Below are 144,179 nucleotides of genomic sequence, written 5' to 3'. Positions count from 1 at the left end.
TTTGTTAAAATAACATCCAGGCTAGGTGATAACCAGTCTCTGATGATCAGAAATAATGTTCCCGAGTTTTACAAACACTGCTAGTGGGTGAGTCAAACTGAGAGACATTTATTGCGGGAAGTTCATTGGCAATTTTCCAGCTCAAACCAAAGGTTAAAATGTAACTACCCTTTTGGCCAAGCAATTCCAATTTTAAGAATTGACTCTAAGGAGAAGAGCAGATAATTCCACAAGGAAGTATGTAGAAAAATGGTTATTAAGACCTCATGAATAACATTGAGAAATCAAAGACAACTTTTAAGTTTATTCATTGAGGAACGGCTAATGCAAGTGAATATAGCCCCCCCAAATACAAAATACTCAAAAATTATCAAAATCTGTGGCATAAGTGAGTACATATTAGCATAGAAAGAGGACCATAATAAATTAAGAAGACCAGTTAATAAGCTACGTAAGTCTATTTTTGTAAAATTATATATATGTATGTGTATGTACATATGCGTGTGTGATGTGTCTGGGTAGACATTTGCCACAATTTGAACAGCGCTCATCTCAGATTTTTGCACCTTTGTATTCTACATGTCGTGTGGTATTTCAGAGTCGCACTGTTATTTTTGCAGCCTGGAAAAAACAATAAATAGATCCTGGTTCTCAGTTTGCGCAACCCTATGTGCGTAGCTCCCTACCACACCAAACTTAGTCTGGGTGTGCTACTTCCTTACAACAACATTCAACAGTTGACTCCGGCTGCATCACCAGCTCCTTGGCACAAAACTTATCTTTCTTACTTTGGGATTTCAAGAGCCATGGCGAAACCTTTACATTCAAGTGAACCCTGAGTAATTAGCAACAATCTCAGGGCACTTCGAGTCCTCCTGTCTCCCGTCAGCGTGTTCGCTCAGTGTGACCAATGTGGCAGTCATCCAAGCCAAAGAACTTGCTCCTGGTTTGCTCAGGATACAAGTGAGTCATTGAGAGATTGACACTTGGGACACAATAAGATCAGTATCAAGAGAGTGTTCCCCTGAGACTCTCTAAACATTGCTCTTGCTTCACGATCCCCTCCCAGTATTTGCTGGGTTCATGTGAGGTTCATTTCTCACCTTATCATACTTTATTGGAGATAGGACTCCTTGTATTCATGGATGTGTTGGCTTAATATGTTTGTTTGCAATGTGTCCAGGAGCCTATGATGAGAAGATTCAAGCCCTACATAGATCAGATGCTGATATTAGCTTGCTACATTAATTAATTCAACTGTCTTGCTACGTAACTAATAAGCTAGCTAGACCATCGCTGCTGTATCACTGTCTTCCTGTAATAACTTAAAAGCACACATGCCTTCTTACTCATCAAAAGAGGAGGTGAGCCTCATCAAATAATAGCGTTGTATTCTAATTCTCTTGGTAATACCGGAGTGCTAGTCATGACTATCTTGGAAAATGAACACCCCTTTCCCTCCAAGTGAGATAAACCACCAACTTCACATTGTCACCTAGTTTACCAATGTTGTGAATATCCTGCTTTCCAGTATGTGTCTTTTCCCTCTCGGGCTGTGTAAGGTAATTTACTCTGTTTTGGGTTCTGGAAGGGCTAAGGCTGTCCTTGGAATCCTTGATCTACTGTGAAACCCTCCATCCATTCTGTATTTAGGAAAAACAGAGACTCTTTTACGTTTCCAGAATAAGGATGTAGACCCAGTAACAGGTACGAGGTGCTTGCAGGTAACAGGAGAATTAATTGCAAATATACACATATATTTATATGTATATAAATGTATATGTGTGTTTAAATAAATAATTCATACATACAAATGTATATCTAAATGTGTGTATGTATGCATATATATATGCATACACACACACAGTGCCAGTCCTGGGACTTGAACTCAGGGCCTCAGCTCTGTCCCTCAGCTTTTTTGCTCAAGGCTAGCACTCTGCCACTTGAGCCATTAAAAGCCATTTCTAGCTTTTAAAAATTATTATTATTAAAGATAAAAGTCTCATGAACTTTCCCACTCCAGATCTTCCAGCTATGATCTCCAGATTTCAGCTTCCTGAGTAGCTAAGATTACAGGTGTGAGTCACCACCACCTGGTTATATAATCCTTTATAAAACACAAATATTCTTAATATCCTTTATCCTAGCTTATTTTACTTCCTCTGATGTTTTTAGGAGTATTTGAAATCAAGCAGTCATTGGTGACTAGAGAGACTCTGCTTTGGTGAATCTGGGCTGTGATGGAGTTTTCCGTAGTTATTAAAGAGCAGTCCATGCTGGTGATTGTTACAGGGATCTGAGTTTCCCATCCCTGACTAGGCCACTCAGTCTCAGAGAATGGGAGCATATAGTCATTAACTTACGTAATTCTCTGGCACAAGGCAAGCTTTCCCATCCATCATTTGTAATTCGAATATTTACTGAGAATATTAAATATGTATCAGTTACTACTTGGCCCTGGGAACAGAGACAATACATGGGCTGGGAAGAAAGCAAGTGAACTTTAGAAATGTCATCTTAAAACAGGATAGCTGCACTCAATGAAAAGAATAAAGTGTCTCTCAAAAATGTCTAAATAATCTTCTGGAACAGGTCAAAGCCAACACTGTGGAACAAGATATCACGTATGTCCGAAGACTGGCTTAGAAACACGTAAAGTAGTAGAACTAGCTATTCTCTTTCAAACACGAATGACATGGACCACACCTGACCACACAAGTCACCACCGCACATGCGCATGAAGTGTACTATGGATATTCTACGCTGGAACGCCGACATTTTCTATACCTAAGTGGAGTTTAATTGTGGAGCCCATGTTTCAGAGGGTCTCCTTGGTAACTGTTCGGGGGACTGCCCCTTCCTCCCATTGGTTTGAATGTGGTCAGATACCCACATTCGACTGGTTTCAAGGAGAGGCTGGAGGATGAGGAGCCGGAGGCAGACAGGCATTCTGGACATCAATTAAGAAGTTGTTGTTATGAACCTCAGCCTCCCGTGGCACGTGAGTTTTTGCTTTGCAAGTACGTAGGACAGCGAGAACACTTTCTGACCTCCCTCGCTGATGATCGGCCTTACCACAAGGTCGGCGTGTGCGATGTTGGCAGCGTTGTGCTTCAAAGCACGGAGCAGAAACTCATTGCTCTCTGCCAGTTATCAGGTACTTGATCTCCTGAAACCACTCAACCACCCCACACCTACAACAGTTTCCTCATTGATAAAATGGTACCCTCTTTGTAGGAATACTATGGGCTTTACCCACATTTCTATTTGTGCTTGAATGAGATGTTTACAACAGTGTCTGGCGTGCAATTCGTATCTCATTGTGCTCAATAAATAAAATTAGCATTATTTATTGTTTAAAATGCCTTGTTGCATAATAGAGAAAATTCTAGACTCATAGAAGAAATACCCATGATGCAATAATTATTGACACTTTTTAAAAAAGAATCTACCTTATAGTGTCAAGATTATTTACCATTAAACCAAGATGCCACAGATATGTTAGTTTGAGCTCCACCCAAAAGCAGTGAATGTTACAGGTATAGTAATCATAAATGGTCCAAATGTTGAGAATATATAGTATATATTCTATATAAAATATTTTATAAGGATTACATATTACTCCCTGTACATATATGTACATATGTGTGTATATATATATGAACTCATATTTATTGGTTTTAGTGTTTGAAATACTTTCAAGTGAACATTAATTTAAATATTGAAATCCTCAACTACTTTCTTAGAACACAGTTTGGGAATTATGGATATGATCAAATTAATCTTTCCTCCCTTCAAAACAAGATTTGTGAGGACTTATTAGATAGAACTTTTTATACTAGACATATTAAATAGCTTACCTATGGAACTACAAAATGAACGCTTCCGCTGTGTGTCATGGAAGTGTAGTCGGGTCTTCTGAGTTTCTGCTTGTTTCTGGCACAACTCGAAGGACTCCACTCCTGTTATTTTAAGATAAACAAAGCCCCAAGGTAGCACAAGGGACTTTGAGTGATAGATAACGTTAAGGGCTTTGAGAATGAGAGCAAATCCCTACATTATCCAAGTGGGCCTAGTGAAACTATAAAGGTTCTTTTAAAAAAGTGAAGTTTTCCCTCTGTGGCTTCACGGAGGTATGGCTAGGGTGAGAATCAGAGCTGAGCAGGTTCTGGCTTCAAAGATGGAAGAAGGAGTTCAAAGATGGCTTCAAGGAGTGTAGGCACCAGGGGAAATAACGAAGGAATTCTCCGGAGTGCCTTCAGGAAGGAGAGCCCGCTGAAATCTTTAACCTACTGCCATCCAAAAAGATGCAGATTTACTGGGTGCTTGATAGCGTGTTAAACCTCAGAATGCAGCCGAGGAGAAACTAGCAAATTTCCTTCTGAACAGTCAGCTCTTACAGGGAGACAAATGCGTTTCCTTCTCTTCTTTTTCCTTTCTCCTTCTCTACTTAGTGGGAAAATGCAAGTAACCTGGCATTCATAGACATTATTAACATCTTTGGCTTTTTACGTCCTCCTTGCCCTCTTCCTCTTTCTGAGTGACTGGGGTTTTAACTCAAGCCCTGTGTTTGCTAGGCAGGCACTCTATCACTTGAGCCATGCTCCAACCCTTTTCGCTTTTGTTACTGTTGAAATGGGGTCTTGCTTTCTCTGTGGGCTGGCCTGGATTGTAATCCTCCTATTTATGCTCAAATAGCTGAAAGGACAGCTTCTTAATACCACATTCAACTCTTTATTGATTGAGATGGCTGTCTGTTGACCTTTTTGCCCAAGCTGGTCTTCTACCGTGGTCCTCCAACTTCCCGAGTACCTCGGATTACAGAGCTGAGCCCCCACACCTGGCTCTCAATTACCTTTTTCACGGGTAGGTAGTAGTACCACCTCCACCTTATAGATGTGGGATAAGAGCAAGGAAGACCTTGCCAAGGTCATATGCTAACCAGTGGAGCAGCAGGAGGAGGTCCCACGCAGTCTGGCTCCCACACCTGCGCTAGTGATTAGCTCAACCCTCGGCTCACGTAAACACAACCTCAAGTGCAAGGGCAATTAGAGAGAATGTCGATAGGCAAACGACAACATGGTAGCTCCCTCCACCACCCCATACTAGAGGTTGAACCCTGGGCTTCACACTTCCTAAGCAAGTACTTCACTACGTGAGCCACGCCCCAGACTTTTCATTCATATTTTGTTTCTGACATAGTTTGGCTGACTTTTTCATGGCTGTCTCAAAAATCTCCTTGTCCTTACTTCCCAAGTAACTGGGGTTGCCAGTGTGAACTGGTTTTTTGTTTCTTTTGCCTGGGCCTTGAACTCAGGGCCTGAGCACTGGCCCTGGCTTCTTTCTGCTCAAGGCTAGCACTCTGCCACTTGAGCCACAGGGCCACTTCCGGCTTTTTCTGCGTATGTGGTGCTGAGGACTCGAACCCAGGGCTTCATGCATGGTAGGCCAGCACTGTACCCCTAAGCCACCTTCCCAGCCCCAGTGAACAGCTTTTTCTTATCTTACTCCATGTTTTGATGAGAAGGAAATTGCTTGTTCATGGGGTAATACTTTATCATAGCATGAATTAATAATAGCAGCTAGCATTGGCCCTCCCCATGTATGTTATCTTTTGTTGCAGAAGAGACCAACACCTAATGGTTTACAACAACACACATCTGTTTATGTGTACAAATCAATCCACGGGTCATCAAGTTTGTTCCCATAGCTCAGTCACGGGTGGGGGTCCACGTTGAGCCATGTCAGTAGCTCTGCTAAGGGAAACCGGATGGATTCTCTCCCATATTTACAGGCCAGCTGGCTGGAGGATGTGCCGCTTCAGCCTCCTCACTTGCTTTCCCTCCCACCCCGTGTACCACCCCGGCTTGTTTGTATGGACGCGACGGGGTTTATTGAGAGGCGGCCGCCCCTCGAGCTATGGCTGCGTTCTAGTGCACAAAGTGAATGCACAAATCAAGGGGGAAAACTCAAGGGTCAAAGAGACTCTTTGGTGAAAGGTGTTGAAAAGTCACAACGCAAAGGGACTCAGGCTCACATACTTGGTTCGTGTATGCTTCACAGGCAACCTTTGATTGCAATACTATCATCTGGTGGTTCATTTGTGTCGACAAGGATTCTCCCAGCACCGGACTCACACGCAGACAAGGAGGAATAGCTTGTATGGGCGGTATTCACAGGGGTGAGAGAGGACCAGGGAGAAAGTGGAGCAGGAGCAGGGCTGGAGGCTGTGGGCATCGTGAGGACTGGAGGTAAGCACAGGTCAAAATAAGGGGATTGGGGGCCCAGGCTGAAAGTAGAGATGGCAGGGAAAGGCTCAGGGTCTGTGGTCCAGGGGGGAAATGGTAAGTAGTTGAACCAATGCTATGGACAGGAACGTTGAAGAATTGAGAGACAAGAGGTACAGTGATTAGGGTAAGTGAAGAAAGTAGGAGTGAGAGGAAAATGGAGGGCTTCAAAGGCATGTATGCCATTCACTTGATGGAAGGAAACAGGTGGGTAGAGATTTGAGAAGAGGAGGCAAGTAAAGAAAACTCATCACCACCTACCCAGAAAAAGTTTCAGGGTCTACCCTATCTGTAGCTGTAGTCATTGGGGAACTTGTATATTTGTCCCACAGAACCCTGGTTTGGGTGAGGAAAGGTTAATGATGTACAATGAACATTGTGATGAAGTAGTGTTTACAGTGCGAGCAAATTGGCTAATTACTAGGTTGTAGAGAGATCTGCCTGTCATGTACAAAAAGAAACTGGGGTCATAAAATATTACAAATGCACCGTCTCATGGTTCCGGAGGCCAGAAATCCTAAATAAAGACCACGAGCCCCAAAACCAAGATCAGCAGAGTCAAACTCCCTTTGGAAATTCAAGGGAAGGGTCTGTTCCTTGTCTCTTTCAGCTTCCAGTGCCTGCTGGTATCCCTTGGTTGATAGATGCATCACTCTGACCTTTGCCTCTGGGCTTATGTCACCTTCTCCTCTGTGTGTGTGCACACATGCGTGTGTATCCTCATAAAACACTTGTGATTGCATGCAGGCCATTCAGGTTATCCAAAGTCATCTCTCCACTTCCAGACCAGGTGAGGTTAAGGTGATGGTGTAACTGCCAACTCCTGGGCTAGGAGGAGGAAAGGCTTGAAGCATTTAAGATAATGGGATCATCGAAGGTGATCATCTAACATAAGGTCCCCCAGGAGCGGCACAGTCATCCTTCAAAGCCCGCTTGAGATGGGCTCTAGTGTTCTTCCAACAACACCTTCAGTGTGTGGAAGCTCAAGACCCTTATATCAAATGCTGCAGGATTTGCATGTCACACAGGAACATCTTCCATCTACCAACCATCTACTGCTAATGCCAATAAATGTAAATCGTTGTTATACCATGTTATTTAAAGAGGATAAGGGGAAATGTCTGCACAGATTCAGCACAGACACCATTGTTTTATGACAGTTTCATTCCTAGGCTGGCTAGATGTAAGAGATGTGACATAAGGCATGCAGAATGGAAAGACCAGAGGTCGAGGGAGACAGCCCTATGATAAAACAACATTGAAGAGACAGTTGATGTGAATCTCATTGGTTGGCAGAAACTGGGTTTTGGAAAGCAAAGTACCAGTCTATTTGGTCAGACCGCCCAGAGCACTCCGGACCTGGCACGATCTCTTCCCTGTGGACACCACAGAGCTGCGCAGCGGGCTTCCTCCCCAGCCACTTTGCTGGTTAACATGAAGTCACAGACCTTTCAGCGTTGCCCGCAGAGCTCCTGGGTACCTGGGACTGCAGGTCAGTCACTAGCGACCTCAGCTCTAAGATTTGTGACACGCAGAACTGGTTAGGAGTCAACCAGGAGGAGCTGGGAAGAGAACTAGCCCATCCCTCTGAGAAGAGCCATGCAAAAAGGAGGAAATGTGGACATCTGGCCGCAATTCATTTACTATCTAATGTACTTAGAGGACAGCCCTGGAAAACAGGGACAGGGCATAATTGTATTACTTACTACCACGGGACTGGAATTTCTGCTTAGGTGGAAATAAGCCTTCTCTGTTTAACATAATCAAAGTAAATTTGAGTAAAATATTTTAAATATCTCTTCACAGGTTCTCTCTCTCTCTCTCTCTCTCTCTCTCTCTCTCTCTCTCTCTCTCTCTCTGTGGTATTGTTAGTACTAGGCTTTTGCTTGCTCAGCTTGCTTACTCAGCTGGCACTATACCATTTGAGCCATATCTCTAGCTTGACGTTTTGCTGTTTATTTGGAGCCTCATGAACTTTTCTGCCAGGCTGGCCTTACACTGTAATTCTCCAGATCTTGGTCTCCCCATTAGCTAAGATTACAAGAAGGAGACACTAGCACTCAGATAAATACCTTTTTTGTTGTTGTTGATATCATTTCTTTTATCATGTCTGGTCTTTACAAATATACTTCTACTCTGTGATGAGGTAGTCATTTAAACAGTGATTTGATGGGGGAACGAAATTTTATGTTACTTCAAATTTTTATTCTCCTGTTGATTGTGTAAAATTCTATTTTAACACTCAAGAATAAGAGAGGAGAATAATGTTTGACTTGTTGCAAGCATGCAGCACTCTAGTCATTGGATTTTATTTTATTTTATTTTTCAAATTTTTATTATCAAACTGATGTACAGAGAGGTTACAGTTTCATACGTTAGGCATTGGATACATTTCTTGTACTGTTTATTACCTTGTCCCTCATTATCCCCTCCCCCCTCCCCCTTTCCCTTTCCCCCCATGAGGTGTTCAGTTCCCTTACACCAAACAGTTTTGCAAGTATTGCTTTGGTAGTTGTTTGTCTTTTTTTTTTTATCCTGTGTCTCTCAATTTTGGTATTCACTTTCAATTTCCTAGTTCTAATACCAGTATACACGGTTTCCAATATACTCAGATAAAATTACAGAGATAGTGTAGGTACAACCACGGGATGGTGATACAAGAACATCATTGGATTGGATTTTATATAAACTCAACAACTTCCCAAGATTCTCATGTTGCCCTGACCCCTATAGTTTTAGGGCAACTTTCAAAGTAGAGTCTTTCGACAAACTCAGGTCCAACATTACATTTTGTATCCTAGGCAAATAGAACATAATTCACTAATTTGATACAGGTATCAGCCCTCATAACCAGGAAGAAACCCCGATTTCTCCACTGACTTGGAGGCCTTGGCTTTATTTTAACGAAGTAGTGCCATGCTTAAGAAGTAACTTAACCTGTTGGGTGACTAATCTGAGAAACAGCAGCTCTGCATCATTCAGGCCAAACAAAAAGTCATTGTACCCGGTTGACAATTGTCAACACTGGGTGAACACAGCTAATGGATCTGGCCCAGCCTAGTAAAACCATATGGTTGCATGAGAGTATTGCAGGTAGCTGAGTTCTCCCCATAGCTACACTGGAGTCCGTGTTGAGTTATACTTTGCTGTCTAAGAGGATCCTGGGGAAATTCTTGCCATTAGAAGGTTTCAGACCAAGTGAAACTTCCCCATACTCTGTGCGATAATAAGCAGGTCCCAGCTGACTTTCAGTCTGTCAGAAGCTTGGCCTTGGACTTCCAAACCTCCAGAACCATTGGAAATGATATATACATACATACATATATATATACATACATACATATATATACATATATGTATATATATATATATACATGCCACTCAGAATACAGTTTTTTCTTTCTGTTGCAGCAGCCTGATGGGTCTAAGTCCACTTCCCCAAAAGATACTTTTTATAAGATGCAAATCAGGCTCCATGAGAAGATAGCCTGTATTCTGCCTGCCTGGTGCTTCCTCTGGGCAGACTGTCCAACCTCATGTTTCCCTAGCAAATCTAGGACACCTGCAGACTTCAGTGGCTGTGTCTTACCATGGGACAGACACTCAGAGACAGAGATCGAGACAAACACAGAGGCAGACAGAGAGAGAGAGAGAGAGCATTAGAAGAACAAGAAAGGTGAGAGCTGTAGTAGCTCTGTGTTCAGTCATATTCTCATTTTTCAAAAGTTTACTGTAAATGTCTTATACTTTTTTTTAAAAAATGCTTAATAATGATGATGAATTGGCTATGACAAAAGACACCATTCACAACCACTAAACCAGGACCTTGTGTGCCCATCATCTTCTTTCATCCTTCCAGCCACCCATTGAGGAGCTGTTTACTTCCTTCCGTCTGTGGATTAAGAGCTTGGAGTTCACAGAAGGACACCGCCCAAGGTCACAGCGCGCGAGATGTCAGTGCTCGCATGTGTGATGTGGAAGTCCACCCGTCAATAGGAGGGTGTAGTCCTGGCAGGGAGGGTGGCAGTGGGCAGCACAAGGCTAGTCCAGGACAAGTCCGAAGCACGCTCTTGCCTAGAAGGTCAGAAGAGCCGGGGAAGGACGGCCAGCGTAGGGTAGTGACGGAGAGCGAAGGTTACTAGGAAGGGGGGAGGTAGAGGAAAAGTGTGATCCGGATCTGTGCGAAGGCCTGACGTGAACCAGCCTATGCACACCGATGTCGGTGACAATGTACAGGCCGCATCTCCAGGTGGCTCCGCGAGAACTGGCGAGGGGTCCCAATGACCCTGTAGCCGCTCTGTGGACGAGAGGGGGGTGGGCCATGTCTACAGTCTGAATTGCTCTGCACTCAATAAGCCAAACACGGAACATTCTCCGGTTAAATGTGAGGTGCCATTGCAGAGTATGGGTGAGAAAGAGGCTCTGTGTGGCTGAGATTATGAGGTGCCATGGTCTTAGGAACCAGATGGATAGTCATCACTATCCGTCCTACAAGTACATGAGACAGACACCACCCGCTCTGGCCCTCTCATTTAGCTAAAGAAGAAAACATAGGAGAGGTCCTCGCAGTGGCCGCTTCGGAGGTCCCGGGCAGACCCTGGGATCTTCCTGACGGTGTAGACCACATTTCCTTTGTATTTTGTCCTGGTTGAAGGCACGCCATTGAAGAATACTGAAATCACTTGGCTGGATTTAAATGGTCAAGAATAAGAACAAAAGGGTTTAGCTTCCTGCTCTGCCTGTAGCCTAAGACCCCCCCCCCCAGCCCCCGGCCCCGGCAGCTCTTACCTTGCAAGTCCTTTATCTGGCCAACCAAAAGAGCCATGGAGGTAATGTGTGTACGTGCGTGTCTTCCTGTCTGTAGGAGGAAGACAGGCCAAATTGTCAAGTGTGTGTACATAGCTCTCAAAGTTCCTCTGTTCTCAAAGAATAGGCACCGGCGGCTCACGCCTGTAATCCTAGATACTCAGGAGAATGAGATCTGACGACGGTGGTTCAAAGCCAACCCTGGGCAGGAAAGTCCATGAGGCTCTTATCTCCAATGAACCACCTGGAAACCACAAATGGTGCTGTGGCTCAAGTGGTAGAGCGCTAGCAATAACAATGGCCCATAACTTATGAAACTATCTGAGATACATGCCCTGTGTCATTGTATTAGTTTTCAAAACGTGCTCTGGGAGACAAGTTTCCTTACTTTCACCTTACAGGGAAGGAAACGGGTTTAGTAACTTCCAGAGGGTTGGTGATTCTGAATGCCAGCAGCACCATTATGACACAGAAACTTAACCAAGAAAGAGAACTCTTGCCCCCCTCTCTAGACTGAGGGAATCAGTCTAGAATTATCCAACAATTCCTTTTATGATAAGTCCCTTAGGGCGATTTTGATGTCTGTAGTCACCTTGTTTGAGAACCATTGTCTATCTGGAAAAGAAACTGTTTTACTCGGTGTTAACTACAGGCTCCAGGGCCCCCAAAAGGTGGAGGATGGAGCCCCTGCTCACACTCTAGCCAGCTGCTGCTCAGTCTCGCTACAGATGTGGACAGTTGTATGAGGTTATTTGAAGCCCCAGGTCCTTAATGGGATGGGACATGACTCTCATTAAGGAAGCTACACTCGAGATCAAGAGCCTCGGCCCCCTGGCTCAGCTGGTTTGTCTGACACCACTACCTTTGTAATGTAGGTATTCATACCCCTGTGACCTCTGGATCTGAGCTGCACAACTTCAGGGAATTGTCACAGGTCCTGAGGAACGATGCTGAAGCAAGTTCTAGCACCAGATCCCTCTGGTTAATTTTTCTTCATGAATATGTAAGGTTATATACAAAAACATATTGGCTCTTCTTCCCTACAAGGCAAACCCACCAAAATGTTCCACAAAGATAACCAGAGCCTCATTTTTCCTTTATTTTGCCTTAGGGGGGTTGGAACTCGGGGCCTTGAGCTTGCTAGAGAGGTACTGTAGCACTTGAGCCATACCTCCATTTCATTTTGCTTTACTTATTTTGTGGATAGATAGGGTCTTGCATTTTTTGCCCAGAGCCAGTCTACCCTGGACTGCCAGCCACTTACTCATGCCTGCTCTCTAGCTGGAGTCATGCACGTAGGTCACCCCTGGTTTGTGGGTTGAAACAACGGAAGCTGGGTGACTTTTTTGCCTGGACTGGACTCAAACTGTGATCCTCTTGATCTCTGCTGCCACGTACCTGGGATTTGTGGGTACGAGCCGCCATACCGGGCTTCAGAACCTGGTTCTAAGTGCCACCTTGGAGCAACGGGGTGCAGAGTTGAAGACCAAGGTGGCACTTGGTAGAAGAGGTGATTCGATGGTGAAGTTACCTGAAACGAGGTAGGAAGACGGGTGTGCACTCCTAAAGACGTCAGGTGTGCACCGCGTGTCTCATTGGATGCCACCATCTCTATTCTTCAGCTGACGGATCCGTTTATGTCAGAAAGGAGACCACTCTCCTCGCATCCCGAACACCTTTGCCCATCGGTTCACAGACAGCTTGATACTCTGGTGAGCACGTTGGGCAAGACGTGACACCAAGCTCGGGGCTGGTTTGAAACGGACAAGCCTGGGAGGGAGCTGTGTTCCATGGAGCCTGCATTACCTCATACTGCAAGATCCGCAGGCCCTCCAGAGCAGGGAGTGGAAGCAAACATTTTTTCCTCTTTTATTAATAAGTCCCATTAACTCCTGTTCCAGCTTTCGATACTCCCTGTCTTTCGCAAGGAGTGTCACCAACACAATGACACAACGTTCTGCTTGTTTGCATTACCAAACACAGGAAGCACGATGGGGAAGCAAGTTGCTCATAAAAATGAGTTCAGATACTTAGTATAGATGGTGACAAATGCCAGCCAGTTTCCCTGTGGGGGACTCTGGTCTCCTTTTGTATGGAGGGACTGTGTGAAACACATCAACAGGAGCTATAGCACCCAACTCCAACTTTGTAAAAAAAAAAAAAAAATATATATATATATATATATATATATATATATATATATAACCATGCTGGTTATCCTATAATAAATCATCTCTACAGTGGAGTCATTTTCTGTATTTTTCTATACTCTGTGGGGGGGAGGGGAGGGAGGGAGGACGGGAGGGAGGGAGGGAGGGAGGGAGGAGATTTGTAAGCCACACCACATTAAGAAAGCCCTTTTCAGAATCCACTCTGTCACCATGGCTATTACCACACAATCTGCACTTGGTCAAAGTAACACCACTTGTTTTGAATTCACTCACTGGAAATTGGAATACCTGAAAAGAAATGTATCAAGTAGTGGCAATTTAAGACATCTTGAAAGATAACCAGCACACTATTTTTTTGAAAGTTTAGAAAAATACACAAGAAAGAAAACTAGTAGGTTAGAACCGGTATTAGGTCAAATACTATTTTTTCCCAAAATTGATTTTTCTCTCTCTGTATATGTGTGTATGAAGTCTATACACATATATTCCTGCCTATCCATGCATCTCCATCTATAGAGATATAAACCTATTGGAGGAAACGTCTATCTCTATAGAATAAGAAACAAATGAAGGGAAGAAAGGGGAAAGCTGCAATAAGAAATCCAGTGTATATTTTACCAAATTAAGCAAAGTGGAGGAAATGGGGGTGGGGTGAGAGGGAATGGTGCGAATGTTCAAAGGGGTGACACACTGAAACAAATCTATCCTCCAACCCACCTGTTTCGGTCACTAGCCTCCTCCCATCCCTCTCTCCTTCCCACTTGATGGCCGGGTCCCTTTCCCCAGTGGAGGACTTGCTATTCACCGTTGAGACCGTACACAGAAATGAGAGCAGGATGGGCTGACGCAGACGTATTCGCAGGGCCGTCTCCAGCTTTTCCAACTGCCCCTTCTCAGTCCTAACAGCAGCCGTGGCAGTTTCTAATGGCCTCGGTAATTGCAATTTAAATCACCCTAAATCCTGTCTTCTCTTCTGCTTGATCCCAATGACGAATCTGTGCTCCTCTGCCAAGAAGAGATGACACTCCTTGTCACCCCTCTACTTCCTGTGGTCCAGAATAATTCCTTCGACCAATATTTATTAGGCATTGACCATGAGCTACAGGGCAGACACATAACACAAGCGCCATGTCTGTCCTTGTGAAATCCCCATTGCACAATCGGCTGCAGTCCAGAGAAACATACAGGGTGTCCGATCTCCTTGGGACTGAGAATGTTTATTTTCAGAGAAGCAGGGCCCCTCAAAAAGTTGTTAATACCTCCAAGTATCTAGCAAACGATTCTGGTTGATAAATACTCATTTGATTTGCCAGTTTCTACTTAATGATAAAATTTCACTCGAGGGAATGACAGGTAATTTGTTTTCTTATTTTGTTTGTCAGCTTTCTGTCACTATCGGAAGCAGTTTGGAGAAACTGATCAAAAAACGAACATTTTCCAGGTTATCGGTGACGCATGTCTACAATTGCAGCTACACGAAGAGACTGAGATCTAAAGACTTTCTCTTAGTTCAAGGCCACTTCAGACAGACAAATCTGTGAGAGTCTTATATTCAATTAACCAGCAAAAAGCCAGAAGAGGAGGCCTGACTCGAGTGGCAGAGCACCAGCTGTGAGCTAAAAGCTGAGTGAGATGTCCTGAGTTCAAGCCCAGTACTGTGTCATACACACACACACACACACACACACACACACACACACACCTTGATTATAAGAGACACAGATTATCAATCAGATTTTTTCCCGAGTAAGTGCAATGGAACCGTTTTTCCTAAATGTGGAAAAGCACAACCCCATGCCAGAACTTTATTTCACAAACGGAATTTTAATCTACTGACTGCTGACATCAAGAATTCTTATTCCCTACTGCTTGAGACCTTTACCAAATCTAAGGTTTCACGTTTATAGAAAAGAAAACAAAAATAAAAATAGATCTTGTATCAGGTAGTTAAATCCTTTCTCTTCAAATGGTTATCTTTTTTTAAAATAAAAGTGACAGCATTTTTTTTTTTTTTGACTAATCCTGGGCCTTGGACTCAGGGCCTGAGCACTGTCCCTGGCTTCTTTTTGCTCAAGGCTAGCACTCTGCCACTTGAGCCGCAGCGCCACTTCTGGCCGTTTTCTGTATATGTGCTGCTGGGGAATCGAAACCAGGGCCTCATGTATACGAGGCAAGCACTCTTGCCACTAGGCCATATCCCCAGCCCAGTGACAGCATTTTTATTGTAGTGTATTTTTTACAGATGGCTTTCTCTTGTCCTAGAGAAGTTACATCAGCTTTGTTTTCTATGTACTATTCCCCTAAACTATATTTTTAATTTGGCTTTATTTTTTGCTGCTGCTTCGTTGGAAGGCCTTATAGACTCATACCATTCTGTAGGAAAGTGCCCCTAGCAGAAGGAAATCCTCCAGAACTCCCGAACATCTCCCCGGGGACACGCAGCGTCAGGAGTCCTGGCCTGGAGCATGCCCGGGCCTCTGCTTTCTGACTGGTCATTTTATACGTGCAAGTCATCATCCAAACTTGCGGGACAACTTGTGTTGAACATTTCAAGATCCCAAACCTCCCTTCTGTTATTTCAAATAGATAGCAGCTGCGGTTTCATCCCTTCAGCATCCGTGACTGCTTTAGACAAAAATCCACCTTTGGAAAAAAAAAAAAAATCATGGAAACTAAGAACAGCCCAGACCCCCAGCGTCCGTGGAGAGAGGCTACTGCCGCAGCCGAGGGTCCTGGGCGCCGGCCCAGCGGGACTGGCCTGTCCCCAGAGGCGGTGCGGAAGGAGAGTTCCAGCTGACCTGCTGCCAGTGTCCCAAGTGAGTCACTCGGCGCTGTTAACTCCATCAGCACCATTTGCTGTCCTCTTGGACATTTCTGAACAGCTGCTTAGTGACTGATGCCAAGGTCTAACTGGAAATGCGGCCCTTGTGTGACTCAGACTCAAAAGGGGAAGAGGGGAAGGAAGGGGAAGGAAAGGGGGGCGGGGGGGAAGAGGGAGACACACAAGCCCACTCAAGAACGAGAAGCCCACACTCTGGCTTTTTCCACAGATTGTGGTGGAAGTAATTGTTGAGGAACTAGAAATACGAAACCCAGCTTGTCATAGTCGCTATTTTTGTTACGTTCTGTCACCAACGAGGTTGGGGTCGGTGTCTCGTATTGAAATCACGTGTTATCCTTAAGAGATCATCCCATTTTCCTCAACATGGTATTCATCTTATTGTCCATACACGAAGTGAAGATACCTTTCCCTCCAGAAATATTTATCGAAAATTGGGAAGTGCATTGTGAGTCAGTCAGCAGCTTTGTGTGTATGCCTGTGTTTGAACGGGCTTCTGGGCTGGATATTCATGAGGATTCTCAGCAACATCAAACCTATCTTGATACCTGGATTCTGGATTCAAGAATTCATAATAAAATAAAGAGGGACGGCCTGCTGAACTCGAGGATCCAGGAACATTATGGAGGCTCCAAGGGGGCGGATGAGGGCTGCACCCATAGGCCCAGTGCCTGCTACTCAGAGCCGGGGGGAGCTCAGAGCACAGCTCTGGCTTCTGGTTTGGAATCTAGGATGATGGTAACTGATACTAACAAATGAAATTACATTGACTTTATAAACACCGGGATGTGTCATTGCTGGGCATACAGCCCAGGTGTCTGCATTAAAGACTGAAATACGCTCCCATGGCCTCAGCATTTCATTCCAGGGCAAGGCCAAGATTTATATGTTCAATACGGCATGCATAAGAACATGTATACATTGAAACAATCTCTCATCCTACTGAGAGCCCCAGGAGGTGACATTCAATTGTTCTCCTCAGGTCATTCATCTACAGTTTTGCCAGCAGTTCACAAAGAGGAATCCAGGTACCTGGGACTTATGGAGAAGAAGAAAAGTAGATGCAAAGAGTAAAAAGGGTCTCATCTAAATGATCTGCAAACCCACTGTATTCTTGAAAGGAGATTTCAGAGGAGAAGAAAGCTAAGTTTCTGGTTAGGTCTTTGTTTCCCTGTGGAATCCAAGGCCTTGCTCATGCTAGGCAAACACTCTGCCAGTGAGCTACATTCCTAGCCTGTACGATACATCCACAAATTTATAGATCGTTTTCCAGTACTATTTCAGTAAGATTTTTGCCATGCTGGCACCCACCTAGATAGCCCTTCACGGTGTGAAGCCATTCCAGCAAAAAGTAAAAAACAAGAATTAAAATAAAGACATTTTTCAATAAATAAAAACCAATATATGTAATAAAGCAGATGTGCACTGTAGGATATGGTATAGGAAGTTCTGTGGTTGATAGAAATTGATAGCAGAGACAAGCTAACTCCACAAGAGGTCATTTCATTGACACCAAAAATAATGTCAAATATCTGGATAGCCATATAAGATTGCTTAAAGAACATAGCTACAATTTTGTATTATGAGGTTTGTACAGCAGGTAGTTAACAAAATATATAACCGCTACTGTATTAAGGATGGGGGAATGGAGAAACAAACCCATATAATTACAAAATTTGTGTATTACATATACAACAGCACAGCACAAGTTCTTCAACTGAATATTGAAGAATGTACATAGAAGTTCTTAGAGTAATAACAGAAATATATAATGCAATGAATTCTAGCTGAAAATCTGATATACAAATTATGATTGATTCTAACATATGTACATGATGCAATATATACATTATTCAATATGGACTATAATAATAATTTCATAGATTATATAGAATTAGCTCCAAATAAAGCAGGTAAAAAGGTTGTGCTTCTCGCTCTATATCATCCCTGATGATTTAATTTACAGCCACTGATTCAGCCCCTAGCTATAAGATGATACATAAACTTCTCACCAATCTACCTAAAACCCAGATTAACAACATCAATATAATAAGACGCCCATTGGCTAGACACCATTTCTTGTTTTGATTCATGGCATTCGAAAACTTAGAATAATTCTTCATTAAAATCCAAATGTCCAGTCTTTTGAAGAAAAAAATAGTGACTACCTGGAATGCAGGTTCTGAATTCCTGCAGTGGCTGCCTTGCCTAAAGCCAAGTAGGCCTCAGATCTTTCATCAGGGGCACTTAGAGATTCCCTCATCTCAACTGTTCCTTATCTGTCCACTTTAGTCAATGATGACAACTAAATGGAAAGGCACGTGAGTTAATGATACCATTGTATCTGCTGCCATGGGCACAGTGAGCCTCGTAATACAATCTGTGAATGCATTTGCTTCTTATCGGTTTGGTCATCCCAACTTGAACTGAGTTTGAAGTCTACAAGATTGCTTCTCTTCTCATAAGAAAGTAATTTCAGTAGGTCTCTCCTTTCCTATCTCCCCGGTTGATCTTCCAAGCCTCGGAGAAGACTTTCCTACTTATTCTTGGTAGATATCAACCCTTGGTTTTTAAATCATCACCCAAGGTAGCTGGATTGCTTCAGAATGCAAATTTGGTGATCTACTAGAGTAAATTTCCTTCTTGATTCCTCTTTACTCAGAATTCTGACCTTGAATTTTCTAAATTTAATTGGAACCAAGGTTAGGTTGCAAAGATGGTAAGGTCTAGCTAGCATCTTGAAACAATTCAGCCTAGCATGAGGCTTCTTTGCTAACCTTCTAGCTTCATCGGAAACCAAACAACAGCTCAAGGGGACACAGCTGTAGGAGTGATGCTTCTCTTAGTAATGTTTTCTTGTTGGCCCTAGTATGTCTGTCTTTCGGTATGTTCTCTCATGTCAGCATCGTAAAGGATATGAATCGGTCGTGTCAGGAAAAGAACAATAGGCAGAACTTGAGACAGCAGAGTAAGGCAGGTTGCCCAAGGGACGGTCTGATCTGAAGCTTTATTGATGCGTGCCCCTGGGAATCTAGAAATATGGGAATCGTTTTCAGACGGTTACATGCCCCTCCCATCTTCATTATAAAGAGGACCATTCATATAGTGCTCTCTCGCTCTCTCACTCTCTCTCTCTCTCTCCCTCTCTCTCTCTCTGGTACTGGCACATTTTGAAAGAAAAGACCTGAATGATTTTGCATTTGAGAAACAAAGGTTGCTACCTATCTATTCAGACTGTTAAACCCCACTCAGGAACATGAATATGTCGGTGTCTATGTACAGCTCTTGGATCTAAGCCTTTAATGATGAGTAGTAACCTGCTTCTTGGCTTGCGTCTCAGGCTTTGGAATGAGGAAGGCAGTCTTCTTAATTTGGGCAAACGCTGAAGTGCCAAGCGCAGCTGGAAGCCTAAAGCCTGTCGCCTAGAGCCAGGGATCTGCCCTGGAGTGAAAAGCCAGCCATTCTTCTCTCATACCTTCCTTGTCCAAGGGTCTCTGAGGATTAGAGCATAGCATCCCTGACCAGGAGGGGAAGGAGGAGGGTCTCTCTACCTGTGTAAGGAGAGACATCCCTGACTGCGGCTCCTTCTTTCTTCTGAATCCTTAGTTCTGTACACGTTAACGTGTTCTACGAGATATCCACAGAAACTCGCCCAGAGTTCTTAGGAATCATGTCTTTGATGTCCAAGAAAAGCATCCCAAACGGTATAAAACATTATATTGTACTTTTTATTGAGACACAAAATCTACCTCAGAAATCATCCACTAAGACCCGAGAGGCACACCCATTTCCTAGAGAACTCTCGCAGGAAGAACATAGTCCAGGGTAAATCTTCACGACTAGGTGAGCCACGCTTACCTTCAATGCACTGAAGAGGCCTTGCCCAATTCATGCTCTTTCCCTGAGATGGCAGGGAGTGCATTCGTCCCAGTCCACAGAAAGAAACCCCAAGAGAAGGGAGCGCACATCTGAGGCTGTGGTGTCCGATTTGGGGTCTTGATATTTGCTTTATTGGACCTATCCTAAAATGTCAGCCTTCTGACTTCTTGTTCCATTCGAATGACGAGCCATTTGGCTTCAGCCGTGCGCTGTTAGACATAGATATTACCATCACAACCCACAGAGCTTCCAGAACATCCTTCCTCTAACCACTGGAAAAATCTGCTCCTAGGCAGTTTCCATTACATTGCTGTCTTGCTCCAATGCTTTCACTGGCTTCTCATGGCGTGTGAATACAGCCCAGCTCCTGGGGAGAGGAGACTGTCTTGCCCCGGGGCTGTCTCCTCTCCTGCCTCGCTTCCTCCTCTCAAGGCCATCTAGAAGGGCCTCCCGTGGATCTTGGACACCCTATCTCTTGTCATCTTGTCACCCTCAACACTGCTGTCTGCTTGTGCTTGGAAGGAAGCCTTCATGCCTCTGGGTTTCCGGACTGCCGTATGCTGTCAGGAATTCTGACAGACTGCAGTGTAGAAACAGCACCTCGTGATGGTTATTGGTCAGGACTCAGGGCCTTACTGGCCAGTCCGGACCCCACCATAGCCCAGTGAACTTGGGCTCAGTTAACCCATCTAAGGTTTTCTTCCTCTCTTTATATAAATGGAACTAAATGACAGTAAGTAACTTTTTTTTTTAACTTTACCCCGATGCAGAGAGAAGCACATTCAAACAATTGTCCTTTTAGTAGTCAATCGTTTCTATGAGATATTGGACTTTCTGTTACAAAATCCTCTGTGTGGCGGATAACTTTCCCACCGTCGGCTATGGTAAGTGTGCTGAAGACATTTAAGGTAGGCTAGAGAGCTGTGATGGCTAAGCTCTGTGTTGTAAACATATTTTTGCTTCCAGTATTTTGAACTTAGATTAAGTTTATGAGGCAGCAATCCATCAGAAGCTGAGAAGTACCTGTATCCATTCCCAGCACTAGCATAAGGATCAAAAGGAAATGCATGTACAAGGGTTCTAGGCATAGTTGCTAAATGCTTTCACTTGGTTCTCTTTTAGATAAGAAATTCTCAAGCTAGACATGCAATCCTAGCTACCGGGAAGGGTAAGATCTGAGGATCAGGATTTGAAGCCAGCCTGAGCAAGAGAGTCTGTGAGACTCTTATCTCCAGCTAACCAGCAAGAAGACAGCAGTAGCGCTGTGGCTCAAGTGGTAGAGTGCTAGCCTTGAGTGAAAAAGCTAAATGAAAGTGTAAGGCCCTGAGTTCAAACCCTAATACCAGCATACATGGAAGGGAGGGAGGAAGGAAAAGAGGGAGGGAGGGAGGGAGGGAAAGAGGGGGGAGGGAGCGAGGAAGGAAGGAAGGAAGGAAGGAAGGAAGGAAGGAAGGAAGGAAGGAAGGAAGGTTATTCTATGATAGTAAGTAGGCTTATCTCCATGTTCTCTCAGTCTGGTATTAGAGAAATGGCAGCCACATAATAAACTCTTACTGGATTAAATCAACCATATTTTAAAATTCTCATCAAAATGTTATTTTCTACAATAATATAAGAAATCAGGCACAAAAACATGTGTACTTAACTCAGGTTTCTGCGAGGGCTCTTAATCTATTGGAGTCTACAGAATTCTCATGCTAGGGATTCTTTTCATCATGTGCTCTTTCTTCTCATTTCTATTGATTTATTTTTAAGGCTTTCACCCAGCACCATCTCATTTGTTTCCTAAAGCAAATATCCAAGCAACAGGGGCATAAAGAAGCAAACCATTGTTTAGAGATTCAAGCTGCTAAGAGATGGCTTTGCCAAGAGATGGATAGGCTGAAGAGCTCCATGCCCAGTAATGAGAACTCCTGGCCTATAGTTCTTTCTAGAAAAGTCCTATGACCAGAATAACAGTGTCAGATAGTGGTGAACTCTCGAGATGAACAAACCCCAGCCGACATGCCCAGCAATGAAAGCTCACTCAAAGCATTTCAGATGTGAAAGGTCCAATTGGATAAATGAACATGGGTTCTATCTGCCCAAATGTGACTTGTACCTCAGTATCCTGATCTGTGAAACAGTGAGGAGCTCGGTGCTCACGCAAGAAGAGTGTCACAAAGGCAGAATGATATGATACATATGTGATACCTCACATCACTTTTGGTTTAAATCATGTCCTCAGTCCTTCAGATCATGTTCTTTCAGAATCTCTAGGTGTATTGGTATAGATCCTTTACAAAGTCAAGACTAATTTACAATGAGTCAGTGTATTGGTTCAGGTGTTCCAGACTCACATTGAATATGTGTGTGTGTGTGTGTGTGTGTGTGTGATTTACTAAAAGAATTAGCTCACAAAGATGTTTATTATACGGATTGACACATGATTATCAAGGGTTGTATATCCAAAATGTGCAGCCCGGGCCCGCAGGCAAGAGATCCAAGCGATTCAGTGCTCTGGTACCAAAGGGAAGGCCAGTGGGCTAAAGATCCAAGACAGGCAATCGTACACACGAGTTCTGAAGCAATCTACTGGAAATTTCATCTTCCTCAGGGAGGACTGTTTGGGGTTTTATTCAGGCCTTCAAGTGATTGAATGAGGTGCATTCTTATTATGATGGATAATCTGTTTTCACTTGATGGGCATCAGTTTGAGTATACATCTCATTAAAAGATATCCTTCAAGCTGGGACAGAAAGTAATCATATGTAATATTATAAAAAGTGGCTAGTGCTAATTGAAGCAAAGAAGACAATTTCAGTGTTGGTGAATGTGAGAGTTACTTGTCACCGATTGCTCCTTCAGCACATAAACCCGAGGCTATCGTGCTATAAAGACAAAGATAGATAGTGATGGAATTGTTTCTGGCTTTACAACCGGTGGGTTTTGATCAGGCATAAAGCTGGAGGTATTTGTGGCAAGCTGTGGAATTTCTAGGAAGCTATATCACCCCTGCTGCCTTGATTCCAATTCTTTTTCCGACAGTGCTAGCAAGTGAAAGCAGGGTGGACTGCAGTGGTCAACCCGGGTACACAGAGGAGCGGTGATTTCCAGCATCTGCCCCCCACTCGCTTACACGCATCAGCTGTGGCCTCGGATTGCACTGGAGCTGGACTCAGATTGTGTGCTAGAGGCATCGCAGTGTTGTGACGCACCATTTACATCAGACGTCGTGTCATTATGCTGAAGGATAAGCCAGACGTAATAAGCTAATATCAGAGAAACAGATTCAGTCCTTTTAACCCGAGAAGATGGTTTGTCCCGTTCTTAGATATCACCTAAAGAAAGCCATCTTTCTCAGGAAGCCACTGTCCCATCGTCAACTAAAACATCAGGACACTAAGTTACTGCTTGTATCCAAGCAAAATCCCTTCCACAGCATTTTAAAAAAAATGTATCATTTTCTTCTGCATTGAGTCCATGGGACCAAAGTGTATTCTTTACCCGTATTGTAAACACCCAAGGAGTTTTTAAAAGTCCGAAGCATTATAGCAACATGTGATTGAGTTTAGAAGCCGCAGATGCCTTTCTCCATGGAGCACCCTCCAGTCCTTTGAAAGAAATATCTACCCACTCTCTCAACCCCTGCCAGGGTGTGGGTGTGAGGAAAAGGGAGAACTCAAGCAGCTCGTGCCAAACCCATGCTGGGATCACTCACTGTGCCCATCAAAACCACCACCAATAAAAAAGATAATAACTGTACCTCCCACAAGTAGAGTGCTTTGATTTCCAACAGGATTTACTCACAGGTCCTCCAATACTTACATACCAATAAAGCGAAACAAAGCAACACTCACATAAGCATGCAATAGTCATCATCTAGGTCTTAGAAATCAGGGGATTGTGGCTAAAGGAAGGAGACTTAATAATTTGCCCACAATCTCATTACAAGCAAGTGGCAGCCATGGAGAGGAAACTGGATCCCCTTCTGCTCCTAACAATCTTGGGTTCAGATTCCACAGTAGCCACAAGGTGAGCGAGGTGGGGCTGGGCCTCCCAGTTGCCTAGACTTCCTCCTCCAGCAGAGCTGCGATGTATCCATTTCCTTCCACCAACAGCAAGATGGGTTTGCAGAGGAGAAACACTAGCACCTATTGGCCACTCTTTCACCCATCTGGAAAGGTGGGGCCACACCGCACCCAGGGGGTGAGCGAGTCAACCCACTTCCATTTCCCACAGCAAAGCCATCCAGTCCCCACCTCGTGTGTATTTTTCTCCTGCCTTCAACCTCTCCTCCTCTTCCCTTTCACCTAAGGGGATTGTAGGCTCACAAGAAGCCTGGGACACACTTTGATCCTCACTTTGTCTCCTACGCTGACTTCTTCACAATTCTGCAGTCCAATGGCAATCTTTTCATGTTTAGGTAGCCCAGTGATAATGTCTAGCCTGCCTGTCTTCCTTCCTTCCTTCCTTCCTCCCTCCCTTCCTTCCTTCCTTCCTTCCTTCCTTCCTTCCTTCCTTCCTTCCTTCCTTCCTTCCTTCCTTCCTTCCTTCCCATCTCCCCTCTCCCTTTTCTCTTTTTGTCTGTTTGATGATTTATGCTTTCCCTATAGGATTTCCTGTTAAATTCCCCAGATATAACTACTTGGTCTATTCAAATAAAATCATTTTGGAAGTTTCAAAAAAAAAATAACTACTTGGTCTAAATATGACTGCTGCCCTTTAAGGAGTGTTATGTATTTGTTGTTGATGATGATGTTTCAAGATTCTAAGACCCTCTCAGGAAAATTGAAGATGTGTTCATGTGGACCAGCCAGCAGTATTACTCGAGTGTATTAGGAAAAGCAGATGTTGACGTTGTCAGGGCAGCTCTTCTTTACCCTCTCCTACCCCCTGAACTTCATCATCTGGGGCTCTCCTCGTTTCTCTAAATGGCTGAGTACACTTCCACTTCTCAGCTCCTTTGCTCGCATTTATTGTTTCTCACAAAGCAACAAAAAAAACAACAAGTAGCTTCACGTATTTTCAAAAAGCAAAGACGGATTTATTCGGTTATTTTTTTTCTTATATATTCAGTATGGCCACGGATTTCTTAAGTAGAACACATTGTAATGGAGGAAAGCAGGTACACAAACACTCACATACACACACGTGTCACAGAAAGGGGACAAGTAGAGAAGAGAGGTAAAAGGAGAGAAGAGAGAGACTAAGAAAGGGTGAGAGAGAGAGAAGAAGAGAGAAAAGGCAGATATGAAAGAGAAAAAGAAAGAGAAAGGAAGAGGAAGAGAGGGAAAAAACAGAGAGAGATGGAGAGAAAGAAAAAAATAAAGGAAAACAAGATAGAGGTTAAAGAGGGAAAGAAGGAAAAAATAAGGGAAAAAGAGACAGGAGAGAGAAAGAGACACAGGCAAGTAAATAGAAAGAAAGAGAGAGAGAGAGAGAGAGAGAGAGAGAGAGAGAGAGAGAGAAGGAAATAGTATCTAGGCTATTTTCCAGTCCCATTCTCTGAGCAACACCCCACCTAGTATTTATTATACGAGATGGTAGGCAAGCCTAACTAAATACCCCTAACTTATGTGGAGTACACACCTTCCAAAGTTCCCAAACCAGTTAGGCACTATTGAGAGTTTTGCCATTCAAATACTTTGCCAGTCATTTTTTTTCTTGGCCCCACCTACAAAACAAATGCAAAAGTTCCAGCACCCAGGTGGGCAAATACAGCCCTATTTGCAGCCTCTCCCAGGCCAGGCATACATTTGGCCTGAAGCTGTTTTGCTGTTTTGTACAAATGGAAACCACTCAGCTGCTTTTACACCTTATTTTAATGCCTGATTATTTCAAAGGGATCTCTGTTCTTATTGACAATAATTACTGTTAACTCCCCCATGAAGTTCAAAGGCTCCCTTGATTATGAAACTTCTTCTAAGGACTAGCCGATTAATCCAGCTTGTTATTAAATTAGAACTATATTCTTGACCTGTTTTAATGAAGGTTTTATGATTGCTTTCCTAATAAGCTTAACTAACACTTTGAAATCACATTTCTATTTTTCTAACCTCTCTTAGGGGACAATGGGGTCAGTCACTGGCAGATGGGCCTTTAATGTCTCTGATAACCGGGCTGAAGATGATCAAACCTGTGTTCCAGTCTCTGCTGTTTTCCTTCTACCCACCTTCCAAACATCCCCAACACACCCTCGGTCCCAAACAGACAACACTGTGCTTTGACATCTGAGGGGGCGAGGTGTAAGCTGAGGAGATCCTTTACCTCTGTGCTGTGAGCCGCAGCCGCTCCCTCTTGTGCTGTTCTCCATGCCCACCGAATGCTGGGTTCTCAGAAAACACTAGATGTTCCCCCTTATCCGTACCACAAAGCTAAAACCTGTCTCCCCCCCCCCCGCCCCCCCGCTGTCCTGTCTCCACGACTTGATCGTAACTATCAAGAAAGCTGTGTCGGCACCTAGACATCGTCGCGGCCTTGAAATCTGACCCATGTAGAAGTACCACCGGGTGTGGAGTCCAAACAGCTGACAAGTGATAGATAGTTATGGCTATTCTTTATCAGCTCTGTGATCTTGCATGATTCACTCACCCTCCATGGGTCTCTGTTTCTTCTTCATGAGTGGGAGAGCAGACTTTTCTAACTGCAGGATGGAGCTGTTGCAGGGAGATGCCTTCCCTTGGCAGACAGCCCTGGAACCATCTTGGCTTCCACTGTCCTATTCATCAGTGAGTTCTGCTGGCCCCCTTTCCACCATCTATCCTGGAGGACGTTTCTCTCCTTCACTCCGGCTCTGCCTCCTCTCCCAGCTCGGTGCTCCAGACTCTGGTCTTTCTCTGCTTGGTGTGTTCTCCTCAAGTAGCTCCCGCATCCCTTCCAGGGTCTTTGAGTTCTGTCTATATCTCCAGTCTGTTGTCACAGACACCTTGGTGCTGGTTTTATCTTTAAAAGTGACTGCATAGACATATTGCCTGTCTAGCCCCTTACCACGTTTTACTTCCCCTCGTCAGAGTTGTGATCAAGAACGACATGACCTGTCCTCATTGTGCATATTGCAGTCTGCGTTCTGCTAGCTCGCTGGCCTTAGAGGAGCGGATGCCAAGATTCATGAACTGTTTCTTCCCAGCACCTTGAAAAGCACGCAGAACATCGCAAGGGCTCTGCAAATACCCACTAAACCAACGACCAAGCGAAGGAAGGACTGCAGTACAATTTACTTGGAATCATAGTCCTCTCTTCATTGAAACCCACTAGGAATTAAAAAAAACAAACAACAACAACACTGATGTCAGTTCACACCAGAGACCAGTGAACTCAGAACCTGTTGGAACGCAGCCCAACAGATCTTGGTTTCTTTTCTCTCTAAATGTATGTGACCAAGGTTAGAATCCTCTGCTTGCCAAGTATAAAACTGGGTTTGTGTTCTAATAACGTTGGTTTTCCAGCTCGCACCTTGCTAGCTAAGTGCACTTCTGCACTTTAGTTATTTAATAAATGCATCTTGGTCGGTTGGTTTAGGAAACGATGGCTTCACTTTCAATGTGGAGCATAGATTGGACACCAGGAAACCCATTGCGCCGAGATGTGTTCAGATCCACAGCTGAGGTGGAGAAGGAACCACAAGGACTGAGTAGTTCTTCTGCCTGTTACCAAAGACACAAGCCCCGTTTCGTACTGAGGAGAATGATGGGAACATTTGACATACGGTAAATCAATGTTGTTCTTTCTTTGAATTATTTCTTGCAAATCATTTTGCCCTGTGGCTCCCCACAGATTGAATCAGAGACATCTATTGCTTTGGAGAAAGGCAGATACTCCCTAATACAAAGGAGACTTTGTTCGGCTTTAAGAAGTAAAGTGAATTTGTCAAGCTCAGGCTAGACAGTGATCCTGAAAGCTAAGCTGGTGAAGAAAGAAAAGAATTTGATAAATATTCAAAGCTTCCTTTTAAAAATACAAATGAGAAAACTTACAGAAATGACAAGGTTTTCATACTGGGAAAAAACAAAACCCTCAGGTGTCTTTGTAATAGTAAGGATGTCTGGGGCTCCAACAAACATTTGTTTCTCTCTGTGGGTTGTTTTCTGTGGATATCTTTAATGTATGGTTCAAGAGAAGACAGATGGATTTTTTTTTCTTCACACGTGGTTCTGTTTTATCTGTTTCAGGGTCTTGATTTGGTTGAAATACATGAAGAGAATTCAACTTCCCTCACTGTGTGAGTCAGCTTTCAGTTACCGTAACAAATCCCTGAGCTAATCAGCTTATAGAGAGAAAAGGTTTGTTTTGGCTCCATTTTAGAGGTTTCAGTCCACGATAGGCCCTGTTGCTCGGAGCCTGTGGACAGGCATGTGTGACTGACTGATGGACCTATTCACCCCGTGGCCTGGAACAAAAGAGAAAGCGGTGGGAAGGTGTGTGTCACCATCCCTCTTAATGACACACTCCCAGTGATTCAAAATGAGCCCTCCCCTTGAAAGGATTCCTTCCCTCAGCTCCCGATAGCACCCACCTAAGGACCAGGCCTTTAGCCCTCTGGAGACATTCTAAGTCTCACACGTAGCATTCATTATGTGGCGCAAATAGGCGAGGTCTGTTAAAAGATGTTCTCGTGGAAGGCTGCTTTGGCACTTCCCCAACCTCTACGAGTTGTCTTTTCTAAAAGGTGAATAGTGACAGGGAGTCTGGATGTATCGGAGTGAATTTGCACACTCTATATAAAACATTGTCAAGGGGCTGGGAATGTGGTAGAGTGCTTTCCTTGCATGCATGAAGCCTTGGGTTCGATTCCTCAGCAAAAAGCCGGAAGTGGCTCTGTGGCTCAAGTGGTAGAGTGCTAGCCTTGAGCAAAAGGAAGCCAGGGACAGTGCTCAGGCCCTGAGTCCAAGCCTCAGGACTGGCAAAACAAACAAACAAACAAAAATAAACGTGGTTGAGTCAGCAAGTAGACCTCTGACTCAGGCACACTTTTGCAACAGCACACAATGACCATTTGGAAAATATTGATTCCCTAAGTTATACAGATCTTCCAAATGTTGACTGTCTTTTTAATTTACAATTTAAAAAGTCACCTTCATGAATTTCACCATCCATCCCATCAAAAATGTTTGGAAGCACTTGGAAGTAAGCTTGCAGAGGTGAAAATAAATTTATACAAGTTAAACATTCACTCGAAAGCTCACATTTTGTCATTGATCACAAATAGCCTTGGTTGTTTAACTATCAATCTATGCTATCTCTCTATCTATCATCTATCTATCTATTTTGGTGCCAGTCCTAAGACTTGAACTGAGAATCTGAACACTGTCTATGAGCATTTTTGCTCAAGGCTAGTGCTCTACCACCTGAGCCACAGCTGCACTTCCAGCTCTTTGATGGTAAATTGGAGATAGGATTCTCGAGGACTTTCCCACATGGGCTAGCTTGAAACATTAGATCCTCAGATCTCAGCCTCCTGAGTAGCTAAAATTATAGGCATGAGCCACTAGTGCCTGTTTTTTTTTTTTTTCTTGATGTGACAGGCTTGATTTAATCAACTTTGATTTTTGCCTTTAGGCAGTAATGGGGTTGGAACTCAAGGCCCCGTCCTTGCCAGACTGATGTTGTACAATTTGAGGCATGACCCCAACCCTAACTTAAGTCATTTTTGGAAAACATACCTCCCAAGTGCTCATTCACTGTTTTAAATAGCAGCGATGGTCCGTGGAAGGCAAGGGGCCTTTTGGCATGCTCCTTGCTTGCTTCTGCTTTTGAGACAACCATGGTAGCAGAAGTGCTTTGTGAATTCTCTCTGGCTTGTAACATCAATTATTAAAAGGATGCGTACTCAAGTATTCCCATTTAATAGCATTAATAATTTTTGTTGCTTCATTAAGGACTTTCTTTAATGAAACTGACTTTATTTTTTTCATTATCAGGGCGATGTATGTTTCTCAAAACACAACAACTACTCAGTGGCTGATTCTCCTGACTTAATTGTTGCTAAAGGCGCCGGTGATTTTATCCATTGCTGCTTTTGCAATGTTGGTGTGAATGCTAGTATCGTTTTAGAAAGATAAACAATGTCTTTGTATTTGCTCATGGGCCACTGAGAGTCCTTGGGGGTATCTTAGACACTGCCCAGAGAGCTACACACCACACTTGGAAACTAATGGTCCAAACTTGACATAGAGGGTATGCTAAAACGAAGCCTCGTTCCCCAGAGACTCCAGCAAGGATGGAAGCAGCTGGTCCTTCCACGGAGGACCAGAGGAGAGGAAGCATAGAATTGGCGGGATAGAGACAAAGGGCAGTCTTGGGGTGACTGAGACACCTGAAGAGATTAGGGGGAACTTGCCCAAGAAAGAAGCTTTGTTTCTTAATTCCCCAGAACTAATGCCATAAAATATTAATCTCCTGAACAAAGCCTGATACTTGTCATTGTGTGGGTCCAGTATGGAGCTTCTTTAAGATGTAGATTTAAAAATGCCCCCTTGGACCAGTATTCAAAAGTGAGAGATTGAAAGTCCCCACCGTCTCCCCCTGGGAGCAAGGTGTCTTCTCTGCACTAACCACATAGGACCTGAAGTTGACACTATTACAGTAAGGTAAATAAATAAATAAATAAAATGCAAGCGAACTGGAAAGGAAGAGATAAATGTTCCTATTTGAAAAAAAAAGAGAGAATAGCTATATAGAAAAGTTCATGGTATTGAATGACAACACTATAAAACAAAATTCCTAGAACTAAGGAAAGTTGCTAAGACACAAAAACCAGTTCATTTATGTGACCAAGAATGGGCATGTAGAAACCCAAATCACACTGTTGCTTACAATTAAGTACTTAGGTATAAACATAGCAAAACTACATGTAAGATCTGCATGAAAATTCTGATAGAAGAACAAAATTCTGCTTTAAAAAATTAAACCATATCTACATGAAGAGAGAGGTATACCAAGTTGATGGGTTGGAAGACTGAAGACAATTATCAGTACTGCCCAGATGAACGTAGAAGATATGAAATTTCAATCAAATTGCACTGAGGACTTTTCAAGCACAGAAAGTCTTACTCCGAAAGGAGAAAAGGGGAATGGGAAGAATTAAGTAAAAAAAACCCAAAACATCGTATATGCTACAAAATTAGGAAAAGGGTGGGTGGAAGGGGGTGAGAATGTCGAAAGGGGATGACGCTGATCAAAATGTGTTATATTTACAAAGTGCTTTTTAAAACAGCAACTCCTCCATACAACCGCTGAAAGACAATTCTTTTTAAAAGAACAAGAAAAAGAGAATCTTATTCTGAAAGGCACAGGGAGAAGCAGAGGCCCGAAAACAGCTTAACTCGTCGCTAAGAAGACAGTGGGAGGAGTCAGGAGGCGATGGCCAGGCGGCCTGGATGGAGGCCTTATCCGCACAAAGAAGGTAACCACACAAGTGTAACGACTAGACAGCTCAGGATAAGCCCAGCCCACACACGCAGGATCCATCTTCATCTCACAGAGCGGAAATTCGCGTTGTAAAAATCCATGCACATCAAAGTGGAGAGACAAAGGATGAAAGGTGATCCAATGCAACAGCAACACTTCCAAAACTACATGCTGTCAGCCAACTATACAACTCGTGGGGAATGGAGGAGGGAGAGGGGGAGGAGGGGAGAAAAATGAGGGAGGAGGTAACAAGTTGGATAGGAAATGTACTCACTGCCTTACGTATGAAACTGTAACCCCTCTGTACATCACTTTGACGATAAATAATAATTAAAAAATCTAGGTACCAAAGAGCAAGTACTAGAGCAACCTACAGCAAGTGTAATTATGATTGTTTTATTCTAAAAACAAAGCACTGAGATAGCATTCATATTCAATAAATATTACTCTCAACATACACAGCATAGTGGCTTTTATTATAATTACCAAGTTGTAAAACTGCCACCATTATCTAAGCAGAAAACATTTCCATTACCCAAAGGGAAAAAGAGAACAACACTTCCCTAACCCAGCCCCAGGAACAAATTCATCTCTTTTCCCTCTCTCGGTTTATCTATTCTGAACCCTTCATATAAACAGAACCAGGCACTATGTGGTGGTATTTTAGGTTTGGTTCTCTCATGCACCTGATAAAACCAAAGTGGTCCAGCACTAAGTCACTTCCAGAATATTGGAAGTGTGCTATGCTTGCATGTACAGACTCACCAAGGATTTTTTTAAAAATTGTTATTTTATTGTAAAGGTGATGTATAGAGGGCTTACAGTTACATAAGTCAGATAATGAGAACATTTCTCTTTGAACAGTGTCAACCTTTCCTTCATTTTCTCCCATTTTTTCCCCCACAAAGATTTTAATAGCCCTGGGGAGAAGCACAAAACTAAATTCAAATCCCCCCCCCCCCCACACACACACCACCAAATGGACAGTTGACTCACAAGCAACTGACTGAGCTGAAAGAGGGCTTTGGACCAGATAAGACTTCAATACTCCGACAGACCAGAGCGCGTTTTCTCGCTCTTCTGTGAGAGGAACAGGGATACCTCACACCAGAATGAAATCAGTTACGGAAAAGAGAAGCATTTGTTGGACGATCTGAGTCATAGCATTTGAGCTCTTGTCTCCTCGGCTCCTAACGAACCCAGTTGGGCGATTGCTCAGTGTAACACGCGAATTGAAATGCATCTGCCTCCAAACCCGGTAGCTCTGGGAGGGGCTGCCTCTTGATTTCAGAATTCCAGCTTCCATAAGTACAAGACCAGCTATTTTTGTCACTGGAAACCTGGCCGGCTACGTTTTCACGGCAACCTCAGGATGCTAATCCCCACGGGGTAAGGGGGGGGAGGGATGAGGTACGCAGGGAAGGTGATGTTGTGTCAGAGGAAAGAGGAAGAGAAACAAAGAAGGACGTGGGAACGAAGTGACATGTTCTGGGAAAAGAAGAAGTCCTGACATACCCACTTTGTTGTGTTGCTCTTCTTAGAATCCAAAATGCCAAGAAAGATGCGTGTGGAAACATGAATATTACAGACACCAGGAAGGCCATCTTGCCTGTGAGTGCAGGCTCATCCATAGCAGGCTTTCATGCCCAAAGTGGAACTAACGAGATTCGGTAGTTGCTGAAAAGAATATCACAGAATGCAGATGCATGGGCACGTGTGTGTGTGTGTGTGTGTGTGTGTGTGTGTGTGTGTGTGTGTGTGTGTGTGTGTGCGCGCACAGGTTGCCCCTCTTTAAGAAAGACCATGCTTAAGGGAATTTCTTCTTGAATGTTTCCAATCTGGTTCTCCCCTATTGATAATGATGTTCCCCTGAAGCCGGCATCTCAACAAAACTGACTTCTTTGACTCCCAACTGGGTGATGAGAACTGCAGAACTGGATCCGTATCTCCAGATAGGCCACAAGAGGAAGCGTCTGCCGTTCACCCACAGGGACGTTGGTGGAATGACCCGCAGAGGTTGTCCAGCAGGTTCTGAAGTGAGTCACTACTTTGTCCCCAGAGGGAACCTGGCTCACCTGGGCGAGCGCACACAGAGCAGTGTTGGTGGAGGCCCGGCCCGCCCTGCTGTCCAGTCCACCGCGGCTTTGGTCCAGAGACTGACTCCTCCTGACCCTCCTTCTCCCAGGAGTGAGCTCCTGTCGTTTCTCCAACAGCACTGGGGCCCGGGGCCTCCTGTCCCTCAGAGCCTGGGGCAGCCAGGCTCCCTGTAACCGGGGTGAACTCTGCCTGCACCCTGAGAGGGCTGGTCTTGCGCTCTTCCTGTGGTGACAGTGCAGGGCGGGGACACATGGGAACATGCCTCTCTTCTGTATTTACCTAGGATCCCAACAGTAACTGCATTCTGCTTCGCTCTGTGGTTCGGTGCACGCCTTTTGGGAATGAACCTGTTGTCGAGTTCTAGCCATGCCATTTAATATTTGTTTCAGTGTGGGCCACATAGCTGGATTTCCTCATCTGTCAGACGGGCCTGTTAATTGCTCACAACTTCCGCAAATACAAATACGGCAATATTTATTGGGTTGGTCTCTGAAATTTTTTTTTGAGATTGATCTGCTGTAGAGTCTCTATAAGACCCTTTATGGTTAATTTTTATATTTATTATTATTATTAAGGTGATGTACAGAGGGATTATAGTTACACAGGTCAGGTCAAGAGTGCATTTCTTTTTGGGCAATGTCACCTTTTGCCTCAATGTCTCCCAGTTCACCTCCACCCCTCTCCGACATCTGCACCCAATGGCATAGCGCATTTTCAACCTAGTGTCTAGGGAGTACCACTGCTGCCCTTTTGTTCACCTACTTGTTCACCTTTTGTCCCTCCATTTCTGTGCCCCCTCCCCCAAACTGATAAACAAACAAATGAGACAAAAAGAGAGGGGGGGAACCCCAGAAACAACGAAGAAAAAAAATCCTTGTTTCCATTTCTTGGGGTTCATTTCGGTAATTATTATTTTATGTGATCAGATGCACAAGGCATTGGGCCTTCATGTTCCTCTCCTAAGAATATCTTGTGGGTCTTTAAAAAAAAATATTATGATTGTCTTTATGTAGTTGTGTCAAGGGGTTTCCATCCAACATGTCAGTTTGGGTACAAGGCACCTGGATCAATGGCCGCCCCTTTTCTCATCGTTCTCCTCCATTTCCCTCCACACCCCCCCCATCCTCAAGTGGTCCGGTTCAATTTCACACAGGCACAGTGACTGCTGTAGACTGTGTTACCCAGCCGCCCTCTCCAGCTCTTTGTTCAGGAGCTTACTCACACAGAGCCACGGGGACCGGGAGAGTAGGGTCACCGGGTTCCTCCCACAAGGAACCGGGCCCTTGGGCTCTGTGAGGGAAGGCAAGCTCCTGCCACTGCCCTCTCCTGCCACCCCACCTGAGGCTTCTCCCTCCTCCCTCCGCCCACCCCCCCCAGCCCTGGGCGAGGACACAAGTGTCAAGGGCACGCAAAGAGTGGTGCTCCCCTACCCACTCCGTCCACGGCATAGAGCTCCCGCCATCAAAGGGCCCACGGCAGACTCGGCTGATGGGCTTCTGCACAGTCCCAGTGGGGCCAGCAAGCACCATGCGCAAGCTGTCATTTCCCCAGCCCTTCTCGGGCCTGTCTGTCCACCGCCCACTTTAAAGGGGTCCCGCTGGTTTCCCCCCAGGCAACCCAGGAAAGAGCAGAACCGCTCCCTGTGGCTGCCAAGACCCTGGCTGGCCTGCACCTGCTGCACCCCTCCCCGTGGGCCATTCTCCTGCCTCGTCTCCCCACATCTCCAGAGTGACCACTGCTTCCCGATCCTCTCAGCCTTGGCCTGTCCGTCCTGTTCTTGAACACGGCAGAAGCCCCGGTTCACATCACCTGCCGGCTTCAGTGTGGCTTCTTTTCCTGAGACGACTGCTTTGGGACTCCTTACGCAGCAGCTGAGTGCGGAATAATCGGTCCTGTACGACTGCACGGCCTTCGACTGGCTTATGCACTCTTCTGTTGAGAGGTGTTGGGGCCCGTTCCAACTGGGAGCTTCTGGGAGCGGAAGCTGAGGACTTCCGAGGGCTGTGAGCGCACCTCCACCGGCCGGGCAGGGGCCTTGACATGGGGTTGCTGTGTCGTGGCTTGAGGATGCGGTGTGCTTTCGCAGATGATATCATTTCGTTTTGATTTATTTTGGCTGTGATGTACGTCTTTCTTCCCTCGTAGCATTCATCTGTGTCACGCTGGGACCTTCCTTTACATTCTTAACCCTCAGCAACCCTAAGCGGACCGGGTTCATCATTTGTGGACATGGGAAATATTTTACTGTGTTTGCTCAGTTTTGGGCTCCTCATTTTACTTGTACGTTGGGCTTCCTGGCTCCTCTAGTTTGCTAGGCCTCTTTGGGGGTTGCTGTGAGCCCCACCTCTCATTATTTGCACGCACGCGCACGTACATTTGTGTGAGTGTGTCTGTGTGTTGTTGTTGTTACTAAGGCTCAAACTTAGAGGCTTGCACTCTTGCTTTGGCTTTTTCATTCAAGGCTGGCTCTCTACCGCTTGGGCCACACCTCTACTTCCTGCCTTTTGCTTATTACTTGGAGATAAGACTCATGGACCTTTCTACCTTGGTTGTCTTCACACTGGCTTCAATCCTCTCCACTCCCCCTTTGGCTTTGAAGAAGCCCCTTTGGGGAAAATGTACACCGCATGGAACCAGGTACCATCTACAAGGGCTAAGGGCACCGTCAGCCTGCAAGGCCCCCCTCGGACACCTAGAACAGAAGCGCCTTAGCTCTAAAGACACAAGGGTTTGAGTTCTGCCAAGAAGCCTCGGAGCCTGGAAGCAGATCTTTCTCCACTTGAGCTTCAGATGAGAACACGGCCCAGCAAACCCACTCACTGTGACCTGGCGGAGGAGTAGAAGACCCAGCTAACCTGCACCCAAACTCCAGACCCACAGAAACTGCAAACCACCGACATCTGCCGCTCAAAGACACCAAGGGTGCCAGAGCCTCAGCTAGTGGACACACTACCTGTTTTGTCCTTCACGGGACAAGCATTGCTTATGGGCATGTTAACGACAATACTGGGCACAGAAAGGAGACGTTATTCAGTGATCACAAACATGAACACACATACAACCAGCCTGGAACCTCCCCTCCCCACCACTCTGCATGCAGTTGCTTCAGAGACACGCAAACAGTTATGTAGGGTCAACAGCACAGCTCAGGTACCATTGATCCAATTTAATAGTTTCCATCATAAACAATTTCCTTTCAGCCAACATTAAATCATGACATATTCATGACAAAGCCATGTTACTGGTTTATGGTCATTGTACAACACTAAATGATCATGTCTTAATAACTGTCACTTCCCAACATTTCTGAAAGAGGTTTGATCACTGTCACATCCCAAAAAGACAAGCTTAGGGGCCAACTAAGCTGACTGGGCATGGCAATGCCAAGAAGGCAGGCTGTGTCCATCAGGTCTGGGATGAATAAAGTCGGATAGGCTGAATATAGGAGAAATATCATCTTTTGATGACATGATCCATTCCATATTTGTGCACCAAACTGATATTTCTGATTATATATGCATTGGATACTGTGGTTAAATGACTCTATTTCTGTGGTTGAATAATTGCCTCTGTCTTGGTTTTCAGTAACTGTGGATTTTGTGGTTAAATCATATTGTCTCGTTTTGTTTTAACAGGCCTATGTGTATGTACATGTCTGTGTGTGTGTGTGTGTGTGTGTGTGTGTGTGTGTGCCTTTGTAGGCGATTTTCACACAAATCACAGGGCGTTCTAATGAAACCACAGAAATCCATGATGGTGGCCTGTGTACCGCGTAAGCTCACCTATGAGTCATGACCGTGTACAAGGAAATCAGAATCACTTCCATCTCCTAGGCAAAGAGTAATACCCTGGTTATTAATTGTTATAGAGGATTTCCAGAAAATAAATTGTAATATGGAATTCCCCTGTCCCATAAAAAGTGTAAAATTTAACTTTTCGATTTTCACAAAACTCATTCTTAATAACTCTCTCAGCCCGCCCCTGAAAATAAGGGTAGTTTCATTAAACATTATTGCTTTTCCAAATTAAAAACTTTTTCTTCAGATTCTAAGTTACTGATTGTTTTCAAGCGATATGCTTTTCCAATTGCATGAAGCCGTTTTGCCCTCTAAGAACAAATACAACCATACAAATAAGTGTGTGTGTGTGTGTGTGTGTGTGTGTGTGTGTGTGTGCCTGAAGTTCAGGCAAAAATAAACAAAAAGGTGAATGAATACAGTCATAATACTAAATGTGCATATGTAAAAATGGAGCCAAGTAACTTGAGGGGATGGGTGAGAAGGGGTTAGGTGTGGGGAGAATGACGGAGCAGGTGACACTGACCAAGACACAGTGTACTCATAAATCGACACATTGAATTAAAACTATCTGTACAACTACTTGAAGATAATACAATGCAAATCTTAAAAATCACCCAGGATACCACACGCCCCATGGTGAAACAGGATGGGAAGGGGACTGAATCTCCATCGTATCATGACTCAAAGCCCCCAACTTTGAGAGGAAACCAACACACAAATAACAGCAGACAACTGCAGATTTGGAGTCATCTGATGCTATAAGACCCTAGCTAGCTCAAGACCCACAGGAAAAAGAAAATCACCACATAACAGAGGAGACTGAAGGCATATGCCAACTAGACGCAGTGTAGTTCCTTGGAAGAGCAAGGGAACTTAGTAGAATACCTGACAAAATCCAAACACAATCTGAAGTTTTGTTGAGAATGATGGACTCATGCTGGTTTCTTCACTGTAACGAACACTCCCTTATTAGATAAGATGCAGACAGTGTAGATGCAGGTGAAAGTGACATAAGAACTCTCTGAACTGGCTTTGAAACTTTTCCATGAGCCTAGCATTTGTCAGCTAATTAAAGAGTTCACTTAAAAAAAATGACACCCTAACTGGAATCAATTCATTTTATAGCTATTATATGATTATATGTATTGTTTCATCACCTATGCCAGATGTTATCCATTTTATATCTTTTGTAGAACCAATTGGCCACCAAAACAGCATTGGGCTTTGTACTCTGACACCTGTTCCGAGTCCTTGAAAGAGGAGAAATCGAGGCAAATTAAACACTTAGTGACTTGAGCATGAAAGCTTCCATTCAAATTATAGAATCCATTGTGCGGCCATATTATAAAAAACTTTAAAGAGACCTTTAATCAGTGCACCAGGTTTGATTGAACTTAATTGTCTATGAATCTGAAACAATTAAGATAAAGGTAATAATGCCTCTGAGGCCCGGGCAGGATCCTCTAGTGCTTATGTTTAATCAACAGCCATAGACAGCTGAGTGAGAAGTAGACATTATTCAGGGAGAAACATGAATCTAGCAGATTGCTCAGCACCCAGAGGTGAAGGTGATTCCAAAGAACTCCCAAGCAACTCGGAAATGAAGAAAACTTGGGTCTTTGCGATAGAAACACTTCTCCTTTACTACCTCATTTTGAATAACATCAAACTTAAGGGGCTCAATGCCTGACCCCTCCCTAGAGCTTTTTAACATGCATACATATATACATACATACACGCATACATACATATTCATATGTATATATTTATTTATCCTGTTCATATTGCAACATCTAATACAGTGTTGAGTAACTGGAAGATTAAAGCCATTATAAATGACCATCTGAAAATGTTACGACTTAAAGATAATGTAAGCTGGGACTGATGGCTCATACCTGTAATCCCAGCAATTTAGGAGCTGGGGCTTAAGTGGTAGAGTGCTAGCCTTGAGCAAAGAAGCTCACAGACAGCACCCAGGTCTTGAGATCAAGCTCCAGGACCGCCTCCCCCCCACACACAAAAAGATAATATAAAAATATAAATAAATACAATTTTATATTATTTTCAGTATTGGTTTTCTAACTGTAAACACCAATACTCAAATAACAAGGATTTTATCCCTCTCTTTACATACAGAAGTCTCCTGAATTCTACACTCACCGTTTAGAGTATACTATTATAATACAAATGATAAAGCTGAATTGTAGTGAAGTAAAAGGAAACAAAGAAAAAGTAGCATTTCTTTGTCTTTAATGGCAATGATCTTGGCATTGAAACCTCAAGCCCCAACCTATCTTCAGGGTCCTTCAGAATTGTCTGATCCTCTCCTAGTCCCCTTCAGGAAAAACAAACACCTCTCTTTTATAGTTCTTTCTTTACTACTCCCTACTTACTATCTTTTGGGGATTTGAACTCAGAGTCTTGTGCTTGTTGAGCAAGCACTCTACCTCTTGAGCCACACCTCAGCCTTTCGCTTCAATTATTTTTCATATAGGATGCATTGCTTTTGCCTAGATCCGCCACAAAGGATTCTACCACCTCTGTCTCTTGAGGAGCTGAGATTCTCGGTATGCGCTACCATGCGCCATCATCCTAGCTTGCCCTTCGTTTATGGCATCTGCTATTTCTGTTATGGATGTACTATTGTCTGGATATCATTCTGCTTCTGGAGTAGATGACTGATGCCTTTCTTGACACCTAAGTCCACTGCCCTGTCCGGCTAAGGAGACTGTGGGGTGAGGGAACTGAGCAGGCCCTGGCTTGCTGTATGATCGGAACCTGCTTGTCATCCTCCACGTCGAAAAACAACCAGCATCACTACAGCCGGGCCAGAAGAGCTTGTCTAGAAAAGGTCTGATAAGCGACAGTGGGAAGTAGCCGCACGTACACTCTGGATCTGGTGAAATGATCTCAGCCTCAAGTGATCTGATCTTGTGTGTGCTGGTGGAGCATGTCAGGAAAGCCCAGCCCAACGCACGCTTTGATTGTGAGCCTCAGCTGACGGCGGCTGCGCTGTTGATTTAATGGTTCCGTGAGGGATAAAGGCAAGGATTGGCAATGTTCACGGTGTCTTCACAGGTGAGGAGACAAAGATCTCTGGGGCGACCTGGGACCTGGAAACACATCAAAGGCCACACCTTCCCTTCTCCTGGGCTCTCAGCTTGCCATCACTCCCTTTCTGATTGCAAACCCGGATCCACTCAGCCAGCAAACAATGCGGCTATTATACTCCAGGGAGAAGACGGATAATTACTTTCACAGCCAGGTGCCAGGAGCAAGTTTCCTTGTGTGCAATTATTATGTGGTTAAAAAAAAAAACAAAACAAAAAACGGCTGAAGCCGTGTTTTTAAAAATTGTTTTCTTTCTTTCTTTAAAGTATGTTCTGTCTTCGTGCCAGGCTTCAGTCACACTGGCAGTTCAGGGCACATCTAACTTTGTTTTGAACGTGGGTCCCACTGTCTGTTAGTCTCTCCCCAAGTGGTAGCTTGCTCTATTCATGTCCCCTTATCAGTGCCAATAAATAAGGGCAGCTCAGGCGCCGTACGCAGCACAGCCCGGAAGTTTCCACTTCTCGGACCCAACCTACACTGCATTTGGCTTTGATGGGCTTGGGTGGGGTGCCGGAGGTGACACCCAAGCCCTGATGGGCATCCACGGGGGAGAACTGCTCTTAAGAGTGAGGGAGGACAGGGATGAAGCCTTTGATCTTTGGGGCGGCCCTCCCCAAGAGCTCCATCAGGATTAGTGAGACTAACAAACACACCAAGGGAAGCGCAGTCCTGACTGCAGAATAGAACTTCCTACCACGGTGACAGAGCGGTGCTATGCAAAGCTAACAGAGGGCCCCCTCTCCAGAATGATTTTATTTATAGTGTATACCAGTCATTATAACCAGCATTAAAAAAAAAACAACAACCTTTTTCATGCCAGACATCATTTAAACACATGTATGATTTTATGAGTTCCCTAGAACCACTGTAATAAGGGAAGATTGTTCATCCTTTTTATAGAAGAAGATCTTGAAGATTGTTAGGATTACTAACACCAAGATAAGATGTGGCCGAATGCTCGTTTTATGCTAAAGCTCACGCTTTCAACTACTCTACTATTTGGCAACCTCTTAGCTCCACTGGATAATGTTTGGGAAACCTCAGCAGCAACAAATACTTCAAGAAAAAAATTGCTCATCAGCATGGTCTGGCCACGGCTACATCACCTGCGTCGCCGACAGACTCTCTACTGTTTTCCTTGCCTGATTAAACATAAAGGACATGGCTGGCTGTGATCTCTGCCATTTTTCCCAGGTATCATTGAGACTTTGGGCTGTCAAATGAACTGGCCATGTGGTTTCTAGATTATACATTCTGGATGGATGGGTCTGTTGCTCCAGAAGATTAGCCTTTGACCCAATAACACAGAGAACGCTCCCCAAGATGGGTGGACAGCCCTGACAGTGGTCTGAGTCAAACAAAGGGCAGAAGACGGAAGAATTCGCTTGTCTTGCTTCTGCCTGTCTGCTTGAGCTGGCCTGCCCTGTCTCATCATCTCTCCATCTCATCAGTCAGGAGTGTAAAATCATCAGCGCCGCTAGTTCACACACTTGAACAAAATTACCCCCACTGCCTTTTCCAGGCCTCCAGCTTACTACAAATGGCCAACGCTGGACTTCCCAGTCCCCTGAGTCGCTTGAGGCAATTCCCCTTCATAAATCTGTATTTAAACAAATAGACATTTCTTTCTGATCCTGTTTTTCTAGCACACTTTGGCTGATAGACCACCTATTTAAAACAATTAAATACTCTGGGCCTATAGATCACTAGAAATTGTCCCTATTTGACATTAGCTAGTGCCTGAGGGCTACTATCTAGGAGTTTATGACCCTCAGGGTTTGACAAAGACAAAACCATATGTACACATTTACAACAAGTATCACATGAGTGATAGCTTCTCCGGACATGAATGGTCATTTTATTTTGCTAAATAAAAGGTGGATGTTTTTAGGTTCAACTGCAGCTCCAATTACTTCAGATTGAGAGAACGCAAATATCCCTGCAGTGCGTGGAAAAGAGCATCGACCCAGTTCCTACGAGCCCCTTAGATGCCTGTGGCTTGAGAGGGGACGGGCTAGCATGGGGATTCTTGAGCAGGTAAGACCCAAGACTGGAGGGCAAGCGTTGGTTCCTGGCAAGCTGCTGTTTTCTGCTGAAAAGTTAGGGGACCTACTTTTTCTGCTCCCATATGTTGTTCTTCTTTCCATGCTCCTCCCATAGAAGAGCTGGGTCTTATGAGCCCCTACCCTCTTTTCTTATTAATAGGGGCTAAACGCCTGGATCAATCCCAAATTCCATCTCTTCAAAAGTCTACCCAGCAGTGCTTTGATAGTAGGAGGTGCCTTTGGCAGGTAATCAGGATTTAGATGAGGTCATAAGGGTGGAGTCCCTATCCCTGAGTTCAGTGCCCTTTTACGAGTCCCTAGAGAGCTTGTTGCTTCTTTCTACCAGGAGAGTACATTTTAAAAAAAGATGGGGGCTGGGAATGTGGCTTAGCAGTTGAGTGCGTCTCTAGCATGCATGAAGCCCTGGGTTTGATTCCTCATAAACACATACCACCTAAACAGAAAAAGCCAGAAGTGGCGCTGTGGCTCAAGAGGTAGAGTACTAGCTAGCCTTGAGCAAAAAGAAGCCAGGGACAGTGCTCAGGACCTGAGTCCCAAACCCCAGCCAAAAAAAAAAAAAAAAAAACCACACACAACCAGGAAAATGATGGCTGCCTGTGAGCTAGGAAACAAGATGTCACCAGGCATCAGATTGTGGACGTCCAGCCTTCGAGAACTGTTGCTTAAGTCATCCAGCCTGTAGTATTTTGTTATAGCAGCCTAAGACAAGACATACACAGGCATGCTTACCTCCCGTTTGCTCTGTCCCAATCTCTCTGTATTTCTCTCTCTCTCACCTTCCCCCCCAGTCCTGAAACATATACACAAAGCTATCATATATAACGTTCTTTTATATAATACACATAGAGAAGTTCAAGAGAATTTTTATGTCACACTCCAAATATCTAAATGTGCATATTATATTGACATTCATGAAATGTTCTTTAAAAGCTCTTCAGGGCTCAGGTGTTCTCCACCTGGCCCTCTACCCCCCTTTTTTTTCTAGTCTCCTCTTCTCTTTTCCATTTGCCTTCCTATCCCTAAGTTCCATTTATATCAACAAAGAAAAGCTTACCTATCACAGTTCATTTCTCTTCTGCTTCTGGGCTCTCCCCTTTTGTTTCTTAGGAAAGTAGGCGATTTGATTTATTACTCGTATTTGCACAAAAATGGCTACCAAATTATAAAGCAGGGTATCATTAGAATTAACGGAGGAGTTGAAGTTCATAGACTCATGCATAAAAAATAATGTACTCTTTATCTTATCAAAGGATTTTGATGAGCTTATATTTAACTTCATCTGATCAGGCGAATAGGTATTATATTTTATATTCTCATTAGCAACATTAGTCTTTTTTTTTGCCAGTCCTGGGCCTTGGGCTCAGGGCATGAGCACTGTCCCTGGCTGCTTTTTGCTCAAGGCTAGTACTCTGCCACTTGAGCCACAGCGCCACTTCTGGCCATTTTCTATATATGTGGTGCTGGGGAATCGAACCTAGGGCTTCATGTATATGAGGCAAGCACTCTTGCCACTAGGCCATATTCCCAGCCCGCAACATTAGAACATTAAACAAATTAGAAGATAATCAATTTGTTCATGGTGTTTAAAAATGCTAAACTTTGGGCTGGGAATATGGCCTAGTGGCAAGAGTGCTTGCCTCCTACACATGAAGCTCTCGGTTTGATTCCCCAGCACCACATATACAGAAAACAGCCAGAAGGGGCGCTGTGGCTCAAGTGGCAGAGTGCTAGCCTTGAGTGGGAAGAAGCCAGGGACAGTGCTCAGGCCCTGAGTCCAAGGCCCAGGACTGGCCCAAAAAAAAAAAAAAAAAAAAGCTAAACTTTTACAAAATACTTTTTGCTCCGTTTTCATCACTTGACAGTTAATTCAAATAATGTTTCCTAAGAATTTCAGCTGAGATTATTATTGAAGAGGATGTGTCAATATGACAGCAAGTACTGTCTAAGCTGTTTGGAGCCAAATGTAGTATCCTGGGTAGAGTACAGGTTGGACTGAGAATTGTGACAAACGTGAGTTTCAATCTTGGTTTGGCCACTTACCATTTGTCAATTTTTATGGTTTTCATTGTGTCCAGCAAAAGACAACTAATTATTCTGCACATAGAAAAAAAAAATGGGCACAGCCTTCAAAAAGGCACAGACACACCTGAGCCCACGCAAGGTTCTGCAGCATCCGGTGGGCTATTTCCAGGATCGTTGCTCCTTGGAAAGCACTAGAAGATTCTGGTAACTGACCAGGTCATATGCTAGAATAGGCATTTAGGAACCATGTCTAACATAATAAGAAGAATAGATCATATATCAATGAAGCTCATATTCGAATCATTTAAAATCTTCTTGTGTATAATTGTAAGGGGTGATTTCATTGGACATGTTCCTTAAATCAATATGTAATAAAACCTGAGATGAGGTCAACGCATTCAACACTTGACATCCCTGAGCAATAGATGGAATCTGGTGGGGAGGGCAGACACCTTCATTTTTATTGTGTTTCCATTAATATCCCGTGGCTGTAAGTCACTTTGCTGGGCCCTGCCTCTCAGCTCTTCCTCGGAGTAAGGTTTGGGCTTTGAGATGTAATGGAAGAATAAAGGATTTGTTCTCAAAGCCCTCTGAGAGAATTTTTCTAATCCCTTCTTGACAATTCCATTGATTCTTTTCCAAAGCCAAAAGAGAAAAATCAAGGCTTTCAATGAGTTGGTAATAAATTGTGTAATTCCTTCTAGGTAAAAACCAGTGTGCCATTTTAGTAGAAAATGTAGATATTGAGCTGAAGAATTCTTTTCACACTAACCATTTTACAAATTTATTGCTTGCTATTAACTATGTAATAATCTTACAATTAAGTACTAAATGACTAATTTATTGCATTGAAATAATAATATACATCACTGGAAGTATACATGTGATGCAAATAACATATGTAGATATTATTTTTGCCCTGAAAGAGTATGGAATATATTTGCATCTACATCTCTGTAGATATCTCTCTAATATACGAGTCTTTATTTTCACATCTTCCCTTGTCTGAAACCCTAGAGCATCTCTTCCATCCTCTGTATTGACTTTTTTTCACGTTAAATTATCATTCTCTTTAAAAACATTTGTCTGTTCTCCGAGATGGCTTATTCCTGTTGAGGCCCCCACCACTGTGCCTGGAATTTAATAAGTGTGGCTCAAGTGTTCGGAGAAGAAGCAAGAGACGAGTCTAGGCTTATTGATCATCACACATGGATTTCACATAAAACCCAAAGTTCTGAAGGTTGATCTCACTGCCTAAGATGGCTAAGCAGTTTCCACTCAGAAGATACCCTACATCGTTTCTGGACTGCTTTTGTCACGTTGTATTAGCCAACCATGTCACAGCCCTCTCAGCTTTCATGTGGGAAGAGCATTCTCTATGAGAGACAGCTTGGAGAACTTCTGGCTACATCTCATTTGCCACTGGTCTCATAGAAAACACACAGGACTAAGTTTCTCTTCAAACACACCCCGGGATCTGGGCACATGTAGATACGGACTGGAGTTAAGCCTTTAGTACATGCTCTATATTTTTGTGGGTTGAACTAATGAAGGAAGCAAACAACAGGAATATTTTTTTTCAGTAATGTAGTGTCTGTTATCATCAGCCTTTGTTTTATACTGGTAAATAAATTTAACCCTGCCACTGGAAATACAATATTACTATCCTATACACTTAGTGCAACTTTTCTTCCAGGTGGAAAAAAATGCAGCAAGGGAAATATATCTAACTGTAACCGAACCTGTTCATATACAAGAAGTCTGTGTTGAAATGTGGATGGCATTGACCTTTTGCCTTTATGTGTATTGGTACTGAGGCTTGAACTCAGTGTTTCACAGTCTTGTTTGACTTCTTTGATCTTGCCTGGTGCACTATCACTTGATTCATGCCTCTAGTTTGAGCTTTTTATTGGTTAATTGAAAGTAGAGTCTTGTGGACTTTCCTGCCTAGCCTGGCCTCAAACCAGGATCTCTTAGACCTGACTCGTGAATATCTAGGATCGTAGGTGTGAGCTACTGATACCCAAGGCCATTAGATAAACATTTATATTTATTATATACTATGCGTATAAGTATATAGCATATTTCTTAATAAGTAGGAGACCAAACAAACAACATTTAATTACAATCAGAGTACAATTAAGCAACGAATGAATTGTCTCCACCAAACTAATCTCCATTGTCTTTCTATAAAAATTTCCTCCCTTAGAATCATTTTCTTATTTCTTGCAAAAAAAATTCCATACATTTATAATTCAGGCTCACTTTACTCAGCAAAAAATATTCTTTTCTAATGAGTTACTTGATACTCACAAGACATCTGAGTCAATTCCATTTTTATCAGAAACAGGAAGTTGTCTTTTGCCAAGAATAAATGAACTTGAACGCGGTGTTTTAAATGCAGCTCCAAGGATGGGATCCTCTAGTCTTAGGCCCTGTTCTGATGCTGACAAGACAAGACCCTTCTCTTGCCCAGACTATGAAATAATAATGCTGCCCTTTAGCAATTTAGGCTTTGTGTTCCAAAACTCTGAATCGGTTACTAAATTTCACTTCACAACAGAATCTTATTTTATCTTTAGCAAATATCCAGGGACATGTACACGTACCAGAGACAAACTGCATTACAGATTTTAAATTTGGAATGATGAGCAAATCAATATTTCAAAGTATAACCAGAACAGATGCTACAAAATGAACACAAATCAGTTATTGCCATGGCTGGCTTCCAGTACAGGAGACACAAACAAAAAATTGAGAAACTTAAGTAAAATGTTACGTAATGCAATGAAATTATTAAGATATAAGTTGGAAAATTCTGAGGCTTAATAATTTAAAACACAAGAAAAATCTATTTTAAGCCTGTTAATACATATTGCCCTTTTGTTGTTATTTTTTAAAGTGGAAAAGAGCAGTTGCAGTTATTTGAATGGATATGTGTAAAAACTTATAGTATGTTTATCCAGATAATACAACTTATTTATAAGCATATATAGACAACTGTAAGATGCTGGAATACTGGAAAGTATTTTTCTAAAATTGATGTTTTTGTGTATGTGCCCTTCTTGGGGCTTGAACTCTGGGTCTGGGTACTGCCCCTAAGCTTTATGCTCCAAACAAGCACTCTGCCATTTGAGCCACAGCTCCACTTTGGGCCTTTTATTGGTTAATTAGAGATAAGAGTCTCACAAACTTGTCTTCCTCGGGGCTGACTTGTAACTACGGTCCTTACTTCTCGGTCTCCTAAGTAGCTAGAATTAGACATGAGCCACAGATTCTAATATCTAATGTCTTCGTGTGAAACTTTCAAATGGCTTCTTTAGTCTAATCTGTTCGGTCAATTATACAAGCATTTTCCCCTTCTACTTGTTGCAAAGCTAAACTCAAGGAAATTAAGTTGTATGACTAGTTATTAGATCTCTTTCAGATCAGACCAGATCTGAACTTGCAACCTACACACACACACACACACACAAACACACACATGCACACACACACGCACGCACGCATATATGCATATGCTTCAACTGATCACATTGTAGAGTCATTATTTACCTAAATTACAGTGTTTGAATGACTTGGCCTCAGTGGGCAGAAAGTATTTGAGGCTAGACAACAGTATATTTGCGAAATAGCTCTAAACCTCATCATGCACTCCTCCCATCATTGCTTCAGGCCTGGGAAGAAAGGAAAAAGAAGAAAAACAGACGCAAAGAATAGTGGTACATGTGCGCAAGTACACTCATTCTAATGCAGTTAGATTCCTTCAGGCAAATGTAGCCTATTGACATTCAGTTCATTTGATAGCTGCTCATTCTTTTAATATTTATATCCACCATTTGCCAAAATGGCATTAGAAATGTTTCCAGCACAGACACGTGGTACTTACCAAATGTCCATAGCTCCTTTATATTTCCCAGGAGTCTTGTCTTTCTGTGAAGTAGCTAAGTTCTTCTAGGGTAGGCAAAGGGGACCTTCACATTTTGCTTCAGCTTTCCCTAATTTCCCTGCCAGAAAGACTTGGGAGCCATTCTATGTTTCTAGTTTGCTCTAACATATCACCAACTGGGTTTCTTAGACACTGAAAACCTGCATCTTCTCATTTAAGGTCACCGTTATGTCTTGTGGCCAGCAGTCCAAAAGGGGTCTCATTGAGCTGGAATCAAGGTACCTGGAGGGTCTAGAAAAGTACCTCTCGGTCTCCGATTTGCCTAACCTCTAGAGGACACCTGCATTCTGTGGGGTTTGGCCCCTTCCTTCCACTTCAAGGCCGAGAGCGGCAGGTTGGGAGCCTCTCACACTGTGTCCCTTGGGTCTTCTGTGGCCGCATCTTTCTCTGGCATACCTGGGAAAGATCCCCAGTTTTTAAGGATTTGTGTGTCACTAGATTGAACCTCCTTGGGCAGCTCACTGTGATTATTGCCTCGATGTTATAAATGCTGTAGTCACATCTGCCAAGGCCGTTCTTGTCGTATGAAGTGGGTCATGACCGGACTCCAGCAGTGATGATGTGGGTGTCTTGTGGGCCCTCATTCTGCTTCTGTGGACATTATGGGGAGAGATGGTGGCATGTGAGGTAAGGAGTCTGCTCTCTGCCTCAACAAGTGAACGGAAATGACAGACCCATGCTGAACCTGAATGGGGAGACATAAACTTTTTTTACTGAGCCTGGGGGACCTCAGCTTATTCTCTGGGGCAGTAGTAGCATTAATCAAGAATATGATATGGCTAAGACTGCGTTCAGTCCCGGGGGCGGGGCTTTCCATTCCAACAGATAACAATTCATAGCTATTTACAAGAATAACTCCTTTCTTGCCTTTGGGTTCCCCAGCATTTAATAGAGTTTAAAATGACAAACATGGAAGGGACTGAATGAATACTAAACCAAAACAAATAAACACATAACAATAGCAAAGAAAAATACCCCTTTGGACAGGGACTAATGGAAATATTTGTTTTATTTTTGTTTTGTCTGTTTGAGACACGGCCTTCCTGGGTAGCTCAGGCCAGCCTGGGGCTCGTGGCCCTCTTTCTTCAGCCTTCCAAGAGTATTTTTAGCAATCCTCTAAGTGAAAAGAACTATGTTGAGCAAAAGATATTGTCTCCTGGGCTAGGCTAACAGTCATTGATAATCTTCCCTCCTACCCAACACCGCTAATCTGCCCAGTGCACAGAAAGGAGCTAAGGGAATCAGGACCCATTTCTTGGTCTCTGGCTAAAACCTGGTACCTAATACCTGGACATAGATAGAACAGTTGTTTCTTTCCATACACCAGGCAGGAGCATGGAACCTCCTGGGAAGCAGAATTGTAACTATGTTAGAATTTGATCATTCCTTGGGTTATGGGCTTGTGTGTGTATGTGTATGTGTGTGTATGAATACATATATGTATATTATGTAATACATATAGTAGAGAAACATGGTAAAAACCTATCTTGGATGTAGATATAATATTTCATAGAACACAGTTAACTATCACAGTTCTAGGCTCAATATATAAAGGCCTTACTCATATTACTCTGAGTCAACAGATTCATCTGAAAGCAATGTAAGAGTGGGCTTAATATTCAGGTTATGGTATTGTTCTTCACCACAGGAGCCTAGCTAGATCTATATGATCCATGTTTCACTGCACAACTTGAGACCAAATAAGAATGTAGACACTTTAGGGCTGGCAAAACACTTGCCTAGCAAGTGTACCATCCTGGGTTCAATCCCCCGTACCCAAAAAGAAAAGACCAAAAAAATGCAGTTAAAAAACAACAACAACAAAAAGAATGTAGACACTTTATTGTTTTTTTAAAGCCTGTATTAAAGATGTTTTTAAACATACACAGTGAGACACATTAAGTCATTTGGTAAAGCTGAAGACTTAGGAAATTTTAATATTTAGGACCAATGGTTCTTGTTTGAAGTGGATAATCGGTCAACATCATTACATTTCATTCATTTTGTAAACAGTTTACTACACATATTTTTACATCATATTAGCAGAAAGCTAAAACATTCCCTATCTCACTTAGAAAGGAAAAAAAAATCTAAGAAGATGCCAGCAGAATCCTTTTATATGCTCCATGAAGATCTGAAAAGGCTATAAATATTAATTTCAATCCCAGATCACTCAAATGTAAGTGCTTTCAAAGTGATATTGCAAATAATTTCAAGTTGTGCAATAGCACAAATGGCCAAATAACAGAATAAGTCACCATTTGCCATGTGCAAAGATGGGCCGGGAGTAAGGAAATCAGACAGAAACAAAAATCCATTAAACAATGTCAGCTTAGATCATTGCAGAGAGTTCAAATGGCCTGTTCCGTTCATTAATGGTCATGAGTATGCTCTCTAAAAGAAAATAAACTTTCTATTTTAGAATAGTGTTAGATTCACAGAAAGACAGTTCCCAAGTGCCTCCATATACCCCTCAGTGTCCGCACTCTTTTCATCCTACATCACTGTGGTACATTTCCTACAAACAAGAATCCATCACTGGTAATGCCTAAACGCGGACGCCCACATTTAGTCAGATTTCCTTAGTTTCTGCCCTAACATCCTCTTACTCCGGGATCCTAACCCAGCCCTCCATCCCTGGTCTCTTACTTTCTCAGACATGCCTTGGGTTCATGACCTTTTAAAATACGAGGAATACTAGTATCCTGACATGTAGAACATCCTTCTGTCTGGCTTGTCTGTTGTTTACCCCATGATTAGATTGGACTCGTGGGTCTTAGTGAAGAATGTTACAGAGATACAGCATGCTACCTTTTGCCTCTTAAAAAGTGGCCCCCAAAGGCTGTGTTTTAAAGGCTCGGTCTCTAGCCATGAGCTCAGACCTCCTGAAAGTCAGTCGACCTAGTTGGAGGACTTCATAGGAAGCCCAAAGGAAAGTTATTGAGAGTAGGCTTTAGATAAGGAGCTTGGCTCCCCCTAGATGTCTGCCTCTGACCCAGCTAGTTACCATGAGGTGAACGTGTTCCTCTGCCATTTGTTCCATGTTGGGATTACCCGTCTCACTACAGACCCAAGGTGACTCCAAACTGAAAGCTCAGAAACTGTGAGGCAAAACGAACTCTCTCCTCTTTTCAAGGTGGATTATCTGGGGAATCTTGTTACACTGAAAGGAGCAGAGGGGCTAATGGGCTCTGTCTCCTGGACAGGGAATTAGTGGGTGGAATCCCCTCTCCTGCTTATTTGGTCATTTATTTATATCAATATAGACTCAGATATGATCCCTATGGACTCATGGGTAATGTTAAGATTAGGGTTCTAATCCAACACTCTCTTATATACTTTCATGCTCAGAGTGCTCCAGCTCTGGTCACAGGGAGTTGGTCCTGTACACTTAAATATCTCTTTAGCGTGCCTCATATGCTTTGTTGGCATGTCCTTACTTTCTGTAGCATCTCCTTATTCTCTGTATCTATGAGATGACTTAGATGGTCTTGCCCTACTTCAGCCCTAGAATGTACCATTGGCTTTCATCTACCTTGGAAGATTAAGGTGTTATCTTTAACTTAAAATGGACAAATAGTCTATAAAGCATGTGTAATGGAGAAGTTTTCTCAGTGTATCTATCGTAGTTGACGCTATACTTGAAGGTTCATCCTTCAGTTTTTCTAATAGACTATTTTTAGAGCAGCTTTAGGCTCATAATGAAATTGAGAGGAAGACACAGGGATTTCTGGGCTATCAATGGCCCCAACCAGAGAGAAGCATCTGTTATTGGTAAACCTGCCTGAACTCATTATTATCACCCAAGACCCATAGCTTACTGAGAATTGTATCTCCATTATTAAGCCAGCCCTGCATATCTGTTGGCTCTGCACTGATTCAACCAAATGTGACTGGAAGTGCTCAGGAAAGAAAAGTATGTCCCTATTGAATACACACACTTTATTTCCCCCTCAACAATATAGTATCACCGTGCTTTAAAAGTCTACTCACATTTTATTGGACATTATGTGTGCATGATGCGCAGATAAGAACAAATTTCCAGGTACCTACCTTCTCAAGTCTAGGTAATAGCAGTTATGCCTAAGTGTTTGCAACGCAATGGTATTGTTTGAAGCCTTGGCAAGTGGACATCTCCTGGGTTTACTCTCAAAGTCCCACTAGAATTATTTTATCCTTCAGTGCTCAGCTTCTTTCACTCATTCCCTGGATAGATTGTTGGCCTCAACTGGAGCTGTTTATCTCTCAGAAGAGCAAAATCTGTTGTTTCCTAACACACTTAGCATTCCCTTCTCAATGTTATGAATAATTGTCAGATCCATTAAGTAACTTCCATCGAATTTCTGGTGCCAGAGAAGCAGGGATGACCACAATGACAGGAAGACTGTAGAAAAAAAAATCAGTAATGTAAAACTTGGTGGCATATTATGAAGTTCACACAAGCAAGGATGGCATAAACCATGGCAGAGGAAGGAAAGAACTACACGCTAATTAGCAAGAAAGATTCTTAGATGATTTCTCTGGAAATGCCTTTCTGATACAGAGGAAGGGATGGGGAGAGAAAAGATTCAAAGTGTCTGCAAAGGTGGCATCTTAAATGTGACTGAGGTTCCTACTTTCCCTGGGGCTGAGGCTATGTGGATGAGAAGCAAACTGGGAATGGCATCAGGAGGGGAAGCAGAGTTTACAGCGCATTCAAGATGGCTGGCCGCCACTGAGCTCAGGGGAGGGGCAGGGCTGTAGAACATTTTCGTGCTCTAGAAGCCAGTGCAACAGCACACCTGGAACGGCTCACCACTTCGCGTGGCAGCCAGATGACAGTCAAAAGACCAGGAATAAGGTGGTTTAGGAAATCTCAGACACTCTAATGCTCTAATGATGGGTTATTGGCTATTGCCAGCGTTTTTCTGGTAACCTTGCAATAAAGAGGATGAAGAGAGGGCGATTCGCACCATGCCTCTTACGTCCCTCAGGGAACCCAGGAACGTTCCCGGTGGCCAGCTTTCCTGCAAACCAGCAACGGTGCCCATCTGTTAGCTCTTACTCCGGAGAACTCTCATCAGGGCCCGGGAAGAGGACATATCATTGTGGTTCCAATGGGGGTGCAGAGGCCGGGGGAACGGGCAAATCTGGGCTACTGATCCCGTGTTGGTTCTATGGGTGGTAAATGCACTCGGAAGCACGGGGATGAATGACTCCCTCCCTGTGTACAATAATGGGAGAGGAAGCCTTCGACGGGGTATACGAGTGGTTTTAATGTGCGGTGAAAATGAAGAGCTATTTGCTTCTTCCTTCCTTGCTTTGGAAAGGGAGCAGCTGATGGCCCGGGTAGCTGGAATGATGGGGTCAGAGAGATGATTTCCAGGCCAAGCAGAATACCTATTCTGCCGTCCCTACTTGTCCTGAAGAAGGGTAGCCTAGAGATAGAGGCGGCTGATGTGGCACTCTGGGCAGCAACAGCGTGTCAATAGGAGCAAGCATCAGAGCCTTGTCTGACGGTATGGACTCCAGCTAGGGAGCCTGGAGGCTTAGGTCCATTCAAGAGACGAGATGGCAGCACAAGGGTTGCAGGGTGGGGCAGCACTGGGGACGTCCTGCTTCGACTCTGTCACCACGATGCTAGGCTTGGGAGGCCACTAAGGGGACACTTGCTCTACAACGTTGAGGAAAGGTGGTGGGATGAGAGGAGAACAAAGAAGTCTCCAGGAAGACCTTCACAGAGCCAGTGCCTTTCAGAGGCTGCATTTGAAACGGTTCTCCAGTCCACCCCCAACATTGTGAAATTCAACAGAACCAACATTGTTGGCAACCATCTTATCTGCTACCAACGCCCGAGGGGGGTGTTTTATCTTATCAACCCAGATGATTCAGAGACACATCTGTCGAAGAAGGATGAGAGCATCACAGATGGAATGGAACTTGGGGTGTCTCCCAGCGAGAGATGATGCTAGGGTGATGTGATTCATGCTGATAGAACCCCCTGTATGGCTTGATTGGGAACCTTGTGTTCTCCAATGTCCACATTTCTATTCAGCAACCCCACGGCACCCTGTGGCCTATTCCTCTACACAACTTCTTCATCTAGTCCTGTTCCAGTGCTCTGGGGCCTCCTCTGCCTTGCCTTGCCCATTCAATGTTACAGACCCCACGGAAGACACCTCTGGGCACCATCGGACCACTCCTTCCATTCCATGCTCCCTCGGAGACTAATCTGGGGATAATAGTTTGTTGTCAAAAACCCATTCCAGCTTTCTGTAGAGTTTACGTTTCTGGAATTAATACACAATCGTTAGCAAGAGAACGCACAGATCTCATTAGAAAGTTATCCTTTTAGAGCATTAGCTTACCTACCACATAGACAACCACACATGGAAGTCCAGCCAGTGGCTGCAGAAGACTTGTGCCACCTCACCAAAGGAGAGGAACCTTGTTGGCACACTTGGCACTGCTAGGGAGGCCTGTCCCTGGGAGGGAGTGGGCTACATGGGATCTTCAGGTCACCTGGCAAAGCAAGGGTCACTGAGCCTGGTGCAAGCTGCCCACAGGAGACATTCCTACCCTTGGCTGGCTAGCAGTCCTAACACACATGAGCTTCCTAAAGTCGAGGTGACAATGCTACAGGAGTGGAAGCATCAGGCACTGGGCTTCTAGAAGGGCAATACTGTAGCTCAAACTCTTACACTTGGGGATTTGCTCAGGACCTAAAACCACCTGGGTTGGCTAAACACAGATAGTGGGTACACTCAATAAGTGTAGAATTCAAATTAAATACTGGGGCATATTGGGCTCCCCAGTGACCCTTGACTCCTAGGTCGTGTACCTTATGTTCTCAGTGGGGGGAGGGGGGAACCATAAGAGGGTGCTGTGTCAAGACAATGGGGCTGTACCATAATTGCTTAAGGAACAGCGGTGCCTGTGAGATGCCAAGAAACGTCGCCGCGTTCTGCTCAAGCTTGAACTACACAGCATGAGGTTTTGTTAGCCGTGGAAACTCACATGGAGTGTCATCAGAACAGCCTGTGGTCACAGAGGACAAAGTCACGCCCCCAAAGTCAAGAGAATCTAGAGAAGAGCTTATATCCAGGTGTGAAGACACGGCCCCAGGGCTGTCTCAGGTACAACACGTCACCTGCTCATTCAGGGACTACCGTCGAAAGGGGAACTAGACTAGGCAAGGAGGGGAGTCCCAGAAGAGCATCTTTAAGCAAAGTGGTATTGTCAAAAAGGCGTTAATCCAAAGGAGGACTATTTTGTTTCCAAACGCAATCCGCGGGGTACACCATCTGGTAGCTGTTGCGATCATCTAAAGCCATACTTCCAACTGTGAGAACTGCTAGGTGCGTGTGTCTACTTATACTTAGATCCGCTTAAACTAAATGACCTACACTATTTAGTTCTTTAATCACACCAATCACATTTTCAAGTGCTCAAAAGCCACGTGTGGCTAATGGCTACCATACTGAACGGAGTGGAGAGAGAAACTTTCCATCATCACAGAAAATTCCATCGGAACAACACTAGTCTAAACCAAGCCCCAGGAGGGGACCCTCCTCTGCCTTATTCCCAGGTGTATTTTCAAGCACCTAGAGGAAGCTTAGCACAGAAGTGAATATGGCCAAGGTTTTCCCTGAAGGACAGCTCTCCAAAACATGGCCCTCATCAACCTCCCCAGGCTTGCTTTCTCATTATTTATTAATTCGCTAAGTATATATTTATATTTATTGAATGTGTTTGATGTGCCAGGTGCTCTGTTAAATGCTAAGGATGAAAAAGAAGACATAATCTTCATCCTTATCAAACTCCATTTCTACCAGGGAAGACAACAAATCAGTAAGTAAATAGGCAACACCCAATAATTACAGATGCTCTAAAATACTGAGAAGGAAAACACGCACGTGTGTGCATACACCCCACAAAAGGGCCAGAGGTAGCCTCTTTATCTGGAGAAGTTGGGGACAGGCCCTCGGAGGAGCTGGCCTTCCAGTTAAGTCTAGAAGCTCTCAGAATCCACAGCCCCAGAATGTTACAGCACTCAGTAAGTCATTGTTGAATGCATAAATGAGGAGGAGCACGGTGCTCAATGATCAGAGGAGAGTGTTATTGACAAAGTGTGTCTGAAATCTTCAGTGTGAACATGAGCCCAGAAGTGTGAATGGCAAAAACATCCCAACGCCTCTATCAGAATCAACAGATGGCAGAGATGCAAGTTGGGGTTTTGAGAATTATGGGGTTCATATTTTGTAGAACAGTTTGTGATCTGATTTACGTTAAAATAGGCCTGTTACCACTAAGTGCCTGAGACTCACACTTGTAATTCAAGCTTCTACTCAAGAGGCTAAGAAATGAGATTCGGGGCTGGGGATATAGCCTAGTGGCAAGAGTGCCTGCCTCGGATACACGAGGCCCTAGGTTCGATTCCCCAGCACCACATATACAGAAAACGGCCAGAAGTGGTGCTGTGGCTCAAGTGGCAGAGTGCTAGCCTTGAGCGGGAAGAAGCCAGGGACAGTGCTCAGGCCCTGAGTCCAAGGCCCAGGACTGGCAAAAAAAAAAAAAAAGAAATGAGATTCGAAGCCAACCAGGGCAGGAAAGTCTGTGTGACTCTTATCTCCAATACACTACTAAGAAGACTGGAAGTGGTGCTGTGATTCAAATGGTAGAGTGCCAGCCCTTAGCAAAAGAAGCTCAACACCCAGGCTGTGAGTTCAAGCCTGGGGGCCAACACACACACACACACACACACACACACACACACACACACACACACCCTACTACGCCACTCGCCAGAGACAGGATAAGTGTAGAGAGTAGAGAAGAGGTAGGAAGTAGAAAGACCAGAAGCCTGGAACTGTGGAACCACTTCTAGCTGATCCCTGTGAAGACATAAGAGCCAGGTTGGGAGCTTCATTCACGGAACAACACAGGCATTCCTGCTGTGTCAATCACACTGGACTTAGCTCTTCCTAGGCGGGTCAGACCATCTAACCCTGCTCTGCTGCCTACTTCTGGCCCCATTCTTTCCTGTTCAGTTTGGGCTGTCTTCCTCCTTATTTTTGCTTTCAAGATTCCACCTATCCTTCAGTGTCCTCAGACTTATCCTCACCTCACAGGGCTCTCGTTCCTGATTTCCATGGCTGGATACAGTTTTCCTGTGCTCCGTGGCAATTCAGCACTGATTGTATATGCCATGCGCATACGGAAGGCTAAGCTTACAGTTGAGTCTTCTGGTTGAATCCGGTCTTCTGTATTGCGTTAGATGGCTTGGGTGCCTCTTATTCTCCTATGCCCTGTTTCAGGGTTGGCACCTAGTCTACCAGCTTAGATGTGGGAGCTGACGACATTCATTAGCAGAACGAACGGCTGACGGTTTCTGCCCTTGTGGCTGTGATCTTTCTTTTCGTTTAACATCTTCTTGCTGCATACCCAGGCTTCTTCCAGCATCACTTACGCTAACCAACCCTATGGAGGCAATACGGAGCTATTCTTTTAAACATGGGATCTGTCCCTGGTGGGCTGCTTTTGGCAGCAAGCAGTGGTCTGAAACCTCCAAAGGCTTGGTAAAAGCTGTGGGAAGCGCAAAATGTGTTCAATTAACTCTCGTTACTCAAAGTAAATGGAGGTGCTTAAGCCAACAGTCATATATCCTCAATTGCTTCTTTGACTAGACTATGAACTCTAAAACACATCTCAGCACACACATCACAGTGTGTACCTGGCACATAGTAGGTCTCCAGACATGTTGGTTGAAGGGATGAGTCACAATAGAAGCAAGGAGCCTTGGACTTAGCCCATTGAGATGGAAATAAGCCTTCTCACAGTGCCTTACTGTATTGGTTACAGGCCGTATCTGGCATGAAGCCCATTGAGAATCAGGACCCAGTATGACCTATTTATTGCCCAGCTTGGTCCAGTGTATGAGTTCAAAGTGTGTGACAGGAGGGTAGAAGTGTAAAGGCAAACATGACCAGCTGCTTTCCGTCTTCTCTGTCACTCACCACCCCATAGCACCATCCTCTCCCAACCTCCATCATCCATTCTCTTCCTTACCCTGTCCTATGTATTCCCCTTGTTAGAGATCTGGGCCACCCTAACCCTGGCCCCTTCATCCAATCAGTTAAAAGAGAAGGGTGCCAGAGTTTCTTTCTTTTCTCTATAAATACCTCCCATTTGCAAATATTAGCATCACGGTAATTTTGGCAGTTAGCTTAAAGAATCTTAGCCCACAGTGCCGCCCATTTGTCACAATCTTAATTTCAGGAGCAACGAAGAGAGGCCGTCTCTTCAGGGAAGCCGGAAAGGAGGTCCCATGGGTGGGATGTGTTTGACCCAAGTCTTCCAGAAGTCCGCAGCTTCAGTTTAAGCCCACCTTGAGAGAAGTACATCCCTCCTTCTCTCTTTTTATTTTTGTTTAAGTTGCCTGGTGGAAAGGGGAGGGGAAGGGGCTCCTCCTCGTTTCTGCAATCGTTTACTTAGTCCAGGAATCAATAATTCAGGAGCGTGGCTCCCTTTCTGAAAGCCCAGGTGAGGGCAAAGGGCTTAGCACCAGGCCAGCAGCTCATTTGCTCCACACAGCAGGACTGCTGAGCTCACTTCAGGCTGCCAGGCTCCGGCTGCACCGGGAGAGAGGAGAATGGCCAGCGAGGACTTCACAGGTGAGGACCGCTTTGGTTGTCTTTTTCTTTAGCTAGTTACCTACTTTTCCACCTGTATGAGAATTGCCAGAGGCCCCTCTGCCCCCTCTGAGCAGAGGAATCGTCTCTCCTATCCCCAACAAGCCCAGGCTGGTGAAATCCAGCAGGTGAGGGGACTTTGAGTTCGTGCTTTCATTCTGAAGATGAAAATGTGGCTGTCACTGAAGAGAAGCGGACTGAAAGCCTGGGCTGGGGTTTATTTTTATCCGAGATCCAGAGGGAGACCGAGGCGTGCTCTTAGCACCAGTGTGGATAAGTGCTGCAACTTCGGAGATCCACAGAGCAGGTATGGAAACCCTTCTCTTTTCACAGTGCTTTCACTGGCTAGGTCTCTGGTCGTCCGATAGCATCCTCTGTTCTACAGTGGGGCCCGCTGGCGCCAACAGGGCCTCAAGTGTGTCTACTTAATATTCCGTGTTTTCTCCCTACAAATATTACTTGCGATTCCAGTCTCAACTCGGGTTGCGAGGGATCCCATCCTGGCATCTTTTCTGTCCTTCACTCGCTCTACTCCCCACCCTTCAGCCCGGATTCTTCAGGAGCCCTGACTGGGAAGGGCCATTCACAGGGACGACAGAATTTTCTGCAATTATCTATCACTTCTCTGTTCAATAATCTTCCCAGATGAGGCTCTCCCTCCCTCCGTCCCCCACAAACAACCATGAGGGATCTGTTGTCCTCTTTTCCACAGGAACGCTCACCAATACAAAGTTACTTTGCCATCGCACGGATGGTTTTGAACCTACAACTCTCCCCTGTAGATGTTTAGCCAGTCTTTCCCTGCGGCTAGATTTGGTCTGATCCAGCGGAGGTGGCACACAGCAGCAGATGAATCTTTGCAAGGCACGGCTTCCTCAAGTCATTCCTTAGCCCACTCTCACTTCTTGTCTCCCACCCGTAGCACTTGACCATTTCCTATTGACTGGTAAGCTAAGTACAAAGCCATCCTGTAACATCTCTACAGGAAGTTCAACCCGGCCCTCATGACTTACTTTGAGCTCTAAGCATCTTTCCTTGCTTTCTGAGGTCTTCATGGTCTTCTCCTGGCATTCCTATTTCTGCGTTCCCAAACTCTATGCACTGAGTGCATAGTAGTATATGATGTAATGACACAGAACACATACTAGGCCTAGCGAAGTGACGAACATAAACACAGACATTTCACTTTACGTATTGCTCTGTTAAGGTGACACCGCGTGGTGTCCTCACCTTTCTTTATGGAGATGCAACTTGACTATTTCAGTGGGCAGGAAGGAAGAAGCCAGATGAAGAAGTTGGTAAAAAGGGCATTCTAGCAGAGGGAATGATTTAAACAAAAGAAGCTTGGAAAAAACAAAACAAAACTCAGTGCGTTAGAGTCTAGTAGGTAGAAAAATCCAAGCTTGCCATCGTGGGAAATGTAGCATTTTGCAAGAGGTCTTTCAACTATGTTCTTTTCTTGGTTTATGTCATTTGACTGACCTCATACACCCTAGGGTAGATATTGTTATGATCAAATAATTTTACAGATAAAACCACTGAGACACAGGGAAATGGAATGATGTAACTAAGCTCATACTAACAGAAAGGGAATGTGCGGAGAGCAGGTTTGAGCCCAGGAATCTGGCTCCACACAGAGACTGAACTCTATAGAGCTCCTCTCTCCTGATGACATCGCAGCTATAGAAAAGGTTCACGCTGTGTAGTGCTGGGTTGGGATCAATTATTTGCGCAACCCCACATGTGCCATTGGGACCTTTCTGGACTCTTTATGGAGTTTTAGGAGTTGAGAGGGTCACCGTCCAGGGACCTTGTCCATGTCTGGACGCATTTTGGGTGGACTCAGCTCTGGGTGGGGGCGGGGAGCACAGAGGAGATACCATTGGCGTCTGGTAAATAGAAGCCAGCTTGCTGTTCTGAGAGCTATAATACACAAGACACCCCTCTTCACTCCACCCCCCCCCAAAGCATGCTGGAGCCCCAAATACCCACAGCTCCCAGGTCTATGGCATGGGCCACTCAACCTGCTAGCGCTGCCAAATCACACAATAGCTCGAGCCTTTCCAACAGCTAGCGGCTGTAAAATGCCCGTGGCTGAAACCACCCAGTTCTCTCAAGTAAATCTTGTGCGTTCGCTTCCGTGATAGGAGCCACTTGCTCTATGAACCCTGTTTCCTTCCAAACAGAATCCTGCAGCCCGGCCTGCTGGTAGCAGTAACTCAGCTCCTGTTCTGCTGGGCTGTGTTGTCCTGGAACTCACCTCCTTCCCTTCACTGGGTTTCATCTCGCCTGTTCTTGGCATTGCCCCTGACAGCTGGGCTTATGGAGAGACCAGATGAAAATTCTTAGCACAGCCCCGCCGTGCTCCCTGGTCTGACCCAGTCCCGGAGCAAGACAGTTAGACATTTCTTCTCTGTTTAGCGTGAGCCTTTCTTCCCTTGGTTATCTGTATTTACTTTCAAAATCATTTCCTCTGGTAGACCCCGTTTTCCTTTGAGCCCAATTGCCGGCTCAGTTCTCTGTCTTTTTTTTTTTTCCTCTTTGTTTTGTTTATTTCTACTTCTCATTTTTCCCATTGATCAGATGCCCTGGAAATATAGCAGGAACAGTGTGTTCCCTGTAATATTTGGTTACACTTAATATTTCTCAGCAGAATGCTGCCTTGGAACACTAAGCGGTAAAAATCCAGGCCTGCTCTGCTTACACTGGACATGACCTTCAGCACAGGCTGCCATTCATGTTGGACCTGTTCCTGCCTTAAAGGGAAATCACACAGCGCGACAGCAGGAGGGTGCTGGGTAGGCAAACATTTCACTGTACCCCTACAAGTGAGCAGCACGAAGGCACCAGGGTATTGCATCCTATCCAAGTGCCAGGTAAAGGTATGGTTTCTTCTTAGTAGTCCTTTGTGGAGCAGTGGGGCTAGCTTAGCTTTTGTTATTGTACCAACACTAGTTTTCCCTGTTGCCACTTTCTGGCTATGTGATTCAAACTGAGAGCTAATGTGACTCTCCTTGTGCTCCTGGAGCTCTTACTGAGCTCCCTGTTGAGCTGATACATGGCATGAGCCCTTTCTCTGGAACTCCACGGCCTACACTGTAGACGGTTCAGAGCACTCGGGCTGCAAATCTAGATGGAAGTCATTACTTAGAAGAGAGCCAGACATTGACCGTTGGCTTGAGCTGTAGATTCTCCATGGGAACCATGTCCCCTTGGGTAGAGCTTCTCCATATCTGCTGTATTATGTTGGCACCAAGACTGGATTAATTAAGAAAGAACAGGAGTTTGTTGGGCCCACAGTGTTGGAGTGTGGGAAGTCCAAGCCATGGTTCCAGTTTCTGCTTGGCATTTGGCTGCCTGTGTGGTAGAAGGCATCGCATGGAACATGAGCAAGAGACCAGCTCAGATCTCTCTTCCTCTTCATATGAAGCCATTAACACTATCACATGGGTGCCCATCCTGATGACCAGATCTAATCCTGAGTACCTCCTGAGGACTTGCCTTCCAAAAACCACTGACATTTGAATTGAGGGACCGAGTATGCAACACATGAACTTTCAGAACATATATCCACGCTACCACACTCGATTAAATGGTAGAATCCATCAACTACCTGTCTCCTTGAGCATAAAACCTTGCAGGGCTTAAACCTCCAACCCATCCTTAGAGGTCGGAATTTCAGGCTTAGTGACTAAGCTGTCTTCTTAGTTTAGGAAATATGGTCGGAAAATAAATGTGAATGGAGCAATGTATAAATTTTTTTAATGAAAATAACAAGGGCAGCTCGAACACTTACACTGATTGTTATTTTCCCAGATGTAAGCCTCTCCTTGAGCAGCAAGCTAAGCAGAAATGAAGGCCACTAGTGAAACACAAAAAGCCATTGAGAACCAAATAAAAATGAATGCTAAGACGTTTCTAGGAACTCTATCTTCTTTGTCTCCCCGAATAGAAGAAGACTAATATCAGGTTATAAACAACTTGCTGGGGAAACTATGAGTGACTTTGTGAGAACACAATCCTAAGTTCTCCAAGAAGCAAACCATGGAGGGACCCCTCCCTCACTGTGACCAGATCTGTGTCTTGGTTCAGCTTCTTTCTACTGAGCCAGGCTGTAGAGGAGGTAGAGAGACACTGAGAAAACTAGAGGAAAAAAAGGAGTAAGGAGGCAAGCATTAGTAAGCATAGGGCATTTGAGAGGAAAACATGTGGAATAGATAGATACCTAGGAAGTCTTCCTGGACAGCATAGTTGTGACTCTGTTTTCCCCATCTCCTGCCCCAAGGCACAGAGAGGTAACGGATCCATTGAGTTTCACTTCTGCAGCTAGATGTGTTTCTCTGGGAAGTGAATTCTACTGGAGATGGGTCATGGGGGGGAAAAGTTTCATCCCAACTTAATAGGCTTTTCTCTTGCTCAGGAATATGTTCTACGCTTTCCCCAGCCAACAGACAGAATGCTCACCAAGAGACTGGAGCCGGAAAATGGCAAACAGGAAGGACAAAGACTGAGATCTCTCCTTAGAAAGGCATTTCAGATCTCTCCTTAGGAAAGCCTTTGAAAGGGTCTCTTTGCAAAATGAAGCATTTCTTGCAGACTGTTATTAGGTAGCATGAGAATTATTAATCAGAAAATCAATGGAGCAACCCAGGCAACTTGTGGTGGGCTTGAGTCTGAAATGAATCACAGCTACTGCCCCAGCGGTAGGAGAGCATCATGAGATTAAGATTCAATAACAACCACAGGCACCTCCGAAAAGCCTTTTTTCTCAGGAAAGGTAAAGCATTTCTTTGTAACTAAAGCACGTCATTTTGTAGGCCTCTAGGAGCTTCTGTGCCCTCTAGAGTGATTGGAATTGGAGATGAAAAAGATACAAGGTAATCCAAGAACCCAAGTCTTTTGAAATGTGCTCTTACCTATGACTGAAGTGTTAATATTCTGGCCTCCAAGAGGGGATGTGTATGCATGTGTGCTTGAGTGTGTGCGCACGTGCATGTGTGTAGATAAAATCCATTCCATATAGTGGATCCCATGCCCACAACAACCCAGGCACTGTGGAAGAGAAAGAGCAACAATGCGCATGCCTGGATTTCTATATTAGGAACTCATGGGTTGTACAGGCAAAGGGGTGAGCAATGGAAAAGAGTGATCTGGGTCACCATGGAGAGGCTAAGGGTAACAAATTCAAACATCAACGGAGAATTTGCATTCTCGGATCAACCTAGGTCAGAGGAGGACCTACCTTTCCCAAGCTTATGAATCCTGTCACTTACCAGGTGTAAAGAATTCTCCATACCACGAGCCCACACCGCAGAGGTGTGACTCGGCCCCAGTCTCAGACCCCACACCTCAACGGCAACCTGGCCCTTCCGTCCACCTCAGAGAGGAAAGAGCCCTTTCCTTTCCCCTCCTTCTCACCCTGTCTTTCAGCCCCTCCGTGCCTTGATTTCAGAGCTGTTCTCAAACAACTGTGAAGCTGAAAGGATAGGCTTCAATTATTTCATTTTGCAAAGGTTAAAAAGGTTCTTGTAAATGACTGATGCAAATACTGGAAACCCGGTTAAAACAACTGGATACCAGATGGCAGAGGAAAGTGGTTTACTGTAAAGTGTTACAGAGCAGGAGCTCATTTACAAGAAGCAATTACACAAACAGCCCTAAGTATCCAAGATCCCATAAAAGGGTGGCTGGAACAGAGAAGCCCAGGACTGGCCTTACATGTATGATTTCCACTCCCCACCCAGAAACCTGCACAGGGGGCTGTGGAATCTTCTCTCTCGCCCCCTTCACTGACCTAGCAGGAGCGCTCAGCTGCCCAGAGCAGTTTCCTAATGAGAGCAACGTTACCAAACAGGCAGCTGCCATCCTCAGGGATGGGCACCCAAGTCTAACCTCGGACCCAGGGAAGAACAAGAGAATCATTCTCTCCCCGCCTCGGTCTCTCATGACACTGCGAATGAGCACCCTATACTTTGTCATTTAGGTTCATTCCTAGGTAAGTGTTCGTCCGTGTGTAGGCAGAGTTATAAAATTGACCACTGTGACTTACAGAGTTAGAGCTGGGGTGATGACCCCTGGGTTCCTCACTCTGTGTTCCTCGCTGGTCTGCAACTGACCTAACTGCTCTCCTCCAAACCAAGGGTCCGGATCCTTCTTTCAGACACTCTGAGCACACGCCTCTGTGTGTGTGTGTCACGGCTGCTTCGAGATCAGATCTGTTTTATGTCACTTTGACTAGACTGGACAGGCTTTCCTACATGGTTTTCAATTGCACTGTGATCTGTGCTGAACATCAACCATTAGCTCAGCCTTACGTACAACTCTGAGACTGATGGCAACACGAAATTTCACAGAGGGCTTCTAAAAATTCATAGATATTTCAGGAATTAGTCCGTATCAGAACTTTCCCCTGGGGAAATGTAGTCGGACACAATGTAGGTAACACCTTGCCAAAACAGTAAGAGAATGCTTTCAGACAAGTGGAATTTCTACCACCTGGTAATCAATGTAAACTATCCACTTAGCGAACAAGATGTCTCCCCGTAAGGGAGAAACACAGGACTAGAAACCAGTGAGTGCATCACACCAATACTTAAACTCTACCGGTGCCTGCGGACTCAGGTCCTTCCAACGTCCAGCCACATTCAAATCGGGACAGCATGGGGGAAATGCCAAAGTGTCGGGGACCCCTAATCAGGAGCTAGTCCCGGTTCTCTTGTCTGCTGAGCACTGTCAGAATGGGGACCAATTGGCTCACCTCAAGGGGTCACCAGAGCCAGGCCAGTCCCCTCGGGCATCTCACCCCTTTTTCTTCTCTCAGCTCCAAGTTGTAACCGTCTCTGAGCTTATAGAAATCATTCCGTCCCTCCTCGCTCTCCACTCTTTCCTGAGGTGACAAGCTAATGGTCCATTCAGGCAACCAGTATAGTGATTCCTTGCCCTCGACTTCTCTGACTCGCAGTAGCTGAATCTCACTGGTCTTAAAAGTCTCTCCATAGCAGCACTGGAGTGGAATGCACCCGCGTCCCCATAGTTTTTATCAGTCAGTATTTCTTGTGCATTTGCAAAGTGCCAAGCACCATTCCAGGAACTAGGAGCCCAGTGGAGAACAAAACAGTGAAGACCAAAGGTGAGGAAAGCACAGTGTGCAGACACCATTCGTAGAGGCCTAGGTTGGGGTCTTCCACCTGTCAGCCCCACTAAGCCCCTCCTTCCTTCTAAACGCGGAATCCTTAGATCGCTGTCTGCCTCACTGAAGCAAAGCTTCTAGCTCGTCTTCTTGGTCCTTCCAGCGCATGGTAAAGCCTACTTCCCCGCCATTTCTAGTTGGAGCCAGGGGTCCACTTCAGGATCAGGGTTTGTAAGCCAAATACTGTGACACCCAGTTGCTTGTTTCAGTAATTATAATAAAGACTCTAACATGCTGCAGCCTCAAGACTAGAGCAGCCTGGATTTCTAGATCACTACAGAAAGGACACTTGCTGTGTACAGTTTTCCAAGACCTTGGCAAGAATTCCCCGGGGGGAGAAACTGCACTCCGTGGCAGTCAGCTGCTGCGGTTGCTTGTTTGTTATAGCAGCACAACCAGGCTTACTCTGACGAATACATCCCTAAGTAAACAAGCTTCCAGGTTGCATTTGGGAGCTCTAGAAGATTTTCTGGATAGTTCTGGCAGAGGAGCAGGCCTATGCTGTCGTAATGGTCTGCCCAAATAAAAGCCTATTAATTGGAAAGGAAAAGACAGTGCGGATTGATTATATTTCATATCAAATTTTGCTTCAATCATATGAACAATGAGTTGTTTCACATCGCCAAAGTTGCGGTCATGAAGAATATCATGGTCGGAGTCTGTGGCACTGGACATTTAGATTGCACTGCTGTTTCTTTACATGCTGGAGAGAAATCTGGTGGATTTGTGAGGTCCCCTGGAGCAGCCGCTCATCTCCAGAATGTCTGCATCCAGCAGTCCCCATTTGAGATGTGCCACTTAAAATGAGCTTCCAATTCCAATGGCAGCCACGACCTTGGGCTGACAACATATCTAGGTAGCTGCAAAGTCCAGCTATCCTTGGCTTGTTAGATTACTGTCCACGTTGATTCTAGTCAATAGGCTGTTTTAAGAAAAGCTGAGGCCAGATTTTTTATTTAAAAAAAAAAAGAAAAAAAATATGCCTTCTTTTGAGTAAATATGATAACCTGAGAGCTCTAGTGGGTAAATAATGCACTTTTTAAAAGCTTTTCCAAATACGTATTTATCCAGCCAGCTGATTTCATAAGCTCCCACTCTCCGTAATATCCATGTATTCAAAACTCCTTATAAAATGTCACAGCTGGAAAATGATAGACAGCCTGCTGGATCTGAGCTTGCTGGAGTTTCTTTCTCTCTCTCTCTCTCTCTTTTTTTAAGAAGCATTTTTTTCTCTTTTGGGTTAGGGAAAATGTCTTTCCTGAAATATGATGCTCTCAGATAAATAATGGCAGTAAAAGTAAATGGAAAGTGGGAAAGAATATGGTTTCTTAGTGCAGTATGCAGCACTTTCTAATTGGAAAATGCTAAAAGGGAGTTTTCCTTGGAGGTCTCCCATCTGACTTCAGACCAAACAAAACAGCGATCTGCTTGTGAGCACTGAGGGCTCTGTTTCCCTTGTTAAAGGGAAAGCTAGCGCTGGAAGAAAAGTACCAAGTTCTAAAACTGTGCATGGAGAATAAATACAATAGGCATCCCATATATTACGGAGGAATAGAAGAATACAGGATACACGCCATTTGAGGTCACCCTGTTACCTCCAAGTGAAGCTGAGTCAGTGCATACACTATGGAGGAATAGAATACAGAATAGAAGGGACATACATGCTTGGTGAATACCCCAGCCAACACCAGTTACATTTCTACTTCTATTTGCACAATACTCTACTAGGGTAAAACAACTCTTTTCCTCCTTCATAAGAAGGCTGCCTAATATAGCCCAGTCCTGGCATTTTGTTCGTGCACCTGCCACTGGAAGACACCCTGAGGGCTTTGCAAGCCAGCACATTTGTAAATTAGGCCCTGATGTCTTCTTCACGTGATCAGTCATCCAAGATGGATATTAGAGCCAAGTGCTGGTGGCTCCTGCCTGTAACCTTAGCTACACAGGAGTCTGACATCTGAGGACTCTGCTTCTAAAACAGCCTAGGCAAGAAGCAAAAAGTCAGACAAGGAGATGTGGCTCAAGTGGTATAGGTTGCCAGGCTAGAACAAGACAGCTAAGGGGTGAGGGAACCTATTTTTCTACCAAAGACCATTTGGATATTTATAACCTCACTCCAGGGCAAACCAAGTTATCAATAAGAATCTGGAAACATACATCCCATGAAACAGATAGGTATTTCAATAAGCCAGGCACAGGAGGATGGTTTTGTAGACATAAAGATTGAAGAAAGCGGAAATGAAGGACAAAAAGAAAAAAAATGGATATTGTTGGTCCCATTAACTATTTCCTCATTTCCTTAGTGAAAAGCAGCCATTGGGTCATGCTGTGCACGGTTAGAACTAAGAGATTCATGGTAGGCACAGACCATCAGCAGGACTTCATTGTGTCAGTGATTTCCTTCCCTCTCCATTTCCTTCCTCCCTGCCCCGATCTCATTTTCTTGCCCTTCATTCCTTTTCACTGTACGTTTTTATTTACGTGTGATTGACAGGAAGATAAGAATATCTATCATAAGCAATCCTTGAGAAATATTCCAAGGGGAAATCTCTCATCAACATACTTGTCATCAGCCCATCTGGGCAGCCACCGTCATCCTGAGCTTGTGGGACACTGTCCTTGTGAGGAGCAACACCAAGAGATTTATATTTTCCTAGGTTATTTTTTAAGTAGAAATCGAATCTTCTAGGATGTAGCTGAGTTCTTTCATTCAAATCCACGTTAGTGAAATTCATCTGTGCAGCCTTTTTTGTTTTGTTTTGTTTTTTTCTTTTCCAGTCCTGGGTATTGAAATCAGGGTCTGGGCTCTGTCCCTGAGCTTCTTTTTGCTCAAGGCTAGCACTCTACCACTTGAGCCACAGCGCCACTTCTGGCTTTTTCTGTTTATGTGGTGCTTCATGTATGCTAGGCAAGCACTCTACCGCTAAGCTGCATTCCCAGCCTCAGCATAGTTTTAACAATTTCTGTTTGTTGTTTTGTTAACTGCATTTTTTTGTCTTTTATTTTTTCATTGTAGGGATCAAACCCAGGGTATTGTACTTGCTAGACAAGTACTTTGCCACTAAGTTACATTCCAGTCCAGATTTTATATTTTCTAAGTCTCTTCTTTTCATCCGTGTATTTGCTCTTTTTATTTTGTAACCCTTTTTTTTTTCTTTATAGTTGGTTGTGGTGCTTGAACTCTGGGCCTGGGTGCTGTCCCTGAGCTCTTCAGCTCAAGGCTAGTGCTCTACTACTTGAGCCACAGCACCACTTCTGGTTTTCTGGTGGTTCATTGGAGATAAGAGTCTCATGGACTTTCCTGCCCAGGCTAGCTTTGAACCCTGATCCTCATATCTCAGCCTCCAGAGTAGCTAGGGTTACAGGTATAAGCCACCAGTGCCCAGCTCCATTTTATAATCTATTCTCCCTCTCCCCTACCCTAGATGGGATCTATTGACCTCCAGCATCCTACTTGAGGCTCCCCACTTCTTCTAATTTATATCTTAGATTTTCTTGCCATCTTCTGATTTCTTCCCTTTGTTAAGTCAGACATACTGGTTTGGCTAGGATAGTGAAGACACACCATGCCATTCCTAAGAAAGCTCTAGAATCTACTTAAGGAACACAACAGGTATTGGCCATGCACGCAGGTGAAGTATGGCATGCTCAAAGGTCAGTGTAAAGAGCTTTCACCAAAGAGGTGGAAAATACCTTAGATGGTTTATGGTGTTTTAACTTGGCTAGAACATTGTCAAACATTGCACTAGATGTTTCTCTGAAGGTATTGCATAGATAAGATCAGTATTTAAACCAGTCGAGTTTAAGCAAAGTCTATTATCCTCCACAAGGTGGGTGGGACTCTCACAACCAGTTTAAGACCTTCACAGAAAAGGACCAGCCTGGCTCAGGCAGGGCACAGTTCTGCGAACAGATGCCTTTGCATTAGAGCTATGACTCTTCCATAGACCCACACCACTTCGTAGATCTTGGAATTACTACCTTTAATAGACTCCTAAGCCAGTGAACCTTAAAATAAGCCTCTCTTGGGATTGGGGTGTAGCTCAGAGGCTCAATGTTTTCCTAGCATGTGCAAAGCCTTCAGATTCCTCCCTAGTACTGTAAAACAATGCATCTCTTCATGTACACACACACACACACACACACACACACACACGCACATACACACACACACTGTCTGCCCTGTTTCTCTAAGAGCTCTGACTCACGCATCACTCAGACCTCTGGGAGACTTGCTGATTGTCCATAAGACAGCAGAACTATCCATATGTCGTTTCTTCCAATCCCCATGGCTGACTGACCAAGGAGCACACGGAAACCTCCTTGCTAATCTTGGAGGAGAGCAATGGCTAACAGTGGTCCAGAATATGCTCTTGCTCCCAGTAGTTATTTGGTGAAGTCTAAAAACATTTTTCCTTATCACATATGGAGATAAGAAATGCCGTTGGCACCTCAAAGGTAGAGATCAGAGATGATCAAGCATTCCTTATGTTCAGAACAGAGAATAATCCTTCAACTAAGGGTCAGTAATACTAGGTTGGAAAGTACCGCACTGGAGACATAATCTAATGTCTGGAATGTTCTCAGATCACCTTGACTCAGCCATTTAAAACAGCAAACATCTCTTAAAAAGAAAGTGCTTTAATCTTTATCATACTATGATTCAAAGAGATTTTCCTCTTAAAAACCAGGGGAGTTTTTGTTAAGAGTCTGATAGAAGGTGACTGCGGCCAGCTTTTTATTTATTTGCATGCATGTGTGGGCAGTTATTTTTAACTTTAATATTTTCTGAAACTGAGTTGTCCTTGCATAGACTTGAAAATGGGTACTTTTTAACCTGTAAAATACAGATCACAAAATACTCCTCAGCGTCAGAAAGTCCCCTTGACCTAGAGGAACATTCTAGAGATTCTGGGCAAGAGTGCATTGGAGGATATTAATAAATGTGAGCTTCCCAGGCCTTGCCACCAACAATAACTAGACATCAAAAGAGAAGAATAAAGTAATCGATATGGATTTTTTTCTTATTTCTGGCTCACAGAGATTTTCTAACGGAGATGTTCCCGGTGGCCCTGAGCTCACCATTGTCTTGGGCAGCAGCCCAAGCCGTCTCACTAATGATGTTAAGAATTTAACAATTCTTGTTTGGGGCCTTGGCCACGTGCTTACTGGGAGAGGGTGCTATATAGCGCTAGGAAATAGGTAAGTATACGCTAGGAGTTTTCCTAGGAACGTTTTTTTTTTTTTTCAATTATATTCTCCAGTAGAGAATATACTACTAGGTGTAATGAGCAATTTACCTTAATATAGTACAAGTCATTAGTAATCTAAGATAGTTACAACATAGGACATGTAATTTGTATGGAAAAGAGGTATAATCTAGAGGACATTTTAGACTGACTTTAAAAAAAAAAAAGCAACATGGAATGTCTCTGTATTGAGGGGGTATAATATTAATTCCAACTACCACAGTGGAAAGGAATGAGTTGTTCTTCCCATAGTGAACAGCATTCGTAAAAGAAAACTATGTGAATGGTCTCTGGAGACACTAAAGACATCGCGAAATCAAATAAAAATAAATCAGCTTGGAAATTCATTACGCTTGCTACAGAAGCACAGGAAGCCAAGAGGTGGAAAACGGACACGTTCACATTCTAATGACTATTTCTTTCAGTGTGAAAGGAGCACTTAGGGGACTGTATCTCCAACGAGAAGAAAGTGGGAGGCTTTTCCATTTGGTATCCTCAGAACTGTCAGTGATGAGCTAAATAGATAAATATTTAAGCAAATTATTTTTATCTCATCCTGTTATAGCTAACTGGTCAATTGTCTTCGATGGATTTTTGTCTCTAAAAGCTGAGTACGAGGAAGGAAGGTCAATGGGTGATACAGACAGTGTTCTGCTTGAAAGTCAAGAGGCCAGTCTTGATAGTAAGGTATCCTCAGAACTTTGATGAGCAGACCCATAGCAAGAAGAACATCTGTGATGCTAAGAGCTTCTAGAATGAAATCACAGCCATTCTGTACACTGTACACAGAAAAAAAAAATCAAAACATCATCCCTTTTCCCAGCATATACCTAGTAGTACTGGTGTTTCTGGTGTTTGTTTAGGGATAGGATCCCTCTGTATAACTTAGGATGGCCACAAATGTGCAATCCTCCTGTCTCGGCCTCTTGAGTGCTGAGATCATAGGCATGTACCATGATGCCTGGTCTCCTAAGAATGTTCTAAAGCTGTACAACCGGTTGGAGTTCCAATAACACTAAGTTCAACACCTGTTGGCAAAGCAAAACAGCGAGGAAGGTAAGAAGAGATGAATGAGGCAGAACAATGTCTCTATGGACTCTACTGCTCCAAGGACCAATAGATAATCAAGAAGTCACAAAATAAGGATCTTAGCAGATACACATGGGTCATAGTGAAGGCTTAGCAAGGGTTTGGGATTCAGCAGTGTAGCTGACTGGAGGTGACCATGCTACAGGTCACTTGCCCGACTTTCCCCAACAGGAAGTTCACTTTTTTTCATTTGATCTGATGAAACATGCTTATTAGAAGTGGGAAGAGCTTGGCCTATCTGTCTCTATTATGTCATCAGCTCAGAAAAGGCAAAAATGGAAACCCATCAGACTTTGCTTTGCACAAGCCCAAGGAAGTATTTTCCTATATGTCCCAATATTGTTTCCTGATAATGACCAATGTCTTCATTGTGTTCTGTTCGGGAGCAGTGCATGACTCTACCTTCAGATTTTCACAGTATTCCCTTCCTAATTTTGTTCAAAGCTGTTTCGCCATTATCATCCAGTAACTAGTGTCATGGCCAAGAGATGAGTTAGAATCTAGGCATCAGACCTGGACTAAGAGTCTGCTTTTTCTAGTCACCAACAGTGCCTTCTTACTTAAGATCCCTCTCAGTGTAGTTTCTTCATCTGTGAAAGAAGCACATGAGCAGATACTTCTTATGTGCTCCTGGGGGTCTGTTTTTGTTTCTGGCATATGCAATGGCATTTACTTCTCACACATAGCAAGCCTACAAGACAGAACCCATAATCATGCTGTCCTAGACACCATTCTATACACATTCTGTAGACCACATAGGAAGTGGGTGAGCAAACAGCCATATCCGGAAGTCCAGCCAAAGCCTGAGCCCTCACAAGAACCCCCTTGAATCTCACGCCCCTGACCAGGGAGCAATCCTAACTCACTTTAGACTTGCTGCAAGGGGAGAACCAGTCTATACCCACCATAAACACTAAGTGAATTAGTTGAACCTTGAAGGCTTCGGATAAAGCCCCCTTCTCAGTTCTGGGTATACAAGAGAATCAAATCTCTGCCTTCCTGGATCCTATAGTCTACAAAGCAAACAGATTACAAGCAAAGAGACATATCTTCAATAAGAGATATGTATCAGCACGTGGAAAAATAAAGCAGGAAATAAAGGGTGTTGGTGTGAGGGGAGGAAGAAGGCTGGGTAGGGAGGGCAGATGGGAGAGGAAGTTCACTCCTTCAAGGTGAGCCAAGCCCTGATGGCCAGGCAGCAAAGTCATGTGAAGATGTGCACGACATCATTATTGCTTTTACAATACCATTCGTAATACGCGAATTCCTTAGCTTAACCACAAAGTGTTCCTTCACCCATGCCAGCAAGTCACCGTTTCTTACCTCTCCAACACACTAGTAACCAAAGAAGAGAACTGAAAAATGTACGTAAAGAAGCAGAAAACCATCTTGAAAGGTGGAGAAGACCTCACTCAGAGAAACTCGGGGGCGAGGGCGGGGGAGGGGAAACACCCTAACTAGAAGGATCACTTCCATCTCTCGGGCAGTTAGTGATGGTAATTCACAAAATCTCTGGAAAACAAAAGTCACAGGCAGACATAGTTTTCTTGGTTTCTCTTAATTCTCTCACCCTGGCTCTTCATGTGTGATAATCACAGTAAATTCAATGTGAAGCCTAAAGAGAAAGGAAAGAAATTGTACTTGCTAAAAAAAAAAAAAAATACACATTCACATGCACATTTCCCTAGCTCCAGAAGATTCTGAATAATTAGAGACTTCTTCTAGGCTGTCCCAAGAGGATCCACCTGGAGCCGTTCTTCATCCCCATCCTCGGGGATCACGATGTCTGGAGCCCTGGAGATGCCACCGTGAAAGACAGCAATGTCTTCAAGTTCCTTGCATTAGAAATCCCGTAGATGTTACCCACATTGACTCGGCAAAAGACAGGTGATCATGTTCATGTCATACAAAATCATGGGGGGGAAATACAAATGAGCCAAAGGCTCATTGGGTTAGAAACCGACGTCTAGTCTAATAACACTGGTGACCAGCTGCCCAGACCAGATCACAACACGCTCACCTTCTAGGACTCGGTGGCTTCCAAGAGTGCCATTTGAATTTATGCCATTTGATAGCTTCTCTCCATCTCAGGGAAAGCACAGAATCAGAGAAATGACTCCCATCCCAACTCTGGAGAAAATACAGAGTTCTTCACCTTCATTCAAGACATAGTTATGGTCTGAACACTTAGAAGTTGTTGTGTTGACCACGGGAGACTGGAGATCCTAGGCCTCATATTGAACTGTGAATATCTCATAAAAGAGTTTTGGAGGTCTGAATGACCTGAAGGAGCCATTTTCTGGGATTAATAACACTACCTGGAAGCCTTTTCATAGCCTGTCCCTTCTGCCCAATCAGCGCTATAAAATATTTAAATCCTAAAACAATAATTCATTGAATGTTCTTCTTTTTTTTAGCGTTGGTTAGAATGGAAGTACATACATCAGTAGTTAATTGCTTACATGTGGAACAGCACCAGATACGTGCACACGAGGGTAAAATGTTATTTTATTTCAAAATGTTATTTTACTAGGATGCTGCTACCCAAACAAACTGAATTTGAAATCTGGCACCAAACTTGCAATTTAACTCATGCAAAAAGTTTCCATAGTTATCCATCGAAATGGTCGTCTATTTGTTTAAACAAGTATATGAATTAATCAGTAGGGGAAGACAGGATGCAGAGGTAGGATTTATGAACTGTGTTCTGTGTGAAGTTTCCCAGTGTTCATGGTGAACTGTGAATTCTTTGGAAAAGGAATCATTGCAAGGCAACTGGTCTCGTGATTTATGTTGAGATGTATGTAAAAGCTCATTTCCAGGGCTGGAGTTCCCTGAGATATGAACCTATGAGACGCAAAGTCTTAGAATCCTCTTTGACTCTTTTCTTCAACTCCTCACAGGCTTCTTAGCTGTCCAACAACAGATAACCAGAGTCCTGGCCTCTAATTTCCATCCTTGGAGCCAACAAGGTCTCTCCTCGATAACCTCATTCAACCCTGTCTTAATCTGGTTCTCTTTTTATAAATGGATATACCAAAGAATGAGTACTTAATTAATAAGAAATAGAGGTTGCTTCGCTCAGGGTTCTGGAGACTGCAAGAACACAAGGTAGCAGTTGGATTGAGGACCTTCTCGTTTCGCCACAGTGTGACAGACGACCTAGCATGGCGACAGGGAGCCTGCATGTCAGCGAGCACGTGCCTTTGAAGCCAAGCCGTTCCTCTGACATCTAACTTGCTCCCGCGGTAGTGACACGAATCGACTCGTCATAGGACAGCCCTGATGAGCTCATTCGCCTGTTCATGACAAGGGAGAGGGAGTCGCTTTCCAATGTGTAGACTTTGGGGTCCATCCTGAGCAGGTCTCCCATTCCTGACTCTGCTCCTCGTGGACTCTGCACAGCGTAGCAACGGGGGCGTTTGTTCACGAAGCGGGCTCATGTTACCGTTCTGCTCAACCCACGGCTCTTCCCATGTTCTCTTTCTATCTGATCCCTTTCGACTTGAAACCTTACGACTTGGTCTCCCACTTTCCGGGAGGCTCGGGCCGCCCTGCCGCCATTCACTTTGGTCACAGTGTTGTGTGGCCACAGGGACGGAAGGGAATCGTTCACAATGAACGCTGCCCGAGTTGTGTGCAGGTAGAATGCGAGCCCCGTGCGGGCAGAGGTGTGGGCTTTATTTTTTTGTGTTTTCCAACCTGCGCAGGGCAAATAACAGCCCTCCGACGAGATCTTATTTTACACTCTGGAGAATGGAAAGTGCAGTTAAACAATACATTTTGGTTGGGTAGAGTGAACTGACACATGTACACATAGACACAGTTCTTCCAAACTGTCCGGCAATTATCCGGGAATGCATTCAGTCGAGAAAACAGGAGGTGGCTAATCTCTGGCATAGATACGTACCGATAATGTCAAAGAACCGTTGCTTCCCCTCCCCCGTGGTTTTGAATATAGTTGCCTCCCTGCTACCAAAAAAGTACTTTACAGAACACAACACGTCCTTTCTTCTTTTCTGTAAACTTTAGATATAAATATTTGAGATGAATCTTATATGTCCGCCATCATTTATAGCTACCTCACTGACATGGTCTCAATTCTAAAGGAAACAGGTGGAGTATTCAAATCAGTGTGAGGCGAAGATAACGTGGGATGGGAAGGGGATATCGCTCCACGGAGCAGTGAGGTTTGCTCCGCCTCACCCCAGCCAAAGGAGAGTGGCAGAAATGAAGAACTGGCTTTCGTCTCCACCATTCCCATATTTCCCTTAGCGTCCGGCCGGGCTGCTCACTAGATGCGCCTGACTGCCAAAGAACAAGGACACCGAGAACAGACATGCAGGCCAGCCTCGGGTGTCATCCTCCCCGGTAAAAGAGCAGCCTGGGGAAAGACGGAGAGGCGGGATGCAAGGGCACGGAGAGCCAAGGCACCCCCCCCCCCAAAACGAGCTTTGATCCAGAACGAAGGGGCCTGCAAGACAGAATCGGAAACGCACGTCACCTCTTAGCACCATGGCCATATTCATAAGTATTTTTAATGATACACCTTTTTCATGCCAGTATATATTTTCACACACACACACAAAAGATCCTACAAGGTCTCTATTGGGCTCTAATTTTTATTTCCCAGTGCTGATTGCGACCTCTTCAGTCGATTTCACAGCCCGCAGTTGAAAAAAAAAAAAAATGTCAGGTTCTGAGGAATCTGAGATTCTGTCTTCTCATTTAAAATGCAAGGCTGAGTCTCGTCCAAATTTAGAATATATGTGGTGGCATGAAATGATGTCTGTGCATTCGTCAAACAAACAGACATCATTTCATTTATTCCACAGGTTCTCTTTAACACCCCCACCTCCCCCAGGGGGGGTGAGGATAATTGCAGAAGGACTTTTATTCTAGAAGTTTCCAGTGACCCTCTTGAGTTCTCACTTAAGAGTCCTTGTGCTAGGAATGGGTAACCAATCAGAGTGGAGATCCTAACCTCTTGCCTAAGAGACAATGTGCCCTAACATCTGGCCTGGCAGGTTCTCTCCCCGTGGGTAAAGACTAGTGTGCACCATGAAGGGCCTTTGGCTAGACACCAGGAAGGTGGCGGGGTCGAGGACAACGAGGCAGTGAAATCTCAAATCTGCTGTGTGCCTTGTATGTCCCTGGGAGTCCCCGGGGAAGGCGAATGACTCTGAAATAGCTCCGTCTGGCTTCTTTGATGACTTTGAAAAGTAGCAGAACTCCCTCCTGTTCTCCTTGGCAGGAGTTGTGCACTGCACGCACTTCGAGTCAGGAGCAATCGTCCTCATGATTTTGAAGGCAACCTAAATGATTCCTTTATGCCTGGCTGGGGCCCGCCAGGCTTCCACGGACAATCCACAACATGCACACACACACACACACTCTGTAGAAAAATAAATAGCACTGTAACTAGACTGGTGCTCTGCCACTTAAAATGCTCATTTTCTTAAGTACCCATTCTAAAAGCAAACTTTGTTATTTCAGCCCTGGCCTTCCAAAAGCTGGCCTTTGTGTATCTCTGAGATGGTGTGTTCACTGCAGGGCGAAAATAAAACACAACGTCTTTCAGCAGGTTTAAGGAGGTCCGACGGATGTTGAAGAAAAACATAAAATTCCTACAAATCGCCTCAGCTCTTGCGTTCTGGGTTCTTCTGGAAGCTTCTACACATGCGCGGATCATTGGCTCTCCATCTGACATCTCTTTTGTTAGGCGGGGAGGTGGTCCCTCCCTGTGTCCTGCCCAAATTCCTGGACAGCTCCAGTAGAAGAACTCTGTCGTGGGAGCACAGTTAATATATTTTGGGGGTGACTTCTCTTCTGGACTGTAGGACCTGTGTGCACATGTGGGTAACTCGGGATACGTGTGTCCAGGCTGGAAGGAGCTACAGAGGGCGAGGTGAGCAGAACGTGGTGCTATATATCTAACTCAGACCCGGAAGTGAGGCAGAATCAATGGGCTCTCCGATCATAATCCCAACAGTGATGGTTAGACAGGTTTCAGAGGCCCGTCAGGCTATTCACGTTCATTTATTGCTTTCACATCAACAGGACAAGTGTTTACAATGGTGCTGGGACATGGTGGTCAACAGCAGCTGTTGAAGGGTGGGAGTCGGGGGTGCAGGTCTCCGCCTCGCTCAGAGCAGGGACTGCCCAAGACACACAACTGTTGTTGTTCCTGACGCACCAGTGGTCGCTCAGTGGTATTTGGGAAGTGAATCAAGATGGTTTTTTTCAAGAAGCCTGTACTCCCTTAAAAATCAAGAAATCCTTCCCTTTACAATAAATTTACAGCCGATTTCTATTTTGTAACATCGCGATCACTATGTCTATTCATAAACTCATGACCCCTAATATTGATACATTCATTACAGTAATAGTTATAATATTAATAATAAGAGTTCTAGGGTTTGAACTCTGGGATTTAAACTCTCATGGGGCTTTGTTAAAGACACACCTCCACTTCTGGCATTTTTCCTAGTTAACTGAAGATTTAAAAAAAATCTCATGTTGTCTGCTTGGGGTAATTTCAACATTGCTCTTCAGATCTCAGCCTCCTGAGTAGCTAGGATTACAGGCGTGAGCCACCAGTACCCGATTGATGCATTTTTCTTCACAGGAGTCCATACTTTATTCACATTTCTCTGGTGTTACCTAATGTCCTTTGTGTTTTTCAAGGCCTCTTGTAGCTATCATTTCCCTAATCATTGTGTACTCTATACCACAAACGCTTCTGGGGCTGTCCTTGTTTATGATGACTTGGACAGTTGAGGCAGTATTGGTGAGATATTACAAGGAATGTCTCTGTATTTAATATTGTCTGATTTGTTTTTAAATCATACCTTGACTTAGTGTCATATTCCCTTTTTTTCAGTGTTTCCTGTATGTACATAGACCAAACATGTATTGGTGGGTATGTGTGTTCTGTGAAGTGTGGGTATTGAAAATGAGCACCTGCTCCATTAAATGTACCTGTATAATGGTTGACTCATGCTAAACTACACTCTACATAGTTCCTTAGGTTCATTTGAAAAATAAACTTCAGTTACCCCATATTCAAATACAAAATCAATGGTTACAGTGTTAGGAAAATAGATCGCTCAGTTTAGGTTAGTTATCTACGATCATTAACAGCCTACAACTTTCAGGGACTTTACAAAATCAAAACATATTCCTCCTTACTCATGCTCTAGACAAAATGCAGTGCTTCTAGGTCGGGCTGTTCTCCTTTCCGTGGTGGCTTGGCACATAGGCCTTTGTTTCCTGGCTCTCTTGTTCTCTGGGGCATTACAGTTCTCATCCCTATCAGTTAGTGGACGAGAGAAGAAAGAGAATGTGAATAATTAGGTGGGAAGTTTCCAGGGAAGAGAAGTGACTTCTGCCCACATTTTGTTGATCAGAACTCAGTCACCTGACCTCCACCTAACTGCTAGGGATGTTGGGTAATGTGCTCTAGTCATTGCAGAAGGAGCTGAAAGACATCTGAACATCTCAACACATAGCAGTCCCTGTCCCTCTGTCCCTCTGTGGTCTAAGGCCGTACCAAATTTCTAGTAGATAAAAGGGATCAGATGACTTGGCAAAGGTAAGCTCTGTTTTTCTTACAGACACCCCTGTTTAGATTTTGCTGGCCTTTTTCTAAGACAGAGGAGAAGGTATCTTATACATCAAGATTTCCATTATGACCCTGAAATTTCCGGGAATATTGAAGTCTGTCTTTTTTATTTTATTTATTTTTTTTTATTAACTTTCAGTAGTTGTACAAAGGAATTTCAATTCAACAAACCAATTTATAAGTACAATGCTTCTTGTTCAATGTCACCCTCAAGTCTGTCCTTAAAGTAATATAGTGGGAAAAGGGTCATGGGATGCAAACTGGACAGAATCGTCCTATCCAATGAAAGTGCCTTGCAACAAAGAGATGGAAAGCTCTTAAGCCAGATGAGTGGGAGAAATGGCTTCTTTACTTATATTTATTTGTAAAAACAGAGACCCATCTAGAACTCCATAAAAGGAAAACGCAGTTGAAAGCATGTCTCAGCCCAACACAAATTCCAGTATCTATCTTTCGAGAGAACAAGGTACTAGCCCTTGTTCCCCAGGTAGCCCTACTCTCTTTCAGGTTGTTGTTGTTTTTGTTTTTTTTTTAACGACCTTCCTCAATCTGAGCTATAGAATGTCTGGATGCTAATTGTCTAGCAGTCTAGACAGTGATGATATTATGACGAAGTTATGCACAGACAATCACCGTGTCACTGTTTCCAAACCTGCCTACACACATTGCTTCACTGGACACACTTGGCACATGTAATTATTCTCTTGATATTTACTTTCACCATTTAAGTAGAGAATGCTTACTTAATCAAACCATCCAGTGAACCAAGCATTAAGAAAATAATTCAATTGAAATATGAGAGTCTTGAAGATAAAAGGAGATTAAAAAAAGAATACTCTTAATGTATTTCACATTCTGGAGTATTGAACCCTATGGTGCTTTTTAAATTATTTTTTCATTCACCAGATATAGATCTGTCCCAGGCGCTACATATATATATATATATATATATATATATATATTGCATCATTCCTACTGTGTATAAAGCATTTCTGTTAAAGAATACCAAGAGATCTTCAGAGGTGTTTTTTTTTTATTATTTTATACCCATATAACCAGGCTTTATAATCTAGATCCATTGCCTAGGTTGCCAGCTTGATTGAAAGGACAGGTTACAGTAAAATAAACAAGAACTTGATTCTTTGGCTCATTTCAAAGGAAACATTCATTGTTAAAAAGACAGCAACAGGCAAAGAAGATGTAATGGCGTGGCTTAAACGCACGTGAAGGAGGGCAAGTGAAATCAACGCAGAAATGAGCAACAGTACGGTCTGGAAGGTGGGAGGATGTTCCAGACACACAGGATAACAAGGTTTATTTTTGGCATGGGAAAAGAAAATGATCAAAGGACCTGGAAGAAGTTTGTTTGGCTAAGGAAAAGACATAGACTGGGAGTAACGGGCAGATACCCCAGCTTGGCAAGAGTGGGTGTTGATATGGAATGGCTCTAAGGACAGTTGAAAGACTTTGGGCCCTATGTGAGGGTCCATTTCCACCTTGAAAATCTCCCCCTGGAGCCATTGTATCACCTAGGGATGTCTGACAACTACAAATCTATGGCCCCAGGGAACAAAATAAAACTGTCCCCCACCCCTGTGAGATGAGCCTCCTTTCTCCTTCGCTTAACATGGCATGTGGCACAAAACAGAGTAAATTTACAATTTCCCTGGGCAGGTTCTGACTCGAGTGCTTTCCAGAACCAGAGAGTCTGGCTGACGGAGTAGGGAAATGGAGCATCAGGGAGCCTGGAAATTTCCATGCCCTTAACCAGAAGGGAAGGGAATTTAATTGAGGTAACCAGAAACAAACTTGCTTTGCTTCATCATGTTGAGTGAAGCCAGCCAGTTCCAAATATGACAGATTGAATCACGGAGATGTCTGAGATCCATCCACTCAGAGTTGATGAATGTGGCCTTCTTTGCAAAAGGGCACTTCACAGACGTAACTGAATTAAGGATATAGGCAAGATCATTCTAGATGCACACCAGGCCTAAAAGCTAATAGCTGGTGTCTTTATAAGCAAAAGATGGAAGGAAATTTAAGACCCAGAGCCTGTGCCATGTGAGTCAGAAGGCAGAGGTGAATAGGATGCATCTACACAGCAAGAAAGCCAAGAAATGCCAGCAGCCACCAGTGCTGCGAAGAGGAGAGAGACCACATCTCCTTCGGGGCCACAGAAAAGAATCTTCTAGAATTGTAAAAAAAAAAAAAAATCAAATTTCCATGACCACCAAGTCTGTAGTAGTTTGTTACAGCATCCCTAGGAAAGTAGTGCACTAAACAAGAGCCACTGGTTACTGGTCCCATCTTGTCCTCAGACCATGTCACCATAATTCATGTCAGTCATCACAAACACATATCACGTGGACAGGAAATACATTTTGTAAGCACACACTCAGCAGTACTAAGTGCATTCACAAGGTGGGGCCAACCATCATAACCAGCCATTTCTAGAACTCCATTATTTTTCCAAATAGAAACTCTGGGCCCTCTAAAGGCTACCTCTCTGTTCCTCCTATTGACTGTCTTTGAATTTGATTACTCTGCATATCTCATATGTGAAATCATACAGTATGTGTCCTTTGGGGGGGGGGTGCTCTGGCTCTTTTACTGACAAAATGTCCTCAAGGTTGATACATGTTGTGGTTGATACATGTTGTAGCAGTTACACAATGCCACTCCTTTTCCATGGCTGAGTAATAGACCATTTTACAGAGGGATCATGCCTTGTTTATCCATCTCTTTTTCTGAGTGGATATTTGGGTTTCTACCACCTTTTTCCTACTGTAAATAGTGTTTCTGCAAATGTGGAACTACAAGTAATTTCTCATCCTCAAAACACTTTGCTTCATATCTCATGTTTTGGACTTTGTCTTCCTTTATTTTAGGGCTGAGCTCAGCTCTCTCTGGGCATTTCCAGAACAGTAAGGACTGTCGGTGTTCTACGCAGATAGTTAGGTAGGACTCGGAAGGACAATCCAGTAGCGTTTGAGAAAGGCACAAGAAAGGGAGTAAGGGACTTCGGATCCTGTATTTTAATAGCAAGCACCCTGTTTTCACTTAAAAGGTCAATTGTAGACCAATGGCATCTTATTTTGATTTCAGAAATTTTGAAAGGCTGTTCTTGACATTGTTTTTTACATTTACTTCTGTACAACGCTTCTCCGTACTAACGGACACATTTTGTTATTGCTTTCATATGTGTCCTAATTTAACACTAACCACAGGACCACACGATTTGTCCTATGATCCATCAGGAGGATGCTTTTGAAAGTGAAAGGGGCCCTAGGAGCCATCGCCACAGAGACAGCCGGCTCCAGTGTGGGGCATCTGGGCCCAGGGGTGTGTGGTCACCTGCCACGGCTGACTTCATCTCACCCCAGCGCCGCCCCCTCTGCACACAGGAGCCAGACAGAAGCAGATCCGTGCTCCTGCAGGAATCCACAAACGCGCTCCATGTAACCTGTGTCCATTGCTACCACACAACGACGGAAGCTGGATATTGTAACAAAGAAAGGAGATTTATTTAGCTCGCAGTTTGGGGGACTCAAAGTCTAAGATCCTGCAGCCCCGTCTGTCCAGCCCCTGATTGACGGACAGCATGCAATGGTAAGGAAGAATGCAGAAGAGATCACACAGCAAGTCGGGAAAGCCGGAGGGGCGGAAGAGTTTGACCATATTGTAACAATACATTCTCTCAGACTGAATCAAGATCCTGGAAGAATTTCCTTAATATCCTTAGAGGGAAAAAACTCTCAAAGAGCTAATCGTCTTCCACCAAGCTTCATTTTTGTAAAAATCCCACCACCTCTCAACATTGCCACTCTGCAGACCAACTTTCTAGCACTGAAAACTTTGGAGGACACATTGAAACCATAGTGATTCCAAAGACCAAGCTACCCAATATTACATTATGTATATATATATATATACATATATAATATTACATCTTATATGTTGTGCTCTTGGTAAGAGTGTACAATGTGAAACTTCCTTTATTTTATTCATCCAAGTTATTTATTGCTTGAAAATGACAGAGATTACTAATGTGAACCCACGTAAGTACAGATAACAGAAGTATGTTGTTAATTATTTCACTTATATTGAGAACCAAAAATGGTATCATTAGTCTATTGCCTAACAAGCCACATGTGGTATTTTTATTTGGGGATTAACTCATTTTTGCTGGTCAGAAGAACAATCTCACACAAATAGCACAAGTGTTTTCTGCCAAGAATAGCAAGCACTTACCTCAGAGAGAAAAAAAAGTCTAGCTTCTATTTATTTATACTGCTTTTCCCCCCTCAACAATTGCTGTTCTCTGTAATTTAAATGTCTGTGAAAATAGCAGTTGTATAAACATTAATGCATAAACAAAAACTATCATTTTAACGTCTGCAAATCCTGGAAGCTTGAAAATGAAGGAATTGTGGGGTTTTCCTTCTAAGCAAGGAAAGAGGAATTCACATCTTTTGTATTCCTAAAACGTACCCTTCAAGGTTTTTCAACTTCAAATTGTTAAGCTATCCTGAATTACTGTTAGTATTGTGTTTTAGTAAATGCTGGTTTTTTCCATCTGCTAGCAATCAATGTGTGCTTTCTAACCGGTGGTCATGTTTGCTGGTTTTCTAGGGCTAAGCGAAGATGACTCTTTACCTACCAATGTAATAACCATCCCTAGCCTGTAGCAGGGGAATCTCAGGACGCATGCACACATCTGCTACCAGGAACAGATCTCAGCCTGGTCTTTGCTCTGAACATGCTTCCTCCCTGAAATCCAAGCTTGGGCTGACCCAGAGCTACAGACTTTCAACTTAGGGTCTTCTGAGAGCCTTCGAAGCCTTGATCTCTCCTCGATTTCCCAACACCACACAGAGCTATAATGTTCTTAAGGAATTTCTTAACTTTCGTAGGCTGAGCACACGGTCAGTTCATAAATAGGAAGGAATCCTATTCCGTCTCTGAATTCACTGAGCTCAGGACGGGCAGGATGCTGGGCTGAGCCCATGTTGAACTCAAGTGCATGGTCTAACAGGAAGGAGGACATGACGAGAAGAACCACATAATCTACTAATAGTGAGCCGTGTTAGTCATCTCACTGGCGGGCGGGCTGTCCCCAGGGATGTGAGAAGAGCGTCATGAAGAGCTGTCCTCTGAATTGGACCTCGAAGAACTAAGAAGAGGCAAGCTGTCGTAGGAGGTAATGGGGTGGTAGAATGTGGGAAGTAGGCCGTCTGCACCAGTGGAAAGCCAGAACGCCCAGGGCTTGGATTATGCGAGGAAGAAATGCCTTGACACGGAAATGAAGGATGCAGTGACGAGAATCTAGAAAAGGCGACAGACACCAGTCGGTTGCAGGAATCCTTAACCGGCATCCGATTGGAAGGTAACGTATTTTGTATATCAGTGGGCGAAAGAGGAAAACGCTTGTTTCAAAGAGTCTTCTCCCTCTTGCAAGTATTTTTCAAAGAAATAGAAAAGCGATGTTCCTTTTGGTGGGTGTGATGCAGCAAATGTGTGTGTTCCCCCCCATCCCATCTCCCAATTCATGTGCTGCCACCCTAACTTCCAAAGTGAAGGGGTGTGGAAGTAGCCCAGTCAGGAGGCTGGGCCACTCGTGAGATTAACGCTGTTAGGGGAAGAGAGGCCCAGTGAGAGCCCTTTCCATTCTGACACGTGGACACAGCAAGGAGGGATTTATCTCCAGGCCAAGAAGAGCCCGCAACAGAAACCAATCAGCAAGCACTCTGATCTAAGACTTCCCGGCCTCCGGAACAAGAATATTGATTCCTTTCTGCTGTTCCTGATACCCTCATACACCTTCCAAAATGATGGCTAGTTTGTCAGAAGTACTTCATAAGCGATCCTAATTGATTGCACATTGAAAACTTGAGGAGGAAAATGGCCAAATAGCTAACTTGATTTTATATTGAAAATTTGGGGAGGGAAATTGCTAAATAGCTAGACTATTCCAACAATGGCAACCATGGCTTTTTTTTTTTTTAAGACCACAGATGAGAGATGACATTGTTTGATAGCTTGGGAAACCAGTTCATTGGGAAAATGAACTTGCTAAAAAGAGAGTACCAATGTTTGTCTAATTTAAAAGTGGATGTTTGAGGAATATAGATAAATAAACTAAAATATATATAAAGCAACAGTGACTCAGGGTTCTTAGAACATAGGTAATTTTCCAATAGACAAGGGGAAATGATGAAACATTGCTAAGCTTTGGGTTGAATCACACAAAATTACCATTTTGGGCAAAGCTGATTTCATAAGAGTAATTTTTATGGTTTCTTCTGATGCTAAGTGGTAATGTTGCTGTAATTAGATTCTTAACATATGAGTTTTATATAATTTATTATACTTTTACAGTGTTAGAAAGATAAGCTATTAAATGAACACAAATTAGTCCGTAGAGTAGCTTTTTAGAACTTAATTGTTTTTTAGAGACTGTGATAAACTAGATCACTAGTAATAAAATGGATAATTATGAAATTAGCAGAATTTGATCTTTGGCTATATTTCAGGGAGTAATTCCTCATAAAAGAAAAACAAACGCTATATGAAATAGTGTTTAATTTTCAAGAATACTGCCTTGAAATTGATCTCGTATGAAGAAGAAAGTAAACTGAACTTCTATTAAAAGTAAACAGTTGTATTTTTAAGTCAGTAGAAAAAGTATTTATATTTCAAATAACCACAAGGAACATGAAGCTACAACCTCTGTGGCAGATGGGTCCCGAGCCAGGGTTTCTAACTCTGGTTGCTGTTTCTTTCCTCACTCAGGATATTTTGGGACTATATTTTAATTTTGCCCACAAAAATATTATTTCTTTCCCTACTGAAAATTTATAAAAAAAAAAAAAGCTATATTTTCTTGAACTATTTGGAGTATAAGACCCCGAGCCAATCAAACCTAATTCTGTCCATAAGCAAATATTTTAAATCCACATGTTACTGGCATACACACACATCCATGCATGAGTTCACACACAAATAGCCACACACACACACACACACACACACACACACACACAGAGCAAGAAGAAGGGAAAAAAATGCTCTGGCTGTAACTTTTTTTGGATAGTCAAGAAAGCAATTCTACCAATAACAAAATTGTAATTTCAGAGCTTTCAAGATTTTATCTTGTATTTACTTTGGTATTTTCAAATGAATTTCTCTCTTAAATAGGCAGTGCACGCAAGTGGAAACAACCTAGGACACAGCTCAAAGAGGTAAGCTCTCCCTGCTCACCTCCTCCCGTCTCCTAGTTCTTCCCCTAATAGTCAATTCCTCTTGCCAGGCTCAGAAAACCACTCCACACAGGCTGCCACAGCCAGCAGACAACCGAATACTACCAGCAGTAGAGGCATGGTCCAAGTGGTTGAGAAGCCATTCAAGCCGGCATGAAGCCCTGAGCTCAAGCCCTGAAAAGCTCAGGCCCCACTGAAATTCAATACTTCAGTTAACCTGAGATAAGCAAAAGGTTATTTTCATACGTAAACCATGCCATTGCTTGGTCTATAGAATCTTCAAGTCTGGGGACTTCTGGCTCATATGTCTTTCGACTCTGTACTTCAATTTCTAGAAAATTATCTTGCAAAATCGTTAAGAAATGGGTCTGTAAGATCATAAGAATATATTCACATAAGCAATAGTTGATAAACAAAAATATATACTGCATCATTTGCAAGAATCAAAATTTCAAACCAAGCAGGGCAATAGTGGCTTTCGCCTGCAATCCAGGCTGCTCAGGAGGCTGAGATCTAGAAATCACATTTTAAAATCAGCCTCGGCAGGAAAGTCCCTGAGACTCTTATCTCCAATTAACCACAAAAAGGCAGAAGTACCACTGTGGCTCAAGTGGTAGAGTGCTATTCTTGAGCAAAACGAACTGAGGGATAGCACCCAGGCTCAGAGTTTAAACTTAGGCCCTACAACAGCAATAAAAAAAATTTTTAAAAAAATTATAGTATACTTAAATCACAGTATGCCTATGTGATAAAGACATCTTCGTAAGGTATTAAGGTGTGAAAAAATGCTCAGCGTATAATACTAAAGGGAAATAGAAACAAAAAGTTCTATAATACGATTACATCCTTGTGAAAATCAAACCCACAATTGTAATGTAAGAATAAGACTAAATATATTTACAGTTATGCTTTTATTTTTTTTTTTAGGATCAAGAATGTTTTCTCCCATCCTCCTCCTCCTTTCTAATCAATCTGCGCTTTTCTGTAAATATCCCTAAGTGCATGAGAAACCCAGCCCCTGGCACCTTTGTTTCTCATTTTCTCTTCGGTTCTGGCCATCCTTTTGCCCTTTACTCCTGTGTCCTGAGAGAACTCTGAATGTTGATGCTATTTCTGCGGTGTCTGTTCCGCAGTCAACAGCGTGGAAGAAAGCTTTGATCCTGCTTGATGTTCCGTTGCTTCTTGGGCCTTCCTCTTTCCACCCCGGCATCGATCGATGTCCCTTGACAGCCTTCTGAGGCTCAGCACCGTCATTTGGCACCCGAACTTCCAACTTACTTCCTCTTAGGCACCTTGCTAAACAATGACGAGAAGTTTCCCTCTGAAGGACAGTCCTCAGAATAGCATTTCTTTCCTCTTGACCTCACGTAATCTTTATTGGGTTGCATGCTGCATCTGGTCTGTTCTCGGCTGTAGAGAGAGGTCTTTGCAGAGCCTCCTCAGGCTCCTCTCGCTGTTGCCCACGGGGGTGACCAGACCCTTCCACGCACCCTAGTGGGAGAGGTGATCACTTCAAGCTAGGTTCTCCAGGTCCTTTAGTATATACCGAGCTGAAGTTTGGGATGGAGGGAGTGCCACTTTGAACTTGGCAAGGCCAGCGGTCATTTTAGGGTCCTCTACTATGGGAACACTATGGTGATAGGCTGACCTGCTTCCCAGAAACTCCTATTAAAGTCCTGACGCCCAGGACCTCAGGATATGCCATTGAAAAAAGAGGGGTACAGATGCAATCAGTTAAAATCGCACCCTTAGAGGGGGAACATGGCGGTTCCACAATGTGAACAGCGACTAAACCAGAAGGGGAGGGGTGGTGTGGACACAGATGTGCGCACAGGAAGAACGTCCTGCGAAGGGGAAGGCAGAGATGGGCAGAGGCAGCCCCTGTACCAAGGGAGGCAAAGACGGTCAACAAAACCACCAGATGCCAGGGGGAAGAGCAAGAATGGATTCTCCCTCCTGGTCCTCAGGAGGAACCAACCGCATGCCTCCCCCCCCCCCCCCCCCCGATCTCAGTCTCTTGAGATAGGTTGGTTAGATCCCTCCACTTACAGGGCTGTGGTAGGGCACCCTGGAGCACCGAGAACCACATAGTGCTTTGCTGGGTGACCGGGCTATGACTCAGGGTTGATTCACCGTATCCTCGTTCCCTGTAAGTAAGCAATGCTGAGCTGAGGATGGAGTCGCTCTTCATCCTCATTCCAACCCCACGTCCAACCTGTCCTTCCTGGGAGGCTCAACCAGTAGAGTCCCCATGTCCAGCAAGTCTTCACCGGGCTGACACAGAGGCCTCATCCCCACAGTCGACTATGGGGACAGATCTCTGCTATCTATTTCTGCGTGAACCTATCTGACGTCCTCGGCATACATAGGTCACCATGATCCGAGAGTTTGAGCTAACGTATTTTCCTCCCCCTCCACTCAGGAGCCATGATTCCAATGCAATGTGACTGAAAGGACACCCAAACTCAAACTTTCCACACTGATATTTCTCCTAAAACCGAAAGGTTTAATTCATCAAGTCTGTTGGAAAAAAAAATAAACTTCATCTGAAGTTGTTTGGCTATTGCTTTTTAAATCCTCATGTGACAAGTTGCTCCACATTTTTTCTTCTTAATTGACATCTTATTAATAGTAAAGTGATCAGTGCAAATAATTCTTGCCTGAGAAATGACTAGATAGAATCGTAGAATACCTCAGTATTCAGCCAATATATCACTCCAGCTCTCAAACTTCTCTGAAAACAATAGAGTATGTCCTGAAAAAAAATATTTCTCAAGGGAATATTTTAAAATATATTCTGAATTATATAAATTGTATTGTCTTTAAAAGAATTCAAATGTAAATGATCAAAAACAATATTCAAAATCTTTTAATACATGGGCTGGGATGTAGCTCAGTGGCAAAGCGCTTGCCTAGCAAGTGCAATGTCCTAGGTTCGATCCCCAGTACCAAAAAAGAAAAGACCAAAAAAAAAATACAGTCTTAAAAAAAAACCCAACCAAAATCCTTCAATACAATATTTACATCATATGATTGTCATTCTCCAAAACAACTATTAATATCTCTAACATTAACAGTTTAATATATAAATGGTTTTGCTTTTACCTATTTATTTCCTTAGCCTAAATTCTTCAAAGGGAGATCTTTTAGGTTTCTTCATATCTGAAATGGTTTTGATTGCAGTGTTTTTACATTTTCCCCAGACTTTAAGCACACTAACAATGTTTACTGAGGATGGCCATCTTGTATGTACTTGTAGGAATGTTTTGAATTCCTTCTTCATTTTCACAGTTCAGTTTGAGAGATAATTTCAGTGTAGATCAAGGATACTTTTCCTGACAAAATGTTTATTTTTAACTGAAGAGAGGATTATAGCAAGGGTATTTCATCTCATGTTAAGTACAAAAATTCTCTATTTACACTGCTTAGCAGAGACATAGTTAGATAGTATTGGGGGCAGGGAGCGATAAGCTGAACGAGTTAAAAGGACCAACAGTATTTTAACTGTCTCACTGAAGAGACATTCCAAAATCTTGCAGCACAAAAATACTTTGAAAGTCGACCTTCAACTTAATCCCACAGGAGCTGGGCTTGGCACGTTGGTCACCATCTTTCTTGTAACCCTAAGAAGTTCACAGATTCCAGTAAGCCTCTGTGCATTTTGCAACTCAGACTCTACCCCATGAAACTTCCTTTAGAGTTTATGACGTGTTTTTTTTCATGTTTTCATAAAACATCATACAAATCCTCTAACTGCTGCCTATCTCTCAGTCATAAAAGTGCCATTCCGATTTATAGTCCTCCCAAGTCAATAAAGCTGCCCCTCCCAAGAAATGGTGAGAAAGATCTGGAATTACTTTATGAAGTGTACCTAATAATAATAGTAATAATATGCTAACAACATACCACGTTATCATAGCTCCAACCCAGCCTAGACGGCCTGGTCAGTACTTAGCTATCTTTGAAACAAAATCACATTCTTCAGGAAGTCGCGTGGGTAACTCAATAAGCAGCAGCTGTTCCTGGGGCTTTGAAAAAAAACGTTTCATCATTTGATCGGTGTTCAGTATCTAGTGCTATGTCCTATTATAACTTAGGGCCAAGGTGGAAAACTTTCATTTCTATAATGACTACAAAACTTCTAGGCAAATAAATACATGAAAAAAAAATTCCTCCCAATCTGAGGATCCTCTCTTGATCTAAATGTACTCCGTTCACATCAATTTCTCTGTAATGTTAATTTGCACTTATTACCCAGAAATTCCATACGCATAAAGTGATTGCTCTATTCCTTCCAATCTTTCTAATGAACAACCCAGCCTGTGCCATTCTAAAAGCTTTCTAAAGACCCTTTTAAGATGAAAGGTGATATCACTGAATGTAATGTTTATTCACAAGATAGTTTGATCCCAAGCTTCCAGAAGGCTCCATATAAATAACAACCCAGAGAAACCTGCAGTGCATTTAATAGAAATTTGAGCCTATCAATTTTACATGATCCTACCAAGGAGAGCAAAGAATGCTAATGAGAATTTGATGTTGACAGAAGATTCATTTATAAATAAAAGTGGCCAGAAGGATTATTGAATCAGATGATGGCTTGTCAATACCTATCCTACATTAGGTCTCACTCTCAAGATGACCAACCACGGTAATAATAAAAATTAGGATTCTATGTTGTACTTTTTATCTGCATGCCCCAGACAGCTTCAGCATGAAGGACCTACTTCACAAGGGAGGAGGACTCCAAATCCAGTTTGGGACCACGTTGTGCTGTGATGACTTCAGCCACGCTTGTTATCTGGTGACTTGTCACACACCTAAGGGACAAGAGACGTCGAGGAAGGAGGGAGGTTGTGGCACAGTTCACACAGTCCACAAACGGAACCCCAGTTTTATAAGTTGGCACGCATCTCCTTGGATCTGAAGGAGTGACCTGTCACAGACTCTGTCACAGAAGATAAAGAAATGTCACCGCTCGAAGGACAGCGTTCTGCTGGCATCTAACGCCAATCACTGGTTCCTCTGGCCCTAGGATTGAGGTCATTGGTGACAGATGAGGAATCACACCCAGAAGACTATCTAGGTCAAATGTTCACTGTTCTTGCTTCAGAGAAACAGGGACAACCCAGAGTAGGCAGATGGACCAGCAGGGTCTGCTCTAGTAGGACTGAAAATAAAGTCGTGTTGAAAAATGGCTGCAGGGAAGGAAGAAGCAGTGTCACGAGGCTGAATCAGGCCTGTTAATTGTTTCCTGTCCAGCAGGGTCAGTGCTACAGTCTTTCTTGCGTCTGAGGCTTGTTTTCTTTTTTTTTCTTTTTTTTTTCTTTTTTGGCCAGTACTGGGGCTTGGACTCAGGGCCTGAGCACTGTCCCTGGCTTCTTTTTGCTCAAGGCTAGCACTCTACCACTTGAGCCACAGCGCCACTTCTGGCCTTTTTCTGTATATCCCCAGCCTGAGGCTTGTTTTCTACACTAGCACTGTTAGGAGATTGTAGAAACTTCCACAGTGGAGCCTCGCGCTTTGGCCATTGGGAATATGCCTTTGAAAGGAGTAGTAGAATTCTAGACACTTCCTCTTTCTCTCTTTTACTTTCCAGCCACAAGAGGAGTGGGTTTCACTTTACCACACTTTCTCACACGCACACTTTTCCCACGATGCACCACGTCAGGACCAAAGCCAAACATACAAGAATTGAAACCTTGCATGGGAATTTTGAGAAACCTAGGGTGGGAGTATCAAGCTTCCAGAACATGAATTTGAGCAGGACACACGCTATTCACAAATTTTCCAGTTACAAGTTGCATATCCCAGGTAGTCATTATAGCGAGGGAACCCTAACTACAATAGTCATAATGTGGAAAAGAGAAAAACCGTGAAGACGCAAAGCTAGAGCTGATATGAGAACAACGGTTGGGGCATTCTCTGGCTCCTGGTTTCAAAGGGTCTTCATTCATCTTGTGTTGCCATAACAAAATATCTGAGAAGGAGGACTTCATGAAGGAAGGAGCTGCTTTTGGCTCAAGGCATCCAGAGCTGACAAGTCTGAGCTTGGCGGGGCTTCATGTGGTGAGACTCTGGTGTGAGGCTCTAATGCCATGTGTGGTGGTGTCACATGGTAGGAAAACATGATAGAGTGGCAGGGGACATGTATAAGAGGTAGCAAACACAAGGAGCCACCTCACCTTATAACAACCCACCCTATGGTAAATAAATCAACGCCTGACTAAACCGCTCCCTGAGATGAGCCGTCATGGCTTGCAAAGGTGATGTCAGGACCTAACTACTTCTCCATAGGCCTCACTGCTTAAAACTCCTACCTTCAAGATCCTTCTACCATGAACGTTCACACTGAGTACCAAGCTCCCAGAACACAAACTTTAGGAGGACAAACTATACTCAGACCATAGCCTAAAGCACAGGTCATGATTGTCCAATGGAGTTGCCTCATCCCCAATAAGACAGAAGATAAGGTATCGGTTATAATCCATATGAATGCACGAATTCCCAAACATTCACTTAGATCTTACCCTGTTTTGAGTACCACACAAAATGCTGAGGGCACAATGGAGAGGAAAATCAGACTTAGCATCCGCCATATTGGGTCTGATAGACTGAGGGGGAAGTAGATAGAGCTCCAGACATCAAATGCATCCATGGAGAGCACCACAGCTGCAGAGCACCCCACAGGAGTGCCACAGGTGGGCCATGGGATGGACCAGGTCTAGAGTTCAGAAAGGATTTCCCAAGGAGAAACCTTGGAGATGAGATCAAATAGGAGAAGTAGACCACATTCAGGGACAGGAGCTAGGAGGACTCCAGGGAGAGTGAGCTGATCCCCGAGGGAACAAATGGACGAAGCAGGAAGTGGTAAAGGACAGGGCAGTCTGAGATCACGTCTAGGAATTTCATCTTACGAAAAAGAGCAAGTCATTAAAAACGTTTTCTTAAGAAATGGTGGGATGGCAGTCAGGTCACATTTATACTCCGGAAAGTTCCTTTTCACTGTAGAGTGGAAAGTGGGTGAGCTGGGACCAGGGAAGATGTAGAGGGGGGCTGTCATAGCCTAAGACACATGTAAGACTCCGCTGAGGATGGAGGTGGAAGGGAATCGCAAAGTAAAGGAACACAACGAGTCCCACTTGGAATCAGGAGAGCGCAAGGTCACAAGTCACAGAGGGGTCTGGTAAAGCAGAGCAATGACAGGTCCCTGGCTTCGTGAGACCTTCGCAATGCTAGGAGTCTAATGTGACATCTGACATTCTGAGCCATCCAAAGCAACACTAAAAACAAGTCAGCCACCAACAAACACTCTCAGAGACACTGTGAGGATTATTCAGTTAGGGGTTAGATTGGTCAGTTGTGCGAGACGGATTTAGTTCTTGAGAATAATAGAAATGCAAGTGCTCCCTCTCCATTCTGTGGAAACACACCTACGTTTCTGGATGGCTGGGAGCTGGCAGGGGGAAGTGTGCAAAGAGAGTGCATCCTCTATGGAGAGCTCCTTGCTGCACACTTCAGCACACCCTCATTTGTGGTGCATTCGACAATCGTGCACGGAGCGCCTCAACCTTTCATTGAGTCTATGGGCGAGGGAAGCGAGAGGCATTGAGCTCATTTCACAGCAAGGGAAAGGAGGCCATGCAAGACGGCAGTGAGTAAAAGCAAAGTCCAGCTCATCGTTTCTTGCCCAAGTCTTGCGTGTTTTGGTTTGGTTGAGAGCACTGATTTTCAACTTGGAAAGCTTTGGCCACTAAGGATACTGCTACTCTGAGTAAGATAACTATACATCAAAAAATGAATGATCAGGACCAATAATACATCAATGGTGCTACAGTCTGAAAAGCCTGGGTTCATGGGACTTTTTGTATTCTTCAGTAGTTGACCATCCAGAACTAGTGTGAAAAGTTAAGCACAAAGGTGGATTTCCCTAAGCTGAAATTGACATGGCTGTTTGATCCTTTCATAAATGAGTTTAGGTCTAAGTACCGGTTGTTTAAAAAGAAGTGCCTAGCCGGGCACTCGTGGCTCACACCTGCGATCCTAGCTACTGAGGAGGGTGAGACCTGAGGACTGCAGTTTGAAGCCGATAGGGGAAGAAAAGTCTGAGAGACTTATCTCTAATAAATCACACACACACACACACAAAAAAAAAAAAGCTGGAGGTGAAGCTGTAGCTCAAAGTGGTAGAGTGCTAGCCTGGAACAAAAGAAGCTCAAGGACAGAAGCTAGGCACTGAGTTCAAGCCCCAGGACCAGCACACACACACACACACACACACACACACACACACACACACACACACACACGCGCGCGCGCGCGCGCGTGCACACATACTTTGTAGATGTATGTGGAAATGACTGTAGCTACCAGTTGTCCCCATGAACAGTAGCACTTTTGTTTGTCAGTGGTAGCCTCTTGGTCTGTAGGAGAGAAAAAGTTTACTCTTCTTGTGAGTCTACTCAATCCATGTGTGGTTTCCCAAGTCGAGCTGCAGTAAACTGCTGTGAATGCCACCCTTTAGCGAGTGCAGTACGTAACTTAGAGCTTAAGCACTCTGGATCTGGAGAATAAAACATCATCATCTCCAGATTCCCATGACCTCTCTCACTTACTAAAGGAGAAGCCTGTGGCCCTAGCCAGGTGAGAAGTCTAACCCCATGAAAATGTTACAGACAGGGGGAAAGCCACTATGATAGCATCCCATCTCTAGATCCAACGCTTTTATCCTAATAACCATGGGAGGTAAGTAGGGAGCAGACTTGGATTCACTGTCACTGAATTGGACACAGGCAAGATACCCAGAGATAAAGGCAGCCTGGCCTCCCTCCACAGGCTTGCTGACAAAATGATGCTGCCTTTGTTCTTTACCTCGCTGCCAAAGTTACCGTCACATCATTGCTCACGATTGTGAAGCATTCCCAGAGCAGGGATGCCTTTCGATGTGAGCATTATGCAACTTTGAAAGTAAGCTCTAGATAAGCTTCTGCTCTTCAAAGCCCTATCATTTAAGTAAATATGCCACAGAAGCATTGCATACAGTTTGCTAAACAATGTTTTAAAAAATGGATCGCAGTCAAGAGTTCAAGAGCAGTGCCTTATCGATGATCATATCAAAGAAAATGCAAACGTAAGTGTTTTCTTTCCTTTCAAGGCATGCATATGGTAGTTTTTTTCCCCAACAATGAAAAATCTTAGCCCTTGAGAACCTGGTGAACTCATCTCACCCTTTCCACGAGCAGAACGGTACCTTCTCCTGTGTCTAGTTGGGTCTGACCAATGTTATTTACAAGGGACAAGCTGTGTCCCTTGTATATTTGAACTGCTACCCTTAGTCTCCTGCCATGAGCTGAGACTGTATATCTTTTCTGTTGAAAACCAGGCATCTGCTCAGTGTGTACATGTATTTCCATGACAGTACTATGTCCTTGCTTTATGAAACAGCAAATGGCTGAGCCAAACCTTTTAGACGAGTTTGTGTAAGGAAACAACAATGAATAGGGAGCTCACTTAGAGCTCTGGTGGCTCACACCTGTAAACCTAGCTACTCATGAGGCTGAGATCTGAAGATCACTGTGTGAAGCCAGCCCAGGCAGGAAAGTCTGTGAGATTCTTCTCAATAACTATCCACCAAAAAACCCAGAAGTGATGCTGTAGGTCAGAGTGGTAGAGAGAAAAAGCTCAGAGACAGCACCTAGACCATGAGTTCATGCCCCATGAGTGAAAGAAAACATGGAGCTAGGGGCTGGGAATATGGCCTAGTGGCAAGAGTGCTTGCCTCGTATACATGAAGCCCTGGGTTCAACTGCCCAGCACCACATATATAGAAATTGGCCAGAAGTGGCGCTGTGGCTCAAGTGGCAGAGTGCTAGCCTTGAGCAAAAAGAAGCCAGGGACAGTGCTCAGGCCCTGAGTCCAAGGCCTACGACTGGCCAAAAAAAAAAGAAAACAAGTTCATGTTTCAGTACCATCAGTCACTTCAGTCATGTTGAGATAGAGTTTGAAGGCAAAGTATTGGAACTGGGACCAATCCTGAGAGTCTGGAAGAAAAGGCACAGCCCCTGGTCATCCAATATGGAAGGGAAGATATCTACCCACCAAGGCAGGAGAGGAGCCTGCTGGCTGCCACCCACACAACCCAAAATGCCCAGCTCATGTCTGGATCCAGGCCCTTTATAGCAAAAGACCGACCTCAGAAAGAGAAGAAATGGTCAGATTTCAGAAAAAAAAAAAAAAACAATATTGATTTATTGAGTACCTGCAAGCCTTGGTTTAGTATCCATATATACACTCATGGAACATTCACTGTTTCCTAGCACTCTCCTCCCGGTGAGGTTCAACAGGCATGGCCCCTTTTCCTCTTACAGACACTCATGGACCATGGGGAAAGAGATTTGCAAATTAGGCTAACAGAAGTTCCAAGAGAGATGAGCGCAGAAACAAAAGGAAGAACAAACTCAACATCCCTGGAGTTGTCATGGATCAGGAGAGTGATACATAGACCATTCAGAGCTTGAGATGAGCAGAGAGGGTGTAATAAATGGCCCCAAGTCAACCTCGAAACAACCACAGAGCTCTCTCCACCTTGCAAAGTGAGGAATAGATGAGGGAGATTTGTAGGCCTCCTGCTTCAAACACTGTGTTTGTAGCTTTTTGAGATTAGCAGACGCAAAATATGCACTCGTTACCCTTACTTTGGTTTATTGCCTTTAAACCTTCACTCCTCTTATAGATGTGGTTAAGGAATCCTGAAAATATGAAGGCAATATCCTGAACTGATAAAATAGTAATCTAACACATACAGATGCCAATGATATGCAAAAACACAAAACGAAATATAGTTAATGAACACAGATCTGGAAAATTTTAGTCTCACAATTAAAGAAAAACAGAAGCCAGGAATGGTAGACTTCTATTTATAGTATGACCACAGACTTTATGATGAGTTAAGGCCAAACTCTAGCAAAACTCTGGGGGAATCTATATAATCATATGTAGCAACTGAATTATATCTTTAGACTTCTGACACTAAAGGATAGCAACAAAGGAAAGCTCTGTACACCAAAATATTTACTTTCACATGATTATAACAACCAAAACATGAAAAAAAACCTAAATTTCCAAGGTGAATAACTTAAGTCATGCCACCTTCTTTACATGCAGCATTACAGTTAATATTCACATGTATATTTTGAACCTCTTACCCTGTGGAAACACTTTCAACATGATTACTGAAATAGCATATACACTCTGATTTAAACCACATAAACAGGCCGGGATGTAGCTCAGTGGCAAAGTGCTTGCCTAGCAAGTGCAACATCCTGGGTTCGATCCCCAGTACCAAAAAAGAAAAGAAAAGAAAAAACCCACGTAAAACATTTATTTATATAGATAAGAATCCAAAGGGAATACACTAAATAATAGTTAATATTATCACAAATGTTTAGATTATCTTGAGTCCCCAAAGTCTCTATTAGTAATTTTTAATAGTTCCAAAAATGAGAGCAAAACTAGTAAAATGAGGAAAGCAAAAAGAGGAGGGAGAATGACAGATTGTGATCATGTAGCATTGAATACATAAATAGATTTGTTCACATGAAACTGTCTTGCAAAGCTAATTGATGTCAAATAAAAAAAAAACAAGAAAAAGTACATAAAAATTCTTGAGCAACTGTAAACCATGGTACTAGGATAAAATTTTAAATATATAAAATTTAGAAAAAAAAAATTCTCATAGAGGGAAGAAGAGTCACTCCAGATTCTGCCGTGAGCAGACTTTCAAGTTGTCCTTACAGTATCTGGCCTTATTTGTTTGTTTGATCACGAGCACATAGTCATCTCAATTATCCATTTACTTCAGATCTCGAATTAAAAGCTCCATATTAGTGGGCTGAAATGTTGGGGCAGAGCTTTGCTAGGGATTGATTCAAAGATTAGAACATTTCTACCAAAGTATGTGGCCTGCAAGATGTCTAAGTAGATTAATTGAAGTCGAAATGCATTATTTATTATTTAACACTTAGTGGAAGCAGTCGGAGAGCTAGGTTTAATAATGATTTCTTTTAGACACTCACTGATGAATAAGAATTAGGTAAACATGACCAAATCGTTCTTTGAAAAGTTCATCAAGTTTCAAATTCAGGACTTTAAAAAAAGAGACCATTTTCATTATGATATATACACTGGCAACTCTAGAACCACACTCATTTAGACAAGGGGTGGGATGGGACTCTGCATGGCCAAGGGCAAAGAGAGTCTTTCCTAATCAGCACTGTGCTCCTGAGTCCTGTACACAAATCCACGAATAGAAATGGGCTCACTAATCTCCATAACCCTAATGGTGACCACCAGTCATTTCAGACATTAGAGGAAAACATTACAGGTGCCTGGATTCCTGGAAGAGTTAACATTTTATGAAATCTGATCCAGGCATATCCAAGTAAGGAAAAGCGGAGCTGTCCGGACAGTGATGCGTCTCTCTTTTTGGTGTCTTACAAGAGTCTCGCTTTCAGCCAAGACGGACTGTGACTGAGCAACCATTCATGTAGATTCTTTCTGGCTTTGAGTGACCAAGCAGAAGATCCTCTTCATCAACCATCTCCCTGTCCTTCACCCCAGGGGCAAACGCTGCATCCGCTCACAGACCATGACGGCCCATGCTTCTAGCTCTGTGCTTTGACACAGAGTCACTCACTTCGTTGTCACATCTGTGACACAGAGGAAGTGTTGGGACAGGTCAGGTTCATTTTCCAGTGGCTGATACAAAGTAATAATCTGTATATGTTCAGCCTTCCATGCCACTCATAGCCCTCTGTTTAAAAAAAAATGGTATCAAGAGCCACCCTCTTAACAAATTTCTAAGTGTACAATGCAGTATTGTTACCAATAGCTACAAAATTCTGCAGAGTTATACAAACTTTTCATCTTGTACTACTAAAACTTCACACCCAGTTTTATGATGTAGATATGAAATGTCCTCAAGGGTTATGTGGTCAAGGCTCGGACCCCAGCTGAGTTGCTTTGGGGAGGTGGTTGAACCATAAAGGCTTGAATTTCGTCAGGGAGTTCATCCACACTGTCAAGTTCATCGCTGAGTGGAATACAAAAGTTTGGGTCCCGTTAGGGAAAGTAGGTCACAGAGGGTGTATGTGCAATCAGCACATCTGGTTCTCATGTCCTCCTGTCCGCATGTCCTTCCATTCTCATTCCTTTACCTCCTGGCTGCCTTGGGGGGCGGGGGAGCAAGTTCTTCCACCTGCTGCCATAATGTTCTGCCACATCTCAAACTCAAAGCAATGGAGCCAACCGCCCACCTACTAAAACATCTCAAAGCATGAGCCAGAATAACTTTCCCCTTTGAACTTGATTCTCTCAGGTACTCTATCGTAGGACCAGAAAACTGGCCAATACATCAATTAAGTTGAAATCCACTATCCCCCCCCCCCACACACACCCTTGCTGTACTCTCTGATGTATTTTAGACACTCCATGTAGTACTATCTACCTGGCTGGCTTGTATCATTTAGTACCATGCCCTCCAGGTTTTCTGTGTTGCCATGTGTTTCAAGACTTCCTTTTGTAGTAATGGAGACAATGAGATCATACGTGTATATGTTATTTGTCCATGCCTCTACATTTCAACTGCTTCTATATCTTAGTTTGTGGCTTGTGCTCCAGTTACCATGGGAATGTGGAAATCTTTTTTGAGATCCTGACTTCAGTTCTTTTAGATAAATACCCAGAAGTGAAGCTACTGGGTTACATGGCAGTCCTATTTTTAACTCTTTCTTGATCACCCTTTTTCTTCTCCACACTGATGCTCAACTTCAGATTTTTTGACTTATGGTATGGATTACAGTACCCATCTACCCTGCTATCACCCAGTGCTGTCTGGATCATTTCTGAGACTATGTAAATAATCATATCTCTTCTGACGGATGGAGCAGAAAGTACTGTATAACTACAAATGCTGGCTTCAACAGGTAGAATATTAGCTAAACCCTAAAAGGTTATTACTGAAGAGCTTCTGAATGGTGAAGGAAAAGGATTACTTCAGAGCCTGAAATTTATAAGCAACAGATTTCCAACAGGCAAAACAGTAAGGAAGACAAGTTTGGATTGCTGTGCTTTCAATATTTATTTTATTGTCTCTATATTATTACTATAAGTTTATTAAATAATGATGATGATAAATGGAATGTTTTAATTTTATATACAGGGATTTGAGATCTGATATGCTTCAGAACTGAGATTCCTTCTTTAATAAAACCACATTTAACACTAAAAAAAAAAAATGTGGAGGGCTGGGGATATAGCCTAGTGGCAAGAGTGCCTGCCTCGGATACACGAGGCCCTAGGTTCGATTCCCCAGCACCACATATACAGAAAACGGCCAGAAGCGGCGCTGTGGCTCAAGTGGCGGAGTGCTAGCCTTGAGCGGGAAGAAGCCAGGGACAGTGCTCAGGCCCGGAGTCCAAGGCCCAGGACTGGCCAAAAAAAAAAAAAAAATGTGGAGCCTGATGTCAAAGATTCATTATAAACACAATGTATAGTTGAACTCTAGTTGAGTTGTAAAGCTAGAAAGCTTAATATCTATTGTCATGTGTGAAATTCACTTGTTCATTCTTAAAAAAAAAAGTGGTTATATTCATGAATTTGCTCTGAAAAAAGACCTAAGACCAGGCTTCTCCAATGGGAAGATTTTTAGCCTCAAAACTCGAATCTCTTCTTAATGTGCTTAGCAGTAGAAAAAAGGGTGGTTATAGCTGGATGCATCAAAATCAAGAATGCTGGATGCATCATTTTCTAAAAAAGTTAGTTTTCTAAACACCACGTTTTGCGTCTGGGAACTCACTGTGGCCTCGTATTAAGTACCTACACGGGGAAAAGCTTAGATTTACAATGGCAGTTAGAGAGCTTTTGAGAGGAGAATGACCTTGATATTTGCACAGTATATTTTAGAGGTAAGGCCCATAGCAAATGGCTTGTCGGAGGGAAAGTAGGAATTGGCTGTGAAAACAACTACTTTTGTTAAACTCAAAGTGAGTCACTGTCTGCAGAACTCTCTGGAAAGAGTATGTGGGCAGCCAGGCCCAGTGTGATCTGCAGAGACGTTGGAACAGGCAACATGTGTGCTAATGAGACCTCAGAAATGTCTGATCATCTCTTCTAATTGCTCTAAATAATTGGAGAGTTGCATGGCCTGGCCTCTTCTTGCTGAAGACGGTCAATTCAAATATGCAAATAGGAAATTATTTGAATATGGCTCTAATTGGAGTCTAGGCTATCCATTATTTGCTGAAGAACAAAACAACATGACTAGAAAAAAACTGCCTATCAAATCCTTCCTTTTCAGCTTCACTGAACTCTCCAAATTACCACAGGCCATTCTGACAAGGACCACTTTGCAACCAAGTTGATGACCCCTAATTAAGACACAAGGAACTTCTGGTTGTGTTACTACTCAAAATTGAAATTGGTTTGACCTACGCAATTCCATACACCACCACCACCAAATCAAACTCAAATCCAAAGCAGCCCACAGCCCTCAACGATCGACATTCAGACCTCCAGGTGTGCAGACTGCTTTATGGGGTGGCAAGTCTAAAACGTCCTACCTGGTGACAAGTTTTCTGTGGAAATTTTAGCCAACAGAAGGTGCCTCTTTATACTTATATAAAACTACAGACAGATAGATAGATAGATCTAAATGAACTCCAAGATATAGAAACAAGAGATCTCTTTTCCTAGTTTTTATTTTTTGCTTATTCTGTCTTTTTCTTGCATATGGTGTATTCACATGTATACTTCGGAAGGGTTGGGAGGAAGGATCTAGAACTCAAGGGAAAAAGGGTAAGAAAGTGCAGCAGTGGAGCTCACTGGACACTGATGAAAGTGAACTATACAACTTGTGGGTAGAGACGGGAGGGAGGGACTGGGAGAGAGTGAGGGAAGGAGATGTACTCATTACCTGACTCCTGTAATTGTAATCCTTCTGTGTATCACCTTTATTAAAAAGCATGCTGCAGAGGCTCTTCTGGCTGTTTCTGCACAGGAACTGGGAGTCTGAGATGCCTCCCTCAGTTGAAGTAGCCTCTCTCGGGGTCTCTCTCCTCTCAGCTCTTCTCTTTCCACGTGAGCCTCATCTTTCTTCTCTGCCCATCCTGGACACCATCTTTCACAATGCTCCAATATCTCACTTTTTCTCCCTGTGGTATTTTCTGACATTTGTTAGACTGTTCCTGTGCCTGCCTAAGTAATACTTGGTTCAATTTTATTATAGCTTATCAGAAAAGAATTATAAAACATGATTTTCTCTCTCTTGTTTATGTCTTAAGTAGCTGTACCAAAGGGTTTCGCTTCAACGTGTTAGCTTATGAGCTCAGTTCATTTTGGTCAGCGGTACCCTTTCCATCATTCTTCTCCATCCCTCCTCCTCCTCCTCCTCCTCCTCCTCCTCCTCCTCCTCCTCCTCCTCCTCCTCCTCCCCTTAAGCTACCTGGAGCCAGTATCACATAGGTACATAGAATATTATGCCTTTCCTCCCATTCTTCCCCTGGCTATGCATCTACCCTTTTGCTTTGACTCTCCCTGCTCACAGCATCCTGAGGTTCATTATGTTAAACTGTAAGTTAGTTGTTCAAAGGAGTTACACAATTGCAACCCTCCCCTGTACATATACCATGCTTCAGTTCATTTGTCTGTGTGTATCAGCATATATGACCTTATATGTTTGTCATATATGCTTAGTATTTACATCTGACTTCCACATATGAGACAAAACATGTGTCTTTTATCTCTTGGAGCCTAACTTACTTCACTTAACATAATTTTTCTCTTCTTTCCCTGCCCTATGTGTCCTTAAAAAAACAGTAAAAGTCAATTTCTCTCAACTATACTCTGATTTTCCTTTTTACCCTTTTCATCCAGGCTAAATGTCTGGAAAAGGGAACTCTACTTCCTGAACCCCCAAGAGTTCTTAATCTCTCTCTACCTCTCTCTTTCCCTCTTTCCCTCCCTACCCCTCTCTCACTCACTTGCTAGAGACTGAACCCAGGGCTCTGATGTCCAGGCAGGTGCTCTACCACTAAGCAACAACACCCCCAAATAGTGTTGCTTTTAGTTTCCTTTGCCATGGCCTGTCTCAAACTCACAGCACTATTCTCATCTCTATTTTCAATCTTCTCACACAGAACTAAGTTTTCTACTGAAATGAAATATTAAGGAAATAAGTACCAAGAGTTACAACTCAGTTCTTCCACATAGTTATGCTCGTCAATCTTTTCAGGCTACCTATGTATCTTCTTTTCCTTATTTTACAGTAGAGTCTAATAAGTCTAAATGCTTCATAGCGTTCTTCTAATGGTTTGTTGATGTGTAGTGTGTAGTTTAACACCATCCTGAATGGTCAGTAATGTTGAATGCTACACACTTGTATTGTAGATATTAGGCTGAAGGACAAATTCAGTAATTTCTCAATTTCTATCTTTAAATTTTTGGAGTCATTTGTTTTTAAACTGCTTAAATTATTCAATGTACTCCTTGCATTTCTTCCATGACAAATAATCATGTAATTCTGCTCTTATCTCTCATCCTTTCCCTTCTGATTTCAATAGACACAGTTCCTCTCCAACCAGGATATAGCTAGTCTTTAAGAATGTCGTCAGCTGATATACACCCTCCTACATCGTCTCCCTTGTGATTTCTCGCTGACAAACCCTCCCTTCATCCTTGACTTATCCACGGGTCACTCCCAAATGTGGAGGGACCGACTTAACTTTTCCCATAAATTAACAGCTGAGCAGATACTAACACCACAGCAGATCACATCAGCTCATCAAATCTAACATAATAAAAGTCAGCCTCCCCCTCCTTTCTCCAGGAAGCCCATTCCACTCTGCCCTCTTTCTGTAAAAGCCATTACCAATTCCCAGGTCCCTGGGCTATGAAACTAAAACCAAATTCCAACTCTTCTTTTTCATTTACCCCTAGATTCTCAAAGTTAATTTCATCTCCTAGAGACATACAAGGAATTGTTACCCTAAATCCAAGCAGATGGTTGGAATAAGAAGAAAGGAAATCCTGGATGAAAAAAATATTATTTTAAATGTTGTAATGGTTGCAAAAGAATTAAGGAAAACAAAATTTTCATTTAACACCTATCATGTCCCAAAGATTGAACTAGCTGGTTTTTCCCTATATACCAAAGAAAAAGGCATTTTTTTTTGCCAGTCCTGGGGCTTGAACTCAGGGCCTGAGCACTGTCCCTGGCTTCTTTTTTTGCTCAAGGCTAGCACTCTACCACTTGAGCCACAGCACCACTTCTGGACTTTTCTGTTTGTGTGGTGTTGAGGAATCAAACCCAGGGCTTCATGCATGCTAGGCAAGCAGTCTACCGCTAAGCCACATTCCCAGCACCAAGTCATTGTTTTATGAAGAACAGAAGTCCAGAAACGCTGAAGTCCTCATGGAATGCTTTCTAATGGAAAAAAAAATATCAAGGAACGATATGTACAAGATTGAAGATACTCCAAGCACATCTAGGGAGCTGGAGACACAGGCAGAAAGAAGAAAGAGACAATCATAGCCAGTAATGCAACCGTGCAAGAGATTACTGGGAATTCTTAAATCCAGAATCTCGTGTTGTTTAAAAGTTCCCGAGGTCATGCGGTTGCTGGTGGCTCACCCCTGCAATCCTAGCTACTCAGGGGGCTGAGATCTGAAGATCTTGGCTTGAACCCAGCCTGGGCAGAAAAGTTCACAAGGCTCTCATTTCCGATTAACTACCAAAAAGCTGGAAGTGGAGCTTTAGCTCAAAGGGTACAATGCCAGCCTTGAGTGAAAAAGCTAAGGGACAGCATAGTATGCAGGCTCTGAGTTCAATCCCTGGTGCCACCAGCCCACACATACACACAGATCAAGAATCCTATGTCTTAGTGCAATACTCTATTTCCCAGGAGAAACACAGTAATCTGGCAATCCATGGTAGCTATAATCATGGGCACCCACAGTGATTTCATAATTTGGCTACTGCAAATAGTGCTGCTGTAAACGTGGTTGTGCAGGTGTGTCTATTGAGTGCTGACACTGTTTCCTTAAAGAATATACTCAAGAGAGGGCTGGGGATATAGCCTAGTGGCAAGAGTGCCTGCCTCGGATACACGAGACCCTAGGTTCGATTCCCCAACACCACATATACAGAAAAAACAGCCAGAAGCGGCGCTGTGGCTCACGTGGCAGAGTGCTAGCCTTGAGCGGGAAGAAGCCAGGGACAGTGCTCAGGCCCTGAGTCCAAGGCCCAGGACTGGCCAAAAAAAAAAAAAAAAGAATATACTCAAGAGAGGGCATGGCTGTCCCATTCATGATTTTAAGAAGAAAAGGTTCCACACAGTTCCCTCAGTATAAAGGTTCCCTCAGTATAATGTGGACTGTAGAATCGCCGAATGTAGCCTTTATTGTACTGTCTCTTAATCTCCAGTAGTGCGAACTAGAGTTCACCAGTGTTTGGTACTTACACATTTAAAATTGTTACATCTTCTTGATAGAAGATTATATTCTGATATCTTCTCAACGGATTCTTCCCTTTATTAATATGCAGAGACTTTCTTCTGGTTACATTTGGCCTTGTCAGCTGTGACTACAGCTACATCAGCTGTAAAGATTAGGCATTATAGATACCTACACATTTGGTTTGTTATGTCTTCTTGATCATTCTATTTTTAATTTCAGACAATTATTATTGTCATTAGGTTTATTCAGTGGATATTCTTGTAGCCATTCCTGGCTTACTGTTATGTAACAAGATGAAAGGCTGGACTTGGAGTACCAAGAAGAGAAAGCTTATCATGAAGAGACAGGGCAGCTATTTTTCTTGAATAATTGAAGAACTACTATGTGGATGCATTCAGCACTACCCAGAAGGGAACATCAGGACCCAGGACAGGAGACTTTGGCTCTTTGTATGGAACAAGATTAATATTGAATGAGGATGATAAAGGGTGCATAGGGAGATGACAGAAGTCCCATCAGGACATCAGACGCCTGGCCACCGGCCACCTGCAGTCCATAGGAGACTTAGCAGCAGGGCGTGACAGTAAGGGCTGATCTATAAGGTCATCTTTAATGTAGTTCTGTGATGGAATCGATCCCAAGCCAATTGCTAATCAATTGTAACCTCATAATAACTCCAGATCTTTCCTCTCTTCTACTACCAACAAGACAAGACCACTAGTCCCTGTTCTCTGCAATGCCACGTGTACTTTTCTCCCATCTGTCACACAGGGTTCTCTCAGGTCAAGTTCTCAGGGAAGATTCTACTCGTGACTCCTTTCTGACCACCACTTCCCAAAGGTTCCCTGTTACCTTCAGAGCAAGACTCAATTCTGAGCCATATGAGCAAATCCTAACCTCCCTCAACTCTTCAGATGCCGGAGTTCAACAAGACCTCTCCTCATCTCAGCAAATGGTGGAGACAAGTTACTACCCTTGAACTTCTTCTCCACCAAAGGATGTCTAGGGAGCCCGGCTCTGCTGTTGACAAGCATTCTACTCGGTGGGCGGCATGAGATGATGACACAGAAATCTGAAGCACGAAGCTCAGAGCGAAAAGGAGAGAATGACTCATGTCTCAGACAATCAAGGAGGATTTCTGAGGAGGATTTTGTAGAATTTGTACAGGTTGAGATGGAGCCAGGACTGCACTTTTAAGCTAGGAGAAACAGATACTTCCTCCAACCATCCTAAAGCCAGGGAGAAGGTCCTGGGTCCTTTGAGTCATCAGTATTAATAGGTTCTGTCAGCCTGGAGACTCCAGCCATGTCTCCTTGTGAGCACTCTAGTAAAAGAAGCGTAAAAAAAAAAAAACATGCTTACAACAGAATGAGTACATCTCTTAAATGCTATGTTAAATAAATGAATGTTTTATGTGGACCTATAAATTTAGTAACTCATCCCCCAGAGATATCAGCAAAACCCTAAGTTTGACATTCTTTTGTGAATGTGAAGTCCACAGAAAATATCCCTTCTTATTCCCGTGAGGGACAGGAGCAAAGAACTGAACACAGAGAGCTCGTTTTTAGAGAGATCCCACACTTCCTGGAATACCATGGCATGCTTAGTTATTTCCCGTAGTGCTGCTATCAGAAATACTAGTGTCTTCTGGACAGGAGACCCTCCTTATTGGGGATGAGTTCAAAGACACCCCCTCACCCAGAGATGCCCGAAACTGCCCCCAAGTACTGAACCCTATGCATACTATGTTTTCCCCACCACAAATACCTCTATGATAAAGTTTATGCTGTGATACTAAATTAACAACAATATCTAGGAATAAAAATGTATGGATGTCATGTAGCAAAAGTTAGGTGAATCTGGTCCACATCGTTCCTCTACCTAAGTATCTTCCTGTATTATACACACCCTTGTGCGGCAGGCAGCTGGCTACGGCTGACTCTAGGTAACTGGAACACACTGTAGAAAGCAGGGGTGGTAAGCGCAGCAGGGGACCCAGAGTTACAGTAGACCTCGCAGTGACAGGACTCAGGGAAAACAGCAAAACGCTGGCCTGTGGATTCCTTTTTTTTCTTACATTGAGGATTGACCAAAAAGCTCTTTAAAACCCCTGACATGCAAAATTGTGTCAACATTTTAAACGACACCAGTAGCCTAAAAACTAAAGATACATTGAATTGAAGGTTTACTTTTAAAAGAAATCTCTTAAAGCAATGACACCGGGCAAATTGGTACTATCAAAAATAGTGAAAGGAAGTGGCGCTGTGGCCCAAAGTGGTAGAGTGCTAGCCTTGTGCAAAAGAGCTCAGGGAAAACACCCAGGCCCTGAGTTCAAGCCCCACGACCCAAACAACAACAACAAACAATAAAAAAAAATAGTGGTGACATGTACATATATGTTAATACATTACGAATTATCTCAGTGTTTTGAACTCATCGATGATACTCAGGCAGCAAATAGGCTAATGTGAAGGTACGTGTGGAAATCATGTGAATTTGCGTCTGGAGATCCTGTCTTTGACCCCAGAGCATCTAGGAAGCAAAAAGATCCATCCAATGAGTTCACATGGTGGTTAAATCTATCACTTCCCATCAAATGTCCTCGCAATCTACTCCTAATGATCCAAAGACAAACCACATTTGGTCCTTTTCAGTGAGTGTCAAGGAAATGACTCAACCTTAAAGAGACAACTCTCTAATGGTAACTTTCGTCCACATTTGTCAACACCTCCTAAAGACACTGTCAACAGCCAGGGAGAGGCGATGGCGAAGGACAAGTTATAGCACAATCCTGCTTTGATCCATCACCGCCGATTACGTTTTGAGCTTTAAATTATGTGCTCCGAGCTTCCTGTTCTTTCTGCATAACATTTAGATTTCTTTCTTCCTTCCTTTCTGGCTAGAGCCACCTGTGGAATATGGATAGGGCCATTTTCGAAATTTGGAAAAAAAAAATATATATCACCTAAGAATTAAGGTTCTCAGTGGAATTTTCCAATGTATGTGCCTTTATAATCATAAGATCATAGGTGAGACAACCCACTTTGTCACCTAACACAGGTGCTAAATAAATGCATACAAAACTGGCCTTTTCCTCTTTTAAGTTTTAAAACTCAGTTATTGGGAAAGGCACGGGCTCCATTCAGGCCATTCACAGCTCGGGTTTTCTTATATTTGTAACACGCTACGTGAAAACCGACCTTCATCATAAGGAAATATTTGCTAGATTAAATTCACTTAGGAGTAAAAGATGCATGGCTTATTAAGAGCCCTTCCAAATTATTTTCAGCATACAGACTGGAACACAGGCTGGAAACACTTTGAAGCATTTAAACATCTAGTGATTTACCCAGTGATTTATGTTGACTTCTGTTTCCAGCGATTACTGCTCAATGCTAGCCATTACATCCTGTGTTGAGGTAGGCCAGGTAACGAAGCATTAAGTCTGGCTGGGGCCTCCTCAGACTGGCCCTGTCTCGGCTTCCTGCCCACGAATGAACATATGTCAGGCACAGCCAAACCAGCAGTATCTGGCATTTCTTCTTGGCAGTTGCCACAGCTGACCTTCTTCTTCTTCTTCTTTTTTTTTTTTAAATACCATGAATGTGTGCATGTTCTAGTAACTCAGCTTAAGTTCTGCCTTGTAGACACAAGACAGCTATTTGGCTTGTTGCTGACGGAGCTTTCTCTTCATACTTTCTGGCACGCTTTAGAATGAATACTTAGGCGTAATTCGAGACACATCTTTCATCAGAACTTAACTATCAGCTGGTGGGACAAAATGATCTTCCCTCTCCCACTGATGGTAAATGGAGGTTCAACTCTCACTCATGCTTTTACCAGACTGGTGGGACATGTTTTGAATTAGACAAGACAGAGACTTCTATCTATCAGGCAGCTGTCCTGGGAGCTCTACTCTTGATTCATAAGTACCACCAAACTAAACTCATGGCCTATCAGAGACGTTCCAATAAGTTGTCCTACTTTTTCCGTGGTTAGTCCACAAGAAATTGTTCATGGATAGGTTGTAAATTTTTTTCTCATTATCTAGGTGGATATCTATTAGGTATAATCTCAATGGTAGCAGAGGACCAAGTTCAAGAATAAAGTTGATCAGCATCCAGGATGTTTCTAAATGTCTAGACATTCAACATTTCTTGGAAAAGGAGGGATATAGTAGCCCAATGGGCACAAGAATAGATGGTAGAATATGATTCCTTTGAGAGCCAATGGACCCAGGCATCTCTCCACATGCCTACAAAAATCCCAGAGTAAATACAGTTGACCTCCAGTGGTTCTTCCTCCTATGCCTCGACCTCTTGTATTGGCTTTCCTAGTGTCTTTCCCTCTTCCCTTTCCAGCAACTGCTGCATTGTTTTGCTCTCTTGGGTTTTGTGTGTGTGTGTGTGTGTGTGTGTGTGTGTGTGTGTGTGTGTGTGTGTGTGTTTCCCACCAAACTTTTATCTCACATAAAGATTTTCTGTGGGTTATTCACACCTTCATATAAACTGAAGGAGCTTCGTCTTATCTTGGTCTTGTCTTATACATTCTCTTCCTCAGCTAAAGGGAATTTCTGGAATCAGAACACAAACAGAGTGATTTAAGATAGATGGGGGATTTCTTAGTCCCCATCCCCCCCCCCCCGAAGTTAGAAATTTATTCTGCTAACAAGACCAACTCTAGACCTTCCCTTAAACGTTTCCCCATCTACTCAAGCTCTTGTTCAACCACTACGACACCAGGAATTCTGGGACAGGACTGCTGCGTGTGCTGGAGTAGGAAGACACCTCTTCTTGACAGAAGCCTGGAAGGCTTTCTGGAAGAAGGAGGACCAGGGCTGAGCCTGGAGATGTACAGACTCGGATCTCCCTTTGTGTCTCCAGCTGTCTGCAGCTAGAACCTATGTGTGTGGGATTCAACCAGGAAAACATGAATGGACGAGCCTCGCTCAGATGCATCACTGGTGTAGTCAGGAACTCCATGTGTTGCCTGGCTAAGATGTGTCACGCAGGGGATTTGTCGAAAAAAAAAAAAAAAAAAGACAGAAAACCGGGTAACTTGCAGGACTTGCTCTGGTGACAGTAGAGGCTACTTCGAAAATATCCACCAAAGTGAATGCCCACATGGTCCACCATTCTGTTCCTTTGGGATGAAGTATCCTCACCTCTCAGGCGGCCCTGGGGAGTTGGGCCAGGCTGCCAGCATTCTCTCTCGTTGGTCTCTATGCCAGGACTGCAGCTCACAGCTCACAGGTAGTCAGGGACACTAAGAGATGGAGGAGCCAAGTGAATCATGGAGGGGGCAGTTCACAGTGATGTGGACACCACAGAGACACAGCCAACGATCACCACACTCTTACTGAGCGCCACTTCCTCCCTGGGTAATGGGACTAAAGCTCTGTGATGCGTTCAACATGACCCCATACATAAGTTCTTCACAAGGTGATCTGATTTGGAAATAGGGCCACTCCAGATCTAACTGGGTACAGAGGGACATCTCGGAGCAGGCCCTTCATCCAGGATGAGCGGCACTCTGATGACAGGGGGACACTGGACACAGAGACATACACTGGGGAGTGTTATTTGGAAAAGGAGGTACTACTGATGCTGCCACTAAGCGAAGGACTGTCAACAAAAGCCAGAAGCCACTGGGAGGTGGAGGCGGGTCCTGGAACAGAACTTCGTCACAGCCCTAAGAAGGAAGGCGTCCTGCCCACATCTGGACCTCGGACTTCTGACCTCCTGGCAATGTATCTCTGTTACTTAATCCACCAAGTTTGTGGCACTTTGTTATAGCAGCCTCAGGAAACTCACGAAGCCTTGTCTCCCTCCTGGCCACTAACAATCTGGAGAGCCAGGGGACTCTGGAAGGGCAAGGGGAAGGGATGGGAAAGCTCTGTAGGGTACTGAGGCGTGAGCAGGAGCAGGAAGAAGAGGCCTGGTGGACTGTTTGGTGAGGTACAATGGAAGCGACCCTGCTGATCTCAGTAAAAGTCTCTCTACTTCCTACGAAGACAGTTCCTGAATAAGCTTATGGAATGTTCCATGAGACGTTTGGACAAGGTCCTCTCTGAGTTCCTCTTGCTCTACTCAACCTCTCCCGGGGCCCCTTGGAAAGCTGTCCCAAACCCTTCCTTCTGTCCTTTGTGTTCATCTCGTTTCTGCATATGAGACTGAGACAGTTCATTCTGGAGGGCCTCTCTCCTTTAATGATTATTTTCAAGAGGTGAATTTTGAAAATCACCTGGTTAGTATTTCCAAGGCTTTTTGTATCACTAAAGACCACTCTTGAAAATTATAACCTTCCTTCCATCCCAGGCACCTGGCTCTTCTCCATAGTAATTACACGCTGAAGGGTTATCCACATCATACGTGTGTGAGGTTCACTCTGCGTCCCTTGACAATAATATCAGCTCCATGATGTCAAGATGTGTTGGCAGCTTTGATCATCCCCTGTATCCTCGGGGACCCGTGACTTACGATCTCCTGAACACTCATCTGTAGCTGGCAGGCTCCATGGCCTCCAGGCTCCTAGTCGAGGACTTGATGCATGGTGAGTACTTGGTGAGTGTTGGTTGAGTGAAGGCATGACCATCCTCACATCATCTCATGTGTACATACATGAATTATATGATCCAGAAATTAGAAGAACTTGGTGACATTCATATGAATCAAAGGCAGGACCTTACAGTCTACGCCTTCATTCCCACCTTCAAAACAATACCACAAGTAGCGTGGTAGAAACGAGGCACAGAAAGAACTCTCATTAGGCAGTTGAGCGAATGGGTCTCCGTTCTAGTGCTCTCTCGATAACCCTTTCCTCTGAGCAGGGGCAGAGACTGTAAATACTGATGCCACTATTGCAGTTCGACTATAGGGTATAGTAAAGGGTGATCCTCTGAGAGGAGTCTGAACTGTGAGATGTTTAATATGAAAAACTAGAGCGATCCACCTCCATCTGCCTGGGAGAAGAAGCAGAAACCACACTATGAGCCTCCGTGGTGACTGCTCACTGGGAGCCAAGGCAGCTTGAGAGAGAGACTGGACCAGAAGCTAGCAGAGAAATGAGAGCCTACACCACCCAACCACAAGGAAATAAATTCCACTAGCAAGCCGGACTCAGGAGAAGACTCTGGGTCTCACATGAAAACCATCACTCTCCCAACATTGTGAGTTCGGCCTGACAAGCTCTGAGTAGAGAATCCTGCAACCCCCTGTCTGGACGTCTCCGCATAAAAACTTCAAGATAATAGACACGAGATGTTCCAAACCACGAAGTCGGTGGTAGCTTGTGATGAGGCAATAGAAAATGAATACACACCACTCACTGAGTTCGCTCGTTCTCCTTTCCCTTTGGCATTGTTGTTTGGTGGTTCTGAGGTTTGAACTCAGTGCTGAGGAGGCAGATACACTATCACTGAGCCACACTAAACTCTTTCTTGAGAGACCCACTTTGTCCTGTGGGCTGTTTGTCCAAAGAGAGTCCCGACTTTGCCCACACAGTGGAAATGCCTTCTCTTCCTAATTTCCAAGCCCCATGTCACCTTCTCCCATCAACCTTTCCCCAAAGCAATTAATTGCCTTTGCTTCCTGCTCACGTTCTCCCCACCATTCTGCCGTTGGGTGCCATCTTGGAACTTGACCATGGTAATCATGGCATTGTAATAATGGCAGCACTACGGAGCCAAGGCCATTTCTTGGCCCTCCATGAGGCATTAACATCTTGGTAAATACCTCAGAGTCTTTGCCTCCATGAAGAGTTTAATTTCTCGTGACAGCTTAATGAGACAGGAAGAATAGACAGGAAGGATCAGAGTAGGAAAAGACTTCCCCAGCATCACAGAGGCAGTGAGGACGTTAGGGGATTATAACTCATACTCCTCTGGCTCCAAACCTGTGCTTTCAGCTTGGGAGACCCCCAGACTCATTATAACTCACTACAAGGGAGGATCCTATGAGAATGAACTACATGGATGGCGGGCCACAGCTTCAGCCTCTGACGGCCTTCCTTTCCAGCGTTCTCAAAGCTGTACTCTGTCGTTCACAGAACAGAAACAGACATCTCTTTCAGCCAGAAAGACAAACTGTGGAGAAGACCCCTACAAGTGTGAATAAATGCATTGCCCTGTGTGCACATGCTCCAGTGAAACATGAGATAAAGGCCCTGGGTTACAAATGACAGAGGAGGCCAAGAAAACAGAATGCACTTATTAGGTTGGTGTGAAATCTCTTTCTCTCTTTCTTTCTCTCTCTCTCCCTCTCTCTTTCCCTTCTTTTTCATTTAGAGTCTCCAATAAACATTAAGAACAAAGCCAACTCACTAGACAGTAGTCCACAGAGAACATTTTGGACAGAACCCAGAATTACTTCTCCAAAAATAAGTTGAACTTATTCATTCCTGCCAGGTACTCCCTTAAAATCGCAAATCCTCTTTCACTACAGTATCTCTTACTTAAATAAAATAATATAATAAAATCTGTCTCTGGCTTACACAACCCTGCAAATATTTTGAGTACTCAGTACACACACACACGCACACACACACACACACGCACACACACTTGTAACTCTAGTTCTCTAAAGGGCTTTTATCTTTGAGATATTTTGCAATGGTTTCCATAACCTGGGATACTGCTTATAAAATTTATCTTGACAAGCTAACAGATTTTCCCAAAGAGTTGCCAAGAATAATTTTACAGAAAAAAAATGGCTTAACCCAGTTTTCTTGTGTATTCAGGAAAAGACAGGATATACATTTATATCCTTAACAAGTAAGTCATCCAACCTCATTTTCCAACATGAGTTTAAACATGCTTGGAAGAAGAAAAATAATTCAGCTAAGTCTGCAATTTTTTTTTTGCTGTGATTATCTGAAATTCCTTAAAGGTGGGGAAATGCAATCCCTCAAAAAAACATTAATTATCAGATAATCATAAAAACATCCAATTATGTCTTTAAAAATAAGGAATCCAATGGGGTTTTGACATAAGAAGAATGACATTTTCTGTATTGAATTTTCAAAGAACGTTATTACATGTGAAATAGTGTTCAAATAACTAAGACTTGATTCTAAGTAGGAAATCTTTAGAATGTGTTGACATGAATTTTCCTATATCAAGTAAATTTTTTAGAAATGAAGTTCTCGTTCTAGGCAGAAAAATATCTTTTACTTTGAAATAAATATATTTTTAAATATTTTTATTTTAAAGTTAATATAAGGCTGGGCATCATGGCTCATGTCTATAATCCCAGCTACTGGCAAGTCAGTAAGAGCAGAAGAGGAACTCCATTCAGGGCCAACCCAGGCAAAAACTTAGCAAAACCCCATCACAACCAACAAGCCAGGGTGTGATCCCAGAAATGCAGAAGGTTCTAGAAAAGAGGATTGTTTGGTTCTTAATGTTTAACCAAATTCATTTAACAAAGCGAATGTTTTGGAATCATCCCTTAAGATAGCTCTTAAGAAGAACTTCCTAACACAGGAAAAAGAAAAAAAAAAAAAAAAAGCCATCACCAAAAATGTGCAGCGTGTAGAATAGTTCTAAAGAGGATTCCAGATATCCCCACTTCCATATCAGTAACACAGTGATCATTTTGTAGAGACTGATTTCTCCATGCCCCACCCAAGTCTGTGATCCACTTGTTGTTGGGGGAAGGGACTTGTTGTTGCGGGGTGGACTTTCAGCCTGACAAGGGTCTCCCCTCTGTTCTGCTGCTCTGCTATGACACACTGGGGTGCCCTCTTTCCATGGTGTGCCACCAGCATGACTTATTGTTTCTACTTTCATGGCTGCATCTCACAAAAGAGAAAACCTCCTATGAAAAGAGCACATTCTCCAGCCCCCAAAAGATAAGAGAGAAGAACATAAATTGTGCCTATTAAGTGTTTTGGCTAATTGTTCTAAAGCTTGAAATATTGATGAGTTGGAAATACAACATTGATCATTAACATATTTAAACATGTCTACTAATGGGATCTCTCCGTGTGTGTGTGTGTGTGTGTGTGTGTGTGTGTGTGTGTGTGTACATTCACACATATATTAGCGTAGGAAAGATTGCTCTGCCACCTATTGGCTTCCCTGTGAAATGAGTCTGGTCGCACCTCGCAGCCAGGCTTTCCCTGGACCTGAGCTGGGACGAGGTTTCCCCTCGCAGTTAGAAATGTCACCTGGTCCTCGCTCAGCCTTTGCTCAAGACTAGGGTCTTCCTTCCTCCCCACGAGAAGCAGCAGCCTCTCTCTCTCTGAAGCCTGCGGCATCGGCCAATTCTGAGAGATTGCAGACGGGTTTCCCTTGCCATTTCAGAGGGGACGAGTGTCCACGTGATTGGAGTCCTAGCTGAGGGTCCACCGGCTGCTAAACCAACGCTGGTTGGCCCCACTTGAGCTGAGCGCCCGGAGTTAACCCCTGCCCCTGCGTTTGCCCTGGTGTGTCAGGAAAGAACAGTACCTGCTTGTTTTCTTGTACAAACCCAGCAAGGATAACAATACCTTTGCTGACCACATAGACTGATCCAGAGGTTTCTACCGGTGTCCAAGAATTCACCTTGACCCAGCTTTGCGCCTGGAATTTCCTGAATTAATTTAAAAAAAAAACACACTAACATAGTTTGGATGAAAATATCTAGAACTGAACGATCGTTTTCATTTATTTATTTTTTCTTATCTCTTTCATTAGACAGTACCAACCATTAATTTCTTTTTAAAAAACTCCCATGAAAACAGTATTATGTGTTTTAACAGTGAAACAACTAGTCCATGGGATGCTACCATTGATAAGCTATTATTATTGTTAATTCCCCCCCACATCTTTTTATTCCCATCAATCGGTTCTACCAGGGAGTTTCACTGTGGTAGACCTCTACATTCATAGAATGCGTCCTGACCAGACGCCTTCCATCACTCTCCTCGGGCTCCTCTTCCCCAACCACTGCTAATAAACTCTTATGGGATGGGTCTCCCTCTGATCCTGTCCCTTCCACCCACACCACTAGCATGCTTTACTGCCCCCCACGCAGACTCGCTCTACTTCGCTCTCATCCCCAGCCCAAGGTCACCCACCCGCTCTCTCAGCTGCTTCCAGAGTGGTCTTCGCAAGAGTCAACTCTGATTATAAGATTCATTTGTGTATCCCATTTCTCAACAGCACTGCTCACATCCAAAGATCTTCAGATCCTTTTGCTGGGATCTGTGATCCCGTAGGTCTTACCCTTTTTCTCTGGGGTTTTTCCTGCCTCCGCTAACCAGCCTACTCCTCTGTAGGAAGGGAAGTGGGGTGGAGGAAAGATTTGAATTGGTGCACGAGGCGAACTAAGAGCCCTTTACCTTCATAGGGTAACTTTCACAGGAGAAAAGGGCCTCAAAGAGTCTCCTAAAGTCTATATTCAGACTAAATCCAACAGGAGAAAATGAAACGAAATACAAACCCTCAGAACAAGAGAGGGAAGGAGCCTGGCATGTAATTCAGAACTTGTCAGGAGCTAGTGAAATTACCTTTGTCTTTTTTGTACCTTACATTTTAAATGTAATTTTAAGGGTCTGATATTACTACTGTAACTTCATTTAACTAACCTTGGAGTAAATAAAATAAGATTTGCCATACCCTTTAGCCATAGAGACAGTAGAGATCAAAAGTATTGCCAAATGTATTATGGAGAATTATTTATGTCGTCCAGATTATACCTCAGTACAGCTTCATATGATAAGGACCCAAATTAACTTTGTTCTACAAAGAAGAGGATCTTGATGCTTTCCTATGGCCTCCTTAAGTGGAGTCCAAAGAACAAAGCATTTTCCAGGAGGAATGAAGTCGTATCTGTCCTCAGAACTGCTCAGAGATCAAAAGAGTCTTTCAGCAGTTTTATTGGAAGTCTTCTGAGGCCTTCAGCTAATATTTCGTTTCATAAATGCCGAGTGCTTGGGAGTAGGGGAAGTCCTACTTGTAAACAAGTGGGTTATTGTCAATCATGCTTTGGGGGAAACCTTCCTTTACCTGACGGCACCCACATTTGTTGTCCATTTGTTCAACTTTCAAACCATTGCTTATTTTCTTATTTACCCATATAAATTATGGAAAAGTGGCTTTCTGTTATTTAGGTAGGAAAATGGCCAAAGGAAATTGTATCAGCTTCCTGGAGCTGCCGTAATAAAGTACTACAGAGCAAGGGGTCTGAACAACAAACTTTTATTGGCTCAGAATTCTGGCCACAATTTTAAGATCAGGGTGTCTGCTGGACTGGTTCCTCCCCCAAGTCGTAAGAAGGTGTTCCAGGCCCTTTGCTGCCCTGCCGCTGGTTGCCAGTGGCCTCTGGCATTTCTGGTCCCTTGGTGTCTGTTTGTCTGTTTGTCTGGCTCCTTCTCTCTCTCTCTCTCTCTCTCTCTCTCTCTCTCCTCCCCCTCCCTGTCTTTCCTTTCCTTTTCTGTCTCTATTTCTGTCTCTCTCTGTCTCTCTCCCTGTAGCTTTCTCTTCCTATCTATGTCTGTCTTTCTTTTTTTTTCTATCTCTCTGTGTCTGTGTCCAGAGCTCCTCTTTTCTTTAAAACAAGTCACCTAACAGATTAAGGACTTGAGTTTGATTCCCAGCACCACAAAAATTACATGCATATGAAAATATATATTTTGATATCATATATATACATATATATATACATATTCAACAGGAGCTACCCACATCCTTTCTCATATTCAGTTGTCATTCCTGGCCTCTCCCATCTTACCTCCTGTTTCTGTTTGGCCTGTTAGGGTGATCGTATTTTTCATCCCGGTTTTCCCCAAATATTTCCAATTTTAATACCCAAGTCCCGTGTCCTAAGAGCCCCTCAGTCAGACACACCCCCAACATGGCCTTTTTGCTGTTAACGACATTTTCTAATCAACAAGAGAGATTCGATATTCTTGGCATCTGGTTGAAACACAAGTATCTTGTGGTACTCACAAAAAAGTTGACCGGCATGGCAGCTGAGCTTAATGGCAGGGTTCTGTGGTACCCACTATCTCCTGAGAGGACATCCTCAATATCTGGAGGGCCCAGCTCCATATGACTAGCAATCGACAGAGGGAAGGGAGGAGACCGTTAGCCTCTCTACCTGCTCAGAACAGCTCGGTACAATAAAGAAAAGGGTCTGGCTTACAGGTACAGATGGCCTGTTAATAGGAAAAGGGACAAAAAAATGTTGTGGGGTCAAGGGAAGGGAGAAGAATAAGGAAAGACGACTAGGTCCATCTTTATGGTAGTTCGGGAGAAAAGTCTGTAAGAGTTAGGAAAACAGCGTGGGCAATGGATGTTGATGGGTATCCTCCTCCGGGGCACTTTTCTTTGGAATAAAAGGGACTGGTGCGTTTCTACACGACTCCCTGCCACGACGGGAGAAAACAGTGGTCATTGTTTCGCTCACTGCCGGCTTTTCTCTCTGCCTCTGCCCAGCCTGCTGGCTGGGGCCGGGGCTGACTGGACCAGTCTGTCTTCTCAGCAATCTGAGCGCGGGGCTGCAGTCGCTTGTAGCAATTAGGACTTGTTATGTGCAAAGACTGGAGTGTTGACTGAACCAATTAAAAGATCAATTAGTGCAGCGCAGTGCTTAGAGAAGTCGTTTTCTGTGACATGGAGCTGGTTTTCGATCAGCCTCGAGAGCCACCAGCCAAGCCGTCCTTTCCGAGCTCACGTTCTTTGTTCCTCACTCTTTGCCCTTTAAGATATTCTGTACATTGTGAAACATTTAGTAGACGCTAGTCTGACAGCTTATTTTTTTTTTTTGGCAGTAAGATTCCACTTGTTAAATGATTGTGCCAGGTAAACGTAATGAGGTAATAACGAATTTCTGCAAATGCTTTCTTTCACTTGTGCTCGTTGTCTTGTGCTACAGTGTGGATGGGCCTTGTCGCCACTCAGTTTATGGGGTGGAGTTTTATTCCTCAATTGCCAGTGTTGGGAGGTGTGGCCCTTTAAGAGATGGGGTCTCTGGGGAGGTGTGTAGGTGACCTGAAGAACTGCTTGTAGAAAGAATGGAAACAGTTTCAACAGGGGGCTCCTTGTGTTCCCAGTAGACTCAGTTGTCCAGCCTGACCTCTGTAGTGCTGCCTGGTTCCTATCCACCCCCGCGGTGACCCCATCAACAGGTGGGTGACTGAGCCCCAGAGCCCCCGCTGGGGTGAGGTCTGTGCAGCCCGCCCTTCACGTGGCTAGCAATGCCTCAGCCCTGCCACTGTGTCACAGGTTGCTGCAGGACGGGAACTGTGTGCCTCACAGATGCAAAATCAAACCGGAAGGCCAGCGCGGGGTGTAGATGCCCTGAGTCTCTGTGAAGAGAACCTTCCAGCACCCTGGCACGTACAGCGCCAAGAGAGTCAGGATGTGCGCAGGGACTGAAGGAAGATCTCATGCCGTCGTTCTGTTTTATCTACATCTCGCAGCGTATCCCAGAGCCGACAGCGGTGTTCGTAGGTAGCAGGGACTGAGCCTTCTTTGTTTCACTCCTTTACTGCGTGCCAGGTGCTGTTCTTAACCATTTGTGTATGTGATTGAATGTCACAATCAGCCCCGGAGGGAGGCTGTTCTCTTGAGCTTATTTCACAGATGAGGACACCGATCAAGAAGAAAGCTAGTTGCGCAGAGTCACACAGCTGGCCTAGTGCTCAGAGTCCTGACCTGCAGCTCTTTGGCTGCCCTCGACTTACCTGTGCTTTTTCTACTCATGCCTGACCTGCTTTCCTTGAGTCAACATAGCATTGTGGCTCACCTGAGTGTTGTCTTTGTGAAAGAAATACACACATACAATAGGAAGGGAACCAGACCCATGTGCAGAATAGAATAGCAGCAGCACTATTTATCTTCCATATCGACCGTTGTTTCAAATGCACAGGTACTTTAAGTCTCTCTGGTCTGGAAAAATGGGGGAAAGGATGGAGACTGGGAGTAAGAAGAGATGATATCAGGGACAGAAGGAAGGTTTGGGCACCGGAGCACTGGGGGATAAAGAAAGTGATGGACATTCAGGACATGGTGTGAGACTTTAGGAATAGTTACTGCACTGGTGGCTCATGCCTACAGTCCTAGCCACTCAAGAGGCTGAGATCTAAGGATCGTGGATCACAGCCAGCCTCAGCAGGAAAGTCTATGAGACTCTTATCTCCATTAGCCACCAAAAAGCCAGAAGTAGAGATATGGCTCAAGTGATAGAGCACTAGTCTGGGTCATAAAAGCTCATGGACTGTGCTCGGGCCCTGATTTCAGTCCCAAAGATGGACACACACACACACACACACACACACACACACACACACACACGAAAGGAGAGGGGAGAAAGGGGGAGGAGAGGGAGGGGGAGGAGGAAGATGAGAGGAGAGGAGAGGAAAGAAGAGGAGAAGAAAGGAGAGGAAGAGAAATAACTACTAGACCATGGTGCCAGCTAACTAAATGTGTTTACCTCCTCCTCTTTTAATTCTAAGGCAGGTCCAAACCAGGCTGGCTCGTTGCCTCCTTGGCTGAACTGGCACTCATGTGTTTACCAGGAAGATGCTGACCACCACGAAAGGAGACTCAGTCTTGGAGATAGCGAATGGTAGCCACTATGTGCCACCAGTTAAAACCAACTGTCTCTTGAAGCTGCAGGTGTAGGCTAAGTGGAAGAAGATCATCAGAACAAGGAATCCTAAGTGACACTACCAGCATGTAGAAAATACTACCAGGACTGTAGTGGCTGTACTTAGTTTAGGGACAACCACAAGTTTGAGGACCTTCCAAAAGTTCATTCTTCTTCTATTCATACCCTCTATGGGGTTTTTGCCCTTTGGGATTCATGAGTCAATTTCAAGGGGAATTCTTGGGCATCTGATCCTGGTGAGAGGCAGACACTACACAACAGCGGCCTGGCATTGAAGGACACTTGTTTGACAGTGCTGCAGGCTTTGAGATTGGGTGGGCATGTGGGTGTTCCTAAAAGTCAATCATAGAGCCTTGTCCTTAGGGCCTAGGGGCCCAACCGAGATGAAGACAGACTATGGCTCCCCAGAAAGCAGTGGAGAGTCAGTGGCTCTGTAGGGCAGTTCCTGCCTGAAGGGGAAGTTTCCGCTGACACGGGAAGGCCAGAGCTGGGCAGATCATCTAGGTGTGAAAAGTTCTAGAAATGCTTATCATGCTACAAAAGAATTTAACTCAGCCCTGGCTCAATTCCAACTTCTCCCAAGTATCTATTTGGGGGCTCCTTTCCCCAACACCCCTCTCAAAGAACATTTAAATTTATGATGGATAAGAAGAGGGAAACTGAATTTATTTCACAGCCATAGCAAACGTGTGTGTGTGTATGTGTGTGTGTGTGTGTGTGTGTTAAGTGATGTGAGACACAGACCTTTCCAAATGCTCTCATTCACCTCTGTGCTCAGGCTGTGAATGCACTAACTTCACACCACTTACTTGGAAGAACATGTGGAAACTCGTAATTATGATGAACTTCAACCAAGTATAAAGAAATATCAACAATCTGCTTCTTCCTATGTGTAAGAGGAAAGCAAAATAGAAATATATATATAAATTTATATATGCTAATATATATGTTACACAAAGACTTCTCTTTGCAGAACTCCTTTGGAACCTTACTATGGTAATGCACAGTGCAAACTCTCAAGAATGATCTTTTGCAGTGTGATTTATTTTTAAATGGGCATTAAGTGAATTTAACCAAAAAAATTAAATAAAATACCACTTAAACTAAATTATTATTACCATCCCAAAAGAGGGCTAGCTGACCATGAGGTAGTGCCAGATCTGGTACTCTGAGGACAAACCAAGCCCTTTGCAGTGCATAACATGGAATCTGTATCTTAAATATAATTATAAGGCAACAGCAGAGATACTCCAAGGGGAAAAAAATGTTCAATTGAAAGCAGCTTAGGGGCTTAAAAACAGTTGGTGTCTCACAACAGGCAGAAATCCCAGAGGACTACTTCAGATAAAACAGCGGGCTAAAGAGACAGGACAATGAAATACAGGACCTGACCTTAGAGGTACTTCATGCTGTAGAGAGAAACGCTCTCACAGACATTAGTGGGTCAACAGAAAGGAAAGGCTAAAAGGAACACAAGTGTGAGGTTAGATCAAATATTTTATCACATCAAAATTTCAGAGGTTGATAGCTATGCAATCGTTATGAAGAAAAATGATAGCCCGGGAAAAATGTAAGCATAAAGGGCCATGATGTGTGGAATTTAACCTCAGTTTAGAAAAAAAAAAAGGTGTATGTATATGTGCGTAGCCAGAAAATACAGAAGCTAAAGCAAAGGGTGAAATGTGAATAGCAAAGATATGCAGGTGCCTTTATGTCCTTTGTAACCTGCTTTTACATTTGATGCTGTTTTCACAGAAGTTTGAAAAAGATGCTTGTACAAATTGAGCGGACCTATAAATGACTGCAATTGCCCACAGAGCCTTAATAATACATATGTGCATATATATATACACATATGTACATATAGCTATATATACAATATACATATATGTATATGTTTTATATATGATTTATTTTATAGATATTATATAATTATAATTTATATATTACATATTTCCATATAAATTATAATCTATATACTCCGTAATATATATAAATTATATATTATACATGACTTACATATATAATTGACATTTATATGTAAAACATCCATTTACATATATTTTTATATAATATAAAAATTTATGTATATATGGTTCACAACTGCCCCAATGGATTTTCAAACCTTTCTCAACTGTATCAGTATCCCGGGGGTGTTTTTAGCTAGTGGAAGTCCCAGGTACCTCACCCCTGACAGAGTTTGGAGTAGCCTAGGAATCTATTATTCAAAACAAGCACCAAGCAGCAAAGGCGTCCACACGTGCTTTCAGGAGCAGCATGTTCATTCCGTTTCCCTGTGAGGGTGGTAGCACTCCTCTGTGAGATTACCGCTTCCCCATGGCGGTCAGTACCTTGTCCATGGCGTGCCCAGCATGGCCACGTATATTACATCCCTCTCGCCAGCTCGCCTGCTCTAACTGCGGCCGACCGTCACTCGGGTCCTTTCCCCATTACTCTGCAGACGGAGATCACAGCGCCTCAGCCAGGGCTCCTCATTCTCCTTCTGGATGCCTGTGTCCTTCTTCCCGTACCTGGCCATCTTTCCCATGTGTTCTTTCTGGATCATTCGGTGGCATGTGGAACACAGGCACTACCTGGGGTTCATCTTTGAAGTCTGTGCATCTCTCTGTGACAGTTGTTCAAGGATGGGATAAAGAAGGTTGCACAATGAGGGGCTGGGGATATGGCCTAGTGGCAAGAGAGCCTGCCTCGTATACATGAGGCCCTGGGTTCGATTCCCCAGCACCACATATACAGAAATCGGCCAGAGGTGGCGCTGTGGCTCAAGTGGCAGAGTGCTAGCCTTGAGCAGGAAGAAGCCAGGGACAGTGCTCAGGCCCTGAGTCCAAGCCCCAGGACTGGCCAAAAAAAAAAAAAAAAAGAAGGTTGCACAATGAAGACCAGCACCATCTTGATCATCTAACCCCACTCCACTGCCTTCTGGGATCACCTAGGTAAACACTGCTGCTCTAGATGGGGGTCTAACCTTAGAGATGGGGACACACGCCGGTCTCTTCTGGGTTTCTAGTATTGTTAGCGATAAACTTTCGTGCCCAGAAAATCTATGTCTTAAAGCCTCAGCACATGACCTTATGTGCAAAAATGCTCATTGCAGCCACAATTAGCTAGGATGAGGTCACACAGAAGTGCCCTTAGGAATACAGGAAGCTTGAAGACCGAGACAAGAACACAGGGAGAATGTCATATGAATATAATGTCAGAGATCAAGGTCATTCGTGTGCTAAAGGGACACCAGAGATCACTGCAAACTAACCGAAAAGCTGAGAGAGAGGTCAAACAGGTCTCCCTCGTAACTGCAGAAGGAAGCAACCTGGCTTGATCTTGGCCTCCCTGCCATCAGAACTAAGACAAGGTACATTTATGTTGCCTAGTACACCCCAGTGTGGAGGGCTTTGTACAGCAGTAGTGTAGCTGTATTTATACCCACTGGGAAAAGTGACCTAGTCAAGCAACATCTACAATTAGAAACACACCTTGGCAAGAAATAGCTCTTAACTTCATCACCAAAGCCTGATTGTGATCTGGCCAACTGAGTACTTGCTAGCAGGAATAAGCAACAACAGTTTTGCATTTTTGACCAGGGTGAGAGGACCCCACCATTCCTTTGGGGGGTGTGATAGAGGCTGGTTTTGCAAAACTAAGACTTTCCTATAGATTTGTGTCTTTTCTTCTACAGATGTAGTTGGGTGCCACAGCCAAGGAAGAAGGGGCAACATGAAAGACTTTCTTCACTTGCTTGGCTCATAGCCAACATCTAATGCCAATCCCTTTCCTCATGGTAAACCTGCCAGTCACGGGTTTCTATGTCTTTGCAAGCGTGTTGTGTGAGGGGACTCATCCTGCATGCATTGTTGAGGACACTGGTAACAGAGCTGTTGAGGGCATCCGACAATAGAAACCAGCTGCTTCTTAACCGTTCTCACATCGCTATGGAAGTTGGTGTGTCGTGAACATCTTTCACAGGAAGCTTCCCTACCCTGCATCCACTTCCTGAAATCCTTCATAATATTTGCATCTGGGCACCAGTAGATTATCATTTGAAAATACCGTGTGCCAAATACAAATAAGAGAATCTTTTCATCAATAGCTCTACTAGTAAGGTCTTTCTGGCCTTGGAACATTGTTTGAGCTCCTTTTTTATATGTGCAACTTCACATCTCTTGCAACGTAACTTTCACTAGTATATTAGAGAATATGTTACTCCCATGTTCCACAATTATGTAACCAAGAGTTTATGTGGTGTCTCTTCTAGGCCAAACAATGTGTAATGGAGAGCTAGGAAACTCAATATATGGCTTCCTCACTAAAAAAAAAAAAAAACCTTGGTTAGTGAGTAAGTGAAGACTGTAAGACAAGAAGCAATAATGAGAAAATAAGGTGACATGTCAAATTTCACAAGACTAAGGGCTCAATGGAAAGATGTAGAAAAAGAGAAAACCTAAGCGAGACCCTTGGAGAGAGAAGACCCAAAGCAACCTTACAAAACCAATTCTGTTTTAGCTGCAGATTCTACCTGGCAATTCCCCTCACCTTTTGGGTTCTAGTGTGGTAAAGGAAAAAATGACACTGGTGCTCCAAAACACACTCCAAATAAATGCTCAAAACATCTTCAAAACATGCACACTTATCTGATGATTAGCAAGTGATAGGTCCATTTTGACAAAACCATTCCATCCTTTGGCTCCGTTGGCTCCGAGGGCTTCACATCTAGTTCCTTGCTGTGGTGATTGTTGTTGTTGTTACTGTTGTTGTTGTTGTTGTTATAATACAGCTATTTTCCTTTGGACACTTCCCTTGCGATCAAGCATATTCATCTGAGTCTGATTTCACCTTTCTTGGGGTCCTGGTTGTCGGCTCAGCCAATCAGAGCAATCTACGCTTTAGGGCATAACGGTGGGTTCCAGAAATGACATCTCTTTTCCCATAAGGAACCCGAATGTTTTCCAGAGAATTCAATGCTGCTTGAAAGCTATGTATGTGTCCTTTTCATCTGTCAGTCAATTAATAATAAAACATGGAACTACTGATGAGTTTTGAATTGCTATAATGATGACAAAATGAAATGAATGTGCTAATATCCAAAACTGTTATGTCAGTGAATTAGGAGAACTTAAGGACACATTCTAGAAAATCACCAGTTGTGGTGGAAACATCTTTGACCTTCATATTCCCTGAAGCACCTGGGAAATCACAGGGCTATTTTACTTCTTTCAGAAAGTCATCGGAAATGTTGTCTAGAAAGAGTTATCAGCAGTTTTGTACACCCTTTATATGTTGAACACACTGGAACCTTTTTCTCCATTTAGTGTCAGTTCATTGAAATATTTTGAAAACCATATCAAGCTTCATTTGGTTTTATAAAATACTATATTTATAATGTAAAAGCCCAAAACATAGTCAAACCGTGAAGTTTGCAGTGTCACTATTTTTTTAAATGTAATTTCCCCTCTAAAAGCTCAAGAACCAATTCCATTTCATTCTACGTGTCTGAGGTTTTACAACGTAATTAAGAAAGTAAGCCAAGAAAAATCAAACTGCTGTGTGCTCATGGTTCCCATATATAATACTAGTACTCAGGAGCCTGAGACCTGAAAGATCTCAGTTTAAGGACAGCCTTAGGCAGAAACTAGTCTAAGAAACTAGAATAGCCAATAGAGCCAGCAAAAAATAGGTCTGGAGGCATGGTTCAAGTGGTAGAGTGCTAACCTAGTAAGCAAGCCAAAGAGTTTTTAAAAAATCAGCCACATGCCAGTGGCTCAAACTTACAATCCCAGCTACTCAGGAAGCTAAGACTTGAGGATTCCCTATTAGGGTCTGCAAAATCTATGATACTCTTTTTTTTTTTTTAATTTATTTATTTATTTTTTTACCAGCTGGGGTCTTGGGACTCAGGGCCTGAGCAGTATTTCTGGCTTCTTTTTGCTCAAGGCTCGCCCTCTACCTCTTGAGACACAGCGCCCCGTCCAGCTTTTTCTGTGTGTGTGGTATTGAAGAATCGAACCCAGGGCTTGCTTCATGCATGCTAGGCAAGCACTCTACCGCTAAGCCACATTCCCAGCCCCTCTATGAGAGTCTTTTCTAAAATTAAGCACTGAAAAGCCAGATGTAGGGCTGTGGCTAAAGCAGCAGAGCCTTGGTTTAAAAAAAAAAAAAAAAAAGCTTAGGAAAGCTCCCGGGACCTGAATCTAAGCTCTAGGACCAGAAAAAAAAAAAAAAATTATCCAGTACTGCAGTGGCTTGTGAGCTGATCTGTTATTAGAAAGCACCAGCTAACTCTGTACTGTCACTGGCGTGAGGAGTTAAATCCAGAGGGGGAAAAAAACTGAATTTCATATTTTTAAATAAGGAGTAAAAATGAACCTATGTGAAGATTCTAGTGGTTACACTGACTTGCACTAAATGCTCACCAATAGCCACACACGTGTGTAGCACTTCCCCTCTGGGAAAGCCCCCGGGGACGGGAGTCATTTTTAAAGGCGCTAGAGTGACCAGAGCATTAGCGAATTTCAGAGCACACAAAAGGAAACACTATCTATGAATTCCAATAAGTCTGGGTCTCTCAAGATGACTTCTCAAAACCGTTGATGGAGATTTCAGCTGGTGCTTGTAAGTAATCTCATCCCTCCCACCCACCCCTGCCCCAAGCAGTTCATTTGCAAGAATACACTTCCATCGCTAATTGTTCTCACTCCGGGAGAGCTATTTTAATGCTCTGAGATCCTTCAGCCCCTCCCCATGCTGGCCCTGCCTTTCAGTGTCTAGCTCATTTCTTCACGTGAGAGACAGCTCTGCCCTCCCAAGTCCAAAAGGAAATGTGAATCGGAGCTGGAGCTCCCAGTCTCCAATGCCTCCCTCCCAGTAAGGGACAGGATGAACTGTGACTGCGTGGTAATAGCTAAAAGTGCCAAGGGCGCCCTTGCAGAGCCATGGCTAACCCTTCCACACAACACAACCGTGCTCCCAACAGACGTACGTAGGAGCCGCTGCTAGGCCGAGGAAATAGCCGGTTCTAAAAGGAAAAGTGAAATTCTCTCAGCAAACACCCAGCAATTCAAAAATTATCAACGTGAAACCCAACTGAAAATTGCTACTCCTGGGGAAAGATAACTACTAGAGCTCTGAAGTACAAAGTTCCCAAACGATTGATTGTTTTGAACACCTCTGTTTTGATGAGAAAGGAAGATTTCGTAGGGTGTTAAATAAACGTGTGAAGGGAATATGTCCCCAGCAGTGAAACCACTTCAAAGGCTATCTTAAGCAGTTAATAGTATAGGCTATAAAATACTTTAAGCTCCTCCTTAACATTTAAAGGGAAAATTAATAAACTCGGCAGTAAGCTAAAACCAAGAACTTTCTTATGCATGGAGAGAGGGGATTACACTCATCTCTCTTCAGATCATGAGAAAGCACAGAGTGGGTGAGGGCTGGGTGCTCTTTTTCGTTCTGCTCCTTCCTGCCACACATGAACCAGCCACTCACCCTCGCTGTGGCCCAGAACTGTACTGTCTGGAGCCAGGCAATCGTTAGCATGCTGCGTTGCTGAACCAAGACGACTGGGGATGTTCTAGAAGAGGCTGAACCTGGGGAAGACATGTGGAGATTGACCCAACTCCAGAATGGTGGGGTGCCATGCTCCAGCAGACAGACAGCTGTCAATGGACATACTTCCATTGGCTACCTGTTGCTAGAGATGAACCTTCCTGCGCAAGCAAATCATAGCTAAAAGTAAGGCAGTTAAACATGGAAAGAAGGGAGAGAGGGAAAGAGGGAGGGAGGGAGGGAGAAATGAAAGGAAGAAGAAAGGAGTAGGAGGAAGGGAAGGAGAGAGGGAGGAAGGGAAGGAGGGAAGAAGGAAGGACCCCCTTGTCTCCCTCGGAGGAGACGACTGTACAAGTGTCCCTTGGCACTTTTCAAAGGATCGCAAGAGGATCCCCTTGTTGTCCTGTATGGAGAGAGAGTTCCACAGGGAGGAGCCTGAGACTCGGACCCACTGAGTACCAAGGAGACAGTACCCTGCTCTCCAAAGACACCCCGCCAGCTCCCCTCCCTGTCTGCCCTGTGCCTGACACTCCCAGCACCACAGAAGTGGAGGGAGGTCAGGAGCAGACTGGACACACCACTTAATCCCCGCCATTTTCCTCTGGGTGAAGGCAAGAAGCCACGCCCGGGATGCCCAGGTGAGAGGAATCAGGCAGGGGCGCTGGTAAACGTGGGTCCTGTCCTGATGGACAGTCACCCCCTTTCACAGGGCTTCGCCACCCCAAGGTTCAAAGTACCTGACAGCACACACAAGCTACAGTGATTCATCTGAGATTGCGTGTTTTTAAAAACCGTTTTCTCAGCCTTTCTTTGCAGATGCTGAAATCATTTCAATGTGTCCTTCCCTAATAGAGTCCAGTGTTATAATAATAATTTAAAAAAATCCATCCAGCTGGGTTTTCATGCTTTAGTAACAGAGACACTTAGGGACTTGGCTCCTAGGTTGGCCTGTTAACCAACTACACCCATGTGACTTTTCTAATGACACTTTGGATCCTTCCAGAAATATAAAAGGATGAACCACCTAATGACCAGTTCCTGGAATCAATCACATGTGCTTTTCCAGAACTTTCTCACAGCCCAATACAGTTTTCTTCCATTAACAAAAGGCATAACATTTAGCATTTTCTCTGACTAAAAATAAAATAGTATATAGAGCCCACAAAAAAGAAAGAAAAAAAATCCAGAGTAAAGAAAATGTTTTCGTGATAGTTTTATGGTATTAACACATGCTGTGTCGGGAATGAGAACATGGGTTTTAGACACTTCACACAGGAGTCTGGTCCAAAGGTCTTTAGTGTCAGCCGGGAGCGGTTCAGGTGCCTGCCCCAACCCACCACCACTCAGTCAAAAGTTGGGCTTTTAACAAGATGCTTGTACGCATGGGAAGCCATGTTATAAACTGCTAGAAATTTCAATCAAGCCAGTGTGAAAAAGTAATTAGTTAGTAGGACTAAAAGTAATCGTCATTGAGTGTCGAAAGCCACCACAAGGTGAGCGTCAGTGGTTCACACCTATAACTCTAGCGACTTAGAAGGCAGAGAGCTGGGGGGGATCTTGATCTAAGTCTAACCTGGCCAGTAAAGTTCGCAAGACTCGATCTCCAAAATAGCCAGCAAAATAAAATACAATCGAACGGAGCTCGAGATGTGGCTCCAACGATAAGAGTCCTAACCTGGCAAGCGGGAGACAAGTGCAATGTCCTGAGTTCAAACCCCACTACTGTCAAATAAAAACCAAAACGCAAAAATAAACAGCAAGAATCGGGAATATTTGTTGTAGGGGGAGACCTCAAGGGGAGGGAGGGCAGACAATCAGAGAGAGGGAGGGTGGGCAGACACAGACATGACTTCCAACGTGAACCGAAACCTCTTTCACAACTACTTCAGGAGCATAAAAAATGTATTTTAAAAAGATAATTTAACAGTAAAAAAAAAATAAAATAAACACATTGCAACAGGGTTCACAGAAGAGACGGGACTACAGTAAATTACAGGGCAGGAAGTGTTTCCTGAAAGACAAAATAACTAACCCACCACTAGATCTTTCCAGAGCAGTTACTGGACTCAGCAAATAAAAATAGAAGATGCTTGGCTCAATTTAAATTTGGGGTGAACAGGAATAATCAACCATAGCTGGGCGTACCTCTACTAAAATATCCCTATACTTCACAGATCTGGGCATCCAATATTTATTTGATTCCTTTACTGCAGAGATCTACAACTTTAACGTGTTTTAAAGTAATGCTTCCTTTAGAAAAATGCACATTATCTGAAAATCAGTTTGTAAATAATGATGCATCCTGTGAGAGGTATGCCAAGGGTACATGACAATTTTTTAAACTCTTAAAAAGATTTTATATTCATAATTGCGGGGGGTGGTGCTGGTACTGGAGCTCGAACCCAGGGCCTTGCGTTCTTACTTAGCTTTTAAACTCTTAGCTCAGCTTAGAGTCCCAGAAAGACGGGGACTCTACCGCTTGAGCCACAACTCCACTTGTAGCCTTTGGGATGGCTAGTGGGAGATAAGAGCCTCATGGACTTTCTTGTCTATACTGGCTTCAAACCACAATCATCAAGTGTCAGCCTCCCGAGTAGCTGGGATTACAGGCATGAGCCACCGACACCCAGCTCAACTCTTACTTTTAATGTTTGTTTTAAGTCACAAAATGATAATACCATCCACGGACTATGATCCTCAGAACAGAACAGAATATTTTATGGTTGGAAAACAAATGTCTTGGAAGACTCAGGCTACAAGTTTCCATGTAACATTCTGAACTTACTAGAACAACGGGGCTGCCAATTCTTCTTTGTTGTCACAACAGAAATAAAATCTGAACAAAATGGTTACCATACCCACAAACAATAGCTACTCTTCCCCCCGCCCCCAGCTGCTATTCATATCAAGTATAAAAAAACCAACTTTTTTTAATTCCTCCAGAAGTTTCTGGAAAATAAAAATAGCCAGAAAATAAAAATGATTACTGAGAACTGTGGGTGGGAAAGCCATTTGCTTTCTTTTATTCCCAAAGTTTTGAAAGAAAGCAAGATGATTATAATAACATATTTGCACTGAATCATCTGGAAGGAGCACACGGAGCATCCGGCCCGGAGTCGTGGAGTTGCTGGTGAGGGATGGGTTAGCGTGCTTGGATCCAGTTGCTGGGAGCCAGAATGGGCTCAAATCCCCGCAGTGCCCTGCACTAGGGCAAGACGCACAGAATAGACTGCAGACCTAAATGGTGTCTTATCTTGACCGGGTGTACCACAAGGAGAATTGAAAGTTTTTTCCGACCATGTTTGTGACCCCTGGATGAGGGTGAAGGAGCCCAGAATGCCAACTCAAAATAGGCCAAGTGACCATCAGAGGAGGCATGGCGTGTGCTTGGCCCTTCCTTATCTCCAGGGAGACGGTGGATCACTTTCCTCTGGGCATGCCCTCCCCAACCCGCCCCTGTACCAGGGTAAGGACAACCTTTATCTCTTCAGAAGAGAATTGGCTCTCACGAAGTCTTTCTGAGATAACCTTTCGCCTCCCCTTCCCTTCCCTTCCCTTGCTCGCTCCTGCTCTCCCTCCCTCCTCCCTTCCCCTCTCATATATTTCCTAGTCACTTTCTACTCTTGGTTAGAACAGTACATAAACTCTAGACTCGAACCACTTCTTTGTGCTTTTCTTTTCTATGAATCCCTTGAGCACATGAAGACAGTGACGTCAGTAATGTTTCAAGATTCTAGAAGAGTAGTCTTCTTTTTTTATTTTTTTATTGCCAGTCCTGGGGCTTGAACTCAGGGCCTGAGCACTGTCCCTGGCTTCTTTTTGTTCAAGGCTAGCACTCTGCCACAGCGCCACTTCTGGCCATTTTCTGTATATGTGGTGCTGGGGAATTGAACCCAGGGCTTCATGTATACGAGGCAAGCGCTCTTGCCACTAGGCCATATCCCCAGCCCCTAGTCTTCTTTTCAGCCACAAGGAGTCTTTCCTCTTGATAGCCTAGATGCAGCTCTTGGCTCTCCCACAATGTGTGTGCCATCATCCCCTTACCAAGAAGAAAAAGTGAACCACCCCAGCGTGCTGGTTTCCGGAAGCCAGGAATGGGTTTCTGTACTCTGGCTTGAAGTGACCTTCGGCTTCCCCAGAAGGTCACAGGAGGTGAACAGATACAAAGGGATTCCGAGTAGGCCTCAAATCTACCACCCCCTTTTGTCATTCCATAACAGAAGACAGCAGCCTTTCATTTCCCAGTCCCTGATAACAATCACAAGACAAAGGCCTGTGGGGAAGGTTGTTCTAACCACCTCACACTGGGTTTGAAATGGTGGATGGGACCACTTTCCTAGCGGAAGATGGGAGTGATATTGAAGAGGAGCTCAAGGAGGAAGGAGGGGTCAAGAAGCACTGCAAAGGGTGTCCAGCCATAATGAAGATACGTCTACACGCTTCTTAGTACAAAGCAGAAGATCAAGCACCCTGCCATCCATCAACGCCAAGAAGTTACTCAACACATCGCTCCCATTGCCCTAAACAATTAATTGAGTCATTGCCCTCAAAGAGCTTTTAAACTGGAGAAAGATATCAAGAAAGTTGCATAATTACATACAGTAGAAACTCAAACGTATTCTCACACTATGCGACCCTCTACACCCCTCTTCCTAGAGCCACGGCAGCGTCCAGATATAAAAACGTGGCATTGTATACAGTTAAAGCATGTTGCAGCTGGGGCCACAGTTCTTAAGATCAATAATCATCTATAGATTCTCTGCCCCTTTATTGTATCCTTGGAATCAACCTAGATGGTGTTTCTTATGCTTTGGATGTTGCCAATGGTATCTCTGCAGTGATTCTTAATGAATGTGTTCTGTCCTTTATGTTGTTTTTTTTCAGTGTTGCAGCCAAATGCAGGGACTTAGAGTCCATTTATAAAGTTTGAGAGATAATAAATGCATCAAGGTGCACTTCCATTCTGTCATATCAGGAGGCAAAAGGTCTGTTTCTGTCTTGTGCTGTTGGCATTAACTGTGAGGTGTAGGTCAGGTCAGCTTCACTTATCTGTTTCTTTCCAGATTTTTCCATAAAGGTTTTTTTTTTTTAAATCAGTTATTGATGATCATTGTCTAGACCCATTATTTCTATGAGTAATTGACTATAAACTATTGTTGTTTTAGTTCCTAATTCCTCTTTTGCTTATTAATTCTTCTAATAAAGACAAACTTTGCCTCCTTGGAGATTTGATTAGCCCAAGATACAGCTCTACCTGGGAAGGGAGGTGCAATTCTCAATTAATTTATTATCCATTTTCAGAATAATGAGTTTGTTTCCTAGCTTCATAAAAAGGAAACATTTCCAAATATTGCTAGGAACCCAAGGACTTCAATGTATTTCACATATCTAATGATACCACAGGCATTCTTTATTCTTTCTATGTTAATCCTTGCATATGGTGAAATCACAAGGAGCACCGAGCTAATCATGGTGAACACCATAGAATGTTCTTTTATGAAAGGTCCCTGAGGCCTGACAGAGTAGAAAAGTAGAGAGTCCTGGGCTTAAGGAATTAGAAAATGGATCCTTACACCAGCTACACTGAAAGCTAAGTGTGTAATCTCCCATCTATCGCTGGCCTCTGGGTTTCAGTTTCTTCCCATGTAAAATCAGGGGAGGAAGTCTATTATCTAACCTAGCTGACTCTCATCTGTGCTCTGAGCACTCAGGGAAAAGAACACCAGAGCCATGACATCAAGGTGGGAAACCCTGGGGAAATCCCCACATCCACAGAAGGTCAAACTCGAATCAGATCCCAAGACAATGCCAAACTCAGCCCTGTTCCCAGAGTCATTTGAGGTCCCAGGACCAGATTGGACTAAGGTTGGACAGTGACCCGTAATAAAGCCGTACTAAGAGTAATGAATGTGGGGCTGGGAATATGGCCTAGTGGCAAGAGCGCTTGCCTCCTACACATGAAGCTCTCGGTTCGATTCCCCAGCACCACATATATGGAAAATGGCCAGAAGGGGCGCTGTGGCTCAGGTGGCAGAGTGCTAGCCTTGAGCGGGAAGAAGCCAGGGACAGTGCTCAGGCCCTGAGTCCAAGGCCCAGGACTGGCCAAAAAAAAAAAAAAAAGAGTAATGAATGTTATTTGTAAAAATCAATAGGAAAGACATGATTTCTGGCGGGTAAGCAGTAGAACCATCACATTCTGTGGGATCGGTGCTGACTTCTCTAGGAAGCGCTGACTACGCCAATACATAAAGGATAAACAGGAGTTGTCTAGGAGCGGAAAGAGGACTGGGTGCTAAGAGGAAGAAACAGTATATTCAAGTGACTGAAGGTGGGTTGAAAGCTCTGAAGAGACTCAGACGGTCTAGGGGAGTCAGAAAGCCCTGGTGGGCAGGCAGGGACAAGGTCACAGGGGTCATGGTGGGGCATGTTAAAGATAGGGACTTTCTCCCGGGTGGAAAAAGCGTACGCTGCAAGTCCTTAGAGAATGACTACGCCAGAGTATTCATCGTGTAGAAGTCCAAAGTCCTTAGGAGAACCAGAGCAGAGCCTGCCTGCTTTGTCCCTGCTCTCTTAGGCCGCTCTTCATCCTGGATTATTGGTTTACTACAACTAAGGGGATTAGGGGTGGGCCTGGCTACCCAGGAGCCATGGTAAAACCTTGTTGTGGCCTTCCCGCTACCAGATGAGGGAACTTGGGGAAACAATTTCATCCTGCTGAGCCTCAACAGCATCATTAGGAAAGTGGGAAGACCAAGGTTTTATTATAGAAGTTCTGTGAACATTCAGTCGCATATCACATGTGTAACCATCATGCTCGATATGCGTTTGTAAGTCAATTACGTGTGTGCTTGGCCAGAAACTTGGCAAACGAATGAATACATTTTTGTGACTAGTTGGACGAGACAATTGCTATTCATTTTGAACTATTTATCCGGCAGAAAGTCCTTGTAAGGCTTTGCCGCGTGGCGACTCAAGGAGAAGTAGTCATCCTCTCTCATGTCAAGAAAGTTCTGGCTTTACACGGGATTTAGCCAGTAGCATCCAATGTTTAGCTCCTGTCTTCTGCGGCTTCTGTAAGCCATTCTCTCAGGTATTTTCCAAGCCAACATTGAGCCCTTAAACACATAGCTACCCTGTAATCCCAACTCTGCTGCTGGCTGTGTGATTTCAGGTGAAGCTACTCAACCTTTCCAAGACCCTGTCTTCTTGATAAGTAAAACACGTGTAAAGAGCAGAAGAACACTGAGCACATGCAAAAGGCCTGGTATAGAACAGGTGCATGGTAGATGTTAAAGCACTTTTTTAAGAATTCAGTCCACCTACAATGGCAATAAACATACCGACCAACTTGGTTGCTGCCCATTTCCCCAAATACAGGGTGAGGTGCATGGGGGGGGGCTTTCTGCAAACACACTCCCCCCCTTCCCTCAGCCCACTCTTGTCTCTTCCAGCTCTAGTAGTCTGTTGCCAGACCTGGAATCTTCTAGAAGAGATTCGGTGGGGCAGACACCTCATCTGTCACTAGCCTAACACCACATCTCCATTATGACCCAAGTGGCAAATGATTATGAATGGCATGAGCCACAATTCATGGATGAGGTCAGAGGTTAAACACAGACTTTAGATCTCCAAGGCCTGGCTTGCAAATTCTTGCCACAAGTTTGTCCAATGACAAAATTCTTTCATAGAAAGGATTAACGCCTCTCTCTTTTGTTTTGGAACAACTTAATTACATAGCTATATGAAATTTAATACCAAGGAGGACATGTTGTCAATGATAAGGCTCTGGAAGGTATGGAAAGAATTCACCTTTTTGCACTTACGCCATACTTTTGTTTTTGTTTTTGTTTTTTGCGGGTCATGGTGCTTGAATTCTGGAGCCTGCATGCCATCCCTGGCTCCTATTTTTCCTCAAGGCTAGCACTCTACCCACTGAGCCAGCTCAGCTTTTTCTGTGATTTATTGGAGAGAAGAGTCTCACGGAGAGGGGCTGGGAATGTGGCCTAGTGGTAGAGCGCTTGCCTCACATACATGAAGCCCTGGGTTCAATTCCCCAGCAGCACATATATAGGAAAAGCTGGAAGTGACGCTGTGGCTCAAGTGGTAGAGTGCTAGCCTTGAGCAAAAAGAAGCCAGTGCTCAGGCCCGGAGTTCAAGCCTTGGGACTAACAAACAAACAAAAGTGTCATAGACTTTCCTACCTGAGCTGGCTTCAAACTGCAGCCCTCAGATCTCTGCCTCCTGAGTAGCTAGGATGACAGGCGAGAGCCACCAGTACCTGGCTTACTCTTTCTGACTTGGGGATAGTACTGGGACTTGAACTCCAGGCCTCACAGTCTCTCTTTGCTTTTTCACTCATAATGCCTACCACTCAAGCCATGTCTCCAGTCCTCCAAACGCTACCCCGCCTCCCTTCTTGCTGATTCATTTGAGATAAGTGTCTCTCAGATTTGTCTGCCCAGGCTGGCTTTGAATCGTGACCCTCAGATCTCAGCTAGGATTACAGGTCTCTGTAGGATTACAGGACTCTGCTCTGTATTGACCACTTTTATGCATAAAGCAAAGTCAAGCATCTTTCCCTTGTTGTGCAGCTACCAAATTCTGAACCCAAACTGTATGCCCACGAAACATTCTTGCCCATTCCTCCCTCACCCCGGAACTGACAAACACTATTCTACTCTCTACCTTTGCATAGAATCATATACTTTTTTGGGTCTCTTGTGACTGGCTCATTTCTTTAAAAAATAAAGTCTTCACGACTCATTTATGTTTCAGTGTGTGTTAGAATTCCACTCCTTTTTATGGCACAATGGTATTCTGTTGTGTGGCTATAAGCCACCGTCATTTTCATGCCTTTACAGAAATGACTGGACAAGAAGATGGACGATGGGTGAACAGAATGGCGGGGAAAGGTTCAGAGGAATAACCAAGAGCTAAGGAAGGGTTAAAAGGAAATCCATACATGGAGCTCACAATTCCACACTCAAATAAGTGCCTCACAAGAGAACAGAAATGGCACTAAGAGGGGAGGCAAGTTTTCATGGAATTTCTTCTTTGCCCCAGTCCTGTGACAAAACACTCCAGGAACCAACAGGCAAAAAACTGTTGGCAGGCTGATGTTTGCATGGGGAAAAATCTCCCTTTATATATCCCTCCCTTTCCTCTTCACAGAGCCATCGCTTGCTTGATAAGAAAACGGAAAGGATGCTCTGGGATCACTTGCAAATCGACTCTTTCCGTCCTGAAGGCAGGAGCTCGCCAAGCTTCGCGCGTGCTCTTTGGATTGCTCACCCCCACAGCTTTGCAAGGCTGAAGCTGAGGAGAAGCTGAAGATTGCCCCCACGGTAGATGAAGAAGAATCCCCACCCAGGCAGGAGGCCCCAGAGCCCAGCAGCAATTCCGCCCCTTTGAGCACAGACCGCCCACTTTGCCACTCACTTGCATGCAGACACGCCCGTGCAACCACGCAGGAAAAGCACATTTCCTGCATTCAATTCTCAGAAATCACTGCCATCAGGCTGGCAGGAACCGGGAGGAGAAGACTCACTACCAAGTGCATGTGAATAGTTCCCAAGGGCGCTCAGACTCAAGCAGCCACAGACCTCCCCGGATGGGTGTGGGAAGCCCCAGATCGCAAGATCTCTCATCTCACGTGGACTTGGGGCATGTGCGCAGAGGATTATCTGGTGATGCTGGTACCGTGGCCTCATTTGAAACCGCTGCCCTTCCAAGTCGGGATGCCGTGTTTCAGATCTGGGCCTGAGGCCAACGGGCTTCTCTGGCCCTCACTGACATCGGCTACACCTGCCCCCAAAGGGGCATTGTATCCCTGTGCCACATGACTGCCCCTCGTGTACGTGTACACACACACACCTTGCACACAGATCCCCCAGACGCACACTAAATATTTGCACTGCTCACATGTAATACACACTGGCAAAACAAGCACTGTGTTCCTATAGCACATACCTACACCACCATTTGCATCACAGCCTCTGCGGCAGCGATGTAATACATATCACTCGCATCCCCCTCTTTGTGTAAACACACACACACACACACACTGCACACCAACACTACAGTCCACTCATGTATCTGTGCATGTACCCCAATTGCCACCACTTGCACAGCTTAGGTGTTTTCCATCTGCACCATGCATGCATCCACTCATATTTTGGGGGGGATTCTGAGTTGCTTTCTCCACCACCTTGCCCCGAGTCAGCGCCTCCACCTTCCTCTCCTGCCCCAATGTCATGTCAGTCTCCATCCTAGCAGACCCGAACACCTTTCCCAAAGTACCCGTGAGAGAAGTCCCTGGGTTCTAGAGGTCTGCTCGCTTCGCACTTCCGTAGGACTCATGAACCAAGTTTTTCAGTGAGTTTGGTCTCAAATAAATGCACTCAGGGGTTCCAGATCGTCTTCCACAGAGCCTTCCACTAAGCCTGTGGGGAGGAAAAGTAAAGAAGAAGGTAACCTTGACGTTCATTCATTCGTTGGTTCTTGTGGAATAAGCCAGGTAGTGGTAAGCGCGGAGTGTAAATCAAACCCTCCACCTGGGGCCTCACATTTCATAAGATGGTGGTGTTCATCTCATAGCCACACTGGGGCGACTGCCACCTCTGAACCCAGCGACAGTGGGCAAGAGGCCAGCATGGCCAGGAGGTATCTGAGGAGCTTCTGGACACTGTCCAGTAGCTGTCTCCTCCTCCCTGTCTCCTGTCTCCAGGTGACTGGGAGTCAGTCACTCCCAGAGTGACTCTGTCCCTGCCTGCCCCCTGTCTGTTAGCCACACAGGGCCTGCAGGACAGGCAGTGAAACAGACCCAAAGATGGACGGATGACACGACACTGTGACTTATCCTTTTGTGTTACCAGCCCTGATTCTCATCCTTCTGAGTCTCGTTCTGTGATCACAGCCACCTTGCTTTAAGGGACCGCATGCTTGTGTGGCTGGTGACCTGGTGGGTAGTGAGGTAGGATGGCTTGATTTAATCTCCCTGCGACTCAGATTTGTCCAGACGTTTGTCCTCGAGCTCTATTGGAGGGTGACAGGGTAAACAGTCTCTTGGCCTCCAGATACTCCCGCAGTCAGGTCCCGCTTGCCCTGTCTGCTGACCTCAGAGGAAATTCAGCCAGGCAGTTAACATCTCCCGGCCCATCAGCAGGGCTGGAGTAAAAGGTACTTAACGCACGCAGTTCGTTTTGCAAGGTTAGAAAGAATCGATGGGAGATGTGTTTAATGTGGTATCGCTATCAGGTCTCGTCGTGCTTTTAAAACAGAAATAGCCACAGTGGTGTGCAATCTTAGTCTCCCTGTAAAGAGAATGGGTTGAGTGTGGTCAGACAGATGTGACAGCTACAGCGAATACACAGGAAACCGTCCCTACATCCCTCTTCCCTCTTTGCCTTTAGAAATTTCATTTTCTTTCTCTATCCTTCTCTCCCTTCTCTTTCTCTTTCATCTTCCTCTCCTTTCCTACCTTCCTTTCTTCCTCATTCTTCCTTTCTCTTCTTTCCCTGCTTTCTTTCCTCTTTTCCTTTTGCGCTCCTACCCTTCCTTCCTTCCTTCCTTCCTTCCTTCTTTCCTTCCTTCCTTCCTTCCTTCCTTCCTTCCTTCCTTCCTTCCTTCCTTCCTTCCTTCCTTCTCTCCTCACTTTCCTTCTTTCCTTCCTTCCTGCCTTCCTTCCATCTTACCCCTGTGGTTTTTAAGATAGGAATTCAGCAAACCACTAAAGAAACTAGGTGATTTCTCTCCCCTCTTCCTTGAGCACAAGTTGGTTGTAAAATGGTGACTTGGCAATTCACTCATGAAGGCTTTGAGCTTGTTGGAACCCATCAGCTTGCAACAAAGTGTAGCTTCTACGAACCTACTTTGAAAGGAAAACCTGTGCAGATAGAATAAAATTAAACATAGCACATTGCTCTATTGCTAAGCTGTCCACAAGGTAAAATTCCTCACTGAGTTTTATACAAAATACCATAGGAAACTTAGAGATAGTAAAGCCAAGATTATATCATGTTTCTGTGGGCAGTGTATAAAGCTCATGTAAGGAAAACCGGGACTATAAGGATGATAAGTGTCAGAAGAAATGAAGAATCAGGCGCTGGTGGCTCACACCCATGATCCTAGCTACTCAGGAGGCTGAGATCTGAGGACTGTGGTTCAAAGCCAGCCCGAGTAGGCAAGTCTGTGGGACTCTTACCTCCAGTTAATCACCAGAAAACCAGAAGTGGTGCTGTGGCTCAAGTAGTAGAGTGCTAGCCTTGAGCTGCAGAGTTCAGAGACAGTGCCCAAGGCCCAGAGTTCAAGCCCCATGACTGACAAAAAAAAGAAGGAGGAGGTGGAGGTCTCTGCCCCGGATGCCCCTCCTAGCTTCTACAGACTCAGGGACTTGCCCTAGGTCCTATCCTCATCTTCTACTTGTGTGTGTCTGTCCCTGAGACCTAATTTCTTCTTTTCTCAAGGACTTCAGTCACACTGGCGTCAGACCCATCCTCATGATCTCCTCTTACCCTGTTAATCCCTCCACCTGGGGCCTCACATTTCATAAGATGGTGGTGTTCATCTCATAGCCACACTGGGGCTCTATTTCCAGAGACAGACACATTCATAGGCACTGGCTGGGGGCGGGGGGAGGGTCAAGATCTCGCCATTTTTCTGGGTGGACAGAATTCCACCCATAGAAACAGGCATTGGCTTTCATATCCTCATGACCATCGTTCACCTGCAATCCCGTCTGGAGCTCTGAATGCACACTCCGCACCACTCTAGACACGCAACATGGATTCTCTTTACTAATCCCTTCAGTACCTCTGAGTGGAATGAATTACTTGCAAGAAGGAACTGGAATTTCCTTTATTGGACCTGTGGAGAAAGTGCCTTCCAGCCACACAGAACAAAGAGTTAGCCAATGCCATCCTGGGAAGAACTGGGGTCCCGCCCCCTCAAAGCTAAAGTCTTCTGGCCATGGGATGGGGGTGGGTTGTGACACTGCCATTGCCTGTCCTTGGGAAATCACTGGAAGCTGGCAATGAAACAGTACCAGCCTGGGCTCTGTTGTAGAATCTTGTCTTTCATATAAGAGATTCAATAAATGATATTAATTGGGCAGGCGACACATACAATTGAGCTGCATGCAAATAGGACCACCTTACCACTACTCTGACACAACTTATCAGGTTGTGAATCTTCTCCTATTAATACCAAAAATAATATGTGGTTCATTCTCTACTTTTCCTCCACACTTCTAATGTTAACCATGTGAAAAAATGTCTTGGTTTTTTTTTTCTTTCTCCCTTTAAACTAAGATCTTTGAGATTCAATTATGATTCCAGTATCAATGTCAAAAATTTAGTGAACATATAAATATCAAATAAATCTGCCAATCCTCTCACCTTGAGCACAATACCTTAAATACTTGTGAGTTGAGTTATTAGGCTTTACCCTTCATGAAATCAGCATTTACCACTCCAGGTCACTACGTGTAGAGTTGTGTTTCTTTTAAGGTCCACCCCGGGAGGGTGCCAATGGCCCCCACCTGTTTAAGCCTGAGCCCAGTACCTGAGTTACCTAGGTAACTGGCACACCTGGAGGCAGTTACCTCCTCCTTCTCTGAGGTCACATCCAAGCTACCTGGCCAGATCTCCCAGCTTTTCCTATATAATCCAGCTCAACACAAGTCCCCGCCCTCTCTCCTTTTTGCTCTTACTCTCTTTTGCTCTTGTCTCTCTTTTTCCCTTCTTCTTTCCCCTCTGTCTCCCCACACCTCCATCTTGTGTGAGCTGGCAATTTGCTCTCCCCCCAATAAACTCCTTTCTGCCTGGACCATGGGGTGGGTTTCCTTTCCAGCTACCCTTGCATTTCTAAAATGCAATAACTGAGGACGAGATGTTTCTTGACTTCACTATTTGAAGCCACAGCTGGTAAGACTCAATATCATTACTTTATTTTAAAATGAGGAATGTAGAAAATTTCAAATTTAATAATTGCATAGGCCCATAGACACGTCTCAGACTTGAG

Source organism: Perognathus longimembris, chromosome 5, assembly GCF_023159225.1.
Source record: "Perognathus longimembris pacificus isolate PPM17 chromosome 5, ASM2315922v1, whole genome shotgun sequence".
Lineage (NCBI taxonomy): Eukaryota > Metazoa > Chordata > Mammalia > Rodentia > Heteromyidae > Perognathus > Perognathus longimembris.
Note: the sequence above shows the minus strand (reverse complement) of the source record.